We start from the raw sequence: 104,310 nt of genomic DNA, 5'->3' as shown, positions 1-104,310 counted from the left end.
GTGGGTGGGTGGGAGAGAAGTCATTCAACCTGTATTAATAACATTTTACCGAGTGTAATAATTCTTGGGAACATTAAGAGGAAGTTTTCGTGCTGACCTTTTATTTTCATAATTGCAACACACTTGTTTTTCTCCCATCATATCCTTCTTTGAGTAGAAGCTCCTCCCAGCTGGTTTGGTCCCAGAGCCTGCAGACTTCACCATCTTCAAATGCAGAGGGTAAATATACCTGATTTGCTGCAGTGAATCTAGTAACAGCTTACGTAGTTAAACATGGGCTGCACAGATCCAGGCAACCATTAGATGGCAGCAAAGAGATATCATTTTCTATGTCTGGTTGCTACCAACAAGTGACCTTGGTTGCTACCAGCTGCTTATCAGTTCTGAAGTAGTTTACTTCTAGTTTTTTCCCTACCCCTCCCTCCCCTCCTTTCCTTGCCCCTTGAAATAGCTTTTTCCCTAAAAAGGGGAATTGATCAAATTTGCTGACGACATTAAACTGGCAAGAATAGCTAACACCCCAGAAGATAGACTCAAGATGCAGATGGATCTTGACAGACTTGAACACTATCTAACAAAATGAAATTCATTGTAGAGAAACGTAAGGTTTTACACTTAGGCAAGACAACACAAATGTACAGGTACAGGTTAGGTGAAACCTGGCTCAATAGCAGTACCTGTGAGAGGCATCTTGGAATCTTAGTGGACAATCACTTAAATATGAGCCAGCAGTGTGCAGCAGCAGCCAAAAAACCAATGCAATCCTAGGTCACATTAACAGAGGGACAGAATCAACATCAAGTGAAGGATTAGTACCGTGTTTCCCTGAAAATAAGACCTATCTGGAAAATAAGACCTATCACATTTTTCATGTGCGCCTAATATAAGCCATACCCCCAAAATAAGCCCTACTTAAGCACCTGTGCAGCCAGCCAGCCACCAGTTCTATCTGGTTGTTTGCGGTGGCACAGCTGCGAGGGGAGGTGGGTGGAGCCATCCACACCTCGACACTTGCCTAGCCTCGTGGTGGCGGCTCCACCAACCCCATCCAGCAGGACCTCGCATAGCCACTGGCCCACTTCTTCTACTTCCTCGTGCAGCCACAACAGAATAGGAGGCCGAGCATTGTGGTGGTGCCGTGGTCACGAGGTGAGGCAAGTGCCAGGACATGGATGGCCTGGCTGCAGAGGCTCTGAGGTAAGCCAGTGTGGGGCACATGGGGCAATTCCACTCCCTGACTCGCAGCAGCAGCAGCAGCAGCAATAGCAAGAGCAGGCAGAAGAAATGGGCCTTCCATAGACATCCCCCCAAAATAAGCCCTAGTGCTACACGGTACCACTTTATAAAGCCTTAGAAAGACCACATTTAGAATAGGTCATCCAGTTTTGGTCACCATATTATAAAAAAGATGTAGAGACTTGGAAAGAATGCAGAAAAGAGCAACAAAGATTATTAGGAAGCCGGAGGCTAAAACATATGAAGAATGGTTGGAGAAATTTGGTTGGTCTATTCTTGTGAAAAGAAGGACTAGGGCTGACATGATAGCAGTGTTCCATTATTCCATATAAAAGAAGGTGTCAACCTATTCTTCAAAGCACCTGAAGGCAAGACAAGGAACAATGAATGGAAACTAATCAAGGAGAGAAGCAACCTAGAAATTTCCTGACAGAACAATTAACTAGTGGAACGGCTCGTCTTCAGATGTTGTGGGTGCTCCATGACTGGAAGCTTTTAAAAAGAGACTGGACAGTCACTTGTGTGGAATTTATGCTTGAGCAGGGGGTTGGACTAGATGAACTCCAAGGTCCCTGTCATTCTGTTATTCCTAGCCAATTCCTGAGTGGAGAATTGTAATATGATGGCAAGAATTGTTGTCTGATCCAAGTTGGGAAAACCTGCTCTATACAGTTTGAAGATAATATTTTTGGCATGGTCTAAAAATGAAGCTGGTGTTAAAGATACAATTACAGCAGCCTTGCAAAAGAGGTTCATTGTCTGCCATAGCAATTCTCTGGAAAACGTTCACCACAAATCAGGGATCTGATTACGACCACAGTTGGGAGCAGAATTTTTATTGCTGAGCAAGAGAGTTGTTAAATGAGTCATGTCCAATTTTATAACCTTTTTTTGCCATGGTTGTTAAAGCAAATCACTGTAGTTAAGTGAATTGTGGTTATTAAACAAATCCACCTCCCCCCCGACCCCCGGGGCTTGTCGGAAGCCAGCTGGAAAGGTCACACAAAGGGCATTCACATGACCCCAGGATCATGCAGCTATCATAAATACATGCCAATTGCCAAGCAACCAAATCTTGAGCATGTGACTATGGGGATGCGGCAATGGTTATAGATGCGAGAACCAATTTAATTTGTAACTCATTTTTTCCCCCCAGTGCCTTTGTAACTTTGAACAGTCACTAAACCAATGGTATATATATATTTGGTTATTTGTGGTTGCTCCTAGAAGCACGAAGCTGAAGACACCAGCCTGAAGATGACAAATGAGACTTTGTCGAAACGTCGCCAAGACATTTCCAATTTTACGCGGGAGAAAACCCGAATAACCAAAGACCTACATACAAACACCCGCAAAAACCTCAGAAAACAAATAGATAGATAGATAGATAGATAGATAGATAGATAGATAGATAGATAGATAGACAGACAGACATAGACATAGACATAGACATAGACATAGACATAGACATAGACATAGACAGATAGATAGATAGATAGATAGATAGATAGATAGATAGATAGATGATAGATAGATAGATAGATAGATAAACTCAGGCTCATTCAGAAAGTTTTCAGGAATGGATTGTGAAGTTAAAGGTGCCAATATTCATTTTATTATATTATAGTTTTTGTAGTTATTATTTTGTAGTTATTATACAAGTGGTGGCAGAGGTTGATGGATTGAAACCATCCTCTACTACCACTTGTATGTCTATATATAGACATCTTGTATATAAACCATTGTTTGTAAGACAAACCTCTGTGTCCTGTATTTTGCTCCTGGGTTGTCTCAAAATAGTAGTCACGCTGTAAACACTCTGAGATTATTCTCATATTATCTTATTCTGGGCAGTATACAAGGCTCTGTACTGTATATTGCCCGGAAGCTCTCTGGTTTGAAGCAGTAGATAAATCTTATAAATAAATAGGGATAATTAAACAGAAATAAATTTTCTGCTACAATAAGAGCTATTCTAGAGAAGGGATACATTTACAGGCATTGCTGGCATACAACAAGCCTTTCTGCAGAATTCCACTTAGCATCACTCCAAATATTTTTGAAATATTCCAGCCACACACATGCACACTTGCCCATCAATAAAAATATTTTTTGAAAAAAAAAGCATTCCAATTGTGTGCATGCACACTCGGTCATTGTTTTAAACCTGGGCCCTCCCACATAACACCCTTGTGCAGAACACAATTTGCACACTGGGTTGTAATGCCCCTGGGTGTACATATGGCTTTGATGTGGAAAAAGAGCATTATAGCACTAGAACATGGATTCCAGTCCTTAATATGGAAATATAATACATGGATTCCTTAAAAAAGCAAACTAATAAGTGAATTTGCTAGGAGCAATAACATGCCCTCATTATTTTCCATTTGGGCAAAGAGAGGTTAAATCTGTCACCCTCCTTTTTGGAAAAAAGAAAGAAAGGCTTGGTTTCCCTCTTTTATTTCCTCATGTTGCAGAGTGAAGAGAGATGTGGTAAAACCAGTGCCATTTATAAATCAGCTATTCTCAGAAACCGCAATAGAAATTCAGCTTCTTTATTAGGAATGGCTATTCAAAGCACAGAAAAATAGATAATGTAGGATAAAAGAGCTCTGGTGGGGAGGAGTTGAGTCAAACCTGCTCCAGAGGGAGACAAAAAATGGAGAAGAAAATGGGATCAATACACAGGGCTTCCTCGTTTAAAATTAAAGGCACTTCCCCAGGACTGCAATGTGTAATAGCCAAGTGGATCGCGCAGCACTGACCTTCCAATATTTTGGGCCACAGTAGCCATACTCGATGAATATTGCTGCATTCCTTGGTGCTAATAAGAATTGACACGAAACATTTGGAAGTGTGGATTAAGGAAGGCTGGCCTTAGGCCTGTCACCTGCAGTAGGGATCGTTCATACACTTTCATGTATGTTGGGTTATTGTACAGATTGGCCTTGCTAAACTTCCAGCATACAGTCTGCCTGGTGCAAAGTTTCAATCTCCCTGAATAATTCACTGCCCAAATGTTGGTGGGGTGAGGCCCATCATGCCAGGGCACAGCCAGGACAAAGAACTCTCAGTTCTTTCAAGAGGCCTTTCTCTGACAATGCACAACTTGCTAATTCCTCCCCACCCCCACCCCCACTCTAACTCACTTAATTTGCTTTTCTGCTCTACCAGATTCTGACCTGCATTCTTGCAATCTGGCAGAGAAGGGTAAACAGACAGTCCTCTTTGAATGTATCAATGACCCGAGAAGGCTGGAAACTAGTCCTGCATAACCTGCAGAAGAAAGTCACCCCTCCTAAGTGCTTTGCCACCCCTCAAACAAACAATTTTGCAAGTGCCTAAATTTGCCATTCCTAGCATTTGCCTACCATTCTCTGTCTGACCCCTCCTATCCACAACCTCCTGTTGAGAAGAGCAGTTGATAGTCTTTTTGTCACTAGCATGTGGCACTTGGGGGCAGGGGAATAAAGCCTTGCCTCTAAGGACAGCACCATTCCCCAATTTTCTTACAGGGAGCACAGTTCATGCTGGCATGCTTCTTGGACAGCTCAAGGACTGACAGAGGGTATTTTAAATGCAGGCATCTGGAAGATTCTTTCCCTCTCCTTGCCTAGGTAAAACCATTTGCTCTGCACCCCCCTTTCTCCACCCATCCCCAAACTAATATTTCTTAGAGGAAGCAGGGGTGGGTTTATTTATTTATTTAATTAATTTATATACCGCCCTTCTCCCAGAAGGACTCAGGGTGGTGTACAGCCAAAATAAAACACAGATATAAAATTTAAAAAAACAATTTAAGAAACATTAAATAATTTGGCCCATATCTAATTAAAATAAAACTACCCGTTTTGGACATTTAAAAGTTAAAAGTTAACGATTAAAAAATTTAAAAATTACTGAACTATTTTTTTGACCACTTATTTTAACCTCAATCAAATAAACCAACCTTGTATTCCTTCCTTTTATTTCTAATCATCTTAATCTTTAATTTAATCAAATATTGTCATATGATTTGATTTCTCTTCTATTCTTCTTCATCCCGTCACCTTCAGGTTTGGGATGATTTCTTCAAGACTTTAACAAGGCTTTTGTAAATCCAATAGGAAAGCATTTTTCGGATCATTATCTTGGTTTATCATTTGTATTTCCCTTTTAATTTTTAAAACTTCTGTCAGTTTATTTTATATATCTAGCCAAAAGTACTTATTTGATTCATTCTCTTGGCCTGTCATTTGTAGTTCCACTTTCAGTACTTTATCTGTCTTATTAAATAACATTTGTACCACAGCTGATATTCCTTCATTAATATCTTTTGGACATAGTTTATCCAGAGAATCAGATATTCATACTGACAGTATTGATATTGTAGTTACTAATTTCTGGCTCCATTCTTCAAATATCTCCTCTAGGGTTCCAATAATATAACATTAGGTATCATTTGGTAAGTCCTTGCATTAGGAACAGACATATTTTTCCTCTTCTGCATAGAACCTTCCGTGCCCTCTAGTGTTCACTTTCTAAAATAATAAATCTTTATCAATAGCCAGGAATAAAATAAGTCTTTTTCCAACCAGTAGCTATTTATCTTCCTAATTAATTCCAAAATCTTATAGTAAATTAAAAATATAGTCAATATTCCAAACTTATACTCTTAATCCATTTGTAACTTTTTAAAATCAAAATCAAAATTTTGGCTCTATTTCAAATTATTTAAGTTTGCAAACTTATAATTATTTTTTCTTTTGTTCAGATTTGAAGATAAAAGTGATCCAATGACTTTTTAAACTTGTCATTCTAAAGTTCTCTTATAGCTTTAAGATGGCTAGTAGGCAATTTCCAAAAGTGATTAGAATGTAAGATTTGTGAACTTAATGTCCTTTAAAAAATTAATGTCTTCATCTTTAGCCCACTCAATTAATGTGATAGAATTTGATGCCCCGAATGGGAGCCAAAAAGAATACTTTAAAAAGATACACGATAAAATTAAAGAATTAGACTACGAACATCTATGTATAATAGGGGACTATAATGCAATCGTTGATATGGAATATGACTACCAAAGTAATAAAAAAAATAACTCTAGGAAAAAGACACTACCTGATTCTTTTAAGGACATGACTCAAGAGTTACAATTGAAAGATGCCTGGAGAGAACTGAATAAAACTAAAAAACAGTATACTTATTATTCAAACCCCCATCAGTCCTGGTCCAGACTAGACATGGCCTGGATGACCGCAGAATTAAGAGAAAATATAAAAGAAATTGAAATCACACCGAATATATGGGCGGACCATAGTCCTATAACAATAGTCTGGAAAGGCCAACCAAAAAGGGGACGATGGATGATGGATAGAGAGATCATTAAAGATAAAGAATACATAGAGATGATAAAGAAAGAGATGGAGATATTTTTCCAAATAAATAACAGGGAACAAACATCATTGCAAGTCCTATGGGACACTACAAAGGCATATATAAGAGGATTAACAATCTCATTTAAGGCGAAGAAAAACAGAGAGAAACAGCAAAGAAGAAACGATTTATTGACGGAGCTCAGAAAACAGGAAGCAGAATTACAGAACAGACCTGACAAGAAAGAGATCAAGGGGAAAATAAATCTCATCAAACATGAAATAAATTTAATAACAACAACAGAAATAGCTAGGAAAATCAAAATGGCAAAACAAAACCAATTTGAATTCGCAAATAAAACAGGACGTTGGTTGGCTTATAAACTAAAGAAAGAAAAGGAAAAAAAAATAATACACCAACTACAAGACGAACAAGGGCAATTACAGCACATGGACGAAGAAAAAAAGCGAATCGTAAGAAATTTTTATCAGGAACTATATGCACAGGAAGAAATCCAATTGGAAAAAGTGAAAGAATATATAAATAAATCCAACATTCAAGAAATAAAGGAAACTCAAAGAGAACTCTTGAACAAACCAATATCGATGTTAGAATTAATGGAAGCAAAGAAGAAGCTGAACAACAATAAAACACCAGGTCCAGACGGCATCCCAACGGAATTTTACAAAATTGAATACCAGCCAATAGATGATATTTTATTACAAGTCCTAAATGAAGCAATCTTAGAAGCCAAAATTCCCAAATCATGGATTGAAACAATCATTACTCTGATACCCAAAGAAGACTCAGATCTCACCCAAACCAAAAACTACAGACCTATATCACTTCTAAACGTAGACTATAAACTATTTACATCAATCATGGCCCAGAGAATGAAGAAAATTATCGTGAATTACATCCATCCTGATCAAAATGGATTCATTCCAAACAGGCAAATTAACAAGAACACAAGAACAATAATAAATATACTGGAATATTATGAGCAAAAATCGAATGAAAAGATGGCTCTGCTCTTCCTTGACGCACAAAAGGCGTTCGACAATCTTAACTGGGGATTCTTAATACTACAATTAGAAAAAATGGGAACCGGCGACAAATTTTTAAATATGATTAAAACAATATACTCAGATCAAATTGCAAAAATATGGATAAACGGAGAGACAACAGACCAATTTAAAATATCTAAGGGAGTGAGACAAGGATGTCCCCTCTCTCCTATATTATATATATTAGCATTGGAACCACTGTTGAATGAAATCAGGAACGACAATGACATAAAAGGATTAAGAACAAAAAACCAGGAGTATAAATTACAAGCATTCGCAGATGATGTAGTATTCATTTTAGAACGACCAAAACAATCAGGACTGAATTTACTAAGGAAGATAGATCAATATGGCGAAGTGGCAGGATTGAGAATTAATAGGCAAAAAACAAAACTACTAACCAAAAATTTGACAAAAACCCAGGAGAAAGAATTGGAAGAGACATTAGGAATACAAACAACAACCAAAATAAAATATCTAGGAATTTGGCTCACCAATAAGATATCATCCCTCAAAGAAGACAATTACATCAAATTGGCCAAACAAATCCAGAAGGACTTAGAGGTATGGAGTAAGCTGAAATTATCACTACTAGGCAAAATTGCTTCAATTAAAATGACAATTCTACCAAAAATACTATATCTATTTAGAACAATACCGATAAACCCAGGAAAATCATACTTCAAAGACCTTGACAAAATGATATTAAAGTATTTATGGCATGGAAAAAGAGCCAGGATTAAACTGAAACACTTGCAGGACACTAAAGAAAGGGGTGGTCTGGGACTACCAGATTGGCAAACCTATTACATTGCAACAGCTTTAACTTGGATTAAGGATTGGATGACACTTAAAGATAAAAGAACACTAGCACTAGAAGGATTTGACCTGTCAAAAGGTTGGCACGCATTTCTATGGGAAGAAAAGCCCAGACAACATGAACACTTCAGGAGACATTATATCAGAGGAGCACTGGCAAAAATTTGGACTGAAATAAGGAGAAAACACTACGACAAAATCCCAAGATGGCTATCAACCATGGAGGCCCAAATCTACCCGAACACAATGGACACAGACAGGATGAAAACCTATGACGAATTGTTGAACACAGAGGGAGATATGAAAACAAGAGAGGAACTGAGACAACAAGGCACGGACATTGATTGGTGGCCGTATTTACAGATAAAATCAAGATATAAAAGTGATATGGAAAAATTTGGAATCCAAAAAGAAAGAAATGAATTAGATAAAATTATAATGCAATCAGATGACAAATTAATAACTAAAATATATAACTATCTATTAAAATACAAATTGGAAGAAGAAGTGGTGAAGGAAAATATGATTATTTGGGCCAAAAATTTTGGATATAATATTAACCTAGAGAATTGGGAAAAAATATGGAAAGTAAATACTAAGCTGACAATGTCCGTGCCCTACAAAGAAAATACGTACAAGATGTTTTATAGGTGGCATCTCCCCCCTGCACGGTTGGCAAGGATGTTTCCCAATACTAATCAGAACTGTTGGAAGTGTAAAATACAGAAGGGGACCTACTACCACATGTGGTGGTCATGCCCCAAAGTCAAAAAATTTTGGAAAACAATTCAAAGTCAGCTGGAAGAAATTACCGCCCAAAAAGTACCCCTCAGACCAGAAACTTATCTATTAGGTATACTGACAAAGGACTATAAAAAAGAGACACAATATTTGATAATACATATCCTAACTGCAGCTAGAATTGTCTTCGCACAAATGTGGAAATTGGAAAACACGCCACCAGAAGAAAAAATAATACAAAAAATTATGGAATGTGCAGAAATGGACAAATTGACCAAAGAAATACAAGGAAAAGAAGATACAGACTTTTACTTAATTTGGCAAGAATGGTACAAATGGTTAGATAAAAAAGACACGAAATAAGAGATTACCACCCAATACTACAAAAATAAGTAAATAACAGGAAATATCGTTATATAAACATTGATACAAGATGAAAGATAATATATATAGATATATTGATATATAATTACCGAAGTAGCTCTACTTTCAAAGTTCAAGTCATGCGACTTGATTTCATTGTATAGTTAGTTTATGTCTAGTTTGTTTTAATGTTTATGTCTATATGTATATGTTTGTTTACAATAAAAAATTAAAAAAAAAAAAAAAAGAATTTGAATTTTTTTTTCTATGTTCTTTCTCACAAGTTTCTTCAAAGCTTTAATAAAGCTCTTTTGTAAATCTAATACTGTATAAAAGAATTATCCAGGTCATTCCCTTGATTTATTATTTGTAGTTCTCTTGATTTTTAAAACATCAACCATTCTTTTGAATATCTTCTAGGGAGACATCCTTTTCCATATTATTCTTGTAATCTGTCTTTTGTGAATATATTTTGACGCTGTCTTTGTCTTATCAAATAAAACTTATTCCTTATCTGCGATTTTTTACATAGCATCTTTTGGATACAATCTGTCCATAAAAGCAACCAATGCTATTAATATTGTTGATAATAACCCATATTTAGATTTTTTCAAAAGTGTCCTTCAATATTTTCAATGTTTAAATATTTTGTGTCATTTTATACATGCCAGTTAATTAGCTGTTAATCAGCCTTGTGTATTTTTCTCCTTTAACTAAAATCTTTAGTTCCCTCTAGTGTCCAATTTTTAAAACTTATCGCTGTTTATTTCACTTTTTTTAAAAAATCTGAAATTTATGATTAAAATTTTCTTTCGTTAAGGATTGGAACAAAACTCACCCAACTTTTTTATTCTTGTCAATCCGAAGGTCTCCAATAACTTAAAAATAGTTAACAATCAATTTCTGAATGTGGTTAGAAAAGGAGGTTCGTTAATTTATTGTCCTTTAAAAGGTGCCAAGTACAGTGTCTCAGACCCCTCTGGATCCCTAGAGAGATACTGTCCTTCATGACACTTTCAATCTAAATTAAAATGTATAACTTCTTTTTCCTGAATAAAATGCAGACTTCCTGGAAGATTTGTAAGACCTATAATCAATTTTCATGCCAGATGAGGTTAAAGTGGAAAAATAAAAGCCTCTTAGCTGGGATATCTGTTACTTCCATACTAAAACTTTTTAGTATTGAATTGTTCTATGCTCAATTATTTTCACAATCATCCATGTAATCCAATTATCTATTCATTTAGGGCTACCAAGCTGAATAACTTCAGATGATCCCTGCATGAATTAAAAAAAAACCTCTGTGCTGCCATCTACAGGGTGCCCAGATTTTTGTAATTAAATAAATAAAAATAAATAAACATAATATTTATGTTGCTTTCCCAAAAGTTTGTGTATCTGTGGATACCATCACCACTCTTTGCTTTGTCTCTTTTTAAAGGAAGGGTGACTCAGCAAAGCAAGCAGAGTTGTGTAATTTGTAGAGATGCATATCTATTCCAGAAATGTATTCCAAGTCTGTGGGGAAACATCCGCTGATTTAACCAGGGTTTTTTTTTCCTTTAATGATTCACAGAGCTATCAGACAAAAATGAATACAATGTCTACTGACATGAATCAGATTTTTTGTGCCATTCACTTCTGATTTATATGCACACTGAGAGCATCTGCACCACAGATAAATTCCTTATGTGTCCAATCACACTTGGCCAGTAAAATATTCTGTTCTGTTCTGTTCTGTTCTGTTCTGTTCTGTTCTATTCTGTTCATAAGACCATTCACCAGAAATCATAATTACTGTGACTGAATTCCTCACCTCCACTGCAAAACAGAGAATAGAGTGAGTGGTTTTTTCAAGCATGAAGACCTAAATATTTAGCAAATATTCATGTCTCTTTTCAACATAAAATTCCCGGACTGGTTTTATTGTAAATACAAGACCAGTTTCTATGGAAAATCATATCTTGAATGGATATTGCAATCCTATCAAATGACTTTTTTTGTCTGCAGCAAGTAGTTTGAGGAGTGAAAGCTTAATGATCAGCATATATCTTTAAATATTTTTATACAATGCATACTCAACTTGAATAACATACTGTAGTCATTGGGGATTTTAAAAAATCGAAAAGCAGAGCCAGTGATGTTCGTCCATCATTTTCAAAGAAGAACTTGACATCTAATGAGTTGTGGGCTATCCACGGTGTGTCCGCAGGTGGCTGGTAAGATGTATACGGGCACAGAATGTTCTGCCACATATCAGGCAGACATGTGTGGGCACCACATTTGCAGCTCTGGCTTTGTGGAGTGCTCACTTCTCTTGTGCTATGGTTGTCCTTCTGTCTTCAAATGTCTGGCAGCCTTGGTGGATCAACATGTGCCATGTTGATCGATCTTGTGCCAGGGTTTCCAAGGAGGTGGTGTCAATATCCAGGGACTTGAGAGAGGCTTTCAGCATGTCTTTGTATCGCTTCCTTTGTCCCCCGTGCAATCACTTTCCTTGAGACAGCTCACCATAAAGGAGCTGTTTGGGGATGCGGTGGTCTGGCATCCTTGCAACATGGCCTGCCCAGTGTCTCTAGATTTTGGTTAGCAGGGTGTGAACTGATGGCAGGCCTGCTCTGGAAAGGACTCCTGGCCCTGTGCCTAGCGTGCTTCTTGTATACAGTCCAAGTCTCACTGGCATACATCAGGGTGGTTAGCATTACTGCTCGCTAGACTTTGAGCTTTGTAGCAAGGCTTATTCCATGGCGGTCCCACACGTTGGTTCAGTAGTCTGCCAAATTATAGCCTGGCTAGGTGGCACAGTGGCTAAGATGCTGAGGTTGTTGATCAGAAAGGTCGGCAGTTCGGTGGTTCGAATCCCTAGTATAGCTCTCCTGCGTGAGCAGGGGGTTGGACTAGATGACCTCCAAGGTCCCTTCCAGCTCTGTTACTGTTATTATATATTATTATTAAATGCAGAGCTTGCCTTGGCAATTCTGCAGTTGACCTCAATGTCAATTGTTAATAATTGTTAATGTCAATTGGGTGCTGCCAAGGTATGTAAATTGGTCTACTGCTTGCAGCTTTTGTTCCTTCACTTGTATGACGGGCTCTTGGTGTTGGGCATTCAGAGCTGGTTGGTACATCACTTCGGTCTTCTTTGTGTTGATGAGGAGGCCAAAGTTCTCGCATGCTACTGCGAATTCGTCCATGCTGGCTTGCATTTCCTGCTCTGATTCAGCATACAGGGCACAGTCGTCAGCAAAAAGGAGATCTCGTAGCACAGTCTCCTTTATCTTGGTGATAGATATCCTGGAGTCTTCGCAGGTTGAACGGTTTCCCATCGGTCCTGTATCTCAGGCTGAATCCCAAGGAACTGTTCTGGAAGGCTTCCGACAGCATATAAGCAGAGCCAATAATTGCCATGTATGCCCACAAGAGGGAGATGTCAAACCATAGAATTCATCACATTCACTAGGAATGGCATGTCCAAAATAATCCTCAAGTCTCTGTGGGTTTGTTTTAAGACGTTTTATGTATCACCTGGATTTTTTATTTAATGATATTTCTAGTTACGCTTTTACTGGCTTGTTTTTATAGCATTTGACTGCTGATTTCTATGTAGTATTTATTGGGTTTTTCTTGTGTGTTTTATTGCCATAGCCATTTTTGTGGGAAAGTCAGAATGTAAATGTATCTGAGGAAATGTAAAAAGAAGACTATAAAGCATTTGTAGAATCTTATATCCTCATAGAACAAGCTACAACAGGAGTAAGAGCCATATATCTGATAGCTGCCCAAATTAGTCTGATAGGGAGTTTTTGAGTCATGCTGTACTTTTATAGGGTGAGGTCATGTGATGAAGGGGGCAGGAAAGGATAGTAATGAATATTAGTGCATCAAGGGCCATTCCAAACATTTGAAAGGCACATCATCACCATCTGTTCAAAGAAAAGCTAAAATCATTTTTTCTTTCTCTTGGCATAGTTGCTTAGATGGTGGGAAATATGAGGAGGCAGTGAAAGCTACTGGTGCTGCTGTCTATTGCTATGCTAGCCAAAGAACAGTTGTGTCACCAGCTTTGGGGTGGGGATTGTTTCAGTCAGGAAGCTGGGATACTTCCTGGGTTGTATGAAGTCCAGGGGAAAATCATTATTAGCCCTTAGAGGTAATACAGACCAGAAGCACTAACCATGAGTACTAATGCTGCCTTTATTGTAAACTTACAGTAACAAAACCTTATAAATGTGAGAGCGCATCTCTGTTCCTCCTCCTCCTCCTCCTCCTCCTCCTCCTCCTGCCTCTCAGGGACATTCTCACAGACCATTACAACCATTCCTGCAAAGACTGGAACTCTGGAACATTGTAGAGAAGCATGGAGATGGCCATGAAGAAAAAAATCATCATCTTAGAGACTAAGAAGGAAACTTAAGATTGCCTTGTTTTGTGTATAAGAGATTCTCTTGGTATATTATTTACGAGACCACCTTCTGCCTCCGATAACCTCCCACCGGCCAACACGCTCCCACAGAGAGGGTCTCCTCAGGGTGCCGTCTGTCAGGCAATGTCGGCTGGCGACCCCCCGGGGAAGAGCCTTCTCTGTGGGGGCACCCGCCCTCTGGAATGAGCTACCCCCAGGGATACGACTAATCCCGGACCTCCGGATCTTCCGCCGGGCCCTGAAGACTTTTTTATTTCAACAAGCCGGGCTGGGTTAAATTTTTTTTTTTTTTTTTAAATTGGGTGAATTTTATGGGTAACGGGGTTTTAAATTGGGAGAAGCCTAAGATAATTTAATTTTGTTTTAATGTATTTTAATATTTGTATTGTGTGTTTTTAATTTTGGCTGTTCACCGCCCCGAGTCCTTCGGGAGAGGGGGCGGTATAAAAATTTAATAAATAAATAAATAAATAAATAAATAAAATAAGAGATGGGGCAATGAAAGCCTTTGTCAGGCTTTCAATATTCTGTCATTATAATCATTATATCTTTTAATAATAGAGTACCAGTCGTTCCTGTGGTATCTTCAGTATTACTTGATTATATTGAAATATCGAAGGGCTGACAAACATGGAGAAGACCCGGGTTTTTCCTCCATTGCTACATCACTCCCCATTTTACAGGAATAGAGCAATCTGGCCACTGAAAGAGATACCTGCAACAATGTGCCATAGTGGAAGAGTTTGTAGATTATTTTATTAGCATTTGAAGGAAAGGTTCAACTTTACTCCATGCCTTCCATTTAAACATGATGTTTGTCTCCACTTTCGCATGTTACGTTCGAAGTGATGTGCAATAGCTCTGCCTCCCATGTCGGATTGTGACAGAATTTTTTTCACCTAGAGCACAACTACAAGCACGTGTGAATGTCGACCTCATAGCAAATCCTTTCTCCTCAGGAATTCCATTGCATGTTCTATTTATTAAATTCTACCCAACCTTCCTCATCCAGAGATCTTTAAGATCTGCTGGACTTCAATGATAATGATTCCCAGATAGCATGCTGGGAATTATCCCTCTCTAGGAATTAAAAGGATTGAAATCAAAGACATCTGGAGGGCACCAAATGTTGATGTCATTTGCTGCCCGGAAAGGGCATAATTCTGGAGGTAGTCATAAGGAAGAGTGTAGCTATTAAGTCATTTCTGATTTGGACTACTGGACCGTGTCCAAATCCTTCTCTGCAGTTATAATATAACTCTGAACAATAACTCTTGCATGACTTTCTATTCCTCTCTCCTTTCCTCGTTTTATTACTAGAGGTTTCTGGTATTTTATGAGGGCCCAGAAATCTTGAACGTTAGACTAGGAAGCAAAATTGACTACACCCCCACTGGAAAATGCTGTGAAATTCGAGCAACTCCAATATTCTAATAATATATACTTTCTTTTCGATTTCATTTCAATTTTACTTGGATACCAAACAAGGAAAATATTCCACAACAAAGGAGAAAGAAAGGAGAGAGGAGTAAGGAAAGGAGAGGGAGAGAGAGGAAAGGGGAAAGGAGAGGAAGAAAGGACAGGGGACAGGAGTAGGAGAGAAGGTGAGAAAGGGGGAAAAGAGGGGAGGAGTGGGGGAAAGGAAGGGAAAGTAGGAAAGAGGAAGGAGAAGAGGAGGGAGAAAGTAGGAGAGGAGAGGAGGGAGGAAAGGGAAAGAAAGAAGAAGGCTTGTTGTGAAACGAGGGAAAAGAAAGGGTAGAAGAGCAACCCCGAATGTAATTAAAATGCCTTATTTTTATGCTTTTGTTAAGAAAAATATGTATATGTATGACCAATTACGTATAAGAGAATGTACATTTACATTATGTGTATGAGAAATAAAAACAAAAAATTCAAAAAAGAAAATGCTGTGAAATTGACAAGGAGTCTTGGGGTTGGGAATGTTTCTGTCTAGTTTTTAGGGGGGGTTCCCCACTGCTCAGCTGTCCACCAATCCTCGGGTCAGCAGAAAACTCTACCAGCATGGAATTGCCTGCCTGCTCTGTGTCATTGCCAAATGATGCTGTGCTAATTTTGCGTGCTTGGCATATGATAGGCAAAGTGATTGGCTGAAGTCCCCCAGCTTTGTTATCCTCTGCCTGTACTGCAGCTGGCAGGAAAAGCATTGGCTAATCACAGCACAACAGCAGGAATGGAGCAGATCTTACTGCAAGATTCTGTCCATCAGCTTTAGAGTGCTTCTTGGGCTCCCCCCCCCCCCTTCCCCATACTCCCTTCTGTTGGAATTTGAGTTGAATAAAGTTGCGGATGGGACTGGAGTCACAAAGGTGCAGAGCCCCAAGCAGTGTTTTTATTTAGGATTTCTTTCTCTTCCAAACTCCCTTGCTTTTCTTTCTCTGTGTATGCAACAGATGCAATTTTCAACGTGCTCTTGTTTTGTTTGGAAGCAGTTGGAGGGAGGTTGGTACCATCAATTCACTATTCCTCCAGTTCATCACTTTGGGTTCACATTAAACCTTTAAGAACCATAAGGCATGGTGAAGCATAACAGGCTTTAGCCAGTTTGTGACATCCTTTGATACTGTTCACCAGTATCAAAGAGAGATTGTTCTTTACCTCTAGGTACAATTTAGGATGACTTAAATCTGCTTTATTCATGGGCTGGGGATCCAATGACAGAAAAAAAAAAATGGTACTAATTTAATTGCATTGGGAAAGATCACAGGGGTTCTGCCACAAAACATCTTATGGCTCTGTAAGGGGTTCCCAAACTCTGGTACCATGACCAACCTTCAGCCTGTGAGGAACCAGGCTGCATAGCTGGAGGTGAGAAGCAGGTGAGTGTAACTGCTCATGCGCAGGATCTAAGTTATGCGCTCCTTCCCCCACCCCCACCCCAGTCCGTAGAAAAATGGTCTTCTATGAAAGCAATTCCCGGTGCCAAAAATGTTGGGGACCGCTGCTGTAAAGCATACCCTTTTCTGGAATGGGCTGCAGTGGATGGTTATGGATGATTGCTTGGGTGGGAGCAGTTGGGCAAAAGAGAAAAGAATAGCCTTATACAGAGCTACCTTACACAGAACTAACTTACTCTAACTTTGATTTGAGACCACCATATCCTAAATGAGAGAGTAAATGCTGGAAGATAAATGGCAGCGGGGGTACCAGACAGTTACCAAAAGGAAAAGGGCATGACTAAATTTCTGAGTAAATTCCAGACTTATAATAAAACCCTGGAGCAGATCACATGACCAGGTTGTCTGAAAAGAGACACACTCTTTTTGTTGGTTTAGCAGAAAAAAACAACAGATAATCCCTGATGTGATGATTTAATAATTCTAGGCTGGGACCTAAATGAGGCCTGTGATACATGATCAAAGGGGAGCCTCAGAGCTGCCAGGACTGAGAAAAATGCTATCAGGCTTGGTTTGTTGGATAATATTGAAAGCCTGGATTGTTGTGGTGGTCCTGAACTCTGGAATAGTCTACCTACTATCAGGCAGGTAGAGTTCCTACTGACCCAGTTTATCATAAGATGTCACTTCAAGGCATTCAGTCAGACTGGCCTTAAGCAATGTTTTAATCTCAGAGGTATTTTCAGGGCAGCCATCATCATAGTTGCTTTTATTTAGATTCATAAATACATAAAATATTGGATAATGAGCAGCAAAACATGCAGCAGAATACGTACCTGAATGGCTGTGGAGCACAGCTGCTGCTGCTATTCTTCCCAAATCCGCAGAAGCAGTTCTGCTCTGGGCCACATGGCGGGAGGAGGAAGGAGAAGAGCTTAGAATGGAGGAGTCAGCCACTCTCCCCTAGGGATGTTTGTGGTGGGGTGGGGGTGTCATTCATTCTGGAATCTTCTCCTTCACAGCCCTTCTCATTCTCCCATCCTTCCTTTTACATTCTCTCTTTTTACATGTTTTGTACCATTCATATTTACATCTATATACGATTTTAAACATTTTATATTTGTTCCCATCTCATCTCTTTGTGATGATCTATGACCACAATAAAAATTGATTGGATTTTGTCTGAATCTGGCCCATTTCCAAACTTGATTTTGCCTTTCTCAGTTTCCATCATGCAAACATCAAACATGTCTCTTTCTGTTCTGATTTCAGGAACCTGTCCTGCTAACATAGTCTTGAACCCCATCACATAATTCCTTTAATTCCTTGAGCTGGAAAGAATAAAAAGAGATGAATGGGAAGGAGAGGGAAAACACTAAAAAGATCACTGAAGAGAACTTAGTAAGCAATATAAAATACAATCCTGCAGAAAATGATCGGCCATAAATACAACCCCTTTTTTCTTACAGTATAAAAATATATCCTTCTAACTCAGCACCTTCACGGTCTAATGGACACCAGGTCTCATAATTCCTAGCCAGTAGCCTGGATGAGATAGCAAGGATTGTTCCTCATCCAGATCTAGATCTAGAATCTCTGGATCTAGTTGATGGATGCAGTACAGATCATCTATCTGAGGATAACTGGTTATTTCAGAAGCTAAGAGCAATGGTTTTCAAAACTTGTCTATCTTCAGGTGTCCTTTTCCTCCCAGCTTTTAAACAGGGGGCCTCCAAACCTGGCAACTTGAAGACTTCTAGACTTCAACTCTCAGAGTTCTTCAGCCAGCTATGCTAAGTGGAACTCCACAAGCCTTAAAAGTTGCCAAGTTTAGAGACCTCTGCTCTAAACCATCCTTCCATATTTATGATGGAGGGATCTTACTGCTGCTACAGCACCTGAGTGAACTTTTTGTAACCACTCATCTGTACCATTTGGCCTTGGAATTTGGCATTACAATAGACTGCTGGTTTAACATAGAGTACCTGGCTTTGCATATAAAAGGCCCCTTGTAGATTTTACCTGAAACTTTCCACAGCCATTCATTACTAGACATTATGCTAAATCATGCTAAGTTAAAAACATCAGAGCATCATCACATATTTTTAAGTAACAGTATATAATTTAATTTCCTAACTTCATGCAAGATACCGTAGCCTTTTAAACCCAGACAAAAAGCAGCCCATGTTTTAAGACTGCTCTTAATATATTCTATGACATGTCTCTGGTTCTATGGCCCATTTAATTTTTTTTTACTGTTTTAATTATAATAATAATAAACATTAAAGGGAAGCTAGTACTCTAAGAAGCCAAAATGCCAACATCTGCAGAAAGATTTATGTCCAAGAATGCATCTGGGTCTCATCTGAACACCAGAAGCATTTTTAGAAACTAAAAAGAGTAAGTGACAGCAGCTTAGTGTCAGGATTCCAAGTGATGACCCCATCACAAACAGAACTCCAAGGCAAGTTCTCAAAGAACAATTTTATTTGGAGACGGCATTAATTAATCATCTTGGCATTTTATTTGGAAATGTGATCTCCTGCTCAAAAGAAGAAGACAGCTGCTGATGGGACTTCAGAGAGCATCTAAGAGGACTAGAGGAGGCAGCAAGGAACGACCTCATTGGTTTACCTGTTGCTAAATGGGTGCTTTGTGACATTAGGTCCCCCATGGCAACCATTTTGTGAGAGCATTATAACATGCTATTAAAATTTAAAGCTTGTTTACTGTCCCCAAATGGTTGAGGAGCCCGGCTTTGTCCCACATGTTTTTGCTTAGTTTGTGCAAGGACTTCATTGGCATTAGTGACCACTCATATCTCCAATTCCTGTGAGGGCATATAAAATTGGTGTTGGGCTACTTGCTACTTGGGTAACCTTAGGAGTTTCAGACCTTAAGTATCAAACCCCAGTAGAAGGACAAAGAAAATCATCTTCAAAATGTGTTGATGTCATCTGTATGAAATCATCTCCAACCCCATCACCGTTGTACATCTCACAGTTACTGGAATGGTTTCTAAAATTGAACAATGTCATAATCAAGGTCTTTGTTAGCATAGATTATGCTCTCTTCCCAGCTAATGTTTCTGGTAGTCAAATCCCTGATCTAAATCTCTCCCAGCACTTACCACAGAACTCTTATAATAATATGCTAGCACTCAGATACTTCCAAGAATTCTTCATCATAAATGATTGCAATGCATGGAAAAGAAAGATGAGCTTGTTGAATGCAGTGGTGATATGGGGTAAAGTAGATCCAGTCCCCCATTGCATGACACTTTCCTGGGCAACTTTGGATCAGTTATTATCTGTCAGGCTATCTCCCATTATACTTCCAAAATGCTTGCCTCTTTTTCAAAGAAGAAAATTAGGATATGAGTAAAATAATAGAAATGTGGGGAAAATCTGTGCTTTGGTGTTTTCCACCCTTCTCCCTGGCTCCAGTTTCATTCGGGATTCCTAGTTCACATTCAGGCAGATTAAGTTAGAAGCAAGTTTTACTGAGTTCAATACAGCTTCTTTAATCATTTTTATTCTTAAACAGTTTGTTCTCAGAGAAAGAGCATCTTCTGTACCCTTTAAGCTATCTCTAACATAGGTAACCCTTCTGTTATTCTTAGTAAGCACCCAGCCCTTACTAGATCACTTTTTTTTTTTTTGCTGTTCCCAAATCTAACCTTTTCCCAAATTGGTGGCTTTCAATTGTCTTGGGTGAACTCCTAGCCCTCTTAGACAATGAGGTCCGCAATCCAACCCATCCGGAGTGTGCCAGAGTTGAGGAAGCCTGCCAAAATCCAACAGATCCATTTATCCAAAGAGAGCGACCCGGTGCCCAAATTCATTCAGCCCCCGCCCCCTCCCATCCAGCAAGTAACTGCAACGTCCTCTCTTCCCCGAAAAAAGGGAGGGGGGGAATCCAAGTCACCGCTTCCCCTCATCCCCTCCATATATCATGACATCATCCCCCGTCCTTTGCCCACTTCACCGAATGGTGCTCTCCATCTGGGCGGCTCGCGTCTCCCTATTGGCCATCGGGAGCTGCTTGTCATTCTCAGAAGTAGGCGGCCCCACGCCGCTCTCCCTACAACCTCCCTCCCTGGGTCTGGGACTTCAGAGCCTAACAGCTGATAGTCGGAGTTGGGCACCAATCCCCAGCGAGAGGAAGACAGCCCGATTCAGTCACAGGCAAGCGGGTGAGTGAGCCTCTGGGTACCACATGCCGCTGCTGAAGGATGCAGTTGCTGGGGGAGACGGAATGCAGGAGGTGGGAGGGGGAAGCAGCTAGGCGGAAAGTTTCTCCGTTTTGTCTGGTCCTCTTGCTGACCTAATTTCTCAGCCCGCTAATTTGGAGCCCAGCATCTTCCTTCTAGTTCCTCTGGGCTTCCTTGATGCTTTTTGGCCATTCCTTTGCTCTGTCTTGCATTCTCACTGGTGCACCGTCCCCAACTCTACTTCCTGGCCCCAAGACAATATGCAGGGAAATTGCTTAGCTCCTAAGCCTCCTGCATGGTCCAACACCTCACCTAACAGCAAGGAACATAGCCCTGGAGTTGCTGCTTGTTCTTACAAACTGTTTCTCTCTGAATTAATTTGAACTAGCCCGAGCAGTTCTTCCACTGGCACAGAAGGAAGAAAGGCTGTGAGAAAGATTGTGGTAATTGTTAAGCAGCATAACTGTTAAGCGGCTCTCTTTTTGGGATTGAAAAAAGCCCGGCTGGGATCTCTCTCAGAGAGCTCCTGAAGGAAAGTCAGAGAGGGAGGGCGGCCGAATTAGAGGGAAGAGTGCTAGAAGAAATCCTTGCAGCAGAGAGGGACAATAGTGACTGGGGGCCCCGCCTTCCATTCCCCCCTCCCCGCCATGCCACGATGCCTAGCCAACCTCTTGTGATTTTTAAGGCATCTAGTTGCTTCTCATCTATTTAATCACCCATGCGAAACCCCATTTCTCCTTGCTTTAATGTCAAGGGCTTTAGAATTAATTGAACAATCCCAGATTGCAATGAAGGGCATGATGTATCAACAACCATTGCATACTTAAGTAACTCCATTACTTAACTCTGCTGCAATGCATGATTTACATCAAAGAAGGACATGACTGTGTGGTCTCTCGCTTCCTGCCATCCCCCCCCCCAAACTCAGCATCCTTTAAAAGTGGTGTTAAGAAGGAAAGCTCTTCAGGCAACCTGACCCTCGTTAAAACTCTTTTGGGAGAAGGCCCACTTGTGGCCTGGACTGAGATTCCAAAGTTGGGTAAAACTCTAAGAGGAGGACCAAATTTCAAAAGAGGAGCTGGTCCAGAGGGCAGCTCGAAGAAGTCAGTGAAATGAATTCCCAGAGTCTAGGAGGCCTTGAGCAATTTGACCTTGCATCTGCGTTCATTTCTTCTGCTTTCTGCTTTCATTCTCTTCATTCCCTTTATTGCTCACCAGCCTCTTCCTCTGCCTGGTGCTGGATGTGTTGGTACTACAGCTCACAGAATCTCCAACCGCCGCCGCGAATGAAGGAGTTGTAATCCCAACACAACCAGGGAAGCTGTTGTGCTGGTTGCAAAAGAGCGGGTGGCTGCTTCCCTGTTGGCAAGGAAGGTCTAGTTTGGTGAGGAACTGCAGCCTGTTCACCATTAGGCTGTTAATTTTGTTTCTTGTAGGAGAGCAGTCTGGTTATCTATTTAGCATATTGTGGTGGCATTTTTATCCATCGGGACGGGAAGGGGGTTTTGAGAATGATTCTGCCCCAGTTGTTGAGAATTGATGCAGGGACAAACCATGTGAGGTAATTTGAGACAGGATTCCTAAGGTAAGGGAACTCCTGCCTTACCTGCCATTGTCTTTTGCTCCATCCAGTTCTTCAGACTTTCACACATCCACAGTAGCCTGTGTTTATTCATTTCTATATCTTTTAATTGTTAATTGGCATCCTCCCTTTCCTCCAAGAACTCAAGCCAACATCCTCCCTCCTTCCTCTAATTTTTCCCATAACAACAGCCCTATCAGGCAAACCAGACTAAGAGGAAGTGAATAACCCAAAATCATGCACTGAGCTTCCATAACTGAGGGGAGATTTGAACGTGGGTCCCTGGTCCTAATCTAACACCTTTGTGGCTAGTTAAGATTTTTGGATCGGCCTGAAGAAGCAGGTGCCCTTTACTACTTTACCTCAGGCAGCAGAATGCCTTGGCCCTGTCTTGAAGCTGGTCATGTCTCTTTTGAGAACAGCAGAATAATAATAGTAATAGCAGAATAATACCAATTAACAAAAATAGGAGGGGAAAGATAAGCTAGCAAAACCCTTTGAATCCTCCCCCAGTAATAGGTTCCTTTGGGCATCCTTCCATTGAAGGATTAATATAATCATTCAATAATTCTCTACTGTACTAATTCGTCATCAAATTCCCTCGGAGCTTTGCTTCTTTCCCTGATTCTTTCAAATACCCTTGTGGTTTCACTGTGCGGCCCTGGCCTGTGGGGAAAGAAATTAAATATTCCGGGGATAAATCAGATGGGATCTAGAGAGGGCATTAGGAAATAAAAGAAGGGAGGAAGTAAAAAAAAAATGGACTGTTTTCACAGCTTTGAGTAACAAGGGATCCTTGTTCGCAGGGAAGGTTATAAACTGAAATTGGCAGGAAAAGGAGGATCTGCACTCCTGCCACTCACTAGACCACGAGAAGCAAAAGGCTTCTGTGCCAAAATACCAAAATAAATAAATAGACAAAAGGAAGACCAATTTTCTTGTTGGGTTAAAACCCCAAATAAACAGACTTCATTAATTGTGCTGAATACATAACTGTCCAAATTGATTTCAGATGAAATTGTCTTGATCTAACACAGAATGTCAAGTTTTTCAAGGTGCCCTTTTTGAGCTATCTTTCTGGGACTGTTAGCGACTATTCACTCTTGAAAATAATATTCTGTTGGACATGCTTTTATTTATTGTTTTAATTCAGCACTAAGTATGGCAGAGTACCTTGAGCTGTACTCTACTCTACTCGCTCTCTGTTCTCTACAATTTCTATTTATTATAATAATTGCTTTCTAGTCCAATTGCTCAAGTTCTTTTTTAATATCATAACAAAAGCATGAGTACAGTACTGTTTAAAAATCACAGCCCACCCAGCTGTGCCTGAAGTAATAAGAATTCTTAATAGATGGTAAAAGAAACGTCCAGCAACAGCTCAGTATGGCCAGCCCATTTAATCTGATTATTGAATTAATTTATTTTCGAGTTGTGCCCAATGCTAAGTAGCAAAACAATAAATAAATACATAATAATAATAAATAATAGAATAATATCACTACATTGAAAAACAAACCAAAGCAGGCTAACACCGAAGACGGTATTTAATTTCGTTGTACTATGTGCAATAACAATAAACTAAACTAACGAAGGTTAAAACTGTTGTGGTGTGAATGCAGCTACTAAGTCTTTAACTGGGTATGTTAAGCGTGCTGTGGGAAGCCAGCATTAATAAGAAGTTACAGGAAACTCAGGATCCCAACTTGGCCTGTCATTTTGGTAATTCTCTCTCCTTTCCATTTTTTTCTTACGAAGTGAGTCATAACAAAGGGTTAAAAACATCAAAGGAGGCTTTAGGTTACCATCAGTCTTCTAATCCAAGATAAAGACAAAGGACACTGAAGGAATTAGGGTCCTTGAACAAGTCAGTTAAACCTCACCCTCCAGGCAAAATAAATTGTCTCCTTTAGGCAGCAATTGTTGAGGTAATAGGGGGACAGGTGGAGCAGCCCAGTTTGACAGCTCATTCTGAGAGGACTGTAATTAAGCGCTTCAGTGACTTGGTGACAATGCGATCTTATACTGGCTGATCTTTGGAATATGGAAATGGCCATAGTTCTGGATGGGATTGCTCCTGCTAGACCTTTTCTTAGTAGCCAATCTACTGTAGCTCCCTGATATACCAAGAAGTTGCAGATGAAATGGATGTGTCTACTAAGCACAGGTATGTGCCCATGTTAAGATCTACACACTGGTGATAAGAATGGCAAAGTCTCTGCTTTCCTCTGGGTTTAGTGCAGCCGCCGTTTCCCAACAAATGGCTCTATTAAGGATGACTTGGCCTCCAGCCATCCGGAGGCTTTTGTGGGGTACCTTACAAGGGAAGTCCCTCACTTTCATCAGATGTGGATCTTAGTTGGGCGAAGCCAAGTGAGATGAAGAGGGCTAGAATCTGTGATCTTGAATTCATTTTAGCTGGTGGAATCCAGGAAGAGTTATATTAGATAGATAGATAGATGATAGATAGATAGATAGATAGATAGATAGATAGATAGATAGATAATTATATAGATATAGATATAGATAGAAGATATAGGATAGGATACAGAGTATATGCCCCACTACATGTGGGCTGGATCTAGACCCCTATTCACTTCTTCTTCTTTCTTTTTATTTGGTGTTAGCTGTTTATTTTCTTGTTATAGCTTATAATAATAGAATCCTGAAAGCCTGCCAGAGTTTTCTTCTCTCTTATATCTCTCTTTTTAAAAAATATGTTATATTGGTATATTTTTTCATTAAAAATATAAAAAATTCCACATCTACCTGAATAGCATGGGGTCTGGGCATAATTAATTTTGAGTAAAAGTACAACAATAACCATAATCATACTAATAATCTTAATAAACATATCAATATTAATCATAAAATAATAAAACAATTAGTTTGTCCATCTTACAATATTTTCAATACAATTTTTTGCTATCTCTTTAAATTCTATCCTCTGTTTTTGTTAGTTAACCATTGGTAAAATATAGCCCATGTTAAAAAGTATTCTGTTTCTTTCTTTTCTTTTATCTTAAGTGTCAATCTATCCATCTCAGCACATTCTAATTTTTTTTTTATTACACTTTCATCTGTTGGGACCTCTTCATTTTTCCATTGTTGTGTAAACACTATTCTTGCTGCTGATACTACATGCAAAATTAAATATGTCTTCCCTTTATTATACTGTTCTGGTAATATCCCCAGCAGAAATATTTCTGGTTTCAAATCTATGTGTTGTTTTATCATTTTTTCTAACCAAGTATGTATTTTAGTCCAATATTTTTTTGCCTTTGGACATGTCCACCACATACTGTATGATAATATGAACCTCATATCTGATTACACTTCCAACATTTAGCTGTTAAGTTTTCAAACATCTTTGCTAACCTCGCTGGTGGTAAATGCCATCTAACATTTTGTATAGATTTTCCTTATAGGCCGTTGACATTGTTAATTTACAGTGTCTATCCCACAATTTCTGCCATTTGTCTAGTTCTATTGGGTAACCAAAGTTTTTAGCCCATCTTATTGCTTCTTTCACTTGTTCTTCTTCCATTTTAATACTCAGTAAGTAGCTATAAATTTTTTAAATTAATTTTTCATCTGGTCTAGTTCTGTTGGTTGTTTATAAAAACCGTACATTCTTGCATCTTTCTCATATCTAGATTGTATTTGCACATATGGCCACCATGCTAGATTAATCCCTTGATTAATCAGTTCTTGTTTGGATTTAAGTTCCCCTTTATCATTCAAAATGTCCTTGTACCGTACAATTTTTTCCATATTAATCACATTCAGATGAATCAGTGCCTCTATTGTGGAGAACCAGACTGGTATTTTTATATAGTGTCTTTCTTTAATTTTTCACCATACTAACATTAGTGCATTTCTAACAAGTGCCTTTGAAAAAATCCATGTATTTTATTTTTCCCATACCATAAAAAGGCATGCCACCCCAGCTGGAGATCATGTCCCTCCAAAATTAATAGTCTTTTATGCCTCAAATTTATCCATTCTTTCACCCAGACAAGTGCAAAGGCCTGGTAATATAGCTCCCAGTCTGGCAAGCCAAGGCCCCCTTTCATTTTAATATCTTGTAGCAGTTTCAGTCTTATTTTTGCTTTTTCCCTTGCCAAATATATTTAGTATCATTTTGTTTAGTTGTTCACACAAAAAAAACCTAATTTATATTGGAATTGTTTGAAATAAGAATAACAGTCTCGACAAAATGTTCATTTTTTATTGTAGCTATTCTTCCTGTCAACAATAGCTGCAGGTTTTTCCATTTCTCCAAATCTAATTTAATTTGTTGTAATAGTTTCATATAATTATCTTCTTTTATAGTTGCGCATCTTGCTGTTAGCTGAACTCCCAAGTATTTAATTTTCTTAACTATTTGAATATCTATCTTTTCCACAAACTCTTTTTTTTTTTTTTTTTTTTTTGTTTGTTTCTCTGTGACATTTTTAACTAGTATTTTAGTTTCCTCTTTATTCATTTTCAGTCCTGGAACTTCACCATACTCTGCTATTATTTTTATTAACTTGGGTCTAGATTCTTGTGGTTCTTCTAAGTAATAAATACCACGTCACCTGCAAATGCCTGTAGTTTATATTCTTCTGTTTTTATTTCCATTCCTTTTATTTCTTTTTTTTTTTTATTAAAGAGATCCATGTCTCATGCCTTTTCTTATGTTAAAGTTCTCGGTCACATCCCCATTAACCATTACCCCTCTTCACTTCTGAGTGGAAAGTTTATTATTGGATTTAGGAGATGGTAAATTCTTCTCTGAGGGAAGGCATGATTCCATCTACTTTGAAGGAGGTAGTGGTTTCTACTTGTAATGATATGTGGCAATGACCTTGGGAGACAGGAGGAAAACCCACACACTGGACAATGTCAGACAAGCTCCAGCTGAATCTGCAGTAAGAATGGCCAACAGAAGAGACGTTCCTTAGTTTCTTGGATTGTAAAGCAGGGAGTGAGAAATGTACTTTTACACTTGCAAGACTGATGTCAGCCTTGTAAGGCACTTCAGACAAGAAGCACTCCCCAGCAATAAAGGCTCTGATAGAATCTTGTAAAACTGAAAGTACCCCTCTACTCCCCCTCTCTATGGTTTTGTCTCCTGTCTTTCAAGGTCATTCCCACATACTATTACAGTACCCCTCCAGAAGAGACCATCCCTTGATCCTATCATATTGGATGACATGGGGCTGGGGCAGGGGTGAAATGCTCCCAGTTTGGACTGGATCGCCCGATACGGTAGCGATGACGGGTGGTTCGGAGAACCGGTAGCAAAAATCCCTGCGCCCCACCCCCCAATGCCCAGCTGAGCCGTGTGATCATCAGAGGCGCTTTTTTTTTACTTTTAAAAGTATTTTTTTCTACAACCTCTCCGGCCGAAGAGGTTGTAGGAAAAAAAAATTGCCTTTAAAAGCCTCTGCCGATCCCAGCTGAGCCGCGCAATCATCAGAGGCTTTTTTTTTTTTTTACTTTTAGAAGCATTTTTCTACAACCTCTCCGGCCAAAGAGGTTGTAGAAAAAAAAATGCCTTTAAAAGCCTCTGGCAATCCCAGCTGAGTTGCCTGATTGTCAGAGGCGTTTAAAAGCATTTTTTTCTGCAACCTCTTAAGGTTGTAGAAAAAATGCTTTTAAAAGTAAAAAAAAAAAAAAAGTTGACCATGCCCATCCAGTCACATTACTCCTCCCACCAAGCCACGACCACAGAACCGGTAGTAACAAATTTTAGATTTCACCCCTGGGCTGGGGGAAGAAAGAGGTCATGATTACTTCAGTGTGAACTGCCACAGGGTTTCCTCCTGTCTGTGTCCTCCATATTATTTACTACTTATATGAAATCACTGGATGAGGACAACTACAGATAGTCCGTAACATATGACTATAACAAAGCCCCAAATTTCTGTTGCTAAGCAAGACAGTTGTTAAGTTAGTTGGTCCCATTATATGGACCAACTTTTTTTATATGACTTTTTTGCCACAGTTATTAAGCAAATGCAATTGTTAAGTGAATCCAGCTTCCCCCATTAACTTTGTTTGTTGGAAGTCAGCCTGTAAGGTTTCAAATGGTGATCACATGACCCCTGGACAGTGCAACTTTCATTTATCTTGACAACTGTTGCCAGTTGTCAAGCATCCCAATTTTGATCACGTGACCATGGGGATGCTGCAATGGTCATAAATGTGAAAACCGGTCATAAGTCACTTTTTTCAGTGCCATTGTAAGTTTGAATGGTCACTAAAAGAATGGTTGTAAGTCAAAGACTACCTATATTGATTTGGAATGAGGCATCATTCTAAATTACTGATGATACCCAATTATACAACCCATCCCAGAAAAGCATGAAGTCCTAAAGCAACATTTTGAGGCTCTAAGACAGTGATGGCTAACCTTTTTGCCATTGTGTTCCAGGAAGGGGGGGGAAGTTCACGCATGCCCACACCCATAATTCTATGCGCCCCACCCCACACACATGCGTGTGTCCCCCCATTCCCCCCCTGCTCCTGGCACGCGATGGCCCAGTAGGCCCGTTTTTCTTTCTCACCTGGCTCCAGATCCTCTCTATGCATCTGTGGAGGGCGAAAACAGCCTTCCCCACCCCTCTTGGAGGCCTGAAACAGCCTGTTTCCCAACTTCTGGTTCGACAGGAAGTGACTTTTTTGCTGTCCCTAGCCTCCTAGAAAGGCTCTGGAGGCTGGGGACAGCAAAAAAGTCCGGTTGGATAGGAAGTGACTTTTTTGCTGTCCCTAGCCTCCTAGAGAGGCTCTGGAGGCTGGGGACAGCAAAAAATGTCACTTCCTGTCCAACCGGAAGTTGGGAAACGGGCCGTTTTGGGCCTCCGGAGTGCCTCCAAGGGAGTGGGAGCCTCCCCAGATGCATAGAGAGGATCTGGAGCCAGGTGAGAAAGAAAAACGGTCCTTCCCCACCCCCCCAGGCCCTCTGGAGGCAGGAAACAGCCTGTTTCCCTATTTCTGGTGGGCCCAGAAGGCCCGAAAATCAGCTGGCCAGCGCGTGCATGCGCGCCAGAGCTAACCTGATGTGCCAATGGCACGCGTGCCATAGGTTCGCCATCCTGGCTCTAAGTGATTGAAGAGGCCAAACCAAACACAGATGAAACCCAAGGAAGACAGGTGTTGATCATCCATAAACATCTTGCCTATCTGGAAACATTGCTCTTGAAGGTTGCTCTAGACAGGTCCATATTTCCCCTTAAGAAGCGAGTCCATAAACTGGGGGTCTCCCTGCAGTCACAGCTCCTTCTTAAACAGCAGATGCAAACCATGGCAAAGGGACTTTTTACCCATTGGGTGCACCAGTTAGAACTCATTTGAACCAAGAGGCCCTGGTGATGACAAGAACATTACATGACTGGCAATAGTGTGCCCTCTATGTGAGGCTGCCTTTGAAGACAACCTGAAGCTGCAACTAGTTCAGAATACAACAGCCAGATTCCTGGTGAAGGAAATATGCTACAGCAGCAGCCCCCAACCTTTTGGGTACCAGGGACCGGTTCTGTGGAGAGAGGTTTTTCCATGGACCAGAGAGGGTGTGGTTTCACATACTGCCTGCATCCCACAGATGGGGTTTCACTTGTTTGCGTGGCCCAGTTGCTGGCATGCCGCAGACTGGTGCTGGTCCACGAAGCGGGGGTTGGAAACCCCTGCGCTTTCTTCCGTACTACTGTGTAGTAACTAGTCTCATGGACAACAGATTTCCAAGCCTGATTCGGGGTGCTGTTTATCACATATAAAGTCCTGCCTGGAACAACACTGGATGATGTCAATGACCACTTTACTAAATATGATTCTGCCTCTCCTATCTTTACAGCTGGGGAGGGCCTGGTGTCCCTGCAAAAGAGGGGCTACAGTTCAGAAGGCAACGCTGGTCTTTTCTTTAGTAGCTCCCACATCATTGAATAACCTGACCCTGAGATACATCTTATATTTCAAAAGACTCTGAAAACCATCTTGCCTCCGCAGGCTCTTTTGGTCCTTATGCGGAAATGTGAGCAAAGCAGACAGCTCTATGTTTTTGAAGTCTGTTTAATCAGGGGTGAAATGCTACCAGTTCGGACCGGTTCAGCCAAATCAGTAGCGATGGCAGCGGGTGGTTCGTAGAACCGGTAGTGATGGCAGCACAAGGCTCCGCCCACCCACCCGGTCATCGTTACTTCCTGGTTTTAACCTGTTTTTTACCCTCTGCATGCGCAGAGGGTCCACGCGCACACATGATATGCGTGTGCGCAAGCGGAGCAAGCACACATGCATGGTGCATGCACTTCCGAACCGGTACGGAAGGTAATTGGTTTTCAGCCCTGTGTTTAATAGTATACTGTGGTTCGTGGCACAGTCAGCCAGATGTTTAGACTACTGCATTTGGCATTTTTATCTAACTTCCAAGGGGCCTGGGCTAGGCAGGTGTTATTTGATGATGTTAAAGGTATTATTGCATGATGTCCATCGTTAAAGAGTAGTGCTGCCTTTTGCAATTGACTGATGGTGATTTTGTCAATGCGGATGGTGTTCTAATAGGGCTCTGGAGGGTTTGGGATTGCACCCAAGGCACCTATTATTATTGATACTATTTTTGCTTTATTTTGCCACAGTTGCACTATTTCTACTTGCAGGTCTTTGTATTTTGTGATCCCCCCCCCAGTTCTTTCTCATCTATTCTGCTGTCTCCAGGCACTGCCAAAGACTTTGTTTTTCTTATTGACAATTGTTAAGTCTGTGTGGCAAATGCTTCAATGTTTGCATTTTAAAGTACCAGAGGACTTCATCTTCTTCATTTTCTATGACTTTATCTAATTTGTAGTTCCAACAGTTCTTGTTTGCAAGCAAATGGCATTTCTTGCAGATATTGCAATGCACCGTTGTTGCTATATTGTCGAGCTGTTTTCAATACAGAATCAATGGTGGGTTGCCCCTGGTTCGGACCGGTTCGCAAGAACCGGTAGTAAAACTGGTGGGAGGCTCCGCCCACTGACCCAGACGTCATCATAGGTGATCTGCGCATGCATAGGGCGCGATGCAAACCAGTAGTACAGGTAAGTAGAACTCACCCCTGTACAGTATGTGTAGCAGCTAACTAGGCAGTCCACTGTTTCTTCAGCTTCTGTGCAGAGATCGCATTTGCTGTCTGTTGCTGTCTTCTCAACTCTGGTTTTGTATGCATTTGTTCTTGAGGCTTGGTCTTGTGCAGCCAGAATTAGCCCCTCTATGTCTTTCTTCAACTTTCCTGCTCTTGGCCACTGCTCTTGTTGTTATCTGCTTTGCCTGCTAATGTAGTGGCCATATAATACTTTGCCTTGCCATGTCTTATTTCTATTTCTATTGTTCGTTAGTCTTTCTTGTAGGCCATCTTGGTCTCTCTACTATTCAGTAAACTTTCATGGTGTACCACCGTAGCTTCAATAATTCTCTTCACTGTCCTTCAGATATTTTTACAATGCCCTTTTTTGTCTTCTTCGACTGTCTGGTGTACTTGCAATGTTTCACACCCACCTAGTTCCTTGGTAAGTAGAGTCTGTCAGTGTTGCTGCGTGGATGAGAGCATGATTCATTGCCATTATTTTTCTGGTCTTCTAATATCCAGGGCTTTTAGTTCTGCTTGAATCCAGTCCCTTATTCCAGCTATGTAACTAGTGACTGGAATTGCCCAGGTGTTAATTGCCTTGATAGTATTTCTTCTGCTGACTTTAAGATCTTCTTCACTCTCTTGATGTATTCATTTCTAACCTCCTTCTTGATTTCAGTGTAGTTAATGCTATATTTGTAGTGTTCGTCTTCACTAAGACTCTTGATGTTATTTCCATAGGGCATTTTGATTCTTTCAATGTTTACTAGTTTTCTTCTATTGATGGTAAAGGTGGTGCATTTGTACAGTCCAAACTCCACTGAAATATCTTGGCTGTATATACAGTGTTGGTCAGTGATTTTATTTCAGATGGTGTTTTTCTATACAGCTTCAGATCATCCGTGTAAAGAAGGTTGGATAACTTAGCAGATGTTTTTGATGTTTCATACCATGCCTGACTTGTTCAGTATTGTTGACAGAGGAATCAATGCAATGACAAACAGTAGTGGTAATAGAAGTTTTCCTTGAAATATTTCTCTCTTGATATTAACCTCTCCCAGTCTATCATCATTGACCAGCAACTGTGTCATTGATCTTTGCACAAAGCTTCTGACATTTCTACTGACTGCTGTTATTTCTAGGCACTTGATTATCCAGATATGTGGCAAAGAGTTAAATGATTTTTTTGTAATCAGTCCAAGTTACATTCAGGTTGGTCTTCCTTCTCTTGTACTTTTTCAAAATCATCTTGTTAATTAGAAGCTGATCTTTTGTTTCTCTGCTATTTGGACAGTTTCCTTTCTGACCAGGTGGGAAGAGCTTCAACTACATGCTGTTAGACTGCATTAGGTACAACACTAGTTAGCAATTTGAAAACCACTACGCATTTGAAAACCTTCAAAACCGCAGCTGAGAGAAATTTGAACCTCTCTGAGAATAAGAGGAAATTTTTTTTTCACGAAAACCTTTTGCAGAGAAATTAAACTTTTGAGAAATCGCCAGGCTGATTTCAACACACTAGGTCCAATAGAGAAGGCAGATATCATTGCCATGATTGCTCTTTACCCAAACTAGGGATCCTCTCCCCACACATTTATACTAAAGAGTGTTTTGGTGCTTTTGAAATGAGAATCTAAGAGAAGGCGTCCATGTGGTATAGTGGTTAAGGCATCAGGCTAGAAACCGGGAAACCATGAGTTCTCGTTTCTCTTTGGGCACAAAGCCAGCTGTGTGACCTTAGGCCATCCACACAGTCTCAGCCCTAGGCAGCAGGCAATGGCAAATCACTTTGGAAAACAACTTGTCCAGGCTATCAGTAGGGATCAAGTAACAGATAGCCCTCACAAAATGTGTTTGTTTGTTTGTTTGTGTGTGTGTGGGGTGTCTGTGTCTGTGTGAGAGAGAGAGGGTTGTGTGTGTGGGGGGTGTCTGTGTCTGTGTGAGAGAGAGAGGGAGAGAGAGAAAGAGAGAGAGAGAAAACCACTCAAAAAATATAGATTTACAGAATATTTACCATTCATGTTTGCCTGCTATTCTGTGCGGTCTGCCATATTAGCACTGCTTATTTTCAAGCTTTTCTGGAGTAGAGGGAGAAATTTCAAATATACTACAATCGTACTATTACTACTACTTTGTTTTCACTTTCTAAGAAAGCATCTAGGATCTATTTGCAGCTCAGAGAGATTGCTGGAAATACAGATAATGGAGGTTAACATTTCACTTTTCAACATTCCAATTTCTTTTTTCTTTTTTAGTTAAAATAGTTTTAATGTAAAAAAAAAAATCAGGAGGAATTGGAGCCTGACAGGCAATAAAAAAAATACTGTAGGCATGAACATTATTGCTTACATTATATATTTCTGCAAAGGAAGATGTAGAATTCTAAGATGCTTGGAAATGCCTCCAAAATAAATTGGACTAAATTGTAGTCTCAATTTATTTTGGAGGGTCCAAATTTAGGAATGATACTTCAGTTCCTCACTGTTATTAGCCAGTTTAAGTTATTTCAAGAAAAACAAAAATAAATAGGTGGCTTAGAAAAAAATAGAAAATGGGGACAACGATCTCACAGGAAATGGGAAATTGTAGGCCTTTTTTAGGCATGAAAACTGGATGGATCATGGGTGGCTTTGGGCAATCCTTCTCTCTCAGGCTAATCCTGAGAGGTTCTTGTTGATGTGATAGGGAAAGTAGAAGGAGGAAGGAGTATTAAGTATGTTTGCTGCCTTGAATATATATTAAAAATGGCAGGATAAGAATCTAACAACAGCTATCTGCCCACAGCTAATTGCTATATAACTACCTCTTAGAACCATTTACTCTTGGCATTTTGTAAGTTTTTGCTTGTTTGTTTGCTTGTTTAACTTTTATCTTTGGCTGAAAATGTGCCAGGGTAATTTCAGTATCATAAGTAAGTTCCTACTTTCCAGAGTTACAGTCTTAAGCCTGGGTGCACCACATTTATGTTTTAGCCTAATGTGTAAACCCAATTATTGTGGTTGGTTAACCAAAATCCGTATGTAATGTTCTGGATGAAGCCAGTCATTTCTGATTTATTCAGTAAAAATATCACTAAAAATCATGGCCACATTGTTTGAAAAAGTTATGAGGTTAAAGCAGGCAGAAGGAGAAAAGAAGCAAAGGCAAGCCTGATGTTTAAGGCTAAATAGAGGTTCATAGAAAGATTGTTGAGAATCCAGGACAGCCCACATTTTCTGGTTCTTCTCCCTGATCAATCACTGTCTCTGACATAGCCTTTTGTGGGAATATCTTCTAAAAATGTTCCTGTCATTTGTCAGGGCTTGGCTCCTACCTCATCTCTGAATGATTTCAAACACACACAGACCCACACACTGTGCTGTGGAGAGCTTTGCACAAAGCAATCATGCTTATTGTATCAGTTGCCAAAAGAATAAACTCAATTGGGTTTTTAAATCAGCAATGGAGATGCGGCTGGCGAGTAAATGGAAATAGCAACCAGTGGGTTGCAATCATCACAATATGCAATAATCAGGGGAAGAGGTAGACTAAGACATCTGTTAGGAGAAGAGGGCTGTCTCTATTTTCATCTGTGAACAGACAGAGAATTTGAAGCAAGCTAAGATTTCAAACCTTAATTAGGCCCAATGATAATTAGACTGTGTTGTTTTTTTTAAATGTAGAGACCAATCAGCATCTTCTTGCCTGCAGCCCAACATTTTAGCAGTCCAGGAGTAGTATTGAAAGAGTTGACTGCATCCTCTCCTTTGGCTAAATGTGTTTGGAATGAGAAATAAACCAGGAGAGATCAAGACTCTTCATTTCCTGCCACTTTCAAAGTGACAAGCTGCCTTTAAATTTGACTGTGAAATTCCAGCTTCATAGATAAGCTGCTGACTTAAAACTGCTTTTATTAACAGGGAAGATGTTTTTTAATGGAAACTTGCAGCAGATTTGCTCCAAGACGGAAAAGAGCTGAGGGGTGTGCATGTAGAGACGGTGTGCAGTTAATTAGTTGTGCCTGAAGACAGGACAGGTGGTTGAAAAAATGCTGTCTTTCTCCAGCTAATGAGAAATACACTCTGCCTCCCACCCTGTCTTTGGCTCTTGTGGATTTAATGGTGGGAGGTGTGCAATTTATCTGAAGTTGGCCTGGGAGATGTCCTTTTAATTGGGCTTCTTTAGGGTACCGTTTTATCTGTATAGCTGAAGAAGCCTATGGGAAACAAAAACTGTAAAAGGGAAGAAAAGCAGCTCTGAGATGCTGGCTCTAGAGATCTTGGCTTTCTTAGAACACAGAGCCAAAATAATGGATGCTCAAAGATGCCAAATTGATGGAAAGGGAGGTCTTTTGATCCTCCGGAGTTTAGAGGACAGCAGACACCCAGATGGCTTGCAGCCCTTATTCTCCTATTTTCATCACTGAATGTTCAGAACCAAGGTTCTGAGAAAGAGATATATATCTATCTCAATTCACATGCATTTCCTTGCTTAAATATTTTATATTTCATTCTTTACTGCAGTGAGCCAAGGAGGGAATGCACATTTTCCTTAGACACAAGACAGGAAAACCAAACATTCTGAAATTATCTTAACAGCTAGATGCAAAATTAGATTGAATCAATGCCTAAAAGGCTGTTTGAAATACACCAATAAATAGTTTTCACAGGCATCCTAAGAATATTAACTTGCATGGTGTGTAGCATTGTTTTAAAAGGTCTTTTATTTGTAGCATTTAGATTTAAATTAGATTTTAGGTTTAGATTTTTTTTAAAAAAAACCTGCCTTGATTCCAGGCTACTGGGTATTTCTGAGTCATTGGCTTTTACTTTTGCTTATCAAGAAATTAAATCTGTAACAACAAAGGATAGTTTCATAAAAACAGAACAAAACAGATTAGTCCATCCAAGTGAATGAACAGTACCTACTGAAATGGGGTCTGTTTTTCTACTGCAGATTCAGAATAATTTCCAAGTTAACTCTGCAGTAGCTCGTACTGCATAGCTTAGGCATTTCTCATGGCAACTATCACCTTCTCTCTGCATTAACATCAGAGCAAGAACATCTAAAACAACAAAATCTCTCATCTGGACGATTAATTCTCAAGACTATGCTATGTTTCAACATGAATTTATGCACTACAAGCATAGTTCTTAGGACTGTGCATGCTTCAGAAATGATTAACCAAGAGCTGCATTAACTTGAATGAGTCACTGGCTTAAAACAGAGCCATGCATCCTTTTTTTCAGACTCACATCAAAGCCTGACAAAAGTTAGACTACATTAGTGCACAGAGTCTCTTTTGCATGGGTTCAGAAGCATTTCTTCCAATCATTTTTGAAGCACATATAGTCCTAATGGTCGCCTCTTTTCTCAAAAGGAGGTAACTCACCATGAACTCATATATCACCTTCCTCTTTATTAACGGAAGCAATTGTCCAGGACCTCTAGCAGTCATTTGGGTGGGAAATGTGAGATGGCCTCATTTAAACTAAGCTAGAATTATGTGGTTTTTGAAAATCAACAACATTTCTTCCATTCTGTCTGTCTATCTATCTAACATTTATCATCTACTGTTCTGTTCTGTTCTGTTCTGTTCTGTTCTGTTCTGTTCTGTTCTAGTCTAGTCTAGTCTAGTCTAGTCTAGTCTAGTCTAGTCTAGTCTAGTCTAGTCTAGTCTAATCTACTATCTTAAATGTAGACTTGCTGTCAAAGACTTAAGGAAAATGATTATCTCTAAAAAAAAGTATAATTATATAAATGCAAATACACATTTGCAAGTTATTCACTCTTTAGCCATAAATAGGCTGCATATGACATCTGGCTGCATAGATGCACAACAAATTGAGGCTCACCCCTCACACACACACCCCGAATCTTATAACACTGTTGTTGAGTGCTTGTAAAGATTTTAATTGGTTTTAAATATGGGATTTTAAATTTGGGGTATTATAATTGAGCCAATTATTTAATAATTTTAAATTATTTTTAAATTTTGTCTGTCTTTGTGCTTTTAATCAGGCTGTACACCGCCCTGAGTCCTTCGGGAGAAGGGCGGTATAGAAATAAAATTAATAATAATAATAATAATGATAATGATGATGATGATGATAATAATAATAATAATAATAATAATAATAATAATAAGTCCCAGTTTATCCTGGTTCCAATCCCAAACTGTTACTCCATAAATATTGCTTTTAAGCAGCGAGCAGTGTTGCACACATATAATCATTTTATCGTGTTGTCTTGCAGAGAGCGATATGGTGATCACTGAAGAGGATCCCTAGCTTGACCTCCCTTCCATTTCCTAGTGTCCTGACATGGCGGCTGAATGTCTTGTCTAGGTAAAGGGGCCCAAATCCAGTTAACTATTAGGACCGTGTAAATAGCTTGTAAGACAAAACTGGCTTGGCACCATGTTGAACCCAGAAGCCCATTATCATTTCTAGAAAGCCATGGCCTTATTTTTCGATATGATATTCCAAGAGCAGTGTGATGCACTGGTTACTAATTGACAAGCATACACTGGCTGGCTGATAAGTTTGTTTGTGTTCAGCTATAGGCTAGGGAGGGAAAATTCTCACTGGCTTGCAAACACAACTGCTCCCTTAGTGTTCTAATAGCTTTCAGTTTTAGAAACAGTAAGACATATTTTTCCTGCATTTTAATAGCGGAACCAAGAGGATTTCAGGCAACACAAAGCTGGCTGTCTCAAAAGACCCACTGTTTGCTCCACTATCTCTTAAGTTAATTTTATATATGAAACTGTAAATTAATTTCATTCATTCATTCATCAATTCATACCTGGAATTGAGTTTTATGAAATATATATTGACTGATTAAAATCTTGAATAACATAATTGCAGACTTCCTACTGATTTGGGAAAGGTACAGCCATATGAAGATACACTTTGTATTCTCCGCTTCATACACAATTAGTCTTGTCTGTATGAAGCCAGGGGATTGTTATACTGCCCCCCCCACACACAGTTTTCTGGGTGGAATAGAAGGACTTTAATCATTCTGTCTTCTGAGCATAAATTGTCTAAGTAAAACAGAGGAGCGTAGTTCTGTGCTATTAAACAGAGAGAAAATATCACAGGGATAGCTCTTCTCACCTTTGCTGAATAAGCCTCCGTTCCTACAGAAGAAGCAACTCCTTTCATCAGCTCATCTGAGGGAAGAGAGGCTTCACACACAAAGGCATGTATGCAAATAAGCACAATAGACAAAATCAGTGATTCTCAACCTTTTCTTCACCATGGACCCGCTTTATATAAATTTTGTGGCCACAGACCCCCCGAGACTTAACTCAAGATTTAAATCATAACATTTCTTCAAGGCTTCGAGGACCCCCCTGTGATGACGGCTCCGCGGACCACAGGTTGAGAACCACTGGACAAAACCGTTCAGACTCCAGTGTAGAAATATCAGCGCATTATATTTTAAAAGAAGTATTGTTTGGTCCAGTAATAGAGAGCAAATAACTATCTACAAAGATGGTCAGCTCAGGATTGGATGGGAGGGGGGAAATCAATTATTGAGGAGACCAATTCATATGCTTAAATCTTGGGCACCAAACTGTCAAAAATTAACATAGAATAAATAATACTTTGTGGAAAGGTGAGGGGAGGTAACCCACTTCTCTTCTTGCTGATGCCTGGCTTAGGTGGGATTTTTCTCAGGTCTTTTGGATGAAGTCCTGCAAGTGATCTCGCTCAAGTGATAAGAATAAAACATCATCTCACACAGGTGATCTTAAATTCTAACAAGTATGAGAATTAGAGGGGATTATGGACCAAGAGTCATGTAAGAGCTTGAAGCAACCTCCTGTGTAGCAGCTAAACCCATCCTAGAAGATGGCCCACTGCACTCTCTAGACTCAGGCCATGCAGTCTTGTATGCAGTGGGGAAAGTTATCCAGCTGACTTCAGAGTTTGGCACTATAATCAATTCCAGGGTACTTTCTTGATAGGTGAACTGAAATTGAATTGAAATATCAGCTGTTTAGGTACAATAAGTAACAAGTCAACAAGTATTCAAAGCAGCATAATACCAGGTAAACAAAATTAAACGGCTATCCAGAAAGAATAAGACAGCCGCCATTTTGCATTCAAATGGAAACAAATGTATCAAAGAAACATTTCCTAATGTTCTTTAGAACGTTTCTAAAGAGGCAGCCTGCTAGAGGAGAAGTCTTGCTTAGAGTGACCGCCTGCTTAATCTCCATTGTCAGGCGCATCCAGAACAGGGCTCCTCATGAAAATCTGAGGAGACAAGCTTGGGATAAGCTCCTATCAAATCTAGCCAATGCCAATTCCTGTGCAAGAGGCCCCAGAATTAATCCAAACAATTAGAGGCTGCATGTTGCTGTCAGGAACTGACTGTCCAAATACATACCAGTTCCTGCCACTTCATCTTTTCTGTCACTTCCTTTCCCCAGTGAATGCTATTACTTAAAGCAAGCTGCTTCACTTTGTTACATGACACAGCCTTTCCTAAGATGCCTTTCTCTTTTGCCCAAATATCAATAATATAATCAGATATATTTCGTCACTTATTTGTTTGGGTGACAAGTTTTGTCAGGAAACACTTGAACTCCAAATATATGGAAGGCCCGCATATTCGGAAACTCAGCCAGTATCTTACTCCAATAAATTGGGATTAAGAAATAATGGCTTAAATGAAGTTTACATAAAACTTTATCAGTGGGTTGGGGAAATATTGTGATTTGCCCTGTGGCTTTAACAAGAGAGTGATGTGCAGACCCCAACCAGCAATGATGTTCACTGCAGAGTCCCCTTTAGCAAAAGAAGCTGACCAACATTGGCCCTTGTCCTGCTCAGGCCTCAGGTTATGCAAATTCAAGTAGGCCGGCAGATATAATAAGAGTTTTTCATTTTCTGCACAACTGCAGCATGTTTTTCTACAGATAAACAACCCATTATTACCTCAGGCCCCACTGCCAAATCACAAGCACACAACCTGTCTCAGTGTTTTTAGCAGTAACCTGGCAAACAGAAAAGCAGCGGGTGTGAAGAAACTGAGCAGGTGCAGCCTGTCATGGCAAGGAAATGAAAAGTGGCAGCTGCCAAACCTTTTTTGCAGGAATGCTCTCCGCTTAGGCATCTGCTCCCCCTGGTTATTGCAGACCCCATTGTTTCTTGTAATGACAGGCAATTACTGAACAGCAAAAGGCAAGGCAGAAGGTGGCTTGGCTTAATTTCTTGCTTAGGGGAAATCTGTGTTTCCTGACCTTCCCATGCAGGGCTACAGTCTGGACTTGAAGCTACAGCAGAAACATACTAGTAAACAAAGGCCTGCTAGGGAGAATGATTTGGAGCTGATGGTTAACCAATACAATGACCTGTTTGGAAAATGCCACATGAGCTGCGGTTGTTACTGCCTGTGTGAGGGTGTGAGAGACCTTATGGGCTTTCGATGGTTTACATTGCAGGCTTCAAAAATGAAAGTCCTACCATCTGATTGTTTCTTCCTCATTCAGGAATTCAGAAGTTCTTCTGGCCTTAGAGCACAATTTTAGTTTTGGAAAAAACGGGGGCATCGGCCCTAGACTCTTTCCAACTGGAAGGGAGCCCTCCAAAGTATGCTGTTGTATCTCAAATGAGTCAGACAGAACAGTACTTATTATTCAAGGCCATAGCTATTTCAGTAGCTTCCCGCCCCCATTCCATTACTTGGACCAGATTTCAATGGATTGATTGCTAATGTGGTGTGGTAGTTAAGATCTTGGTTTATGGACTAGGATTGGAAATATTTAGGTTCTTGCTTCCCGCCCATGAGGTGACTTTAGATCATTGCTTTCTCTTAATCCAATCTACTTCACAGAATTGTTATGGAGGAAAATTGGAGGAGGATTTTTTGATATGTAACCTTGAGCTCCAGAATAAAGGTGAGATATAAACATAAATCAATAAATGAAAAAAAAAAACAATGTTTTTACTGATAGTTTAGAAAAACAAATGCTTTCATAGGTTGCAATGAGAAGAAAGTGGTGGTGGGGAGAGTATCAAGTATATATTTGGCCCCCAGGTAAAAAGACACATTGTGTGTAGACCATTTCCAATTTCTAGAAGGCTTATCTCCAATCCTCTTTCCCTAAACAGATCTCCATAAGAAGCTTCCTTTCTAACTGTCTTCCCAGCAAAGCTGACAAGAGAGGCCACCCAAGAAGGTCCATGAGGTCAGGATTCAGAATGTTTCAGTGATGGAAGAGAACCACCACTGTCACCCTGTACAGTAGTTTACATCAGAGATAGGATCCAGCCAAGGGTGGGTTCTACTTACCTTTACTACCGGTTTGCAACAGAAGCACGCGTGCGTACTTGCTTCACTTGCACATGTGCGTTTCTGTGCATGCACAGATCACCCATGATGATGTCGTAGCAGGTGGGTAGAGCCTCCCGCCGGTTTTACTACCAGTTCTATAGAACCAGACTGAACCGGGAGCAGCCCACCACTGGATCCAGCCATCCTGTACAAATGTACTCCTCCTAGTCACCATAGCCAAACAAGAGAAGCATCCAAGGAAGATCTCAGGCCAGGCTCAATATTATGTCTCTTCTGAAACAATTGACAACTTGGGTGCTGACCTTCACTCTCTGAGCCTTCTTCAGGATTCCTATCCTCCCCTCTGCAGTTCCATCTCTCCATCTCTCTCTCCTCTCTCTCACACATCTCTATTTTTAGCGTCCCCTTCACAATGTTTGGTTGCTGTTGCTGCTCTCAGCCCTTGTGCAAATGAGCTCACGCTCTACCTCACACAGCTCAGTCACAGCACCTTCCGGGCTTGGTGCCAATTCAGCAACTCGGGGAGGGGGGAGAGAAGGGAAGGTGGGGGAAGGAGAGGCAAGAAGGAGTCCCCATTCTTTCAGCCATTATTAAGAGGACACAATTATTTGCACATCAGAGAAGGGGTGAGGAGACTCAGTTTCTACTTTCTCGTCAGGTCACATTATGCCACGTTGAATGTGCCATTTTTATCAGCTTGAGGGCCACGTCAGGCGTCAAATGATATGTCAGCGATCACACTTCAAAGATGAGTAAGGTCAAGCTTTATGGAGGGAACTGGACTTCATACAGAAGGCCCCTTTTAAACATGGGCAACCCAGAAAGCCAAATCCAAGGCAAAGATCTGAAATATAGATTTATTCAATGAATACATTATCCAAGAGAGTTACTTTTACAAGGGTGTCCCCAAGGGTCCCCCCCCTTCAGGGGTGGTGGTGAGGCGAGCATCATAATATGCTAATAAAGGGCTGGGGAGGGAAATCATCCTATTGATCTCTTGCTTTCCCAGCATTGAGGCAAACACTGAGGAATCCCTCAAGGATTCCATACCATTTTGAAAGCAGCTCCCAGACCTCACTGTTTTCTAAAGCTGGGCCAAATTATTTGTAGCTCAGCTGTGGTGCAGCTAAAACTGCAGTGAAATGTGTTGTTGTTGTTGTTGTTTACTTAAAACACTGCAGTTCTGTGAAATTTGTGGGTCATCTGTTTTACTATTTATGGGAACTCTTGCTTTATCCCCCTGCCCCCCTTGGGTTTTTCAAGAGGAGAGGTGGCCTTGATCACTTTCTAACTCTCCCTCATAGGAACTGTTCAGATTAATTTATTTATGTATTGCCTGTATGGATGGATAAATTCAGAAAAGGAATTTCTCTATAGAATAGGGCAGTGGTGAAATCCAAATATTTTTATTACCGGTTCTGTGGGCGTGGCTTGGTGGGTGTGGTGTGGCTTGGTAGGCGTGGTTTGGTGGGCATGGCAGGGGAAGGATACTGCAAAATCTCCATTCCCATTCCACTCCAGGGGAAGGATACTGCAAAATCTACATTCCCTCCCCACTCCTGCGGGAAGGATTCTGCAAAATCTACATTCCCACCCCACTTTGGGGCCAGCCAGTGGTGGTATTTGCCAGTTCTCCAAACAACTCAACATTTCCGCTACCGGTTCTCCAAACTGCTCAAAATTTCTGCTACCGGTTCTCCAGAACCTGTCAGAACCTGCTGGATTTCACTTCTGGAATAGGGTAAGGGAAATTATGCTATTCATAGACCGACAACTGTTCATGGAATGGGGCAACTCCTATTAACGGTGTTTTTGAGATAGGCAGTTTTGAAGATGATAATTGTGATGGCTCATCTTCAAACTTGCTTTGAGGAATTGGGGTATGGAAACAACCATAAGCAGACTGAGCCTGACCACGTAACTTGATCTCCTTTGTCACCAGTATGAATTAATATCTCTAAACCTACATCTCCATTTTAGAATCCTACAAAAGTGTCTGGAATTTTGCAGCTGAGTCTAGATATGGTAGACTAAGTTATGAGTTCTCCTTTATCATTTATCTCTCTTAGCAATTGCAAATCCTGTGTGCTGTCACACTCAGGCAGTCCAGAAAGTAGATCAGGCACCAGCCATTCCACACAGGGGTTTATCTAGGTCACCAATTATGCAGCAGGCACTGCTTTTACCAGCATCACTATTAGTATTCAAAGAACTGACGTGGAGTTTATGGCCGGAACTAGCAGATTTTTTTTTCTCCCTACGTATTTTTATTAAAGATAATTGCAAAAGTAAAAAATTAATGCATACAGAAAGAGAGAAAAATATAAAGAAAGAGAGAGTACAAGGTGCAAAGAGAAAAAATAGGAAAGATGTAAAGAATAGAAAGAAGAAAGAAAAAAAGAAAGAGAAAGAAAGAAAGAAAGAAAAAATATAGTAAACAAAAAGAAAAGAAATATGTAAGAAAATGACTCCATCATAATATAAAGTATAAAGAATTTTAGTAACTTTTTGTCTACTGTTAAATTACATTGAATGAGCTCTTCTACCTATATTCTATATCTTGTCTATTAAAAAAACATCCATAAAGCATTGTTATCTCAGTTCTGGTGTCAGCAAAATTTCATTAAGGGTTATCAAAAATAGCAACATATTTATTTTAACCTTAATGAAATAAACCGACTTTATAGTCCTTCCTTTTACTTCTAATAACCTTTATCTTTAGTCCATTCAAATAATGTCATAGAACTTGCTTTCTTTTTATTATTTCCTCTTTATCCCTTTATCTCATGAAATTCTTCAAAACTTTGATAAGTCTGTTTTGTAAATCCAATATAGAAAAATTATCCAGGTCACTCAGTCTTGCTTTATTGTTTGCATGTCCCTTTCAATTATTAAAAGATCAATCAGTTTCTTGTATAGCCAGTGTAAAATCTTTTTTGATGTCATTCTTGTAGCTTTTCATTTGTAAATCCATTTTCAACTCAATCTCTGTCTTGTCAAATAAAACTGGTTCCTCTTCCATGACATGTTTTAAATACAGTCTATCCATAGAGGCAGATGTCACTGTTGACATTGTTAATATTTTCTGACTCTAGTCTCCAAAGATGTCCTTCAAGAATTCCAGTGTTAGAATATTTTGCACTCTATAACTGTCATTCATGTGTTCTCCTCTTTTAATTGAAAGCTTTATTTCACTCTAGTGTCCAATTTTTAAATTCTTATTTTATCAGATTATTTTTTTAAATTCAGAACAAAAGAACTTTCCCACAGGAAGGATTATCATTAATTTCAAAATCTTATTTCAAATTTATTTGTACGGTTAGTCTGTGTTTAGCTTTCTAAAAATCAAAGTCATAATCAACCTTTTGCTGCTTTTTTTGGTTAAAAAATTAAGTTATTAAATTTGAAGCTAAATTTTTATTTCATTAAGCTCTGAAGGCAGACACATCCGGTGTTTTCATACCTGTCGGTTCTAACGTTTCTAATTGTTGAAAATAGTTCATAAGCAATTTCCACATGGGATTTAAAAGGTATGTGAATTTAGTGTCCTTTTAAAGAGGCCGACTGAGGAAGATGATGATTCCCTCATCTCCCAGTACTCAAAACACACCTCGAGACCACTTTCTTGTGGGTCTCCCAATCCTCTCTTTCTATTTGACTACTCATTGTCTACTCATTCTTCACTGTGGTCATCAGATCTGCTTTTCACAGGGCCTTCTTCAATCTTCAATATCTTCCTTTGGAAGACCACAGATTTTCAAAAGCACATAACAGGCTCATGTCACATCTCCAAAAGGAGGAGCAAAGGTTCAGCCTTTGAAGCAGCTGTTTTCCTTGCTATTAATTAAACCCAAAGAAGCCTCATAAAAACTGGTTCAGTCTTCATTCTTCTGTTTGTCACTTGGGGTTCAGTGTACCAAGCAAGGCTTATGTTATTAATATCTGTGCTTAATTAAAGAATATCAGTTTTTTTCTTCTTCGTATCAATAAACACCTCAGAAAATTCTAACTGATCATTTGAAATACCAGCTTAGGGAGCTTACTCTCAAATAAATTACTGGTAGGCTGTTATACCATTTTACATGGCAAAATGGTTAACCAGGCTATAAGGAAGTCTGTCTACTAGCACAGCGGTCCCCAACCTTTCTGGCTCCGTGGACCAGCAGCAGCGGTGGTGGCGCTGGGGAGGAGGGAATAATTTTGCACACGTGTCCGCCACTTATGCAAATGGAGCTTTGTGTGCTTGCACACTTGCTTGCTACTTGCGTGGCCCGGTTTCCAATGGGCCGCAGACCAGTAGCAGTGCAGACCAGGGGTTGGGGAACTATAGTGCCAAGTTGATAGTGTTGGAAGCAGGCAACAAAGCACATCTATCAATACACTCTTAGCGTTCTCAGCATGGATCAGCTGGGCCATGAGGAATGAAGAGGTATATCATACCAGTCCAATATTCTTGAGGAAGGCATTATGACTCTTTATCAGCATAGATTGAGCGTGATGGAAAATGTCATATTTATTCTTAGGTAGTATGCGTGTTTGTATGTTTTGTTTGGGTATACTTATATTTATGTAGGATTAAGTGCGCTTGTAGATGAGAGTTTATGAAAAAGGACCTGTGGCTATTACACTTTGATCTGGATCAATCCCTAAATTAAAATTTCAAGATGGAAGGTCAAATGTACTGGCATCTGCCCAATACAAACTTTGTGATTCTATGAAGTAATCTACCCCACTTGAATTTCTTAGTGTACGTAGTAGATATTGTGCCATATTTGAGGGGCTGCCACAGAGAGGAGGGGGTCAAGCTATTTTCCAAAGCACCTGAAGGCCAGACAAGGAATAATGGATGAAAACTGAACAAGGAGAGAAACCTGGAAATAAGGAGAAATTTTCTGACAGAGCAATCAATCAATGGAACAGGTTGCCTTCAGAAGTTGTAGGAGCTTCATCACTGGAAGCTTTCAAGAAGAGACTGGACTGCCATCTGTCAGAAATGGTGTAGGGTGTCCTGCTTGGGCGGGGGGGGTGGACTAGATGACTACAAGTAGTGGTGGGTTGCCCCGGTTCGCACCGGTTCTATAGAACCAGTAGTAAAACCGGCGGGAGGCTACGCCCACTGACCCTGACGTCATCAAAATGCACGCATGTGGCCCCGTTGCGAACCGGTAGTAAAGGTAAGTAGAGCCCACCCCTGCCTACGAGGTCCCTTCCAACTCTGTTAATCTATTATCTGTTAACCCTGCACTAGCACAAATAAACTCAGAAGGTTGTACTCAACACCACACTCTTGCCTCCGCCTTTGGGAAGATATGCTTTCAAGGTATTTCAGGATATCATTAGCCGGTGAGAAAAATATCCCTGGATATATTTGTTTTGCTGCATTTATTTTTGTTTTACCTTGCTACCGCATCTTAAAATAGCTCTTGGAGCAGCCAGTAATGAAAAACAACCAGTTAAAACAAATGATAGGCTAAAACTATAACATATTAGGGACCAGCAGCAATATGGGTCGTTGTTATCTGGCAACTGACACCATTTGCAGTGGTGATGAAAAAGTAATTCTGCGACCAGGCCTCGCGTTTACGACCTTCACAGCTATGCAAAACAAAGGAAAGCTGAAGTATATGCATAAGCATAGTCACAGGTTTACTTAGCAACTGCTTCACTTAACAAGTAAGTTGCTGCTCCCAATTGTAGTCGCAACTGAGGACTACCTGTAATCATAGATGTTAAACCACCACCACCCCTCCTCAATTTTACTCCAATCAGATAAAAATGTAATTTCATTACATCTAATAAAAGGCTGGAAGACAAAATGGAAAAGACTTCTGGTCAGGACTCCAGAGTCAAGCATAGCCCTTTATGGTCCTCACTTACTGTTTTGCTCTTGAGAATTATGGCACTCTGTATATTTCCATTCACTCTCTGGAATGGCACTTCCATGATCAGCAGGAATTGTAGGCCCCTTTTTTCACTCTAGGTCAGGGGTGTCAAACTCAAGGTCCAGAGGCTACATCCAGCCCATGGGGTGCTTAGATCTGGCCTATGGGGCTGCCCTGGAAACAGAGAAAGACCAGCCCACAGTGCCTCTGCCAGCGAAAACTCGGGGGGGGGCTCTGTTTTCATTGGTAGAGGGCTGCAGGAGGTTGCCCCAGCCAAAAACGGAGCTTGCAAGGGCTGCACATAGCCTCCCCCCACCCCAGCTCTGTTTTCACTGGCAGAGGGTTGCAGGAGGCTTTCCCAGCTGAAAACGGAGCTCGGGAGCCTGTTTTCGCTGGCAGAGCACTTCGGCCACAGGCGCTCCCAACACGAATGATGTCAAGCTGGCCGCGCCCACCCCCAGCCCCCCAAGGTCAAATACAACCCTGATGCAGCCCTCAATGAAATCGAGTTTGACACACACACACACACACACACACACACACACACTGCTCTAGGTAGCTCCCTACACACTGGCAAACCTCACAAAATGTAACATATTTGGTCACATCCTGCTCAGTAGAAATCACAGTGAACGAACTGAGCAATCACAAAAAACAAACATCCCCTAGGAACAACTGTGTCTCCTATCTTTGCCGTGGCTGGTGGGTCAAGAGGAAAGTGAGGATTGGCGTTAAAACTGGGGTTTTAAAGACAGGATCCGATAAGAAGGAAGTTGCATATGGGATACAGTATGTAATTGAGATGAGCAATCTGTGGCTCCCTAGACTACAATTCCAAGGAACCATGTTACACAAGTTTCCAGATTTCGGCTTATGGTCATTCATAGCCTGTTGAGGCCCACGAATCTTGTAAAACCCCTTGCTTGATTTGTGTTTTCGAGATAAGTGCAGCTAGAGCACACAAGAGATAACTTCTACTTCTTCTTCCTGTGCCACATCTGTCATCAGACATTGGCAATCATGTTGGCGATCCTATTTTTATCAATAGCCGCACGAAAAAGTGCTGCTGAGTTTTTTCCAAACCAGTCCCTTAGATTTTGAAGCCATGATGTTCTTCTTCTGCCTGGACCTCGTTGGCCTTTCCCTGGAGGATTAAGTGAAGTACGTGTATTTTTCTGGGTGCTGCATCACATGTCCAAAATATTCTAACTTTTGCTTTTTTATAGTTTTGATGATTTCCCTTTGCTTTCACAGGCGGCTTGGTCAACAGCCAGAAAATATTTGGAGAGTCAGTCTCCCCCACCCCACCCCCCCAAAGGCACTAACTACGCTAACTAGTCAGAGGGATGGAAACTGCCAAGTCTGGATCCCCATTTTATTCCTTTGATTAGCTAGGATTTAGTTTTGGGGTTTTTTCCCCTGTGCTAAGGCCCTGCTTTGTTTGCCTGGTTCAGGGGATATTTTTCCTTTATTTCCTTAACAACTTGTTTCCTTCTTAGCTACTTCCCTGAAGGAATCTTTTAGCAAGATTCCTGCTTATGTGCCAGCTTCATCTTTTGTTAGGGCAATTTCAGCCTAGTCTCATACCACCAAGAACAGTGCTAGGAGATGTAGGGAGCTGGAAAATAACAAATCCCTCTATTCCTGCAAAAAAACCTTCAATATACTTGTCACTCAAGAGTAGAAAAAACATATTCTGCTGAAATTTTGTTTTCCTTACAGTCTTTAAATATGCAGGATCCTTGTTCTCTTTTGCATCTAGTTACCCTAGTGAACAGATTAAAACATACCTATTTTATGCCCAGATTAAATTCCTTTTTTGGTGAAAAAAACATCTTTCTATATATAATAAGAATATGAACGCTCACTAAGATTTATCTAAAACAGAAATATGATGGGCATATTGATGACAAGGTATTCCTTCCATGCCTTTGGGATGTCTACATTAAATCACCTCAGTTTAATCCCTGATGGATGGAAGCAGTTTTTAGCAGTAACTACCTGTATATATTTTGCATGTTCTACTTTGTCATTGTCATACTTACAGCGAAAATGCATTAAAATGTCACCTGTGAAAAAGAGCTACAGTACAGAATCTCCACACTTTCACAACCTCTCTGGCTTTTAGATATTTGAGATCACCCAGTGATCCCTTCCCTCACATAAGCCATTAAACTAAGAGTCAGGCAAATCCTGCAAAGAAACAGCACATGGTAAGAATTAGGATATAACTGCTGGGGGCAAAGATGGAATTTAAAGCTTTCAAATTAGGATGTGAAATGAATTTTCAGAGTGCTAAACTTAGAAAGAGATGGAGAAAATAACCACCATTTGGCTGAGCTGAATTGCATCAGAAGAACAGCAGTTTATGAAAATTCACATAAAGAATTCTGCTGAATTCCCATCAAAGCATCTGCCCAAGAGAGGCATAGTCCATAATCCATCAGCAAAGGCAAATATATTATCTGAAGAGTAGCTTTTGCCAAAACAGTAGCTGCTCTCCAGAAGAACATAACTTTTGCCTGTCAAATATCTGGCTTTGGATGGGGGAGGGGGGGAGGAGAAAGCTGAATGTTTCCACCAGACGCTTTAGTTGAATAGAGATGGAAGAGAGATGAGGGCGATAGGCACATTCTAGTGAACACCTGTGGTCTCACCCAATCATCTCCTTGTCCCTATTCAGTGCACCATCTTCACAACTTTAAAAAGGACAGCTGTTGTTTTGTAAGGAACAAGAAGGCAAATGAAGGGTATATTGCCATATTTAAAAGGCATATATGATAGGTTGATAGTAGATAGTAGATGGTATAGCAGTAGCATCTGCTTACCTAAAATGTGTCCAATGTACATAGTAGGATTTATTTCTTTATATTGCAGACTGAGAGCAGACCGACATTCTTGGAGAGAAAAATAAAATAGGTTCAATATTCAATTTGCTACCACATAAAGTGGGTTATTTCTTTTGTGCTTGCACATTCTGTCATTATCCTGCTAGAAACTCAAGGAAGCATGTATAGATTTCCCAAACAGAATGCTGTCCAACTATAAACTAGAACCATGACAGCAAACCTATGGCACGTGTGCCACAGGTAGCATGTGGAGCCCTCCCTGTGGGCACACGAGCTGTTGCCCAGCTCAGCTCCACTGTGCATGTACGCCTGCCTCCTGACGGCCAGCTGATTTTCGGGTCTCTGGCACGGGGACGGGGCACATGCAAGAAACATGCATGCATGCGCAGGGATGCACACACATGCACAGTGAGCAGGGGGGCGGTGTGCCCTCACGCCAAAACGGGCCGCAGGGCCGTGTGGTGTGCCTGCACTGCGGCCCATTTTTGGTCCCAGGAGATTTCAGGGAGGCCTGCCAGGCCCAAAATGGGCCTCAGGGGGGGGTCACGTGCGCATATGCAGGGGGCATGGGGAGCATGGGGTGGTCTCATGCACATGAGCAGGGGGCACGGGAGGGCATTGCATTATGGATGTGGGCACGCATATGACCCCCACCACGCTCCTCCCACTTTTGGCACACGCCGGCAAAAAGGTTAGCCATCACTGAACTAGGTTATCCATCACTGAACTAGAACCTGATTTTCTGAGCTTTTAGGAAAGACTAACAGAATAATAGAGTTGGAAGGGATCTTGGAGGTCTTCTAATACATCATCCATTGTTCATTCGTTGTCCATCATATAGCATCCATTGTCCAACCTCCTGCTCAAGCAAGAGATGATGGATTACATCATCCAACAAGATGATGGATTACATCATCTATCATCTTCTTGTTCTTATTCCAGATATAACATCTTATAGTAGCAACTACTCCATTTCGACTGATCTAAAAAAAAAATGTTAGGCAGAGTCAGATCTGACCAGTACTTGGGTAGGAAATCCCAGCGGTGTAGGCAGCATTGAGGAGTCAAAAGACAAAGAAAGATGTCGCCTTGTAGTCATCAGAAGTTGAGCTACAATTCACCACTTCCTTACCTTTCTATGTATTCATTAATTGAGATGGTTGTCCATATCACCAGGTGTTTGGATGAGCAAAGCAAGACAGAAGGAAAAATTACGTTTTAGTGCAAAATATACAAATGTGCAGTTCTTTCTCCTGCATCAGTAATACCAGCATCATTTACAAAGATCAATTCAAGGAAGCATCCATTGCCACTTTTCACCATACAGGAAAGGTTTTGTCTGGCTATTTAACTAGTTTACTCCAGATAATACCAGCCATGAGGAAGGAGGTTGAGAACAGCTACAGTGGATCCCTTGTTTTAGCTCTCTGCTGTCTTGACCATCTTCCAATGCTCAGCAGGTTCTCTTCTTGTGGACTTCCCATCCTAATGGCCACAGGAAGGGCTGCATTGGAGAGCTGCCTTTCAAATATATACAGTCACACAAAGTGATTGCACACCAAAGACTGCTATGGTATGTTTTAGTGTGAATTACTACTATGTTTGAGTGAACTATCATGCCGTGGTTCGTACACATTAAACCCTAAGTCAAAAATGTGGTCCGTTTTTGGCCGGCAGAGTGCTGCAGGAAGCTGGGGAGGCCAAAAACAGGCCACGCTGGGGTGCACATGGCCCGTTTTGGCTGGCAGAGGCACTGTGGGTTGGTCCTTTGATATTTCCAGGCTGGCCCTGCGTGGCGGATTTAAACATCCCGTGGGGCGGATTGGACCCACGGGCCTTGAGTTTGACACCACTGTTCTAGATTTTTCATGTTGGCAGCTGCCTTTCCCAAGCTCTGGGCTTTTAACTATCTGTTTCTGATAAGTAGTCTTGCTTATCATTATCTAAGAAATCCTAATTGGATACCAAGTTGTTATTTCAACCCATGGCAAACCTGGCTGATGGCTGATCCTGAAGTATAGAGATGGTCAGAATAAATCCTGCTGCCTTTAATGAGTCCTGTAGCAAGCAAGCTGAAGGAATTCTGTTTCTCCTGAGTATCTTAAAGCAAAGAAACAATCACCAAACAGTGGCTGGATGACTTTCACTGCATTAGGAAGTCTGGCAAATTCAGGCCTGCCCTTTTAATTTTTATATATGGTAATTGATGCAAGATTATTATATGCACAACGATGCAAAAATACTGAAGCACCCACAATGGAGGAATGGATAGCAAAGATGGCAGAATTGGCAGAAATGATAAAACTGACCTGTTTGGCCAGGGACAAAATTCTAAGTATTGATGGAAAACGTTTATAGACTTTTTTTCTGAAATAGAAAAAAGTGAAATGAGTTTGCGACTTGACGATTGAAAAAGGATCAACTAAAGGACTAAGGGGTTTTTCTAATATTAAAAGAGGGTGGACAATGAGTTTGTCTATAACATTTATTTTTTTCTGGTTCTTGTGTCTTTCTCTTCTTTCTTTCACCGCATTGCTTTTTGCAATTTTCTTTTTTTCTCTTTTATGTTATATATATTACATTTGTCTTTTATCTATGTAAAACTCTTTATAAAAATTACATTAGACAAGTTTTGCCCTTTTAAAAAATCCCTGTGACATTTTCAAAACTAAGAAAGCCACCCTTAGTTTATTTATGTAGTGCATATGAGGTTTAGTAATCTGGTTTGTCATTTTGTGGTAACAATAGGTGACCTAAACCATCGGTCTGAATTTAGAAATGGTGTCTAAACGGGGGTTATGAATGGAGTTTTATGTGGCAAACTTAATGCAAGCTCTCTAAGGCCACAGATTTTCTATGATTTAAATCTGTCCTGAAATGTAGGAACTAACCAAATCTGAGCTTATCAGCTCAGAGCAGAGTTGGGAAATGGATGTGAACAATATGAGGCAAAAACAGGGACTAGGAGAAATGTAAGAATCACAATGGCTATAAATTAGAGCTTGATTATTACAGAGTTTTGCTTAAAATTTCTGACTGAGGTTACGTACCTTTTGTTTTATAAAGTAACAGGGCATAGGAACCGACTCTAAAAATTAGTACCTGTAGAAGTGCACATTTTGTAAAACCGAGGGTCCCATTTGGACTACAAGTGGCATTTCCAGGGCTGCACTGTAAAACATTACCAGAAAAAGGACAACAACTGATGTTCATCTACAATATAATTTATACATAACATGAATAAAATTAAATATACTGTATGTAGTTAATATGACATTCATTCATTCATTCGTTCGTTTTCTCTTTTCTCTGTTAATGCTGCCACCAATTACAGTGGGTGGACAATGTTTGGAGAAACTTTTTGAACTTTTAAAGACCGCATGACCTCCAGACCCAAGCTGACTGCTGACTAGAACAGGAGTGGGCAAATATGGCCCCTTTATGACCTGTGGACTTCAACTCCCAGAATTCCTGAGCCAGCTTGGCTGTCTCAGGAATTCTGGGAGTTGAAGTCCACAGGTTGTACAAGGGCCACAGTTGCCCATCGCTGGACTAGAATCTCAACAGCTTTGATGAATTTTCAGAATAAAATTTAGTTTACCCTAAGAAGCCTTATACTTTCATATCCATCCTTTCTTTTCTCTTCCAGAGATGACAAGACTCCACAGGCTATTCTGAGCTCATCTGATGGATTAAAGTCATCCTTTATAGCCAAAGCTACACCACAAGTGGTAGGTGGTCAAGAAGGCTCATAGCAGGGGAGAGCACCATGTCCTGTCTCCCCTTGTATGCTCTGCTGTTGCTGTGTCTACAAGGATCACTGATTGCCACTCACTCCTGCCCTCCACAGTGTGTCTGCGAGACTCGCCCATGGTTCACTCCCCAATCCATTTATCATGAGGCCAGCACAGTGGACTGCAATGATCTGCTGCTCACCCGGGTACCCGGCAATCTCTCCTCAAACACCCAGGTCCTTCTGTTACAGAGTAATAAGATCTCCATGGTCAACAGGGAGCTCCAGCACTTGTCCAACTTGACTGAGCTGGACCTCTCCCAAAACCACTTCTCTAGAATCAGTGATGCTGGGTTGGCTAACCTTTCACATCTCATTACACTTTACTTGGAAGAGAATCAGGTGGAGGAGCTTTCCAACCACTGCTTAAGTGACCTTACTTCACTAGAGGAACTCTACATAAATCACAATAGTATCTCCTCTATTGAGCCATTGGCTTTTGCGGGCTTAACCAGCTTGCTCCGGCTGCACCTCAATGCCAACCGTCTCCACGCCATTGACCATCGTTGGTTCCTCCCACTCCACAATTTAGAGATCCTGATGATTGGAGAGAATCCCATCTCCCAGTTAACAGGGGGGAGTTTTCAGCCTTTGGAAAGGCTTCATAGCCTCGTCTTAGCTGGGATGCAGCTAACTGAAATCCCTCCTGATGCTTTCCAAGGCCTGGACTACCTGGAGAGTCTCTCCTTTTATGATAACCACCTTTCATATGTTCCCACCAAGGCACTAAGAGGCCTACCTCTCTTGAAATTCCTGGATCTCAACAAAAATCCTATCACAGAAATTCAGCCAGGAGACTTCAAGGACATGCTGCATCTGGAAGAGCTGAGCCTCAACGGCATGGAGGAATTTACTGGCATCCACAAAGGGTCATTTGAGAATCTTCCAGAATTAGCCAAGCTTGAGCTGTGCAACAATCCACATCTCTCATACCTGCATCCAGCTGCCTTCCGGGGGGTGCCAGCTCTTCGCACTCTGCTAATCAGCAATACAGCCCTTGGCTTTCTTCCCTTAGGCCTGAGAGATGCCTTGCCAGCTTTGGCTGAACTCAGTCTCTATGGGAACCCATTGCGATGCGATTGCTTAGAGAACTGGAAACCATGGACCACAGGACACATTCGGCTGATTGAATCGCAAACTACGCTCTGTACTTCACCTTCAGAAGCCATGGGTCAAGAGCTCCAAGAAGCCCTAAAAAGTGTCAGGGGGGGAGGTTGTTTGCCAGAAATCACACCCAATCTTCCAGAACACCTGGAGGCATCATCTGGTTCTACGGTAATTCTGGACTGTCAGGCCAGCTCAGAGCCACCACCACAATTCCATTGGATCTTACCTTCTGGAAAGAAAGTGACTGCTGGAACAGGGAAGATGCATCTTAGGGCTGGTGGAACCCTTGAGATTAGCAGAGCCAACCCAGCAGATTCAGGAGTCTACATTTGTGTAGCCCGGAATGAACTGGCCTCTACTAGCCACAGTCTGTCCCTCAATGTCATTGGAGAAAGACCTGTAACTCCTGCCAGGCTACTGGTCTTTGCCAAAAAGGTACAGTCACATTTTGTGGTGTTGGAGTGGACCACATCTTACATAGAGGGGCATAAAAATGAGAGAGATGAATCAGCCACTGCCCACCCACCACCTCCTTCACCCTGGTCATCAGCTACCATGCGCATCCATAACCCCCATTTTACCTACACCTCACGGGTTCCTGTGAGCATCCGGGAATACAACCTCACACACTTGCAGCCTTCCACCCGTTATGAGATTTGCCTTACTGTCATGTCTTCCATTCCCAAGTCCTCAGTTGCTGCCAGTTACACTGATGTTCCCTCTGCCATAGCAGCTTCTACAAACTCTCCTTTGTCTTCTGTGAGTTCTTCAGAAATGGACACAGCAACCACAGGTGCTTCAGCGCCATCTGTGAGCTCTTTGATAATCCCCAGAGGTCCTTCCTTGTCCTTTATGAGTCATCCAACTGTGGTTTCTTCCAAACCCTCCTCTGCATCCATGACAGGTCCCATGGAAGCTTCTGCAGGTCTTCCATCTGCTTGGTTATTGCCCCACACTCAGCACGTCTGCCTCAATGTCACCACCAAAGATGCCTCCCTCTCAGTGGAGCTGATGGGAGGCTGGGCAGGAGGGGCAGCCTTGGCTGCTATTACTGGCTCCTTATTAGCAGCTCTGAGTGCTGTGCTCCTGCTCCTTTGTGCTTCTCGTCGACTCAAGGAGAAAGGGTGTCGCCATTCACTCAAAAAATACATGCAACATGCAGCCGCCATCCCACTCAACGAGGTCTACCCACCCCTGATCAGCTTGTGGGATGCAGAGGGAGACCCTCCCCTCCCAATGGCCCCGTTAGCACAACTGGCTCCACCCACACCAACCTTGCCACCTCCTCCTGCCCTAGGTGGGCACACTGTTTTACTGCCATCTCCTCCTGGCCAAATTGACACTTCCAAGACTTACCTATGGCAACAGCCATGAAGGAATTTGAGGTGTGCTGGTACCCATACCTCAACACAGACATTGGTGGGAAATCTCTCCTCCCTGTGGCTTTTAGGATGTCAGAATTGGGTCTCCAGGCCTTCCCAGTTCAGGTTCTTGCCTCCCACTTTTACCCCTTGTACTCACCTGTGCACTATATGTACCGAGGGCACGAGGAACTTGGACATTTTTTTAGCCAAGGTCTCACTGTGTAGTTATAGCCAACGAGGGAGGAGAGTATCAGGCAGATAACAGGGCCCCTGGGACAGTGTAGCCCCTGGGGGGCAGGTAAAAAAAATGAATAAAATTGAGTTGGACAAAATTTAAAATGTGTGGATGTGTTTGTTGGGGAAGGAGATATATTGAAAACAGGCAATGCAAGGAACGAAATCTCTTCGCCTCATCCAGGATCAAGCGCCTTTTTCTTTCACCCAAGAAGATTGATATGCTGCCCTCTAGTGAACATTTTGGGGATAATAAGCCTTATCAATAAGCTTTTGAGCAAGATTACAGGCTCCCATTTCAAGGGTCAAAAATAGCAAAATAAGAGTCTGAATAGAAATCTCTTATACGTTCTAAATCTATCCTTCCATTGTCAGACAGGGAGGTTAGTTAATTTTACTGAGTGGTAATATAAAGGCACTATGCATATGCCTAGAGCCCCTTAATTATTATATTATTATTTCACATAATAATAGGAGGACAGGAGTCCCCAAACCCTGGGTCGCGGACAACTACCGGGCCTTGACCTTGAGCCATTCAGAACCGAGCTGCAGAAGTGGTGGGCAAGTGCATGCATCGCCACTTGCACAAGTAATGGGCGAACGCCTGCGTGCTTGCCAGAAATGGGTTTCAGCAGGTTTTCACCAATTCTGGACAACCGGTAGCGGAAATTTTGAGTAGTTCAGAGAACCGGTAGTAAAAATTCTGATTGGCCCCACCCCCATCTATTCTCTGCCTCCTGAGTCCCAGCTGATTGGGAGGAAATGGGGATTTTGCAGTATCCTTCCCCTGGAGTGGGGTGGGAATGGAGATTTTACAGTATCCTTCCCCTGCCACGCCCACCAAACCACGCCCACCAAACCACGCCCACAGAACCGGTAGTAAAAAAATTTGAAACCCACCACTGGTGCTTGCCCACCACTCATGCAAAACCATTCCCTCTCCCTACCACCACTCCCAGTTCACAAAGCTGGAAAGGTTGGGGAATTCTGCCCTAGAGGCATGAGCAATTAGGAAAAAGTGACAAAGGGCCAGGAATAGTGGCACCATTGGGCAGGATGAGACAGTCTTCCAAAATTGTTCTCTTGGAGGACAGACCTGAGCATGTGCAGCCTGTCCTGGGGCTGACAAACTAAGCTGTTGCTGTGGCACAAAGAAGAACATTATCCTATTACCATCACGGATGTGCCGGTCAATTATTAATTCAGTCTACTTCTCGACTGGAAAGAAGACACCATATTATTATTTTAGTGTCTTGTCTTTTGCCTTGTGCAGCAGGAAATTGTCTTTGGTCCAACTCAAGTCAGTCTTTGACACCACTTACAGGAAAGGGTTCTGTGGTTCCCACTTTTTTCTTTTACTATTATTTTCAGCAGTTATTACACTACCCTGTAAGTATTGGGGAGTGAGGTTTTCGGTGGGGGTGAAAGGTTTTTTTCAGGGCTTCTTTCTCTCTTTCTTTTCCTCTTTAATTTCACTTTACAAATTGGAAGCCTTTTGTTTCCATTAAAACTGGCAGGAAATCCCCATAGCAATTTCTCACTGAATTTTGAGAGTCCAGTTCTCAGGGGTTTAGGAAACCACAAATGTGTGCAAGCTGAGCTGTGAGTTCCTTCCCCCAGTTCTATGTGCTCAGGCCTGATACTTGTCGGCTTGGATGTTGTTCCTGCCAAAACTGTTAGCTCTTGTTACCAGAAGGGGCAAGAGAGCACCAGTAACCAGGCTTCTTATTTTATCAACAGGGTTTTGCTGAGATTTGCTGAGAAACTAACTGGGGGATGCTGATCCTTTGCTATTCTTTCTCCAGGGCAGACCATTTCAAAAAAAAAAAAAAAAACCTTACCAAGAAAACCACAGAGATTAGAGTCTATCAGAGTCCAGGCAATCTAAGGCAGGGGTCACCAACCTTTTGGACCTCAGGGACCACTAAATTCATAATTTTAAATCCTGCGGACCACTAATATGATTTTTTTAAAAGGATAAATAGTATTTAGTGCAATATAAAAATGCAAATAATTTTTCTGCGGACCACCAAAATTTTCTCACGGACCACCAGTTGGTGACCACTGGTCTAAGGAGCTTCACCAGGAGCTAAGACTGACTTGAAGGAGATACATACGTTTTTATTCTTCCTCCACTACCCCCCCTCATGGCAATATGTGATCATATCTTAAATCTTGTTTTCTTTATTTCTTTTCTTAATTAAGCCACTAACCAACTGCATTATGGCTCACAATGTTTTTGTATCTAATCATTGCATTCTCTGGTCATTTGGCATCCTCAAAGGGCTGATTCTCCTTCCCCCCCTTGTTTTCCCCCCTCCTAATTAATGTGAGAGTGTGAGAGAGAGACAAGAGTCCACAAAAGAACAAACACGTGTGTTCTTTTGCAAAGTTCTTAGTTCTCTAGGCCTGCTGATACCAGCTTCTTGAGGTGTTGCTATGCAGGAGCTACATAATAATTGGCAATTGGAGTGAGTTTGTTATTAGTATATCTCATTATTAGATGGAATACCTCTTATCACATACATCTAAATGCTAGATGTAGGAGACAATCGTCAGGGGAAGTCCATCACTTTTACACTCTGCTTGTGACAATCTGGAAGCAGCTGGGTGGCTGCTAATATAAAGAACTAGCTCAGCCTTTCCCCACCCAGTGGATATGAGAGATAATTACTCCCATCATCTCCCGAAGGGTACAATTCAGAAAATCATGTACTCAGTTTCTAAAATGAATCTGAACTTTGAATCCTGAATACTAACTTTTTGGGGGGACAAAGTTCTGCTTTTAGGATCCACAAACCTTGAAATCAAGCCTGGAGATGCAGAATGGATATTCCAAATGACCTTCTATATTGCATTATACAGATCTATACCTGTTATTGTGCATGCTCCATTGCAGCCTCTACTGATTGGCTTACTTGGCACAACAGTGCACAAGGTCAAAATCCTTCCATATGTATTCGTATGGTCAGTGTTGCCAGTCCGGTTTCTTTGAAGTAATGACGATTTGTCATTTGGTTGAGACTACAAACATGACAGGGCACAGAAACCTTGGGGCAGTCTGGGAGTCAGGAAGTATAAATAGCCTACATAGCTTAGAATAAGAGGGGCTCTCTAATATTCCCAGAAAGGAAATCACTTTGCAAGGCAAAAGTATAGAACAGATGTTGGTTGTCAGGGATACTACTGCTATACATGTAAGCACTGCATATGATGGAAATTCTACCACTTTTATCATTTGATGTTGACAGATCAATGTGATCTAGATGGCAACCTGAGAATCAAGAAGATGAGTGGAAGTAATTTTACCTAATTGTCCTATTTTCTACCTTAAAGAGAAGTCAGATTTTGGTGGCTTGCAAATGGCTCCGTAGTCTTAGAGCAGGGGTGTCAAACTCAAGGCCCAGATCTGGCCCACAGGTTGCTTAAATCTGGTCCACGGGGCCTGCTTGGAAATATCAAAGGACTGGCCTGCGGTGCCTCTGGCAGCCAAAACAGGGCTCGGGGGAGTTGCGCATGCCCCCCCACCCCATTTTTGGCCTGGACAGCCTCCTACAGCACTCTGCTGGCCGAAACGGGGCGTGGGGCAGCAAAGTGGTGCAGGAAGCATCCATCCCGTCTCCCCACCCCCAGCCAGCCCGCAGAGGAGAACTACAATGCTGATCCGGCCCTTGAAGAAATCTAGTTTGACACCCCTGCCTTAGAGCATTCACTTGTGCATATAAGATTCCTGGTGAAGAAATGACAGAGTTTCTATAATCAGAAACACCATTTTGCTATTATACTGTTTGTTCCAAAGTGGAGCTGTGCTAGAAAAAGAAAGCTAGCCCTAGCAACATTCACACAACACACAAAATATTAACTGGGTGGAAGGTGTAGATGATCACCACAAGCTGTTTATGGGTTCTGGATACAACAAGTGATGTGCAGTTTGTGTTGTGACCTAGGCTTCCTGAGTCATTAAAACACACGAGTAGTCCCAAAAACCTCTTTTATTGCAACAGCTGTGAATTACGTTCATTCACAGTTGAGTCCCAATTAGTTGCAAAAAGTTCTTCGGGAGAAGTCCTTCGGGATAATCACCAACCTTTTATCTCCCTTGACATGCTGCCAAAGACCTACTTGGCAAAGCCACACAGAGTCCAGAATCAAACAGAGATGCTGACTGGGAACAGAATTAACAACGTTGCTTTCCTGCAAAGGGCCCACGTGCCTTTGCTCCTCTTTTAAGCCTTATGGGAGGGGCCAATCATCTCCAGGCCTTACTCCCGAGTCGTCCCTTTTGTTTTAACTGTTCTTGCCTTCTGGCAACCCTGCACATGCGTGCACTAGGAACAGGCTCCTCTTGTTCCTCTGCCTCTCTTATGTCCAACTCTGGAGGCTCCAGAGTCTGTGCATAACTCCCAGATGGCCCTGGCCCCATCTCTGCCTCTTGACGCAGAGCCCTCGTCCAAGCCTTCCCCAGACTCCAGGACTGGCCCATGTTTCTCCCCAGCCTCCTCACTGTCCGACTCTGCTGCCAGCTCTGCAGGCTGCTGGCAGACCACAATAATTTGGCAATGAGTAGTGAAGAGAGTACCATGATGAAATTAACCATTGTTGGACTTGATAAACCACAGAATCAGGGACAGGATTAAAAAGATCCAGAATGGTTCTGGGCAAAGGAGGAGGACTAATATAACATTTATGCAAGTTGGGTTTCTTCAACACACTAGGCTAAAATTTACTTACCAGTTTTAGTCATAACCAGCCACGATAGTTGATCTATGGTTCAGAGAGTTGTTCCAACCTGTACATTGATGAATCATTAAACTATAGCGTTCAGTGATTCAGTTTAACTATAGATTCATGTTCTGTGAATCCGCAATGTGCCAAAGGCTTAATAAAATTCTTAGCAATTATATAACCATTTTTGGTGGTTTTGCAACACTCCCCCACCCTGCCACAACACTATAAATTGGGTCAGAGTTTTTATCATCCTACTGTATTGTGCCAATGAAGGCCCGAGGTAGAAAAGTTGCAGCTCTGCTAATGTTTCCTAACCAGTGACTAGCGGTGGTAAGATTTCAATGAAGAGCCTATGGAACAGCTGTTTCCAACCCCCAATGCCATATAAGCTGTAAGAAACAACTCTTTCTCTTTTGTTAAAAAACTTGGCTTGAAGCAAAGCAGCCAGAGCCAAGGGTGCCCAGGTGGGACAGAGGAGCTGGAAGGAAGACAAAGCCCAGGAGAATAGCAACCTTGATCTCCAAAGCCAGATTTGGCATCCACCCACATTGCAGCAGACTAGAAATATACTGCCATGAATTAAAGAACAAAGAGACCAGGTACAGTAGCTACATTTAAAATGAACAGCTAATAAGCGCCAGAGGGAAGGAAAAGGTGGAGCAAGTGATTCACCCACTCATTAGACTTAAAGCTGCCAACTTTTCTATTACTTCCTGGCAGGGCTCCCCATATTTTTAACAGCAGTGTGACAGGCTGAATTTCTTATACATACAGCTGTCTCCCCAGGCAAAGTTCAACCAGCTGAATGTCTGTTATTTGGAAAGCTTAAAGACACAGAAGCCATGCCAGAGAAGAAAGCTGGAGACCCAGAACTCCTTAAATCAAGGCTGCAGCAGCTGAAGAAACAAGAAGTTGAAGTTCAGGAGAGAGACAGAGGAAAGGGCAGATTGAAAAACAATCTTAGACTCTCTGTAGGCTAAGCTCTCTAGGGCTCTAAATATGTCATGTTGTATGTCAGGGAAATTGTGTGAAAAAAGCATCTGAATCTGGGAGTGTATATAAAGGTAATACATAAAAAAGCATTTTATGAGTATTTATGGTGATTGCTTCTAAATTTCAGAATGACAACCTGAAAGATCTGCAAAAACTTTCTATGCGCCACTCCTCCACTTTTCTTAAAGGAAATCTATTGGTGCTTTGACAAACAAGCTTTGTGTTAGATAGATAGATCTTTCTCACACATACTAAATAATCCACAAAGTAAATAGAATTAACTGTACAGTCGTACATTGATACTCAACTGCTTTGTCACTCATCTAATTTGGTACTCAATGCATTTGGATGTGAAAATTTTGTCCCAGTGCTCATTGTTTCAACACACAAGCTAGAACCTGTCGGTGTCAGCTGCCTTGTGACTCACTACATTATTCCTTACAGGGAAAATTTGTTTGGTACTCATTGTTTTTGGTACTCATTGCAGATCGCAGAACCAATTAACAATGAGTACTGAGGTACCACTGTATATGCAAATAGTATTTTAGTATATGCTAAATAGTATGACATGAGGCACAAAACCAAGGTGACAGTGCTCTAACATTTCTTATCTGCTGTTCTGAGATTCATTCAGAGGGCTAGGAATAGATGGCCATGTGGCTCACTATTGTTTACAGACAATCATATATCAGAAGGCAATTATGATGTTGAACTTCAACTCCCAGCAGGCCCAGGCAGGCTGGTCAGTGGTGAAGGATGCTGGGAATTGCAGGAGAGTCCCAGGTTGCCCATCCAACTCAAAGGGCTGTGGATGTAGGTCAGATATAAAAATAATGGGACTATATGAAGTGTACAGACTTGAAGTTGCCTATTAACAGGAAACAACTGGGTAACAGTTGGAACGGATGCATGAATTATCTGATTATATAATAATAATCTATATCAGATTAAAAAGAATTGTCTACATTGTATAGTATATGATACAGTACATTGTATAACTATTCCTAGAGTTTATCTGCTGTATACACACAGAAAGCAAGTTTATATGCATGCAAATTTTGTGCACATCTACACTCAAGTTGGTCCTCTTTTGGGTATTACCCACGTAGCTGTTTCATGGCTATAACACAAATTCTTGCAATTTTCAGTGGGAAGAAAAAGCAGATAAGCGTATTTACAGACGCCCTATTTGGGGGGGGGAGGGGGGAATAAAGGGGAAAAACCTGAAAAGGGGGCAAATCCGAAATACATTCCGAAGGATTAAAAAAATTGTTTATCCTTATAACTGTGCTTTACAAAGGAAAATTGAAGAGCAAAGAAAATAAATAATTATATTAAGTAATTCTAAAAGAATACTTTCTGAAATAAAGAATGGTCTTTTCAAATAAAGGATGTATTGGCACTCAAGGTATATTAAGCTTCCAAAAGGTGCAATACACCCAAAATGAATCCCTCCTTGAATATTATTAAACGAGATCAAAAATTCTAGTCATTGAGGCTTGAGGCAGACTAAAAAGTGTTCTGTTTTTTTTTAAAAAAAGTAGTTTTCAACCATTAAATGGTTCCATGCCTCTGCATTAAGATGAATATCATTTTGGGGTGGTGTGGGGACAGGAGAAACAGTGGTTGAGGAAAACCTGTACCTTTTTCCCCTGCAATTTACCTCAGAACAAAAAATAAAAGTCATGCTGGTTTTGCAGTTTTGCTTGACCTGTGGTGGGGGTAACAAACCATTGTGTGCAAAGATACTTTCTTGTGCCTTCCTGTTTCTAACTCTCTCTGAGCAGATGGACTTTTTTTGGAGAAGGATGCCGGCATGTAACAGCAGACCCTGAGGAAAAAAAACTGTTGGAAAGAGCAAGTTCCCCTTTCTTTATTATCTCCATTGTAAAGGAAAAGCCATCTCAAAGTGAAAAGCACTGAGAGAACACAAGCAGGAGCATTTCAGGCTGAATTCTTCCTGCACAGCAGGCACAAGGGCTACTAATAAAGGATATAAATTAAATAAGTAAATATTATGTCCGTGCGAGTGTCGGTTTAACTAAAAGCTGCCCCATTGAGGCCGAGCTGAGATGCAATTCAGGAGAGGCATTGTGTTTTAATCCCATGTGAGCAACCTTTCTCTTCTAAACATGAAGGTAAGCCAAAGGAGAAAGAAGGAAAAGATCCAAATTACCGCATCTACCAGTTAGTGCCTTAAGGCGATAGCTGGATGTGTGTGAAATATTGGTCCTGGTAGTCCCGAAAGTGCTTTTCCAAAAGGCAACTGGACTTCTTTGGTTCTTTTCCTTGAAAAGTCCAATTGCTTCCTGAAAAGAGCACCTTTGGGACAACCATGACCTGGCTGACTGAGAATCTCCACAGATTTTCCTTGAAAACATTTTGCTTCTCATCCAAGAAGCTTCTTCAATTCTCCCTTCTTCAGAACTGAAGAAGCTTTTTGGATGAGAAGCAAAATGTCTTCAGGGGGGAAAAAAAACAAGTCCAGTTGCCTTTTGGAAAAGCACCTTTCGGACAACCATGACCTACTGTAGGTAACTGAGAATCTCCATAGGCCTTGGCCCTTGTAGTCTCCGAGAATAAGGTTTTGAATTTCCCACTGCTTCAGGTAGGGCAGAAGCATCTTCCTTGTATTGGCCTGCTGTGGTCTCCCAAACTATGTATCCTGTTGCAAAGGGGAGGATACCAACCAGTTCCCCATAAAATGGATTCCTTCCTTCCCAAGAGAGGTATAGTGGCATGGAAGCAGAACAGGGAGGATCTGCATAGAGTACCAGTTGCACCATGGCAGAGTTCATACCACTCTTCCTAGAAGTATCTTTTTTCCTTCTTTCTTGACCATTGACTGGAGCACCCTTACTCCCCTCACCATGGGAGACAAAAGAAAATACTTACTTTGTCCTTCTTGGCCTAGCAAAATGGAGCATTATGTAGTCTATACCATCAACATTTGGAAGTAGAATTTGTGGTATGAAAGCAAGTTTATCAGTCCAATGAAAACATAAGGTAAGGTTGTGGTTCTCTGAGGGTCTGTCCTTTCTGACTTTTTCTCTTCGCAATGGCAAAAGCAACCATGTTATGGAGTAATTTTTCTAAAATTATGTTGGGAGCATATGGACTAGGATACCCAGGGAAGGCATTGTTTGAATTTTGGTTCATCAGATAGAAGCTGTTCCTCCAGAAAAATAAATATGAATTAATCACATGGACCAAGAGAGGGAAAACTTTCCAGGAGACACATAGAACTGGAGTCTGGCAGAGGAAACAGGAAAGGAAAATAAAAAAAAAAGAAATCAGCAATGAATGAGTTTTGTTGAAAAATAAATTTATTTACAGGGCAGGATCCCGGAGAGTTTCGTCATAAAAATAAACAGGATCCAAACCCCAGTGCAGAGGTAACTAGAGAGGGACAGATCCCTATCACCTCTGGCTCAGGGACCAAGACCAGTTCAACAATGAAGAGAAACAGGGAAAATAAATAATTTCCCAGACCATCTTGTAGGACTTCCTCTATGGGAAAAGAATCCCAACAAAATATCTACTTCAACCAAAAATGTTAAATCCCTGGATTTTGCCCTGTTCTTTTCACATTATCTCACCAATCCCTGCTACACTGACACTCTTAGCAACTCAAAGTGCCACTGAGAAAGAAAGAAATTCTGAATATCATAGACTCAGCATGTTCAAGTGAGAAAGGCAAAAAAGACACTCCTGGTTTTTAGTATGTGTTAGGTACACTCTCTTGCAATAAATTAAATCAAATATTCTTGGAATCAGTCGTGCAAAGTATCCCATTCAGAGCCTAGGAGGGAGTCATCATTTTCCCCTAACATTCTCCCAATTAAATTTGGAGGCTACAGTCCTATTTCTATGGTCAACATAAGCCCGAAAGATGTGGATGCACATTCCCATCGAAGCTTTGCAGAATGACAGATCAAGTTCTTAGCCCTTTTCATCAAGAATGGCCACGCCAAATTAATGCAGGTTGGTTCCAGCTTTATTTTATTCAAGCCCTATGGGAGTCGGAGATCATCCTATCTTCTTGGTCCCATCTTTTCAAAATCATCTAAAAGCAGCCTCTTGAAAATATAAGACCAAATGCAAGCTGAAAGACTTGTAGAATGTAGACAGCATGTGAAATGGAATGAAATAAAGTCATGGTGCTTTATATAAACCACAGAACTGAGCAATAGTATTTTTCCTGGATTGTACTCTTGTTACACAGCAATGCTCCACCATGTCCAATTCTCTACCACCACCACTTTGATTTCATCAAAGAATAAACGACTGATGTACCAGTTGGGCATTGCAGAAAAATACACTTTATAATGGGAGCAAAATGTACTCACAGCCGCAAACCCAGTGTACATTCCAGGGAAAACAATGGTACACCTGATTCTTTCGTGAGGAAACACAAACCTCAATGGGTCTTTAAAATTAATGATACTGTGGTATTAGCTCTTTGGGATGGAAGTTCATTGACATTAAATTTGGTGCCCTAGTCCATTACAATTAATAATAAGATTTTATGGTGCTTTAAGATTCCTGGTAGAGACTGGGGGGGCTTTTATTTGTCAAGTGAAATGATTTGCTCTATAATTTTGTTTTCACTTGATTATTTTATTACAGAGACTTGGATCTTTGCTGGAAGAGGTCAGACTTCAGTCTTAAACAAGGGGGTTGTTTTGAAATTCACTAGCCATACATATGAGATTGAGTCTTGCCTTATTTTCCAGATTTCTTTTCTACAAGGTCTTAAGCAGTGGTGGGATTCAAGTAATTTAACAACCGGTTCTCTGCCCTAATGATTTCTTCCAACAACCAGTGTGCCAAACTGCTCAGAAAGTTAACAACCGGTTCTCCTGAAGTGGTGCGAACTGGCTGAATCCCACCACTGGTCTTAAGTATGTAAGCTGGATGGCTGTCTTTTAGGACTGTCATCATGAATAGCATTGAACAATTTCAGGGCAAATAAGCCTGCTCAACATCCTACTGACAATGGCACCTGCTCATTCCTGCCTTTTGTGCACTGTCAAAGAATTCCTGCCTCTGTTTATAAAAATAGTGGCAACTTTTCCTATTAAATTTACTCATTTGAAAAGTTGGCCAGCTGGCAACTAGAGCTTCAGCAGTTTTTAGGCATTATGTAGAAATACGAATTTCTCACAGGTAACTTTTTTCTCTTCTACATCAAAAGCCACCTCCCTTTAAATGTCATCTTGTAAGAGGAGGACAAAGTGCAGTATTTCATGGCTGTAAAAAAACTTGTCAAAGAAACACATTCAAACCAATTGTTTGAGAAGTGTGAGGAATGCTATGTATTGTGCATTTTAGGATTTTACTGGAATGGAGAGAAAATGTACTTTCGAGCTCATCTGATCTAGAAGGACATCTCCTGACTTAAACTGAGGGAGTATTTTAAGGATACTGCTGCTTCTCTCTCATTTGACATTTTGCCAAGCAGATACAGTACACAATTTATTAAAGTACTTCATCTTTTCACCATGAGGAAGATATAAAGGGATTCACACCTACTGCCTTCACCCAGTTCTATTAAAAATTTTGGAAGCAAACCCATGGATTTCAATGGACTTAAAAATGCAGATCATGAAAGATCCCCATTTAAGATTAATTTACTTTTGTGGTAAGAATACTATCAACTTACAATTATTTGTATTAATGTTATTTGAAAGATATTAAGCACTTTCAGAGTAAATTATCTAAATTACCTGTTTTCCCTTTTTTTTTTTTTTTGAAGATATAGGAATCCATAGCCCTATGAATCCTGAAGAGTTACTTATGAAAGGAATATAAATATATACCTATGCGTCTGTATTCTGAATATATATACCTTTATTATATATCTCTGTGTGTCTATGTGCTTCTCTCTCTCTCTCTCTCTCTCTCTCTCTCTCTCTGTGTGTGTGTGTGTGTGTGTGTGTGTGTGTGTGTGTGTGTGTAAAATGTTTGCAATCTTCTTTAATAGTCCTTTTGCAATTGCCCCTTGAACATGCTGCCATAGCAGGGATACCTTTGTTGTATGTGTCAGCAATAATATATGGCTACAAAATATTGTCTTACTCTAGCACAAAGTTTCTGAAAGCTGCACAAGTTGAAGTGAGGAAAGACTAGGACCGTAGTGCTACTGTTTGGCTCTGGGAGCCACACCCTCCTAAGCCCTATTAGGACTTTAAAGCAATTAACCCTGAAGACCAAGCTTCAGGATGGAGAGTGCCGAAGCAGCCATTGGTCCTAGACAAGATACTTGTAAAGCTACTTTGCTGGGTGCTCTCAATAAAACTGGGCAAGCCCAATGGCACCTGCATGAGAAAAACAGAGGTTTAACGTGGAAAGCCAATGACTTAAGAAAGCAACCATACCCCAAAGGGTTTAAACATTTGAATCGGCTTCCACATGGCTTGACCATAGGTCAATAATGGCTTACATGACTTATTCATTGTTTGCATATGGTGTACTCAAAGTATAACCACATTTCACTTACAGTTTACAAGAAACAATGTTTGCAATTTTACTGATGGCTACTCATGGTTTACCCATGGCTTGCATGTAGGAAGGCTAAAATAAAACTGAAGGTTATTGTATGAAAGTACACTGCAGATCCATTACAATGCAAATACTTACTCTTGATGTACTAGTGGCATTACATAAATGTGCCACAAAATAACTGTTCATTTTTTTACACATCAGCTTGAATGCTTTGTGCTCAGCCACAATATTGTCTTCCTTTCCATCTGTTTGCTGAATATATGAGTATAGCACGCATGTGTGTATATGTACAGTTGCAAGAAAAAGTATGTGAACCCCTTGGGATTACGTGGAGTTTTGCATGAATTGGTCATAAAATGTGCTCTGAACTTCATCTAAGTCACAACAATAGAAAACACAGTCTGCTTAAAATAATACTACACAAACATTTGATGTTGCCATGGTTTAATTGAACATAACATGTAAACATTTACAGTGCAGGGAGGAAAAAGTATGTGAGCTCCTAGCCTAATGACTTCTCCAAGAGCTAATTGGAGCCAGGAGTGAGCCAACCTTGACTCCAATCAGTGTGATGATATTGGATGTGTTGCTGACAGCTGTCCTGCCCTTTAAAAATACACACCTGTTTTGGGTTTACTGGTTTCAAGAAGCACTGTCTGATGTGAACCATGCCTCGCAGAAAAGAGCTCTCAGAAGACCTACGATCAAGAATTGTTGACTTGCATGAAGCTGGAAAAGGTTACAAAAGTATCTCCAAAAGCCTTGATGTTCATGTGTCTACAGTAAGACAGACTGCCTACAAATGGAGAAAGTTTAGCACTGTTGTTACTCTCCCTAGGTGTGGTTGTCCTGTAAAAATGACTGCAAGAGCACAGCGCAGAATGTTTCATGAGGTAAAGAAGAATCCTAGAGTGTCAGCTAAAGACCTACAGAAATCTCTGGCACATGCTAACATTTTTGTTGACACATCTACAATGAGGAAAACATTAAACAAGAATGGAGTACATGGGAGGACACCACGGAGGAAGCCATTGCTGTCCAAAAAAAAATATTGCAGCACGTTTGAAGTTTGCAAAAGAGCACCTGGATGTTCCACAGCATTACTGGCAAAATATACTGTGGACAGATGAAACCAAAATTGAGTTGTTTGGGAAGAACGCACAACACTATGTGGGGAGAAAAAAAGGCACAGCACACCATCAAAACCTCATCCCCACTGTAAAACATGGCGGAGGGAGCATCATGGTTTGGGGCTGCTTTGCTGCCTCAGGGCCTGGACGGATTGTTGTCATTGATGGGAAAATGAATTCCAGAGTTTATCAAGACATTTTGCAGGAAAACGTACGACCATCTGTCCGCCAACTGAAGCTCCGCAGAGGATGGGTGATGCAACAGGACAATGACCCAAAGCATACAAGTAATTCAACAAAAAAATGGCTTCAACAGCACAGAATACGCCTTCTGGAGTGGCCCAGTCAGAGTCCTGACCTCAACCCGATTGAAATGCTGTGGCATGACCTTAAGAGAGCGATTCACACTAGACATCCCAAGAATATTGCTACACTGAAACAGTTTTGTGAAGAGGAGTGGTCCAAAATTACTCCAGATCGTTGTGCAGGTCTGATCTGCAACTACAGGAAACGTTTGGTTGAGGTTATTGCTGCCAAAGGAGGGTCAACTAGTTATTAAGTCCAAAGGTTCACATACTTTTTCCTCCCTGCACTGTGAATGTTTACATGTTATGTTCAATTAAACCAAGGCAACATCAAATGTTTGTGTAGTATTATTTTAAGCAGACTGTGTTTTTCTATTGTTGTGACTTAGATGAAGTTCAGAGCACATTTTATGACCAATTCATGCAAAACTCCACGTAATCCTAAGGGGTTCACATACTTTTTCTTGCAACTGTATATGTGTATGTGTGTGTTATGTGTATACACTCACATACATACCCATATACCCACACCCACACACATGCATGCTGTGCTCAATTTACTCTAAAGCACAGTTTACTTATACACAAATCACATATGATTTACACATGATTTGAATGGTAACACCCATGAATTGTACCTGATTGTTTTGCAGATTGCTGATTACACAAAGTGCCTAATTTATTAAATAAAACTGTAAACCACCTCTTATAAAGCACTTAGATTTCTCCCAGGAGGAGGCAATATGGAAGTGCAACAAAAATATAATCATCATTATTATTAATGCTACAGAATAGGATGATTAAAAATAAAACATATTTTTCTGGCTATAAACGTTTGTTTTTGAAGCCTTCCCAAATCCGGTATCTAAAATATTGATTAAATCTTGAATCTCCTACTCAGTTTCATCTTCTTGCCAGAATAAATCCAGGTAGACTTGCTTAATTCCCTATGAAATCGTATTCTAGCCCATCACTTCAAAATTACAACAGCGCTCCACTGGGCATAAATGTAGCATATCTTTTAAACTCACTTCTACACCAATCACATAGAAAAGTTGGAGCAGGGAGTGAGTTAAAAGCAAGTTGGCATCTAGATGGTGAAACCTGCTCTTAGTTCACCTCTCTGCAGTCAGTTTCCCAGGTAATTTAATTAAAGTTTTACATACTGAATGAGACTTCTGATAGAGCATAGAAAAATCACTTGGGAGTACAGTACAAATTGTGAGGAGGTAAGCCTGTTAGTTGCAAAAAATTCAGGCACAATCCTCTTTTGCTTTCTTAGCTTACCTTTACCCTGCTGTCCATTTTCATCATGACTGATTCATATTCAAGATTTTAACCCACAGATTTTCTGACATTCTAATCTAAATCCCAGTGATCACTAATTTTAGTGAAGTCATTCTCCAATGATAGATTTTCTAATACCCAAGTTCAGAGTCTGGCCTGACCTTCTCATCAAATGTCTGCTTTGATCCTTCTTATTGGTATTAATGTGTTGATTTGCTCTTACAGAGCCCACTTTCATTATCCATATTCTAAGGAACTGTTCAGTAGCTGTTAGTATTCCTGGAACGATACCAAGGATTCCAAGGGACATTGCAGGGAACACCTTCAGCACAAGGCAAGATAGTGTCTATGGGACCACACACTCTCCAAATACATCCTGGAAAAGGCTTCAGACTGGTGTCTTTTCAATAGTTTGGACTAAGACTTGAGATCTTCAACTATCACAGTTGGAAACTACTCTTATAGAGAACCTGGTCCATCATTATTGAAGTTCCATTGAAAACTCTACTGGGAATAATTTCAAAATCACATTTCTCCACACTACGCCCTTATCTTCTTTTCACTTCAAAATTTGTACACAGGTACATACAAACAATTAGAGAGCCAAATGCTTTCCAACTTCTCTTTAAAAGAATCTTCTCTCATTCCCATCCTGTGGTTTAAAAAATAGCTATCAAAATGGACAGACGAAAAGATAAATATAGATCTGAACCGTCTCCTTTTCTCTTAATACAACTCTCTTGACAATAGATAAAATTGTGATATATAGATATAGATACTCTGTGAAAAAATAGAAGGTGCCAGGAACTCTGATTAAGAATTGGCTGATACCTCTGAAATAGCATATCTTTTGCGGCATTAACAAATACTTATGGATAACCTCCAAAAAAACCCACAATAAACTAGTGATGAAATTCTTGTCATCTGAATATATGAGTTCTAATAAACCCGCTGACAAAGAGACACAGCCCTTTGCAGAGTCCCTTTATGATGCCTTTGAAATAAAATGTGGAACTATAGAAATATACCATTTCCACTGTTTCCATTAAAAAAAGCTTTTTTGGCTCCAGGAATTGAAGAGATTGTAAGATGGTGGATTTGTCATTGCTGTTTCCAGGATGACTCAAGAGCTGGAAGAAAACTGGAGAGGTATGTGAGATCAGGATCAATCTGTAATGAACATTTTCCACCATAATAGCTGATGCCTGATATTTCTTTTACGATGACAGAAACGAAACCATAAAAAGCAGTCAAAAATAGAGAGGGTTAAGACTTCCCCTTTGGCCATTTCTGTCATGACCTCTGATCGCCAGGAAATAAATTAAGGAAACCATTCTGCTACAAAAAAAATTAGGTCTTGAATTCAGTAAGCAGACTTCATTCTCTGGTCTCCACGTTGACGAATCGGTGACTTTTGACCAATGGGGGAAAATGATCAAAACCTCCCCAGCTAAAATCTTGGTGTCCGATGGAGAATTTTTCTCCCAAAGAAATACCAGAAACATTCCAACTTCAGTGAGTAAAAAAACAAAACAAAACACACAATTAACTGAGTTTAAACTAAATGCAACTGATCCTGTTGCTTTTGCTGGTCAAATAGAAGATGGCTGACAGTTTATTCCTACTGTGTTGCACAGCAAACACATCCCGTTTTTTTTTTTCCCCTCTATGAAACCAAATCAAATACAACAATGACTTATCAGTATTCTTGGAAGAAACATGATCAACAGTGCTTCCTCTTCTCTACTTTGTTCACTTGCAACCGATGTTGCATGTGGCACTCCCACACCTCTCCATCCAAGATCAAAGCTGACCAAAATTCCTTATGACTGTATATCCTGCCGAAACAAAAATGGCTTGCATATCAACGTGTTGTCCATATATAGAGACAAAACAAATAGGACTGGCACTGGTTTCTACTCCTAAAATGAACCTGGCTGGCAGGATCTACTTACTTCTCTAATAATAACTATGCTAAAAGTAAGCCAGGAAAAAAAAAAGGTAGAGATGAAGTGAAGGACTTGATTTATCTTGCAAAGTGGATGAAGATTGGTAGCCTTCTTGACCTTGGACCATCAGATGAACTGTTATTAAAAGTGACTACCACCACAGGGGACAGATAAAGAAAGCCATATTGCCACAAGAGTGTCAAATAAGGGCAGCCTCTTGGAGAGGAGACCAAATAAAGCTTATATTCTCATTGCCCTCACAGACATACTTGAGGGCTGCCTGAATTTTGCAACAAGAAGCAAGTGCGACACATCAAGTGCTTGATACCAGCAAAACACCATTTGGTTCCAAAGAAAAATTCTGGCAGATCAAAGATTAATGGATGAATCTGCTTGCTATGCCATTTTCATTCTTCAAGCTGACGCGGCTTGAATCATCAAAGGGTTCTTCCAGTTAACGAAGGGACACATAGCTGTCTAGCTGAAGTAGACCCAAGTGCTTGAAAAGAGACTCAAGCCAGTTCTTTGGCAGGAGTAGAGAATATGGTGATGCAGAGGAAAGATTATGGCTTCTGGGGACCAGGAGAAAGGACTACAGGAGTGGAGAGTCCATCCACACTGAGTGACGGGATGTGAACCTGTGAGCTAGAATTACTGGGAAACTGAAAAGAGAGAAAGAGGGAAAAGCTTAGGATCTGCTTAATGATTGCGTAGCCTATGAAAAAACAATTTTGAAAGGGCATGATTTGAAGCGTGAGTGTTGAAATGCTCCATCTTCTCCTTTCCTTATTCCAAATCTCCACACATACATGCCACATACACAAACATTGCCTTTCCAACAAATGCCATTCTTAAAAGTAAAAAAAAAAAGCAGGAGCCTTGAAGACCTGGCTGTTCTCCCAGGCCTGAAGTTAGGAAGACTGGAACCCCTTCTGAGTTTTTTTGTTGTTGGCTAGATTTGACACCCTACGCTTTTCTTTTATCTACTTTCTTATCTCTTGCTAGTTTTTTTTAAATAATTTTTTAATTTGTGAGCTGCCCAGAGTCATTTGTAATTAGGCAGTGCTAAATTAAATTATTAAATTAAATTAAATTAATTCAGAACAAAGTTAGGACTATTGGGAGCTGAAACTAATATTTTGTAATCCCACTGTTGAATAGAGTGTCAAGTTTGTATTGTACATTAGGTCCACGCTTGACTCAATTAAAAATAACATATAAAGAGGTCCATCAAGTTTATTTTAGGATGTTCGTATCCTCTTGAATTACATTTCAATTGCATGGAAGCTGATATCGGGACCCAAAAAAATGGATTGCTCATGTCTTACTTATAGCTGTAAGATTCATTCAGCATTGGAAAGATATCAGCTCCAACTACTCAATTGATTAGCAAAACTGATATTATTAGTAATTTATGAACACATCACTTCTTGATATAGATCAACTATGGATGATTATAATGAAATATGACTTTATTTTACTGAAGTGCTTATGTAAAATGTTTATATATGTATAGGTATCTGGTAAAATATGCCTTATACCAAAAACATAGCCAAGTTCATTCCCAATCCAAACTAATTCTTCATTCCATACGTGCTAACGAGGCCTGCAAACATCCCAAACACATACAGCCTTCATGTATTCCTTTTATGAGCCAAGCTTGACTATTCTTCCACTCTCTCAGGAAATTATTACTTCAAATCCATCCACTATTAGTGATCCCAATCTCAAGTTTTACCTTCCCCTCACAGACACCCTTTCTCTCCCCTCACAGATGATGTAGATTTCAAACCATACCTGGAAGGAAAGCTTGGCTGGGCTACGTGGTGCAATGGGGCTCAGGGTACTCCAGAAATGGATGGTGGGTGGCAAGGAACTTGGGGTGAGCAGTACTGGAGTCTGCAAAGAAAATCAGAATAAAACAACAACAAAATTTTAAAAAAGGAAAACTAGCAACATCCCAATTCTTCAAAAAGCCACTTATTGCATTGGCCTTTTTTTCCAAGTTTGGTTCTCACGAAGAAGACAAGGAAAGATTTTGAAGGAGAGAGTTGGCACTCTTCCCTTGCGAATATTCTCATTTTTCCACAGGTATTAAAGAGACATTTTTCTTCTTTGCATACAGAGAAGCATCAGTGCTGTGGACAATCTTATAATTTTCTACTTTGGTGTTTATCTGGTTATATGTATTTTTAAAATCATAATTTTTATTGAAGAGACATACTTTTTAAAATTATGCATTATTATTTGACAGACATAACCATTGCAACACTCAGATTTATCATTCAGCTGCAAGCTATTTTTGGAACTTGGCAAAGTTTTCCAATCTCCACCTCAGCAGGTAAGGTATGCACAATTGTCAGTAAACATCAACTTTCAAAAGTCACCAATACTAAATGAAGTTGGGCTTTTCTAACCATAATGGCCATTTAAAAAGCCTTTTCAGAAACATCTAGGTAAAAGTATCAGTGAAAGGACTTCCCCAATAGTGTCAGGCCATAAAACTATAAATTTTCACCTAAACTATCAGAGCCTTCTTTCTAATATCCAGAATTATCTCCTCAGATTTCTCTTGTGTCTGGTCTAGTAAGTAAAAAAATCAATTGCTGGAATTCAGGGAGCAGAGCTGATCCTGAAGGCCCTAGTTGTCCTACTATATGGGTATAGCTTTTAGATATTGATAATAATGATGAAATAATAATAATAATAATAATAATAATAATAATAATAATAATAATAAAAGAAATTTTAAGCAATCTATTTAAATCAGGTTTGCTCCTTGCAATTTGGAAAGCACCTCCACGTTCTATCCCAGGTTTGGGGAACAGCTTAAAACTCAGTGGAACCAGCTGTTAAAACAAGAGAATGTCACACCGTATAAACTTTTCATGTGTGCTGGCTTGCAAGATTGCCAAGCTTGCAGAGAAGAACATGAACATGTCTGGGGATAAAAATGGGTTTTGGCTGCACACGTGGTATACTGGTTAAACTATTGCCAAACTTTCCTCTCAGCAAGCAATACTATGGGGGCCCAGATGCAGTACAGTAAGTATCTTACTAAGAAGTATTGTGTGAATGCCTTGATTAGTGGCAGTGGTCAATATTTTTGTATTCATATAGTAATCACTTTTCCCCCCTAATTTATAAGTTTTTTACACCAATTCAATCCACTGAGCCTCTAAATGGGGTATAACAGTTCACCCAAAACTGGCTTGATGGAATTTACTTGCAATATGTGGTCAATGGCACATAGAAGATTTCAACTTGGCATGTAAGAGAAGTAAATGATAAAAAGTGTTATGAAATGAATGAAAGAAAAACCTGATACACTTTTTGTATGAAACCAAGAGAAATGGGAAGGATGTAATGGATATGAATGAAGGTGATCTGGTCTTGTGGACTGGAGTTGCTGCAAACATGCAGGTTATATGAAAGTGTAGGCTTAATTATGAACAAAATGGCTAAAGTGTATGTCCGGAAGAATGAATTGATGCCCCTTTTACACTCTTTTGGAGATCTGTGAAATCAGGAATTCACAATATGAAAGAGACATCTTATCCTCCATTGATTTGGAAAGCAATAGAAAAGAATCAGGGATGAGTTTGAGGAAAATTGTGCAACATTCTGAATGGGTGTGATGGGAGGGGAATTATTCTGAGGGGGACATGGATGTGTGGATAGATAGAAATCAAATGAGAGTACAAAATGTGATTGAACTGTTAGGAGACTCAGGAATAAATAAGAAAGATAACTGGTGGGCATCTGTTTAAAACACCTATGTAGTATTATAACTATCATGGAAAAGGGAAAAATCAAAAAACCTGATGAAAGACTTAAGATAGTGATCATTATTAAGAGTAGATCTTGGAGAAAATGTACACAGAAGGAAACAAAGCCGATGAAAGAACAACTGCAGGAAAAGTAAACGATATGAAAAAAATGTATGAAAAATATTAGCTTAGCCTCCCAACAGAACAAATAAAAAGGAGACATGAGGAAAGAGGGCATGAAAACTGCTTGGAAGAGAGAGAGAGAAAACGTTGCATTCCAAAGTGTATAGAAGGGAAAGTATGAAAAAAAGATGCTTGGTGGAGTTATGAACTGAAAGAGGCTGGGTAAGAGAAATTGCTCAGAGAATTATTGTGTCATAAATGGGGATGAGATAAAGATGTATAGAGTATAACATGCAGAAAGAGTAAAAGATAATTGCATAAATTAAAAGCTTGGGTTTTTTAAAACTGTCTAATTGGCAGGCTGCACAAGATGGAACCAGAAAAAACTGTTCCAACATGCCTAAGCCTGCACTGCTTCTCACGTGAAACCTGTTTCCTTGGCATTCTTTTTTCTTTTTTTTGAGTAGGGGCCATGGTTGTTCTGCTATTCTAGAAGACTCCTAGAATTCGCTTCACAAGTGATCTACACTACAGCAGTGAGTTACCACTTGGGGAACTTGAAAAGTAACTCAAGTTGCCAATCAATGCACACTTTAAGGAAAGTGATTGTAGGGTTTCCCCCCCCCACCTTTCAGGTACGTAATGCTGGCTACTAGAAGGAAAAACAAAACCAGAAAATGGGTCAATTGATGCCTTTAAAGTGTCCCACATTAAAGCTGTAAGGACAGCACCATTTGCTGGCACCGAATGCAATTTTGTCAGCATGCTGGCACAAGAGTGCAGTTTTGTCAACATACACTTTGCTAATTTAGGAGGAATGCACATTAAACATGAGGATTCAGGTTTTTGCTGTTGGGCAGATCCCTGATAAATATATGAACATGAGAAAGTCTAACTCAAATGTATTAATTGAGAAAAAACGTAAGATTAAACAAGTGCCAAGTGTGGAATGTTTTCTATGAATGTAGGGTGGAGGAAGATTGCTGAATGCAACACGAGTGGCATACAAGTAAAATATATTAAGTGCTTCCTGAATCATCCCAACATCAAGAACAGAGCAAGAGAATATCTGATGTTGTACCTGGAGCCAGTGGCGGTGTGGTGGCAGGGAAAGTGGGTCAGAAAATGCAATAAGTTAATAAATAAGGAATGGTTGTGGTGATATTAGAAATGTGCTAGTCAGAGAAGTGAATAAGCATGTCCTTTTGTATGTAGATAATTCCATTTACTGGCTGAGAACCTGAACAATTTGTAATTATGTTACATCAGTGATGGCTAACTTTTTCTGGACTGAGTCCCCAAAACGCGCATGCGTCGCCCAAACCCCCAAAATGCAATGCGCATGCGGTCCCCGCTGCACGTGCCCTGCCCCCCCACGCATGCGTGCACGGGCTCCTGCATGCACTCTGCCACCACATGCATGTGTGCATCACGCCCCCTGCGCATGCACGTTCGCCCCATGCATGTGCAGCAGAGACCCGAAGACCAGCTGGCCAGCAGGAGGTGCGTGCGCATGCACAGCAGAGCTGAACTGGGGCGACGGCTCGTGTGCCATCAGAGAGGGCGCTGCGTGCCACCTCTGGCACACGTGTCATCGATTCGCTATCACGGTGTTACATGGTATGTGATGTAGAGACAATGGAATAAACATATGCAATTAATACATAAAGGGCAAAAAGAGCAATTAGATAAATGCATACATTTAGTGAATGTTTATCAATATGGGGAAATGGATGGAAGTTTTTCAAGATATGCTTATCCTTTTGGAAAAGTGATGGGAAATATATGGTCAGCTGCAAGAAACGAATGTTTATCTAAATGTACAAAAGCATGATTCTGCACACTCTATTATATGAGTGTTGGAAATGTCAGAAGAAATATAATAGTATTTTGAATGGAGTGGAAAATAAGATACATAAGAAGTGTGCAAGTGTACAAAAAGAGGTATGGCTGGGAATGAACGAGTGATGAAAGGATGTATGAGGAATGCAACAGTTAAGTGCCCGTGCTAAAGAAGTACAATGAGGTGGTTTGGTCACATAGAGAGCATGAATCAGCTATATTAATGTGCTTTCCTACCATTCCTGCATTGGAAGTATGTTGACATGTTTCCTTCAAAGCCTACCTGCAGTTTAATGTGAGCTTGCTTTAGGGCAATGATTGGTGGGTTCCCTGCTACCCTTTTCCACCTACCCAGTATTGTCTATCAATGGTAAAACCAACCATCAATCACTTTTCTCAACATGTAGCAGGGTAAGGTAAAACAAGGTATTCATTTGTATTATTTCTGTATGTTCACTGAGTGCTTACCATATGCGAGCTGAATCACCCGTGAAGTGGGCTTTTTCTCTTCTTATGGGGAATGGAATTCATGTAATGTTTTTGAAAAAGTGTTTGCCACAGGAATAGGGCTCTCTTAATTTCTGAGAAGAGACCGATATTCTCGTTGTAATTTCAATAGAAAAACACCTCTCCCTCAGTTTGGCATGCCTCTCTAAGCAGTCAGGTAATTTAAATAACTACGCCAAACCGCACATTATACGCCAAGCACTAGCCATGACGTGGATAGTAGACAGACGGCTATATGTATGGTGGCGATGATAGGAGAGAGAAACCGTAGAGCTATGTAGAGAAAGTTACAGTAGGGGGAAGGGGGTGGGCATTTTGATAGGCAGGTGCGATTAAGAGAGATCTGCCCAAGAAGAGTGACTGGATCAAGAGGAAAGGGTCTGAGATTCAGGGTGAGACAGAACTGATGAGGTTCTCAAAAAGAGAAAGCTGAGAAGTTTAAAGAACAAAACAATGTAGGAATCAGGACATGGATGTGGTGGAAGCAAAGATAGACTGTAAGGAAGGAACAGTAGGAAGAGGTGTAGTGAATGGATGGAGCAGTTTGGTGCAGTAGTTATTGGGATAGAAAACATGAGACTGTGAGTTTTTAATCCTGCCTTAGACAAAAAAGCCAGTTGGGTGACCTTGGACTGCTCTCAACTTTAGGAGGGAGGCAAAGGCAAACTCACTTCTGAAATCTTGCCAAGAATACTGCAGGACATGTTCAGGCACTCGCCAGGAGTCAACACTGACTCGAAGGCACACACCCCACCACCCCAAAAGTGAATAGTAAATTAGAATTAGTTATATGTTCTTTTCTTCCCTGTTATCTCCTGCCTTTAATTCCTTTTACTCATTACTTTGCATTTATTTTCTGTGTCTTAAATACTACTTCTAATCTCTGCCCAATCCCAAGAAACAGTGTGATAGGTCTGTCTGTTTTTCTGCTTGGCACTCCAAGGAAACAGTAAGCATCTGTTCAAATTCGATGTATCCACAAAAAAAACCCAGATCCCTTTAACTTCGGAAAGGGATCCCCAGTTGCATCCCTAACTCATGGGAATGGATCGAAATCCAGTAAGACCTGCTGAAAAATATGGTCTCACCAGTGCATGGGAGGAAATAACCGTGGTTGGTGTCAAGGTGCTTCCCGTCCCACCCGGTGCCAGGAGGCTGTTAACAGCTGCATTCACTTTTTCTTGAGTTGGCAATGAAGGAAGCTCCAAGACTTTAGGCTTCTTGCCCTTCTGCGGCTGACCCTCAAGAGAAACAGACACCAGGTTGGGAGATAACTGGGCTTCCTTCTTCAGTAACCTCTCTCCGTCTTCTTGCAGATCGGCCTCCACAGATTCCTTCTCCGGAGAAGACTTCTCTGGAGGAGTTGCCTCTTCCTTCACTCCGCCATCCATTAAAACCATCAAAGCAGCTGCTTCTTCGTCAAGGTCCAGGTTCTCCTCCACTTTCACTAGCACCTTCTCATCAAGGGCAGGAGTTTCCAAAGGAATGGGCTCCACTATGACCTGGATGGGGACAGTAAACAGAGGTGATAAAAGTGATGCTACCAGGAGATGATTTAGGAGATCAAAGAGAGTCTCCTAAACAAAGCAGAACCAGTTTACTTGGTTTGGGAGTTAATTATCATTTACAGGGGAAGTCCCAAAAATAAAACCCAGAGCCTAACTTTGCTCAAATGATTCATTTGGTACTGTAGAATAGTTGTCAGGCACAGCTCAATTTTCTTCCAGAGTTCTCTGCTAATAAAAAAAAAAAAAAAAATTAGTACTCACTCTTGGTCTACTGATTTGGGACTAATTTGTTTGCTCTATTCTCCTTAAAACTGAGCTTTCATAAAATGTATCTTGCAGGTTGGTCATACATTCTCTTTCCTTCAAAACACTGTCAGATTATTTCAAGGTGGTCATGAAACTGCTCTCTCCTGGTCCCAGTCACGGCCACGGTCATGAAACATCCCCTCCTGACGCATTCGGAAACATATTGTCTCTACAAAACCATTTTCCCCAGTCTGGTGTCCTTCATATGTGCCAGAAATAAAGTTCCTAAAATTCCAAGCCAGGATAGTCACTGTCTGTATAGGCCGGGGATTCTGAGAATTGCAGTTTCACTACATCTGGAGGGCACCAGGTTCAAAAAAAGCTTCTGTTAAAAAAACAACAACTGGATCCCAGCAAAAAACTATTAGCAGGCTGGTTACAATTTTAATTAGAAGCTCTTTTACTATGTCCAACAGTACCTAGGTTACCACATCAACCCAAAATACCATGTGAGTTTTACCTTAGTATGTTATCTGAACCAATCGATTTCTAAATCATGATTTACATTACAGCATAATCTCGGTGGTGAAATTCAATTTTTTTTACTACCAGTTCTATGGGCATGGCTTGGTGGGTGTGGTGTGGCTTGGTGGCCATGGCAGGGGAAGAATACTGCAAAATCCCCATTCCCTCCCCACTCCTGGGGGAAGGATTTTGCAAAATCTCCATTCCCACCCAATTCTGGGGCCAGCCAGAGGTGGTATTTGCCGGTTCTCCAAACTACTCAAAATTTCCGCTACCGGTTCTCCAAACTACTCAAAATTTCCGCTACTGGTTCTCCGAACTACTCAAAATTTCCACTACCGGTTCTCCAGAACCTGTCAGAACCTGCTGGATTTCACCCCTGCATAATCTATGATCCTGCCACAGAAATGTGCTTAGTCAATACACCATTTCTAAGCACATAATTTAGCACAATATGAGACTATAGTCATTGATTATATTCTAAATACATAGTTATTTTTTATTGTCTAGCTCCTCTCTCTTCTCAGGAATCTTCTAAACATGTTCTCCAGTCTAAATCTACTTCATAAGCTTTTTCTGGCTATGTATTATCCCAGCCATTATTTGAGCTATGGCCATTTCTATATTGGCCAACCCCTTTCTCATAATTTTAGTTAACATGTTCCTTATGGTGCAAACAAACAGAAAAAGAAATAAAACAAGAGCCCCACTTTCTGATCCTTACTTGTTTATAAAGTTGTTTGAGAGTTATTGTTCATTCTGTATATGTGATATACAATTTAAACATAAAGCAACTTTAGAAAAGCTCTTCTAATTTTTTGCTCCTCATTTCCTTATGTGTCTGTTTCCATCTCCTTTCAGCTACAGTTTTAATACTTACTTGCTTTATATATTTATAGTTAAACGTAGTTGCTCTCTGTACTACTTTTATACACATACACATGAATGCACAAATGTGATTTTTTGTACAAATATAAATTAAAATCATATTCTAATCATATTCTAATCATATTCTTTCTTAGGCCTGGATTTCCTATGATGGGTCATGTTTTCCCTACATAGTATCTTCCTTTGCTTTTTATATTATAGTTTTATACTTCCATACCAGAGGTGGGTTTCAGCAGGTTCTGACCAGTTCTGGAGAACCGGTAGCGGAAATTTTGAGTAGTTCGGAGAACTGGTAGTAAAAATTCTGACTGGCCCCGCCCCCATCTATTCTCTGCTTCCTGAGTCCCAGCTGATCAGGAGGAAATGGGGATTTTACAGTAACCTTCCCCTAGAGTGGGGTGGGAATGGAGATTTTACAGTATCCTTCCCCTGCCATGCCCACCAAACCACGCCACACCCACCAAGCCACACCCACAGAACCGGTAGTAAAAAAATTTGAAACCCACCACTGTTCCATACCCTTTGTATATTTTACTTCTTTATTCTGGTCTTTTGCCATAATAAGGGGTTTTTTTGTGTGTGTGAAATTAAGAAAATCCCCGTTGAGTCACAACAAAAGCTAGTCTAATTCAGCATTCTGCAAAGTGCTCAACAACAAATAGTGGAGCTGTTTGCAAGTGGGATACATGTCCAAAAACACTGTCAACTGGTAATTAGGACATGCAATTTTTGATTCTGGATGTTTCTGTTTAAAAGGTATTTCCCCTTTTAAAAACATCTAATAAAAGGTCATGACCACAGCTGGTAGCTGCAAATTCGATATTTACCATAGCGAACGGATGGCCACACATTAAATGTCATAAAGCAGAAGAAAAACATCACATGATGCATCTAATTCATTAAAACCAAGATGGAAAAATATTTTAAAATACAGAACCTACCTGCATGTTAAAGCATTTTAATACGTGATGAAATTTTTAAAAAGTGTAACTGTCTATTTAAAACAGAAGAACACATTCAGAGTGCCTCTGTTTAAATGCCACTTAAGGCTCTTAAAATCCTTGAAAAAGACCCCAGAACTTCTCTAAAATTCCCAACAAATAAGAACAATAATAATGGTAGATAGATAAAAATGCCAAATCCAGTCTAAATTTATGGCTGACTATGCAATGGAACATAATAATTGAATATATGGTATATATATATATATATATATATATATATATATATATATATATATATATATATATATATATATATATAAAGAAAATAATAAGAAAATCAAAAGTAATCTGTATGTGAAATATTACCTGGAGAATAAGGAATTGCAGAGGATATAGAACAACTGAAACAAAGTATCATGGCTCTTGCAGAGAAGATCAAGAGAGATGACAAGTGAGTATGAATATTCCAACAGGTTAGAGCAAATTGGCATCAATTCTGTAAAACTTTTGAAAATGGGAAAGGACTGACAAATAATGAAAAGCCTGACAAGAAAAGATCCTAAAGTTTCAGAAAGGTTCTTGGAGAAAACAATACAAGTCACAATAGGAATCTAATGTAGATTAAGCGAGTTGAAAAAAAGTGAAAGTACTTATATGAAACACATTACGATAACTGAGAAATGGTATGAAAGCAATCAGAGAAGATCAAAAAATCCTGGACTAGATGAGCGCCATAAAGGTAAAGGTAAAGGTAAAGGTTCCCCTCGCACATATGTGCTAGTCGTTCCCGACTCTAGGGGGCGGTGCTCTAGGGGACGGTGCTTTGGCTCTTTCAAAGCCGAAGAGACAGCGCTGTCCGAAGACGTCTCTGTGGTCATGTGGCCGGCATGACTAAACGCCAAAGGCGCACGGAACACTGTTACCTTCCCACCAAAGGTGGTCCCTACTCTTCTACTTCCATTTTTTACATGCCTTTGAACTGCTAGGTTGGCAGAATCGAACTGCTAGGTTGGCAGAAATGAGCGCCATAGATTCTGGCTAAAATCGATGACAAATCTACAGTTGAGATTGGCAGGCCAGATGAATAAGGTTTTGGAAGCATTAGAAAACAAACTAAAAATGCCTAACAACCAGAAGGTTATTCCTATTTCAGAGTGAGAAGGAGAAGGGAAACAAGCCCAGAAACTATAGGCCTGTTTGCCAACAACATACAAGTTACTTACGGGCATAAATGCAAATTAAATATATAGTGATTTGAAAAGAAATGATTTACTCCCTGTAGAAAAAAAGGGATACTCCAAAAATTTGAGGGAACAAAGGACCAGTTATTAATTGACATTTTTTTAAAGAATTTGGGGTGGGGGGAGGGGTGGGGAAGCAAATATATTTACACTTGGATAGGCTGCAAAAAGGCATTCAATTCTCTTTCACATTAACTGGATGGATCATAATTTTTGGAATCAGCAGAAACATTCAGCAATTTATGAACACATCAATGAAGTTTTGGCGAACGAAGTTAATGGCTAATAGGGAAGAATCTGAAGATGTCAAAATCAAACATGAAATTTTCCAAGATGACTCATTATCACCTTTGCTTTTGGTACTATCAATGGCCCTGCTGTTTTTAAATGACGTTTAAATTTTAAACGACAAACTACGGACATGAATTGGCCAAAAAAGGAGTAAAAAATTCATATTTATTCTATATAGATGATTTTAAACTATTACGAAAAACAAAGGCTAAACTTGATTCCTTATTAAAAAGCACAAAAGACATCAATAAAGATATTTGAATGAACTTTAGCATCCACAAGTGTGCAACCTTAGCCATAAAGACAGGCAAAATTGGTGAACACGATGAATGCAACTTAACAATGAAGATCTAATAAAGATGGTAGCACCAGAAGAAGGCTACAAATATTTGAGAATTTTGGAAGTGTCCAATTTATTACAGAATCAAGTCAAAGAAATGATGATGATGATGTTATCCATTCTAACATCAAACAAGTTTATAAACTTTTCAAACTAAAACTAAATTGTGGAAATATCATGAAAGCAATTAAAACCTGAGCAGTTCTTGTTGCTTGCCACATAGAAAGAATAGTTGACTGGACTCAGATGGAATTTGATAACTTGGATTGGAAGACAAGAAAATTAATGACAAGACACCATACTTTGCTCCCAAAAATGGATATTTGTTGACTATATTTTCAAAGAGCTGAAGGGCTAGAGAACTTCTATAGGTGAAACAAACTATGGAGGAAGAAAAGCATGGCCTGAATGATTAAATTAAGAAAAGCGAAGAAACTACATGAACATAGTAATTCAAGGAAAGCTCTTAAAATAATAAAAGTGAAGTCTGAACATAGATAAAAATACAGAATTGAACAATTTGTTAATTGGAAGAACAAGTCAATGCATGGTCAATGCTTAAAGGATATAGAAGAAAAAGCTGATTAAAACCCGATATATAGTTGGATAAGATCAGGGGTGTTAAAGAAAGAAACTAAAGGCTTTATTTTAGTGGCTCAAGAACAAGTTTTGACAACTAACTGCATGAAGGTAAAAATTCAACATGTAACAAACAAATGTCATCTTTGTGGTAAAAAAAAAAGACGGAACAATTGACCATTTGATCAATGGCTGCAGGAAAATTTCACAAACTAACTACAAGCACTATAAGTCATGACCAAGTTGCCAGAATCATTGATTAGAAACTTTGCCAAAGGTTTGGATTTTAATGGAATAAAAACTACCAGGACCATGAAGTTGAGAAGGTTTTGGAAAATGAGAGGGTTAAGATATTACGGGACTTTAAAATCCAAACAGACAGTCATCCTGTTCATAACATGCTTGATATAACAATTATTGAAGAAGCAAACGTATGATTCATTGATGTTGCTATTCTGGATGATGCTAGGATTGAGGAAAAACAATTAGAAAAAAATTATGAAATACTGCAAGTTGCAATTTGACGTTGAACATTTATGGAAAAGGAAATCTGTTGTTATACCAATCACGATTGGAGCCCTTGAAGTGATACCTAAAGGACTTCCTTGATATCTGGAAATATTGAATTTATCAGACCTGAACCACCTTCCCTGGAACTGTCTATATATTCTTAGATGCTATCTTAATAATTCTTAGGTCCATGGTTAAGACTTGAATTATTAAGTTTCTACCAGTTTTAGACTGTGAATCTAACTGCAGATTACTCATACATAACAAATAATAATTGCATGTTGCCAAATCTTTCCAGACTCATGCAGCTAATAGCAAGACACCAAAACCCAATATACGTACATAATAAAGTAGGAAAATTAATTCATAACCGCAAATAGTATCATAATAAAAGCAAAATAAAAACAACAATTGTAGCGTAAATAACATTCAGCTATAAATGTCAAGCAATCACTCCCCAAAGCCATCTTGAAAAAATTTGGTCTTCATTTGCTTCTGAAGCACTATCACCAAGGGGGCCAGCCTAGTTTTTAGAGAGAGAAGCACAGAGGTGGTATTCAGCAGGTTCTGACAGTTCCGGAGAACTGGTAGTGGAAATTTTGAGTGGTTCGGAGAACTGGTAAATACCACCTCTGACTGGCCCCAACCCCATCTATTCTCTGCCTCCTGGGTCCCAGCTGATCAGGAGGAAATGGGGATTTTACAGTAACCTTCCCCTGGATTGGGGAGGGAATGGAGATTTTACAGTATCCTTCCCCTCCAATGCCCACCAAGCCACGCCCCCAGAACCAGTAGTAAAAAAATTTGAATCCCACCACTGGAGAGGGGTTTTTTTAAACACTGGTGCCATGATTGAGAAACATTTTCATTTGATGCATTTTCTGGCATCAAGCCCCTCACTTCACTACATTGGGGTTCCACATTTGGTTGCAACAGGTAGCCCTTGAGATGTATTTTAAAAGTCAAAGTAGAACTTTGAATGGCACCAAGAAATCTACTATTAACTAATCCATAACATGCCAGATAGATGTAATCATAGCAATTACTGTATGCCAGCCAGCAAAAGGCTACTCCATTGTGACCCATCTGTATTTTCTCAGTGATTTTCAAAGGCAGCAGCTCCATGTAAAACACATTGCAGAAGTTTATAACCTTGTGGTGAAAAGGGAATGAATCACTGTGGTAGGTCTTCCCACTTCAGAAGGGCCATAATTGGCTCACCAATCACCCTCCTAGCCACAACAGCCAACAATCTATCCAGTTATAGATGTGAGTTCTGGAGATTGACAGAGAACAACATACAACTATGTCTTGCTGTGTAACTTAACCTGTCTTGTTGGGGCTCAATTTCCACCTATTTCATTCCATCAAGATCCCAAACATCTTCAAACAGTGGGAGAAATTTTATTCAGAAACTCCAATGAGGTCCAGACACTATAAAGCTGAATATCATCATTCTATCATGGAAGGACCTCTCCCAGCAGTTTCACACACAAATTAATCCCTTGTGGGATGCTGATTCCTTCAGCATCCCACAAGGAAGTGACCACCAGGCAAATATCTCCTTCCCTACCACTGGTTGGAACTGCCCATGGAGCTAGCAACAGAACCACTGCAAAACAATGTCCTTGGTCCCCTACCTCCACAGGAAGTCTAGGAAGATTCTACAGTTAATAATACCAGAAGCCGCATGCCCAGTAATATGCTGGAGTCAGCTCACACTGGCTCATGAGAACCAATTATTAATTTTTTTAAAAAAAATATTGCAAGCCAGTTGATAGCAGAGTTGAGCCTAGCATGCCAATCAGCTGTTCTATGACTAGACACACAGCATAGCAGCAATAATGGAGCGGGCAAAGCCAATCCTTAAAACATTTAGCAGCACACCACTGCCTATGCCCCATGCCCAAGCTTGAACTCTCCCTGAAAGGGGTACAGATAATTTACTTTCTATGAAGTGCAGTTGAATCTCCACCATGCATTCAATGAAATTCTGTAAGAAGGTAAGATAGGAGGCTGGGTTATAATTCTCAAATCCAAGGAGGACATCTTATGGATTGGGTTCACACAACAACTTCCTTTAAAGCTACCAGCAATGTACTCTCCTGAAGAAAGACACCAATCCTCCTGAATCCAAGTCATCATGTCTATGTAGGAGGCAGCAGTGATGGGTTTCAAAATTTTTTATTACCGGTTCTGTGGGTGTGGCTTGGTGGGTGTGGCATGGCTTGGTGGCCATGGCTTGGTGTGGTGGGTGTGGCATGGCTTGGTGGCCGTGGCTTGGTGGGCTTGGCAGGGGAAGGATAGTGTAAAATCTCCATTCCCACCCTACTCCAGGGGAAGGATACTGCAAAATCCCCATTTCCTCCCGATCAGCTGGGACTTGGCAGGCAAAGAATAGATGGGGGCAGGGCCAGTCAGAATTTTTACTACCGGTTCTCCAAACTACTCAAAATTTCCGCTACCGGTTCACCAGAACTGGTCAGAACCTGCTGAAACCCACCTCTGGGAGGCAGGCAGATCAGCACCAAGATGCAATATTTCCTCTTTTACTCTTTTGCTCTATTTTCTCTCCATACGATAATCTCGTCCATTTTCAAGTTTAAATGAAAACTTTTTCTGTGTTTTTCCTCCCAAATTAAACTGACTTCCTTCAGTCACTTTATTTATACATCTGTACATACAATAAAACATATATACATCTGTACATACAATAAAACATACAGATGTATATACATCTGTACATACAATAAAACAAAAATAAAAATAGCCACTACCAGTAAATGATCCTACTAAAAAAATCTAAAGAACATCCTCTCTTATTCCTAATCCAAATATAAATCCAATTTAAGCAATCTTGGAGAATTTTCCATAATTTTGCTGCTACAAATCTCTTCGGTATTTTCAAAACTCTAATCTTTTCTTATTGGAGGAATGTATTACAGAGCCTTAAGCTTTAAGTCTGGGAAACCCACAAACTACATGAGGTCAAACTCTCATAATTATGCCACTGAAATCGAGTAACAAAAATGTTAATTTTCAGTTGTGCATTTTTTTTTATTACAATTTAAGCTATCAAGTAGAAACGTTAAGCTTTAGAACAGTGTTTTTCAAGCTTGGCAACTTTAAGCTGTGTGAATTCCAACTCCCAGAATTCCTCAGCCAGCACCTTAAAGTAGTAAAGTTTGAAAAACACTGCCTTAAGAAGATTAAATATTGACTTTCTGAAATACATAAATTTAGGGCCTATTCATTCCAATGCTGTCCCCATTATGGAGTGTATGTGTGTATATGCGCAGGAGCATATGCGCACTTGCTTTTTCTAAAATAGAATTGTAAGTCAAATAGGAAAAAAAAACTCTGTATTATATTGCTTCAAATTGTGGGGCATTTTATATAAGAAAAGATGCTTTTTTTCTGGAAAATTTTGACAATTTTGCTCAATATAAGGGTGTGCTTGAACTGTCCCTGGATGAAGGATGAAAGCCAAAAGAACTGGCATAGAAATATGCCATGTGGTCAACAGAGGAAGGGGCAAAAATGCAAAAAGCAGAAGCTGCAGTTGTCACAGTTTCAAGAGTCATTCACTGCTAAACTTGTCAAAAATATTTCAAAAGACAGGATTACAACAGATTGCTAAAAGGAGGATAGCTTTCTCTTGGAAAGGGGAGTAACTGCCATACAAGCTGAAGCAAAGATGATACGGGTAGTTTGGGAACATTTGATTTTTTTAAAAAAGTAAACCTGTAGAAAAAAATTGAAAAAAATTGGGATACAGTGTTTATTCTGTAAAGAGCAGCCAGAGAATCAAATATTTACCATTTTTTTCTCTTTTTGACAGGGAGTTATAGTGAAGCAAAGAGCTGCACTTTCTATATCAGGGGTCTCCAACCTTGGCAACTTTAAGACTTTGTGGACTTCAACCCCCAGAATGCTGGGAGCTGAAGTCCACAAGTCTTAAAGTTGCCAAGGTTGGAGACCCCTTTTCTATATGATATAATGCTGTGATATCATCCAGCATTCACAAAAATAAAAAGTGCTTCTAGGACAGGGAATACCCATGTCTCTGTCTCAAGTAGGACCTTCCTGAGGAGAGAGGCTTTTAGCATGTCACAAAAGAAGCCATTCCCAGAACCACTCCCTCTCCAGGTGGAACAACTTTTATTCTTCTGAAAACAACACAAAGTTCTCTGAGAGAATGAAAAACAAGCAGTGTTTCAGTACAGAGTCTTCCTGAACCTCTGAAAAAAAGATTATAATCTACATGAAGCTGGGAAAAGGCCCAAAGCGAGAAAGGGACTCTGGCTTCAGTCATTAGATTATTCCAGGGAATTTATCGTAGGCAAGTTGAGCTAGAAATACTGCATGCAATTACTTCTATTTTGAATCTCTGCTTTTTAAGTGTAATTTATTACTTCTGTTATGTATTGTCTAATGCAAACTCAGTGTCTTTTGTCTTCTGAGAGACTGGAACTCCTTTATAATAGAATTGGTTCTATATAGGAGCAGGCCAGCATTATCTCTAGTTAGCCAAACCTTTCTATTTTTTTATGGGAGATCCCTTTAAAATGCTATCTGAGATTCAGCAGCTTTTTTAAAATTTGCTTTGCCTTTGAATATTTTGCTTCTGAGTATTTAAAGACAAAAATATTTTTTACATTCTCCCTTTTGTTTTTAAATAAGGTTTTATTTTATTTGCCTCTTGTGAGATTGATCTAGCTCCCCAAAAGGGGAGAGGGAAGAATGGGCTATTTTCAAGGGTGAAATGCTCCCGGTTCGGACCAGATCGCCCGATCTGGTAGCGATGGAGGCGGGTGGTTCGGAGAACCGGTAGCAAAAATCCCTGTCCCCCTCCTCATGCCCAGCTGAGCCGCGCGATCATCAGAGGCTGTTTTTTTATTTTTAAAAGCATTTTTTCTACAACCGCTTCGACCAAAAAAATGCTTTTAAAAGTTTAAAAAAAAGCCTCTGATGATTGCGTGGCTCAGCTGGGATCGTCAGAGGCTTTTAAAAGCATTTTTCTACAACCTCTTAAGGTTGTAGAAAAAAATGCTTTTAAAAGTTAAAAAAAAAGTTGCCCATGCCCACCCAGTCACATTACCATCACAACCACCAAGCCATGCCCACAGAATCGGTAGTAACAAATTTTACATTTCGCCACTGGCTATTTTCCATAATCAAACAAACCTCAATACTACATGGACAGAAGATGGTGCTATAGAATTTATCTTATTTATTTATTTATCTCTCTGTTTTCTTCATTTTAAATTACCAGAAAGTGACAGAAGGGGTAAAAAGCTTATCCTGTTTGTATGCCAAGATTAGTGGAGAAGATGTTAGGGAAAGCATTCCCAGCAAGAATTACCAAACTGCATACCAAAGCAGGAGGTGGAGCTAGGGTGTGTAGACCCAGAAGGGGAGAAGAGTTGAGACTGCCAATCTTTCATCTTGCAGGCTTAGTCCTGCTGTCGCAAACATATAATAATTAAAGGCACAAAGATAAAACCAGAAACAAAATGGCAACCCCAACCCCAATAGTATACAGGTAGTCCTTGACTTACAACCACAATTGAGCCTAAAATTTATGTTGCTAACGGAGAAATTTGTTAAGTGAATTTAACCATTTTATGACTTTTCTTGCCACATTTGTTAAGTGAATCACTGCAGTTGTTAAATTAATAACCCAGTTGATAAGTGAATCTAGTTTCCCCATTGACTTTGCTTGTCAGAAGGCTGCAAAAGGTGATCACATGACCCCGGGACAATTCAACCATCATAAATGTTAAGTCGGTTGTCAAGCATTCGAATGTAAATCACGTGACATGGAGATGCTGCAATGGCCATTAAGTATGATAAATGGACGTAAGTCACTTTTTTCAGTGCCGTTTTAACTTCAAACAGTCACTAAATGAACTGTTGTAAGTCGAAGACTATCTGTATGTACAAGGCTCCCATGACTGCCAAACGTGTGCATTATATAGTTCAGTCAGCATTGCTGGCCCTAATAAAATCTCTTTCCTGCTGGAGATAGATATCCATTTCCAGAAGCTGGTTCCTTCTCCTGCTGTTCTTTGCTAGCCTTATTCATTTTTCTGCCCTGACTAAAATATCAGTATTTTTCTTCACAAGGATGAAGGGGGGCAGGAGCTTTTAATTGCTTTGCCATTTCCTTGGGTGTTTTAATCCAATATATGTAGTCCTCGACTTACAACAGTTTGTTTAGTGGCTGTTGAAAGCAGGGGTGAAATCTAAAATGTGTTACTACCAGTTCTATAGGCATGGCTTGGTGTGTGTGTGTGTGTGTGTGTAATGTGACTGGGTGGGCGTGGTCAACTTTTTTTTTTTACTTTTAAAAGCATTTTTTCTTGCAACCTTAAGAGGTTGTAGAAAAAATGCTTTTAAAAGCCTCTGAAGATCCCAGCTGAGCCGCACGATTATCAGAGGCTTTTTTTTTTTACTTTTAAAAGCATTTTTTTGGCCGAAGAGGTTGTAGAAAAAATGCTTTTAAAAGTAAAAAAAACAGCTTCTGATGATTGCGTGGCTCAGCTGGGGATGTGGGGGGGGGCGCAGGGATTTTTGCTACCCGCTGCCATCGCTACCGGATCGAGTGATCCGGTCCGAATTGGGAGCATTTCACCCCTGGTTCAAAGTCACAACGGCACTGAAAAAAATGATTTATGGCCGTTTTCCACACTTATGACCATTGCTGTCAGCTTTGGAAGCCATATTAGGCCGGAAGCTTCCATGCTGCCACCTTCTCATGTGTGGGAAAGTAGGAGGGGGGATTTAGTAGAGGGGTTGTCTTTAGACATAATAGCATTCTTCCTGTCAGTCAAGGTCAGGCCGATCCTGCATCTGGAGAAGGAGTAATGTCTCAAGATGGGATGGATGGTGATTGGAGTATGTGATCGACTGAGGAGTGAGGGGATGGTTTTGGGGGTTTTGATTTACTGAGGGAAAACCCGGACCTCTCAGATTCAGGTTTTCCCAGATGTGCCAGTTTATCTATTCTAGTAAATAGAACTTTGAAAAATGCTTGCTTCAGAGTTTTTACTTGGAGTTGGGGTTTTTCTGGAATGCTGACAATTGCAGCATCCCCCCGTGGTCACATGATCAACATTCAGATGCTTGGTGACTGACTCATATTTATGATTATTGCAGGGTCCCATGGTCACGTGATTACCTTTGGCGACTTCCTGACAAGTGAAGTCAACAGGGAAGCCAGATTCACTCCACTGTGAATCTGTGGTACTAATTTAACAGTTGCAAAGATTCACTTAACAACTGTGGCAGGGAAGGTTGTAAAATGGGCAAAGCTCACTTAACACGTTTCACTTAGCAACATAAATTTTGGGCACTTCGATTGAGGTCGTAAGTTGAGGACGACCTGTTTAGAGAGAGAGCAAAGAAACAAAAAGTAACAACACTGCAAAGGATGAAGCAAATCCATCCAGGGTGTGATCTGCTGAGATCTTATTCAAAACCCCCTTAAAATCTGAAGCTAGCTCTAGTCTTCCCCTTCCAACAATCTAGAAATCTCTTTTCATGACTCACCTGCAGGGACTCTTGAGAGTCCTCTGGTTCTTCAATGCTTATATGTAGTTGTGGGAGGTCCTCCACTGGGGCCATGGAAAAGGGGGCCATTGGCTCCGGAGCAGCAGCAAGAGGAGGCACCATAGGCAAGACCTCTGCCTCCTGGCGTGAGGGCCGTCCAACGGGTGAAGGGTTCTGTAGTGACTGAATGGTGAAAGTGGAGTACAGTCCGGAACGCATGTATTCATTTCGACTGCTACGTGGGGCACCTCCGCCTCCTCGTGGAGCTTTGGAGGTACCAAATGCTCCTTCACCCCCTTTGGCCTCACCTGGGACCTGCTCAGGTTTTTTGGTACCTGCCTCATCCTTCATGCCTTCCATACTCGAAAGTTCCGGGTAAGAGACAAACTTGTAGACAAATTTCTGACCACTGACTTTACGGATGATATTCTGGAATGGACAGAAAGGATGGCTTAATTAGAGCAACAGAGACAAAGTAATACAGCTATGTTTTTCACAAGAGAACGTTCTATTGATAACGTTTTCTGGAAAGATATTTGAATTTAAAAATATAGTATATTCTGAAATGAGCTAGACTGCAGTTGATACTTTCTGACTTGAAAAAATATGTGTTATTTGCATAACTGTTTTTTATTTGGCTTTTGAGACAATTACAGATAAGGTGCACATCAGGGGTGAGTTCTAAAAATGTTTACTACCGGTTCTATGAGCGTGGCTTATTTTGTGGGCGTGGCTTGATGGGGGTAATGTGACTGGGTGGGCATGGCCAACTTTTTTTTTTTTTTAACTTTTAAAAGCATTTTTTCTACAACCTTAAGAGGTTGCAGAAAAAAATGCTTTTAGAAGACTCTGACGACCAGGCAACTCAGCTGGGATTGCCAGAGGCTTTTAAAGGCTTTTTTTTTTCTACAACCTCTTCAGCTGAAGAGGTTGCAGAAAAAAATGCTTTTAAAAGGCTCTGACGATCCCAGCTGAGCCGGGCGATCATCAGAGGCTTTTTTTTTTACTTTTAAAAGCATTTTTTCAGCCGAAGAGGTTGTAGAAAAAATGCTTTTAACAGTAAAAAAAAAAAAAAAAGCCTCTGATGAGGTGGGCAGGGTAAGCGAGCGCCGACCAGGCCGGGGACCAGTTCGGGGCGTGGCCAGCCAATGTTATTACCGGTTCTTCGAACTATTACAAATTTTTACTACTGGTTCTTGCGAACTTGTGCGAACCGGGAGCAACCCACCACTGGTGCACATGTGTGTATCTGTTAAAGGAGAGTAGTTTTGAAACCTTCACACAATAATAATGCATAGATGGATCACTATGTAGTAACCATGGGATTATCTTGTTCAATGAGTCTTACTTTAAAGTATGTAAGCATAGATTTACAGAATCAGAGAATGAAGATACACGGGATACAATCTCTTTTTATAAAATCTGATATCAGGTAGTTAAAGGGGTAAGGAACTTGTAGCTCATATTAGCTATTGCTGAATTTCCAGCATTTGATAATGACTGGCAATATCAATTAGAGCTACTGGTAGATTAGCAAAAACTGAGGGCCACCAGATGTTTATGGTGTTTCTTTCCATTTATATATTCCATAGATTCACAAAGTTGGAAGGAGCAGTTGAGGCCATCAGGATTTGCTCCTGTTTGATGCAGGAATCCTAATTTAGCATCCCAAACTAAAGCCTAGCATCCGTTGGAACAAATACAAGAAAACACCACCCTTCTGTGTTAGTATTAATTCCACTGTCAAACTGCTCTTGCTATTCAAAAGCATTACCTAACCTTCAGTTGAATTCTGACTTCTATTGTATTTTATTTCCTGCATTCAGAATGACAGAGAATGGGTTTTGGCCTCATATATATATAAACCTCAATGGGCTTTCTTCCAAGGGGGAAAAAAATCAGGTCACTCTGCTCTGGAAAGTGGGATGCATATAACAAAACAGGTATATGTTAGTTGCTAGATGTTTCTAAATCTACTTTGTTTTCCTACAAATAATTTCTCTTTTCTTACCAAGACACAAACAATTTTCAGAGATTTCATATGACTTCAAGCTTATCTTTGCAGGCATAAGAACATACACACACACCCCAAAAAAAGGGGGGGGGAATAAACTTGGGCGTCTCAGAGGACAAATATTGACTTCTACTCTAGCATTTAATTCTTGCAGAGATTCTCAAAAGAAAGCCTGTGCTCCATCATTTACTCCTTCCCTATTGATCTGTAAGAAAAGTTCATCTACCCCAAATATTCTTTTAGGTTTCCACTGTGCTCTCCTTAATTAAGGCTGGGCTGAAATGGAAAGCAAAGCAGGAACTGGCAGATTCATCTTGAATTTACAAAGTGGTCTCTCACTTTGTCATAGTAGTAACGCAGGGCCCGGCTCAGCTTGTCATAATTCATGTTGGTCTTGTTCTTCCGCAGGCCCCAGAGTCGTGCAACCTCTTCTGCATCCACCAGCTTGAACTCCCCATCATTGGATGTCCATGCAATCAGATGCCCATTGCTCTGCTGTTCCAGCAATTGCAGAAGAAACTGCCACAGAGTGACTGAAGGATCCATGACTAAAGGGAAAAAGGAAGAGCAAAAGGACAGCCAATTCAGGGATACAGCTCGTTGAAGGGCACAGTCCTTGATAGGTAACAAGTAATGTTTGCAAATTAGAAGAATCCAGTAATGAGTGCTATGGCTGAGGTTGACTAGAAGATGTGGGTGATGGAGAACTTCATTCATAGAGAAAAAATAGTATTAAGGAAAAGATTGAGCTGAATCATTCTTTGACATACTTGCTTTCTACATGCAAGGAGATGTGGGTGAAGATGGGGTTCATTGCAAAGCAACCAGTTATTCTAGCCTCCCCAATCACTCACACATGTACTCTCACACACCCATGCTGAAGAGATAAAAGTTTTTTAAAAAGTGTAACCACTTGATTTGGCTAAAACCAGTTTGGTGAATACTTCCAGATGTGCTTTGTAAGGCTGTGCCCAGTCTATTGAGCTGGGAAGCGAAGAATAGCCTAGGATGGAAAAAAACACTCCACAAACACCATGAACATCAACTCTTTCGGCTGCTTGAGAGTCTTGATACATAATGTTTAAACAAGCTATTGCTTCATGGCTTTCCTCAAAGACGTTTGATTTTTATAGGGAGACTCTGGAGATAACAGTAATCTTTTGTCCAGGATCCACAGACTTAAAAGAACTGCAGTCCTCAACCTTCCTGGAGGGTGTTTCATCAGTTTTCAAACAACAGAATGGATTCTTTCTTTGATCTATGGGCTACACAGGACTTTTGGGTGCTGGGTGAGAAATGTACTCAAATAATGAGCATGGCCCAAGTTAAAGAACTGGAACCAGAGCCAAAAATATATTTCTTTTCATATAATTAAATTTTAAATGCATGGGATTTACCCAGTTACTCCCTGTGTTTTTATTAATTTCCTTGTATGTCACCTCAGCAGCAGTTTTTGAATTAGTTTTTGGGATAATGTGTAACTCTGGGAGCACTGATTGGAGATTATTGATGTAATAGCACACACAGTACTCAAATAACCAAAAGTGAGACCAAAGAGCACTGGCTATGGCGATGAAGTCACTCCCTTGCAGGCTTTAAATATAACTTCTATAGCTGTAAATGATTATTTGTGTGATGCTGTTCCTTTATCACTGGAAATTATACAAGCATCTCATGCAAAACCTTGATTATTATTATTTTTGCCATATATAATCGGGGGAAAAAAAATCTCTATCATCGATTATGCATGCAGTATCATTTCATCAGGTTATTTCATCAAGGACTATGAAGATAATCCTTGATTATCCCAATCTTTAAAAATAATGCTACAACTTGTGCTGGGATATAACTATTAAAATAGAACAATGAGTAACAACAGAGTAGATACCATTCCATCCCTCAAAAGAACTATTATAATAGATGTTGCAGTACTACCCATAAACATATGTACACAACTGAGAATGGGTTAAAAACACAGTTTCACCTCACAAAATGTCTGGAACCTGAGTAATACTCAAACAAGGCTCCCTCCCAAAATTAGCCATGGGAATTGTTCCAAATGCCCTGAAGCATTAATTAATTCATGGAGAGCCAGCAGTCCTATTCAACACCGCAAACACACAGTCATCCTTTACTTTAGATCCAGGTCATTCCTGAAGAGCATTTGGCATTTTTTTCCTTTTTTTCCCTTTGGAAAGGCTTAAAATAACATATTGTCACCTGAACAAGACCTGATACATCCAAGGAGAAAAAGAATGTGATAGCAAGGTCCACCATCTTTTACAATGGGGTTGTTGAAGCCCATATTGAACCTCTGAGAAGCACGTCAGGAGCCCAAAAAGTAGGTGTGAACAGATGAAAATGGGTGTAAACCGGGACAAAAGCAACTTTTGTTTTGCATTTTATATAAATGCAAACTGAATTAAAATGTATTTAATTAAGGAAAATTCACTTCCCTGTAGTAAAATTTCCCTCTTCTCTCACATTTATTATTCTAATTTAATAGCAAGTTTTGGAAAGATCCCTGGGATATCCAAGACTATTAAGGGCCTAAACAACCTGTGGGCTGCTGGTTATATATTCTTGCTTTAGAATGCAACATTTTTTTTTAAAAAAAGAGTTAATTCTAAATTTTCACAAACAAGCGAGAAGAGCTAAAGATTCATGCTTAAAGATTACTAAATTAGATGACTTAGCGTCAGTTTATGCAATGAGGGCTTAAGCCAAAGCTTCACAGAAAGGGTAAATTTCAAGAAGGGATTTGAAGGAAGTGATGACTCCATATAGATGTCTAGAAGGAATAAACAAGCAAGGAAAAGACAGTTGTCTAATTCCTGTAGTCTTTAGTTCTGTAATCACTTTTATTCTGTCAGTTATTTATTCTGATATTAAAAAATTACATACTAATAACTATCCATTTCAGCCATCAGGTACAATGAAGGATGAGTTGATCCTACAGTACATTTGAATGCTCCTGTCCTACACTGTATCTCATTCACACAAGGGAAATGTGTTGCAAAACAAGACAGTGTGAGGGAGAAAGAAAACAGAAGATTGTATGCAGAGAATATATACAAAGGATATAGCCACAGGTACATTGTAAGAAACAGATACTTAGCAGAAATATGTAAGTGGCTGTTTAATGGCATTTGCATATATATCAGCTAGATTTTAAACCATTGTAATTCATGCTACCATACCTTAACGCCTCAAGCAGCCATCACTAATTTCTAAAATGGAAACACAGAGGTCAAAATTGCAGCTTCTGTTCTGAAAAGACATTCTTCAGCCCAAATGTACACTAAAGAGTTGAGGTATTCAGGGGGAACAAAATGCACACTACATATGCTTCAAGAGGTTTCAGGAGGCTGACTCTACCAGGGTGCTTACCAAACCTAAATCCTGAACCACAACAGAGATAAACCCCATTCCTTTCTTAGCTACTGTAATCTATTTCCTCTGTCATATGTATGCATGGGATTTCTATGCACTATCATAATGAAAGACCTAACCATCCATATTTTTTTTTTAAAAAAGAATTAACTAGTGTTCACCTCTTTCATTTTCCCAAGAAGCACACAAAATACCCGGTTTGTTGTTTCTGATTTTGGAGGAAAAGTATACACCAGGTCGGAGAGAAGAGTCACACAGTATAAAGGTTTTTTCACCCACTCATTCCTCTCCTCCTGCTTCCTTTGCTCCACTTCTAAATGCCTATCTGGATTTGGCCTAAAGAAAGGATTTTAGGGCTGGATTTCATAAAAATCTCATCAAATGCTGTAATCCAGCAGTTAATGTAGTGAAGGCTGTAGGGAAAGCTGGGAAAGACTACAGGCCTTATCAGAAGAGATGGAGGAACAAGTAAATACTTAGAAGAGGTGGGAAAAGCCCAGAATTATTTTTGACATCTAATTGACATGGGTTTGATGGTAAGAGCATTTTGGTAATCTATACTTTATGGGATTTTATTGTATTTTATGTTTGATGTCTTGGTCCAAACATGTCTTGTTTGTGTGTATATATACACACACAAACACATAACAGGTAGTATTTGAACAGGAGATCCTAATAAAAATAGCTAGTGGTAAGACTTGTAGGAAATCAATGGAATGAAAGTGCCACAAACAGGAGAGATATGGTACCCCATCTCTCCTTTCCAAGTGAAAACAAAATTATTTTAAGATACTGAAGCATATGACAGAAATCTCCTCTTTGGCTGCTAGGAGTCCCCATCTCAAATGCCCAGCAAAGGGGACACAAAAAATAAATACACACAGTCCCACCCTGTTTGCACATCAATCCTGTCTCTCTCTCTCTCTCTTTTTTCCCAGATTTTAACAAGGATGGGTTCACAATAATCTGAAAATGACTTCAGACTCAAGATTGGTAGAGGGACAGGTGTGCCTTCTTTCTGTCACTTTCCAGTCATGGGAGTGGGAGGGAGATGGTATCACTTGCCCGAAATGCTGTGCCCATCTTTTCCCAGACTGCCTAGCCCAAAACCTGCTGTCAACTGGGGGGAGGGATCGTTACCTTCTGGATCTCTAAGGTCTTAGACTTAGAGAAGAGGCATGGACAGAGGTCTCTCCTTCTCCCTCCATCGTCTACTACTCACCAGTGAGCATGGCGGCGCCCCCCAACCCAGATCCCGGCGGCTCCATGGGCTGGGTAGGGGGGCCCAGCTCTGCCGCCGGGGGGTGGGTAGCTTGCCAGTCCGCTTGCTGTTTCCCAGGCGAGAACGACCCGTCTTGATCCCCTAGTTCCCACTTTTCTTCTCAGTTCGTCCGCTGGCCCTGTTGCTCTTTCCCACCACCTCTGCTGGTCCCACTTGAGGTTGCCGACCGGTCTCAAGTTGAAGCTCTCTCCGCTGGGATGGATCGCCGTCGGGAGGGCTTGGCGAGGCGGGCTCTCTCGCGTGGGGAAGCGGCGAGTGTCCCCCGCAAGACCTTGACGTCGCCGGACCGCCTCGCCACTCGGCGTGGGTGCTCTGGGATGTGCTGGGGAGGGTGAATGGGGGAGAAGGTGCGGGGAGGGGGAGAGGGGGCGGATCCGCTCTTCTTCCTGCCTCTGACGAGCCGTGCAGGCCGCTGGTTGCAGCGCCGGGGATGCAGCGGTGACGGCGCCTGTCACATGGAGAGAAGGCGGAGCCGGCAGCGGCCCGGACGCCTCGTTCCGTCTCCTCTCTGCCCGGGGTTGCACGGTGTCCGCGGGTAGGAGCGCTCCAGGCAGAGTCCCGGATCCGGTCCGAACCCCGCGGAAGACTGGCGTGAGCCCGATCCCTGCTGGAGCGAGGCGGGTGAAATTGACCGCTTCTGGATCTCTGGCTCTGGATCTCTCTGCTCAGGTCGAGGCGGGAGATCTATTGAAACCAGGACGCCTGGGATCCTTTCCTAAAGCGCCGGTTTCGGAGAGCTGAGAATCCCGGGCTGGGCTGACCGCTCTGGACCGGCGGGCTGGAGACGGAACCAGAACTTCCTGGGTTGAAGATGGAGTGAGCGGATCCTTGCGCTTCCCGGGTTCTCGACCTGTTGGATGCCAACTGCGGGAGGAGAGATTCCAGGGCATCATCTAGGCTTTGCTTTTGCACGAGGAAGTCCGCAGGGCTCTTGCAAATGCGGAGAGGGACGGGACTCCTTCAGCTGTGTTAGGACTAACATCCCCACCATTCCCAGACGCCATGAGGACACCTGTTTGGAGAAAGCTGGGCTGGAGTTAGTTCCCAGGCGTGAGATAGGCGGGGTGGGGAGGATGTCCACTCCTCCAGCCAAACACCACCGCCCCCTCCGCCCACCTTGCGAGCGGGTAGATCTTGCCTTCGTGGCAGCCAGCCCACGACCTTCTCGCCCCCTTCGCCTGATCCTTATTTGCCCTGCGGTTACCACGGCAACGGAAAGCCACCATGACAGCGGAGGCAACCGGGAGGGGGGGGGGAGAGAAAGGTGGGTGGGAGAGAAATAAGATGCTGCCATGGTAACCTCTGGCCCCAGAAGGATAGGATCGTTCAAAAGGCTCCATGCCTTTCCTAAAGGAAAGTTTCCCAGGCCTAGACTGGCTTGGGAAATCGATTGAAGGAAGGGTGATGACCTTTGGCCAGTTAAGAGGCATCATTTTGTAAGATGACGGGGGGAAAACATTTTTGCTCTCTCCAAATGCCATCTGAATCAGAAGGTACAGCAAGGTCATAAGTTCATTTTTTGCAATTAGTCATAGGGAAATTACTTATCACAGAAGCAGCTCCTCAGTACAGCACAGTGATTATAAAACAAATTTTGGGGTGCTTGTCAGGATTATTAAGGTAAAATATTTGAACTGCTTTAACCAGAGTTCAGTGAACTAAAATCTCATACTGATCTAACAAACAGAAAATCCTACTTTTCAATAGAAATTAAAGGAAGTTGCTGTCTTTGCTATGCCACTGAATTCAGTATGCATCCTAAATCTTAGTGATCTAGGCAGGCTTTCACTTTAGCAGTTTAATGCCTTTGGTTTTATTTATATGTACAGCATTTATTAGACAGTCTTCAATAGAATTTCCAGAAGGGTTAGGTTAAAATAAAAAAAAAAACATTAAAATGTTGACATAAATTTGCGTGCAAATGCAAACTGGCAAACATGACACATCAATTGGTTTTTATATCCCGTTTCAGAAAAAGTCATGGTTTAAAAAGGTTATCCAGCCAAGGATGTTATAAATTCTTATAAAATGATCAGAATAGTGTTTTGCATTCAAATATGAAGATTGCACTGAAAAGACATTTTGCATCCAAAATGGTTGAATTTGAGAGATTTTGCATAACCTAAAACTAATTTATCACAAATTTCGGCATTTTTGGCTCTGGATTGCCATTTAAAGAATCATCTTCTAGTGGCTATCTTGGGAATTATCATTTGGTGTGTATTTGTGTTTGAAAAATCTTTCATCTAATCAACTTTTACAAACTTGGGACTCTATTCTGATTCCCCAACTATTAGCATTATTGCACCCTGTCCAGGATTCCTAAGCATGGTAACTTCATTATGAGAATGTTGCTCCTGAAACTTTTTTACCTTTCCCTCCTTATCTGCATTTTTTTCTCATACATTTTGTCAGTCTCCCATTTCTCTTTCCCAGTTCCAGCCTTCCAGAATTCTGGCTTTGTTTGTCTTCTGGGCCTTGTACATATCTCATATACATTGATTGCTCAGAGAAGGAACATCACACTTTGCAATAGGCTTGATGGAAATCCATGTTTTCCATTAAATGAAGAACTGAAAAGTCAACAATA

General features: G+C 40.5%; 2 protein-coding genes across 2 annotated transcripts; one reads left to right on the top strand and one right to left on the bottom strand.

Annotated features, from left to right (window-relative positions):
• Window positions 1–54,535: 54,535 nt before the first annotated feature.
• Window positions 54,536–57,040, top strand: LOC139310838 (leucine-rich repeat neuronal protein 1-like). Its single transcript, XM_070935070.1, has one exon. It carries the CDS (start codon window positions 54,536–54,538, stop codon window positions 57,038–57,040), a length of 2,505 nt encoding a protein of 834 aa, XP_070791171.1.
• Window positions 57,041–74,703: 17,663 nt separating this feature from the next.
• On the bottom strand, window positions 74,704–97,593 carry ELK1 (ETS transcription factor ELK1). Its single transcript, XM_070935069.1, has 5 exons — window positions 97,385–97,593; window positions 95,032–95,460; window positions 81,494–81,907; window positions 75,961–76,062; window positions 74,704–74,825 (listed from the first exon to the last, which is right to left on the bottom strand). The coding sequence occupies exons 1-5, from the start codon at window positions 97,589–97,591 to the stop codon at window positions 74,727–74,729; spliced, it is 1,251 nt and encodes a 416-aa protein (XP_070791170.1). The 5' UTR covers window positions 97,592–97,593; the 3' UTR covers window positions 74,704–74,726.
• Window positions 97,594–104,310: the final 6,717 nt, after the last annotated feature.

This window comes from Pituophis catenifer, unplaced genomic scaffold (assembly GCF_029215685.1).
Source record: "Pituophis catenifer annectens isolate HBS135680 unplaced genomic scaffold, rPitCat1.0.hap2 SCAF_2, whole genome shotgun sequence".
NCBI lineage: Eukaryota > Metazoa > Chordata > Lepidosauria > Squamata > Colubridae > Pituophis > Pituophis catenifer.
This window is presented reverse-complemented; position numbering and strand designations above follow the sequence as displayed.

Coding starts and splice junctions, on each gene's coding strand:
- LOC139310838 (XM_070935070.1), top strand. CDS start 54,536: ATGTCCTGTCTCCCCTTGTATGCTCTGCTGTTGCTGTGTCTACAAGGA.
- ELK1 (XM_070935069.1), bottom strand. CDS start 97,591: ATGGATCCTTCAGTCACTCTGTGGCAGTTTCTTCTGCAATTGCTGGAA. Junction 95,461..97,384: donor TGCGTTACTACTATGACAAA/GTGAGAGACCAC, acceptor TGTCCATTCCAG/AATATCATCCGTAAAGTCAG. Junction 81,908..95,031: donor ACTCTCAAGAGTCCCTGCAG/GTGAGTCATGAA, acceptor GTCCCCATCCAG/GTCATAGTGGAGCCCATTCC.